Source organism: Bufo gargarizans, chromosome 3, assembly GCF_014858855.1.
Source record: "Bufo gargarizans isolate SCDJY-AF-19 chromosome 3, ASM1485885v1, whole genome shotgun sequence".
Classification (NCBI taxonomy): domain Eukaryota; kingdom Metazoa; phylum Chordata; class Amphibia; order Anura; family Bufonidae; genus Bufo; species Bufo gargarizans.
Genome location: NC_058082.1, coordinates 285,891,743 through 286,035,921, shown reverse-complemented (window position 1 = coordinate 286,035,921; position 144,179 = coordinate 285,891,743). Strand labels below are relative to the sequence as shown.

The 144,179-nt window shown below is 44.3% G+C and overlaps 1 protein-coding gene across 1 annotated transcript; it reads left to right on the top strand.

The window, feature by feature from the left end:
• The first annotated feature begins 22,786 nt into the window (after positions 1-22,786).
• Positions 22,787-126,592, top strand: ULK2 (unc-51 like autophagy activating kinase 2). The gene is made up of 28 exons (XM_044286194.1): positions 22,787-23,160; positions 36,013-36,105; positions 48,030-48,071; positions 66,062-66,094; positions 68,228-68,264; positions 73,432-73,605; positions 75,908-75,981; positions 79,120-79,221; positions 81,144-81,202; positions 81,569-81,651; positions 93,481-93,531; positions 97,077-97,168; positions 97,569-97,740; positions 100,127-100,187; positions 100,472-100,564; positions 110,332-110,469; positions 111,160-111,299; positions 112,424-112,507; positions 114,202-114,485; positions 114,630-114,823; positions 115,232-115,341; positions 115,439-115,579; positions 116,309-116,517; positions 117,476-117,654; positions 117,901-118,019; positions 118,113-118,270; positions 119,646-119,781; positions 121,576-126,592. Exons 1-28 carry the CDS (start codon positions 23,071-23,073, stop codon positions 121,635-121,637), a joined length of 3,210 nt encoding a protein of 1,069 aa, XP_044142129.1. The 5' UTR covers positions 22,787-23,070; the 3' UTR covers positions 121,638-126,592.
• Positions 126,593-144,179: the final 17,587 nt, after the last annotated feature.

Sequence of the window (144,179 nt, the reverse complement as noted above, 5' to 3'; positions counted from 1 at the left end):
CGATCCCTGGCCCTGAATGCCAGCATTTCAAAATTCCTGGCCTTTGAAATGCTGTCATTCGGTATATTGGTGGGTGTCCCACAGTACGTGGTTCCCAGCCGCCACTACTTTTCCCGGCGAGCCATCCCTGCACTGCATAACTAAGTGGTGTGCACTGCGCAACGCTACCTGTGGCAAGCTCCACATAACCACCGATAGGTGGACCAGTAAGCACGGGCAGGGATGTTATATCTCCCTAACTGCACAGTGGGTAAGTGCAGTAGCGGGTGGGCCTGAGGCGGATAGCAGTTTGGCACATGTCCTTCCGCCACCGAGAAATGCAGGATGTTTCTCGTTGCCTCCTCCGCTTCTTCCTCTACCGCCTGCTGATTCGGTCAGCGTAACACCTGCACCACCAATTTCAGCACAGCCAGTTGGAAACGACAGCAGGCTGTTTTGAAACTCATCTGTTTGGGGGGGGGAAACCCACACCGCGCGGGAGCTGTGGACGGGCACAAAACAACAGACCAATGAGTGATTGGTGCCACTTAGCCTCAAGCCCGGCCTTGTGGTGTGCGATAATGGGCGAAATCTCGTAGCAGCTCTGGGCCTACCCAGTTTTATGCACATCCCTTGCCTGGCGCATGTGCTGAATTTGGGGGTGCAGAGGTTCCTGAAAAGTAAGCCCGATATGTCAGAGCTGCTGCAGAAAGTGTGGGCCGTCTGTGCACGCTTTCGGGGTTCTCACCCTGCTGCTGCTCGCCTGTCTGCTCTGCAGCGTAACTTCAGCCTTCCCACCGCCTGTGCGAGCAACAGCAGGTGATAGTGGAGTTTCAGCTGCAGCACGCACGAGTGAGTCGCTCTGCGGAACAGCACCACTTCACCACCAATGACTGGCCCTCCATGCGGGATGTGTGTGCCGTTTTGCGCTGTTTCGAGTACTCCACCAACATGGCCAATGCCGATGATGCCGTCCTCAGTGTTACTATCCCACTTCTATGTCTCCTTGAAAAAAAGGCTTCGGGCGATGATGGAAGAGGATGTGGCACAGGAGGAGGAAGAGGGATCATTTCCACGGTTATCAGGCCAGTCATTCACAAGTGGCTCGGAGGGTTGGTTCCTGCACCAACAGAGGCCAGGTACACAAATGACCAGCCAGGACACAGTTCTGGAGGATGATGAGGAGGAAGAGGAATCGTGTTTACAGCAGGGTGGCACCCAAAGCAGCATATGGGCATCACTGGAGAGTGGCTGGAAGGATACAGAGGACACAGACGATACACCTCCCACAGAGGACAGATTTGTTGTTGCGAGTTGCCCACATTCTAACTAGTGCTGATTACTGGGTGGCCACCTTGCTACAAGGACAACGTGCCATCCTTAATTCCGTCACTGGAGAGTGATCGGAAGATGCTAGAGTACAAGCGCACGCTGGTAGACGCGCTGCCTATGGCATTCCCAACGCAGCTGGGGCACCGCCAGCACCTCAGAAGGGAGGGTTAGCATGGCCGAAATGTGGCCATGCTAACGTCTTAGCAGGAGGCAGCGTTTCAGAAACATGGTGGAACAGTACGCGTGCACACGCCTACACGTACTGACTGATGGGTCTGCCCCATTCAACTTCTGGGTCTCCAAATTGGGCACATGGTCTCAGTTTGCCCTTTATGCCTTTGAGGTGCTGGCATGCCCTGCGGCCAGTGTATTGTCCGAACATGTGTTTAGTATGGGAGGGGGTGTGATTACAGACAAGCGCAGCCACCTGTCCACAGCCAACGTGGACAAGCTCACGTTCATTAAAATGAACCAGACATGAATCCCACAGGACTTGTCTGTACCTTGTACTGAATAGGGGAGAAGAAGATGGAGCCAGGGCACTCACCTCAGTCCGTGTCTGGCTGCTGCCCACAGACAGACAGTGGTGCCCGACCAGTGAATATAAGCCCAAGGTGTGTGTGTGTGTGTCTCACTGCTGCCGCCCTGCCCAGTGCCCACTCCATTATACCCTGTACTGTCATGTCACTCACTGTGCATGTTAACCCTGTACTGTTAGTCACAGTACAGGGTTAATATGCACAGTGATGTCACATACAGTACAGCCAGCCCAGGTTTAATATGCAATGTGACATCACAGTACAGGGTTAATATGCACTGTGACATCTCAGTATAGCCAGGGTTAATGCAAAGTGTTAATATGCACTGTGAATATAAGCCCTGTACTGTGTTGACAACAAGCCCCTTCCATGTATCTCTTTGGGATAGTCGGAGAAACACGAATGCTGTATCTCTGTCTCTCCCATAGAGATGAATGGAGGGGGCGTGCCGCCCTGAAGCCTAGCAGAGTCGGCGTTCTGGGCGCTGGCCAGCAGATAGGGGCGCAAGCCCCCTTCCCCCCCCCCCCCCGATCAGACATCTTATCTCCTATCCCGTGTGGATAGAGAATATCTTGTGTTCCTGGGGGCTTCCTGTTCGAGTTTCGCATAAGGCCTCACAAAGTCTAGAGCCGCCTCTGCAGTGGGATTTCCCCAGACTACCCCAAGCTATAGACCTTTATCTGCTGGGACTCCTACCTATGCTGGGAACCACAGGTACCACACTCTGGTATTCTGCAGCCCAGTCAATACACTGCTGTACACACAGTAGACTGCAATACTAAATATGTAAAACTGAATTCCTTCAATCGGACAACACAGCAGCTAATAAACTTAACAGTTTAATATGATTAACAGTGAATACAAGTTACAGTAAGAAAAATACAAAGGTAGGTAAAACAAAGGGGATTACATAAAAAAGTACACTCACGTCCCTAAAAGATGTGGTTCAGGTATTCCTGGCAGTGGAGCTTGCTATTCTCTTCCTGCTGGCATAGATTTAGACCATTTTCTGCCCCTAAAACAGGCGTAGAAAATGATAAGAGACAGGCCTGCTGGCCCACCCCCCTTCCCCGGAAAAAATAGCTGATTACGGCGCAAATAACCAAAAAGTGGCGTATATCTGTTAGTAAATGACCATCATAGACTTTTGTTTATGGTGAGCCACCATTACATGAAATTAAAGTTTATATGTGGATGTGCGCATGTTCTGTAGAGAATACTTTTTCATGGAACCCAAGTTTCATTTTGCAGGGAGCAGCACAAGTAGGCTGCAAGCACTGTTTTTGTCCAGAGCACATATTATAATGACACTTCTGCATGGGCGCTAAGGTGAGGATTCTCTGCAAAACACGGCACCTCCACTTTGTCACTCACATGTCTGTGTGCCAGCATTTCTTCAGGATGTTTAAAGAAGGGTCTCCAAGTGTTCTGGTGCCTTTGCCTTTCTGGTGCCTGATTATATGGCCTTTGCTAAAATTTTACATAATGACATGACATAGGGTTAGTTACTTCATGTTGGTCTAGTGTGGTTTAGTGTTTAAAGGGAACCAGTCATCAACTTTAGGCTCCATTCACACATCCGCAGAATGTGTCCGCATCCGTTCCGCAATTTTGCGGAACGGATGCGGACCCATTTATTCTCTATGGGGACGGAATGGATGCGGACAGCACACACAGATCTTTAGGTCCGCAACTCCGCAAAAAGATAGAGCATGTCCTATTCTTGTCCGCAGCTTGCGGACAAGAATAGGCATTTCTATGGGGGTGACAGGCTGTCGTGTTGCGGACCCGCAATTTGCAGGTCCGCAACACACCACGGACATGTGAATGCAGCCTTCTGCTGCCCATACTAACGGCAGAATAAAGTAGAGACAGGTGAGTTGATTTCAATGGTCTGTCATTTATAAGTTAAAAGTAAGTGGTTGCTGAGAACCAACATCACAATCATTGCAGACTGGGCCTGGAAAAGAGTCTCGGCCACCTGAGAAGAGTCCTGGTTATTCATGAGCTCCTGCTCTCCTGCCCACCTGCTGATGACTGACAGTCTTCTACATAGTTTTCTCCCCATCTCTCTAGGAGAGAACTGCCAATCATCAGCAGATGGGTGAGAGCAGGAGATGATGAATAACCAGGACTCTTCTCAGGTAGATCTGACTCTTTTCAAGGCCTGGGCTGCAATGGTTATGATGCTGGTTCTCGGCAAGCACTTACTTTTAGCTGATGTGTGACACACCGCTGACATCAGCATTTCTGTCACTATTTTATGCTGCCCTCAGTGAGATCAGCATATAGTTGATGACAGGTTCCCTTTAATACCTAATATTGGTGGCCTAAGGTAAAAATTTAGATACATCTTACATGGTGGTTATGAGTTAATATTATATCAGACAATATTGTTTAGGATGGTGCATGGTTTAGTGGTGGTAACGGGCAGGATAGAAGTACAAATCCCCCTTTTTTTTTCTACACAAACCCTTTTCTAGCATGCTAAAATCCTGTCTTCTAACAGCTGAAGAAATGGGAAGCTCACTGTATACGGATTTTGACATCCGCAAATTGCGGATCCACAAAAAAAAGGATGACATCCGTATGCCATCTGTTTTTTTTTTTTGCGGATCCATTCTAACAATGCCTAAAATGGACAAGAATAGGACATGTTATATATTTTTTTGCGGGGCTACGGAACAGAGATACGGATAGCACATGGCGTGCTGTGCGCATTTTTTGCGGACCCATTGAAATGAATGGGTCTGCATCCTATCCACACAAAAAAAGGGAACGGAGATGGAAACAAAATACGTTTGTGTGCATGAGGCCTTACACTGTACAACAAGAGCTCTTACACGTGACCTTGGCAAGTCAGAAACCCAAACTATAACTAGTGTTTGTCTATGGTGATGGCATGGACGTATGTCTGACTTCATTTTTGTTTATACAATAGTTGTGGATCGGGATAGTTGTTGAGGGAAGGGTTACAGAGGCATGTGCATGTGGCCAAAAATACCCTCTGAGACAGGATATACCATAAATGTCTGATAGGTAGGCTAGGTCTACACGACGACATTTGTCGCGCGACAAAAAGTCGCGCGACAGATAGGGCGCAACAGTTGTCGCGCGACATTTTGTTGCACCAATGTTGCGCGACAATTTTTATAATGGCAGTCTATGGTGTCGCACTGCAACATGCGACATGTTGCGACTGCGACGCGACAGTCGCAGAAAAATCCATCTTGAATGGATTTTCTGCGACTGTCGCGTCGCAGTCGCAGCATGTCGCATGTTGCAGTGCGACACCATAGACTGCCATTATAAAAATTGTCGCGCGACATTGGTGCAACAAAATGTCGCGCGACAAATGTCGTCGTGTGGACCTAGCCTATGGGTTCCACCTTTTGGGATCCACGCCTATCTCCAGAATGGGACCCCATTGCGCCTCGTCAGGAATAGAGAGGTGGCTGTGCATGCACAGCTGTCTCCATTCACTTCAGTAGCAGTTCTGAAAATAGTTCAGGCTGAGTCGGCAAGCTCAGCTGCTGTTGAAGTGAATGGAGAGAGCCGTGCATATCACAACCACCTCTCCATTTGTCCCGTTGTGGAGATATAAGGCAGTCCCAGAGGTGGGACCCTCATGCATCTGTTATTTATGGCATATCCCAGAAAGGAATAACCCTCTAAATAGGAATTTAGAATAATAGAGAACAGAGAGGGTGTAGTAGTACAGAGGACTTTATGGAGTGTTTTATTTGTGTCTATTTTTTTTACTTGAAGGAACAGAAAGAAACATACTTATGTATATAAAGTTAGCTTTTGTATTCTGTTTTACTTGTTACGCGGCAGCCTGTGCACAACACTGCCATGGTAATTCACCATGTGTCTGTTGTAGATCTGGTGATCCAGCGCTGGTGTCCTGTGTGTTGTGGCACTGGAGATGCCAGAAAGGCATACTTGGTATAGGGATGTTGTGTCTCGCCCAGGGAAAGCTGGCGAGAAAGAAAAGTCTGGGATAATTGGGTTTTCCCTCATCAGGCAATTAGGCTGCCAATGAGGCTTAATTAGCAGCCAGCTGAAACGCTCAAGTACATGTGGGCAGAGCTCTTCCAACAGTGCTCCGAGCCTGTGAAAGACATAGGCAGTGCTGAGGCCTGTGGGAGTCACAGCAGGACCTCTTACCAGAGGTATAGTATTAACTGTGACTTGTGTTTTGAGGAGCTCTGTGGTAGACCCACGTCCTGGTAGTAAAGGAGAACTACTATGTAGTTAGTGGCTAAATGGCCTAGGGTTTGGTTTGTATCCTGTGTTCGTACACTGATTGCTCTGAAAAATTCATTGTTTTGCTGTGACAAGAATAATAAATCTGGGTGTGGCCAGTTTGCACCCAGTCTATTGTGTTGGAGTGGCTTCTTGAGGTGTGCCAACCATCTAAAATGAGCCGTCAATTCCAGAGAACTAAGTGACCGCTGAGTTGTCACAGTGTCTTTTGGAGAAAATGCATTCTGATAATCTTCATTGAACTTCACCTCATTATTCAGGACTGCAAGGGTTAACCCCTTCTTTGGTACTGTGTGCAGCTGCTAGGCTATTTCTATTGTATCATTGAGCTTCTGCTATCTATGCTATGCTGTTTGTCTCATTCTCTGCCACCATATCTGACCTATGCCTGATCACCATAGTGACCCTGAGCTGCCTGCCCTGAACTTTGTACTGTTTGGTGGATTAACACAAACTCTGCCTGCACCAACCTTGGGCTGTACGTGACTATGAGATTTGCCTGATCCCTTGGTGCTTTGCACTGATATCTCTGACCTCTGTGGATCAGCTGTTAATACACCAGGGCTACTCAAGGTGGTAGTGGCCTGGTGGCTAACCTGCAGTGAAGTCCGGATCTCTTTATAGCTCTTAGGTATAGCCCAAAGTCAAACCAGTTGTTTGACGCAGTGGTTCCACACCCAATGCCGATAACATTGCCGTTCAAGTGGTGTTAGAGGTGAGGTAAGGATAAAAATGCACTCGCCGCCTTCAAGCTAGATACTGGTGTCTCTCTAGTGAGCTAATTTAAGCTGATTGCACACAGTACAGCTGGTAAAGATCACTTAAAGATATCGATCACTACAGTGTGCATGTAATTTAAACTCAACTAACCTTAAAGGGACTCTGTCACCAGTTTCTAACCCCCACTTTTAAAAATATTGTTCTGTCCATGGAGCCCTTGTGATTACTATGGTGTTGTTATAAGCTAAATCTGCTGGCTCGTTTTGTTAAAAAAACGTTTTATCTAACCTGTCAGTCATATTCTTAAGGTGCCCAGGGCGTTGCTCATGGCCTGAAGATGCCGCCCGCCGCCGCCGCTGTTGGTGCCCAGCTCCTCCTCTGCTCTCGTCAGCGCCACCTGAAAATACTCAGATACGCCTCCGGCTCTCCCTCACTCCCCCCTCCTTCTTTTCTAAGATCCCGCGCGTGCGGCAGTGTTCGTCTTATCAGGAGGTTGAGCGAAGTGCGCTCGCATGCGCACTTCGCTCAATGAGGCTGAACCGAAAAGTCCGCACGGGCGCAGGCCTGTGCGCACGCGTGGGATCTTAGAAAAGAAGGAGGGGGGAGTGAGGGAGAGCCGGAGGCGTATCTGAGTATTTTCAGGCGGTGCTGACGAGAGCAGAGGAGGAGCTGGGCACCAACGGTGGCGGCGGGCGGCATCTTCAGGCCATGAGCAACGCCCTGGGCACCTTAAAGGGAGTCTTTCACCTAAAATGACCATTATACACCACAAACATGATGATATCCATTACATTCCCCATATTATAATCTTACCTTTCATATTGCTGTCCGTCGCCTATTCGCTCTTAAAAACACTTTTATTCCATATGCTAATCAGGTTCTGAAGGTGCCCACGGCGCTGTTCAAATCAAACCCCTCCCCTTTCACCCCTCTGGCCCGCCCTCGGTTCTTCAGATACCATCCTCCAGTCAATGACAAATCCGGCGCCTGCGCCTGCGCACTCCATTACTCACTAGGGCAGAGGCAGCAGAGCTCTGCTGCCTCTGCCCTAGTGAGTAATGGAGTGCGCAGGCGCAGGCGCCGGATTTGTCATTGACTGGAGGATGGTATCTGAAGAACTGAGGGCGGGCCAGAGGGGTGAAAGGGGAGGGGTTTGATTTGAACAGCGCCGTGGAGCCTGGGCACCGGCCGCATAAACGCCGCCCCTGGGCACCTTCAGAACCTGATTAGCATATGGAATAAAAGTGTTTTTAAGAGCGAATAGGCGACGGACAGCAATATGAAAGGTAAGATTATAAAATGGGGAATGTAATGGATATCATCATGTTTGTGGTGTATAATGGTCATTTTAGGTGAAAGACTCCCTTTAAGAATATGACTGACAGGTTAGATAAAACGTTTTTTTAACAAAACGAGCCAGCAGATTTAGCTTATAACAACACCATAGTAATCACAAGGGCTCCATGGACAGAACAATATTTTTAAAAGTGGGGGTTAGAAACTGGTGACAGAGTCCCTTTTATGACCTGTCCTATTTTTTTGACGGACAACGGTTCACGGACCCATTCAAGTCAATGGGTCCGTGAAAGAACACGGATGCACACAAGATTGGCATCCGTGTCCGTGATCCGTGGCCGTAGGTTGCTTTCATACAGACGGATCCGAAGATCCGTCTGCATAAAAGCTTTTTCAGATCTAAGTTTTCACTTCGTGAAAACTCATATCCGACAGTATATTCTAACACAGAAGCGTTCCCATGGTGATGGGGATGCTTCTAGTTAGAATACACTACAAACTTTGTACAAGACTGCCCCCTGCTGCCTGGCAGCACCCGATCTCTTACAGGGGGATATGATAGCACAATTAACCCCTTCAGGTGCGGCATATCCCCCTGTAAGAGATCAGGGCTGCCAGGCAGCAGGGGGCAGACCCCCCCCTCCCCAGTTTGAATATCGTTGGTGGCACAGTGTGCGCCCCCCATCGGGCCCCCCCTTCCTCCCTCTATTGTTATAAATCGTTGGTGGCACAGTGTGCGCCCACCATCGCCCCCCCCCTCCCTCCCTCTATTGTAATAAATCGTTGGTGGCACAGTGTGCGCCCACCATCGCCCCCCCTCCCTCCCTCTATTGTATTAAATCGTAGGAGGCACAGTGTGCGCCCGCCATCGCCCCCCCCCCTATAGCAGTAACAACATTGGTGGCAGTGTGCGGCCTCCCATCTCCCCCCCCCCCCGATCATTGGTGGCAGCGTAGTTCCGATCGGAGTCCCAGTTTAATCGCTGGGGCTCCGATCGGTAACCATGGCAACCAGGACGCAACTGCAGTCCTGGTTGCCATGGTTACTTAGCAATAGTACAATAGTAGAAGATTCATAGTTACCTGCCTGCTGCTGCGATGTTCGTGTCCGGCCGGGAGTTCCACCTACTGGTAAGTGACAGGTCTGTGCGGCGCATTGCTAAAGAACTGTCACTTACCAGTAGGTGGAGCTCCCGGCCGGACACAGACATCGCAGCAGCAAGCAGGTAAGTATGAATCTTCTACTATTGTACTATTGCTAAGTAACCATGGCAACCAGGGCTGCAGTAGCTTCCTGGTTGCCATGGTTACCGATCGTAGCCCCAGCGATTAAACTGGGACTCCGATCGGAACTACGCTGCCACCAATGATCGGGGGGGGGGGGAGGAGATGGGAGGCCGCACACTGCCACCAATGTTGTTACTGCTATAGAGGGAGGGGGGGCCGATGGTGGGCGCACACTGTGCCACCAACGATTTATTACAATAGAGGGAGGGAGGGGGGGGGCGATGGTGGGCGCACACTGTGCCACCAACGATTTATTACAATAGAGGGAGGGAGGGGGGGGGCCGCACTGGCCACCAATGATATTCAAACTGGGGAGGGGGGGGTCTGCCCCCTGCTGCCTGGCAGCCCTGATCTCTTACAGGGGGATATGATAGTACAATTAACCCCTTCAGGTGCGGCACCTGAGGAGTTAATTGTGCTGATCACGGCCCCCTGTAAGAGATCGGGTGCTGCCAGGCAGCAGGGGGCAGTCATGTACACAGTTTGTAGTATATTCTAACTAGAAGCGTCCCCATCACCATGGGAACGCCTCTGTGTTAGAATATACTGTCGGAAATGAGTTTCACGATGTAGCTCATATCCGACAGTATATTCTAACATAGAGGCGTTCCCATGGTGATGGGGACACTTCAAGTTATGTTCGGGTGTCCGCCTGGCCGTGCGGAGGCAAGCGGATCCATCCAGACTTACAATGTAAGTCAATGGGGACGGATCCGTTTGAAGATGACACACTGTGGCTCAATTTTCAAACGGATCCGTCCCCCATTGACTTTCAATGTAAAGTCTGGACGGATCCGTCTGAGGCTACTTTCACACTTAGAAATGTTTTAACAATATAATGCAGACGGATCCGCTCTGAACGGAGCCACCGTCTGCATTATATGAACGCAAGTGTGAAAGTGAAGGGACTCCTGACTTTACATTGAAAGTCAATGGGGACGGATCCGTTTGCAATTGCACCATATTGTGTCAACGTCAAACGGATCCGTCCCCATTGACTTGCATTGTAATTCAGGACGGATCCGTTTGGCTCCGCACGGCCAGGCGGACACCAAAACGACTTTTTTTTAATGTCCGTGGATCCTCCAAAAATCAAGGAAGACCCACGGACGAAAAAACGGTCACGGACCCACGGACCCCGTTTTTGCGGACCGTGAAAAAAAACTGTCGTGTGCATGAGGCCTTATTGAGTGATCAGACAGAGCTGCCCATTATGTAGATGCGACTAGTGCTATATTGCTCAACATTGCTCCTCGCCACTTTTGGAAACATAGTATTTTGCTTAGGTTCCATTCACACGTCCGTAATGTATTGCGGATCCGCAATACACCCGGCCGGCACCCTCATAGAAATGCCTATTCTTGTCCGCAATTGCGGACAAGACTAGGACATGCTCTATTTTCTTGTGGAGCTGCGGGCCGGAATATATAGTGTGCTCTCTGCATCTCTGCCGGCCCCATAGAGAATGAATGGGTCCACACCCGTTCCGCACAATTGCAGCACGGGTGCGGACAACACTTGCGGATGTGTCAATGGACCCTTACACTACACTACACTGTGCAGTACCCCAGACCTGGGGGTATCAGCAATGTTTGGTTTGTAATGTAATTTTTGGTTTGTAATGTATGTTTTGCCAAGAGGTGTAGCTAGGCTTTCCTGCACCCGGGGCAAGGATTCAGATTTGCGATGCCACTAAGCCACTCCTCTAACTCTGCCCAATGCATAACCAGTGGCGGATCCAGAGCCTGGTCTCGGGAGGGGCACTTTCAGATTATTATCTGTCCGCCGCCACAAAACAATGGTGCTTATAGAACAGACTCCACAGTGTAGGCTATGTGTGTATAACAAACATATTTCACATGAAAACTTACAGTTACTTGGCTTGGCCCTTGGGGATCTCGGACGCCACTTCCACACTTTGGCCGGGGGCTCAGTGGAGCTGATGTTGTGTTTTATCCTAATGAGAAAGATTTCATAATTAGGATTTGGAGAAGGGGCAGAGGGATAGCAGAGCAGGGAGAGGCCAGTGCTGCTACTAGGGGGTCATACCATGGGGGAGTAATAAAGCCCACCATAATGCCCCCCAGTAGTAATAATTCTCCTTATAATGTGACAGTGCAAAAAATACCCCCTTGTAATGCCCCCAGTTGAGCTAATGTCCCCATAGTGCCCCCATAATGTGCCAGTATAAAATACCCCTATATAGTGCCCCTAGTAAATGACCCCATAGTGCTCCACACCCTCTTTCCTCCTACTGCCCCCCATAATGTACCAGTATAAAATGCTCCAGTAGATGCCCTCAGTGTCCCCCATAATTTGCAAGTATAAAATACCCCTTCTTAGTGCCCCCCGTAGATGACCCCATAGTACTCCTCTCCCCCCTTCCCCATAGTACCCACCATAATGTGTCCCAGTATAAAATTGTACTGTACAGAGAGCCCATATAAAATACCCCTTCTTTGTGGCCTCAGTAGATGCCCCTATAGTGCCCCCAATCATGTGCCAGTATTAACAGCCCCCCTGTGCCAGTAATAACAGCCCCCCTGTGCCAGTAATAACAGCCCCCCTGTGCCAGTAATAATAGCCCCCTATGCCAGTAATAGCAACCCCCTGTGCCAGTAATAGCAGCCCCCAGTAATAACAGACCCCCTGTGCCACTAATAACAGCCCCCAGTAATAGCAGTCCTTCTGTGCCAGTAATAAGAGCCCCCAGTAATAACAGCCCCCCTGTGCCCGTAATAACAGCCCCCAGTAATAACAGCCCTTCTGTGCCAGTAATAACAGCCCCCAGGTGCCAGTAATAACAGCCCCTGCCAGTAATAACAGCCCCCCTTTGCCAGTAATAACAGCCCCCAGTAATAAGAGCCCCTCTGTGCCAGTAATAACAGCCCCCAGGTGCCAGTAATAAGAGCCCCCGCCAGTAATAACAGCCCCCAGTAATAAGAGCCCCCGCCAGTAATAACAGCCCCTCTGTTCCCGTAATAATAACAGCCCCCCTTTGCCAGTAATAACAGCCCCCAGTAATAACAGCCCCCCTTTGCCAGTAATAACAGCCCCCCTTTGCCAGTAATAACAGCCCCCAGGTGCCAGTAATAACAGCCCCCGCCAGTAAAAGTATTGTATATAGGCCGGCAGCCTATCAGAGGAAGGGAAAGGGACACGCCTCTCCCTCCCCTACCGCAGCACAGGCTGGCATCTGTATCGCTGTCCTGAGGACGGCGATATAGATGACTGGAGATGAGCGCTTCCACAATGGAAGCGCTCATCTGCCTGTGCCAGCCGCCCGCCCAGCTCGGAGGGGGGCAATTGCCCCGTTGCCCCCCCCCCCCCCCCGGATCCGCCACTGTGCATAACTGTACTCACCCAGTCCCACCTAATAAAATGTATTATAGGGTACACGGCGGTACCAATACTTCTTGCAATAAATGAAAGAACCAACTGATCCTACCTCATCCAGGATGTCACTGGCGTCGACATGATGTCCTCTGGATCTGGAACAAGGTCCCTGTGGTGATAGAGAAAAAAGAATAATCACATAAGGAAGGGATAGTAACTGTCCATGTTAAATATCTAGGAGGGGGCGCTCTACTGGTCCTGTAAGACCGAGCCATCCCAATTTATAACAGGGTAATCTAGGGAATTTCCCCTAAGTGCTGCCACACAGTACTAATGCCCACATTGTGGTCCCTCACAGTAATTATACCCACCTTGTGGCCCCTTCACAATAGTTATGTCCTCCTTGTGGCCCTTCATAGTAGTTATGCCCACCTTTGTACCCCTTCACAGTAATGTCCTCCTTGTGCCCCCTAACAGTAGTTATGCCCACCTTTGTGCCCTTCATATTAGTTATGCCCAACTTTATGCCCCTCAGAGTAGGTATGCCCATCTTTGTGCCCCTCACAGTATGTATGCCCAGTTTGTACCCCCCTCACTGTAGTTATGCCCAGATATTTGCCTCTCGCTGTAGTTATGCCAGATTATGTCCCCCTTACAGTAGTTATGCCAAGTTAGGTGCCCCGTCAGTGAAGTTATGCCCACTTTTGCGCCCCCTTACTCTAGTTGTGGCCTCCCTTTGGCCCCCAGTGCCCTCTCCAGATTGCAGCTACATTGAAGGGGAAAAAAACCCACAATGCTTACCTGCTTCCTACACTCACATCTTGCTGCTGGCTGTGCCAGAGGCCGATTTCAATATGTGGCCTGAGGGGTGAGATCTCAGAAGAACTGTGAAGCAAGGAGCGGAGGGCTCCCTGATTCACTATGGAAACAAGCTGCCCGGCAGTGACAAGAACCGCCCCCAGCCTCTGTGTCCGGGACACATGTCCCACCTGCCCCACCTCACTACGCCCCTGGTTTTGCCATGCTATGTAATGTTTGCACTGTACACTAGCAGGTAAAGTATGCTTGGCAATAGGTTTGGGACTAACCATCCCATTCCTCCCCTCTTGGTGGATGTGGGCTGGTCTGACTTTCTGTCAAGAGGGGGAAGAGCTAGAATAGCAAGTGCAGAGGGAGGGAACACGATCATCTGCTCCTGCTCCATAGGCCCTCAGAGACCAGAGATCCAGCTCCACCTGTGAGTAACACTGCTCCAGGGAGACTGCATGATCCACATGCTACAGTGTTTACAGCCAGCTAAGAGAGCAGAAGCCACAGCTATACAGACCCTGCTGCAGGTGAGGGGAAACATGTTAAGGCACCTATCACCATAAGTCAGTTCTGGCAAACTCCAAAAGGTTGTTTTTCACAATGGACACCTACAACCATAAGTACCAGCTGTCAGTTACAAGTTAGCATACCATAGATGCTACGTCCTGAGGAAGTACACCATGACACATCATCATCAGGGCCACAACAACTAATTTCCTCTGCTCCTTGCTGCAACTGCATAGATGCATCTGACATGCACATTGCATATAATCTGGCACTGAGCACCATATTTTTTTTAAAATAGACCATAGATGACCCGATTACAAAAATTTGAAACAGAACAATGGGCCATCTAATCAAATAACAAGCTCCTTAGTATACCCAGCAAAAAAAACTGAAAATGGAGCTCACACAGTACCATTATAAAAATCTGTAAATTTTATTGTAACATGATTTTTTATATAATAAGCTATTAAAAAGTGAAGGAGAGTGACCGAAAAAAACACCATCCTGGTTGGTATTGCACACTATCAATTTTAGGTGAGTCTCCTCTTTCTAGCCTTGCTGGTACCAGGCTAATGTTATTTTTATACCTGGTGATCACTTTATATTTACCCCAGCTTAGGCATTCCTTTGTGGTAGGACTTTTTACACTCAGGCAACACGGTCAGTGTTACTGAGACTCATCTTTTATACAAATAAATTACTCAATATTATTTAAATATGTTGCAATTACATTGTACTGAGATACGTCTATCACTTCTTTGATGTGTGTGCAGTGCCAGGATGGCATTTTTTTTGTCACTCTCCTTCACTTTTTAATGGCTTATTATATAAAAACCTTTTAATCATGTTAAAATAACATTTACATACTTTTATAATGGTACTGTGTGAGCTCCGTTTTCTTTTTTTTTTTTTCACTGAGCACCATAGCATATCTCCTCGAGCGCTACTGAAGCTACATTTGCAAGAAAAGTATGTGAACCCTTTGGAATGATATGGATTTCTGCACAAATTGGTCATAAAATGTGATCTGATCTTCATCTAAGTCACAACAATAGACAATCACAGTCTGCTTAAACGAATAACACACAAATAATTAAATGTTGCCATGTTTTTATTGAACAGTGCAGGTGGAAAAAGTATGTGAACCCTTGGATTTAACTCCTTAAGGACACAGCCTTATTTCACCTTATGGGCCAGGCAATTTTTTGCAAATCTGTCCAGTGTGATAAATTTAAAACGCTTTGACTTATCCAAGCCATTCTGAGATTGTTTTTTCGTCACATATTGTACTTCATGACACTGGTAAAATGGAGTAAAAAAATGTTTATAAAAATATACCAAATTTGCAAAAAAAATTGAAAACTTTGCAAATTTCCAAGTTTTAATTTCTCTACTTCTATAATACATAGTAATACCTCCAAAATGAGTTATTACTTTACATTCCCCATATGTCTACTTCATGTTAGGATCATTTTGGGAATGACATTTTATTTTTGGGGGATGTTACAAAGCTTATAAGTTTAGAAGTAAATCTTAAAATTTCTCAGAAATTTTCAAAAACCTACTTTTTAAGGACCAGTTCAGGTCTGAAGTCACTTTGTGAGGCCTACATAATAGAATCCACCCAAAAATGATTTTACAAATGTCGTTTACCCTTTAGGTGTTCCACAAGAATTAATGGTAAATAGAGATACAATTAAAAAATGTGCAGATTTTTCATTTTAATATATTTTTTTCCAGTTACAAAGCAAGGGTTAACAGCCAAACAAAACTAAACTCAATATTTATAGCCCTGATTCTGTAGCTTACAGAAACACCCCATATGTGGTTGTAAACTGCTGTACAGGCACACAGCAGGGCGCAGAACGAAAGGAAGGCAGATTTTGCTGGACTGTTTTTTTTGACACCATGTCCCATTTGAAGCCCCCCTGATGCACCCCTAGAGTAGAAACTCCATAAAAGTGACCCCATCTAATAAACTACACCCCTCAAGGTATTCAAAACTGATTTTTACAAATGTCACTAACCTGTTAGGTGTTCCATAAGAATTAATGGAAAATAGAGATACAATTTCAAAATATCACTTTTTTGGCAGATTTTTCACTTTAATATTTTTTTTCCAGTTACAAAGCAAGGGTTAACAGCCAAACAAAGCTCAATATTTATGGCCCCTAGAGTAGAAACGCCATAAAAGAAATTTTAGAAACTACAGGATAGGGTGGAAGTTTTGTTGGTACTAGTTTAGGGTACATATGATTTTTGGTTGCTCTATATTACACTTTTTGTGAGGCAAGGTAACAAGAAATAGCTGTTTTGGCACCGTTTATTTTTATTGTTATTCACAACATTCATCTGACAGGTTAGATCATGTGGTATTATTATAGAGCAGGTTGTCAGGGATGCGGCTATACCTAATATGTATACAATTATTTTTATTTATGTAAGTTTTACACAATGATTTCATTTTTTAAACAAAAAAAAAATCATGTTTTAGTGTCGCCATAGTCTGAGAGCCATAGTTTTTTTTCAGTTTTTGGGCGATTATCTTAGTTAGGGTCTAATTTTTTGGGATAAGATGACGGTTTGATTGGCAGATTTTGGGGTGCATATGACTTTTTGATCGCTTGCTATTACACTTTTTGTGATGTAAGATGACAAAAAATGGCTTTTTTTACACTGTTTTTATTTTAATTTTTTTACGGTGTTCACCTGAGGGGATAGGTCATGTGATATTTTTATAGAGTAACTTATTACAGACGCGGAGATACCTAATATGTATACTTTTTTTTTATTTATGTAAGTTTTACATAATGATTTCATTTTTGAAACAAAGAAAAAATCATGTTTTAGTGTTTTCATAGTGTGAGATCCATAGTAGTTTTTGGCCGATTTTATCTTGGGTAGGGTATGATTTTTGAGGGATGAGATGACAGTTTGATTGGCACTATTTTGGGGTGCATATGACCTTTTGATCGCTTGCTATTACACTTTTTGTCATGTAAGGTGACAAAAAATTGTTTATTTAGCACAGTTTTTATTTTTTATTTTTATTAGTTAGGTCATGTGGTATGTTTATACAGCCAGCAGCGATACCTAATATGTATATTTTTTCCCCCCTATTTTTTACCAATTTAGTTTTTACTTTATTTGGGGAAAATTACATTTTTGTTTATTTTTACTTGAAACTTTTAATTTTGGGGGGGGGGGGGGGGGGACTTTCTTTTTTAAACTTTTTTTTTCACTAAAAAAATGTCCCACTTTGGGACTTCAACTTTTGGGGGTCTAATCTTTTACAATGCATTCCAATACTTCTGTATTGGAATGCATTGGCTGTATGAGTAATACTGTGTGTATTACTCATACAGCTTCCAGCCTGTGAGATCCACGGGGCTGGATCTCACAGGCACATCACAGGAAGGCAGCAGCCATGCCTCAGGAAGGCATCACGCTGCCTTCCATGCCATTGGGTCCCCCTTACAGCCCCATGGGGACCCGATGGCACAGTCGCCGCCCGCACCATAAAAAGCCGCAAATTGGCTGAATTGACCTGCGGTTTGCGGCGGTCGCTGACACTGGGGGTCGTCCCCCCCCCCCCCCCCCGCGCATTTAGCCGAGGTGCCTGCTCAATTATTTGAGCAGGCACCGGCTTCCGATCACCGCCCGCCGCGCAGCAGTGATCGGAAATACACCGGGCGTACAGTTACGCCCTGTGTCCTTAAGTACCAGGACATCAGGGCGTACCTGTACACCCTGTGTCCTAAAGAGGTTAATAACTGGTTGAACCTCCTTTGGCAGCAATAACTTCAACCAAACGTTTCCTGTAGTTGCAGATCAGACGTGCACAATGGTCAGGAGTAATTCTTGACCATTCCTCTTTACAGAACTGTTTCAGTTCAGCAATATTCTTGGGATGTCTGGTGTGAATCGCTTTCTTGAGGTCATGCCACAGCATCTCAATCGGGTTGAGGTCAGGACTCTGACCGGGCAACTCCAGAAGGCGTATTTTCTTCTGTTTAAGCCATTCTGTTGTTGATTTACTTCTATGCTTTGGATCGTTGTCCTGTTGCAACACCCATCTTCTGTTGGGCTTCAGCTGGTGGACAGATGGCCTGCAAAATGTATTGATAAACTTGGGAATTCATTTTTCCTTCGATAATAGTAATCTGTCTAGGCCCTGACGCAGCAAAGCAGCCCCAAACCATGATGCCCCCACCACCATACTTCACAGTTGGGATGAGGTTTTGATGTTGGTGTGCTGTGCCTCTTTTTCTCCACACATAGTGTTGTGTGTTTCTTCCAAACAACTCAACTTTTGTTTTATCTGTCCACAGAATATTTTGCCAGTACTGCTGTGGAACATCCAGGTGCTCTTGTACAAACTGTAAACGTGCAGCAATGTTTTTTTTGGACAGCAGTGGTTTCTTCTGTGGTATCCTCCTATGAAATCCATTCTTGTTTAGTGTTTTACGTATCGTAGATTCGCTAACAGGGATGTTAGCATATGCCAGAGACTTTTGTAAGTCTTTAGCTGCCACTCTAGGATTCTTCTTCACCTCATTAAGCAGTCTGCGCTGTTCTCTTGCAGTCATCTTTACAGGACGGCCACTCCTAGGGAGAGTAGCAGCAGTGCCGAACTTTCTCCATTTATAGACAATTTGTCTTACCGTGGACTAATGAACAGCAAGGCTTTTGAGAGATACTTTTATAACCTTTTTCAGCTTTATGCAAGTCAACAATTCTTAATTGTAGGTCTTCAGAGAGCTCTTTAGTGCAAGGCATCATTCACATCAGGCAATGCTTCTTGTGAAAAGCAAACCCAGAACTGGTGTGTGTTTTTTATAGGGCAGGGCAGCTGTAACCAACACCTCCAATCTCATCTCATTGATTGGACTCCAGTTGGCTGACACCTCACTCCAACTAGCTCTTGGAGATGTCATTAGTCTAGGGGTTCACATACTTTTTCCACCTGCACTGCATGTTTACATGTGTTCAATAAAAACATGGTAACATTTAATTCTTTGTGTGTTATTAGTTTAAGCAGACTGTGATTGTCTATTGTTGTGACTTAGATGAAGATCATATCAAATTTTATGACCAATTTGTGCAGAAATCCATATCATTCCAAATGGTTCACATACTTTTTCTTGCAACTGTATATTGCTTATGCTGCTCTTATGTCATAGGGGAATTACCTATATCCAGCTTTTAGTTCCATTATTTTAATATTGCTGAACACTTGATCTAGTGGAAATGTACTTTTGAATCATATTTTTGCAAGATCATATTTACTATTGTCTGGATACTGTTTGGATTAATTTGTATATTCACTTATCATAAGAAGGGCTATAGTATTGTTATTGGTTTTATCTAAAACATTGTTACATTATTAATTCTATTATGCCCATTATGTTTTTTATATATCATTATACTGTTTGGTAATTGTACATGTATATATTGATTCAGGCCATGAACAAGGTCCAGGTGGGACTGAAACATTGACCTTATATTTTCTGATGCTGGATGGATGAATAACGGAATTACTATCTAATTGCACACTCTTTTAAAGTGCCATAGGGGTGGAAAGTAAATAAGGAGTTTTCAATGTATCGGTAATGAATGAATATGAACTATGTCGATTTTGGAAGTGTTATTGCATTTTTGTGATAAATGAATAAAATATTCTGTAAACCATAAACCAAGGGTGTTCTGCTTTTCTATCAAATGCATTTTTGTGTAATGAACAAAGACCAGCACCCTCAGACAATATGAAATAAACTACAGGTGCATGCTTTTGTATTAGTGCATGTACTTCTGTACTTTGTGAATGTGTATGTGTACAGTGTTTGTGCATGTGTAACTTTGCTACTGATTTATGTAGGGAGTATGGTGTGTTTACATGCATGTACAGTAAGTAGTAAATTTGTGCACTTATATACAGTACATGCTTGCAAATTGCAAGTGCATGTAATTACTTCATGCCTAGGCTGTTGTCATTTATCAGTTGGGGAATGTTTCCATTCTCAGTCAGGCCTGATTCTGACTCACATAAAAGTGAAAGGAGACAGCAGCGCCCATGTATGTGGCCATTTCTCCATTAGCTGTCCGTCAGTTTGTGGCAGACTGCTGCTTAGTTTGGTGAGATGAGGGACCCTCGTTCTTGTCACAGCTCCATCTCCTGCCATTTTCTATGTGGAGAGGAACAGGACATAGAGACCAGTGGAGACCTGGTAAGCATTGAAAAAGGGCAGCAGCAGATCAGTTAGGTGATTAAAGTTTCTTATATTTTTACACCATTCTCTCCTTACATATAATGTAACTGTATCTAAAAACATTTGAAATAGACAAAAATAGAAAATAAATAAAGTGGCCCCATTTTGTAGACAGGTCCAAATTAACAGAAAGTGGGGCAACAATACCATACTGCAAAATACCATCCCAGCAGAACCAGATAACACAGTGTAGCACAATATACTGCTACAAAAGTTGGCCCTCTATGGTGGCCATCAATAGCTACCATCTTATGTCCTCCTCCTCCTCCAGTTGTCTATTGAGGTTGGGGCTTATGAGGTGAGGTGCGGGCCACAGAAGTGGAATTCAGGAGGACATGTGCAGTCTCTGGCCAGGTACATGAGTACCTGAGTCTCACAGCGTTAATTACTGTTGAGAGCTCATTATGTACCCGTTCAGCGGCAGAGAGGAGGACTTGGGTGGCTCCCTGGGGCATCAGCCTACTGGGAAATGTCCCTGTAGGGTCTATGGCCATGTGAGGAATATGGATTATGATTTACTGTCAGCCAGTTCCCACACCCACCATTTGCTGAAAGGTAGCAGATGGCAGAGGACCTCTAGCAGTCCACCAGTGTTGACAACTTTTCACACTTCCATTCAGCCAGCCAGGAACCCAGCTAATGGAACAGGAAAGACCTCGCTGCAGGAGATCTAGTCCAGCCCCAGTTCAATGGAAATTATCAGGCTTTCTGGGGCCGGCAGTTCATAAGGAATTATGAATCGCCCGGCCATCATAGGCACATATTGGATACATATTTGTGTCCCTGTGGCCATGATGAACAGGCCCATGGTCATGGTTTGGTGGTGGGATGCCAGGGAAGAGAGATATACATATCTCCCCACAGACACTAAATAACGGTACCATGCTTGGACTCTACTTGTAGCCGGAACCCAGGATCTCCCTGTGACCTTCTGGTCTGGAGCTATGAACCCTAAAGGGTTTTGTGGGTCATTGAGCTGCCAGGATCAGAAGGGAGGGAGGGACCCTTCCCAAAGGTGGGAAGAGGAGGGGCCGGCTACAGTTTAAAAGGCTTGTGCCAGCAAATGGGCTGGTGTTTCTCTGAAAGGGGGTCACATTGTGCCATGTGTTTGGAGAGACCTGGAAACTGCTGACATCACTGCCCCCATGTGACCACAGCCAAGGACTGTTCCACCATCATAACCCAAAGGAACATTCATCTACCCGGTAACTGACTTGTATTCTGTAAACCTGTTTGTACCATATTACCTGTATTTGTAACCTCAGACCACTGTATATATTCTCTGTTATATTGTGTTACGTCTAGTGTGCCCTTAAGGCGATTAAATATATAATTTTATCTTGTGCTATCTTGTATCTCGATCACGAATCCCCACGTCCGTGTTTCGGCCTAGTTATAAGCTACCGCGGGATGGTTTCTCACCCTATATAATCCCGTTAGTGGACCGGGCTTATATCAAATGAGAAGCTGGTGGCAGATTTCCTGGGCTGAGGAAGCGCTGTTTCACTGCGGCAGTGACCAGGCTCCCTCAGCTTGTTGCCTCTCTGTGCCCGTGTGGACAGGAGGAGTCGGTGTAAACTGTACCAAGCTGACCTTACCTGCTCCTCTGGAGGGCGTAACATCACGCTTTGGGTAACAAGTGACCATACAGAATCTCGAGAGCTCGACGTAGGTGACGTCAAGCGGGCACGAGGTGTGGTATCCCTCACAGGCGAATCTGCCCCTGAGCTGTAGGGGTCATTCTGCTGTGTGTGGGCACACTAAGGGGACATAACCACTATGTGGGACTGACAAAGGGGACTGTGCAGGATTGGGGTGTATACATAGGCACTGGACAGAGTTAGCGGCGTGGCTTAGCGTAAAAATATTTGCCACACTACATATGCTGCTCATGATGTCCCTCTTTGAACTTGGGAGGTATGGGCACCAGTCCAATGCAATGAAATACGGTTTCATTTAGTCCTAATAGGGACTAAAATTATATTCTATGTTTCCACTCCTGCAACAGTAGGCAGAAAATCGGTAAACCATGGCTGTGTTCTTCCAGAAACAGCGCCACAGCTGTCCATGGGCTGTGCCTGGTATTGCATCTTTGAAGTGAATGAGACTGAGCTGCAATACCACAGCCATCCTGTGGAGGTGGCGAAGTATTTGAAAGAAGGCAGCCATTTCTCTGCTCCAGGACAAGCGCTTTTTCATCTTCCACTAAGAGACTATTTAGTAAACATTACATCCTCCCTGTCACTACAGAGCTCCCCTCCCAGCCTGCGTCATCAGCTCAGCAGCCCGGCGCCAGCCAATCACAGCGCTCCCAGCACCAGCATCGTCCTCAGCATGCCTGCTCGACCTGCACTCTCATTGGTACCCTCGGCCTGCTTTCTGATTCGCTGTCCCGGTGGAGATGGGCGGAGCTATTAGCAGCAGTGTTTGGGCAGAGTAAAACCCCCCCCTGCTTCCGGCATTAGCTGTAGTCTCTCCCGTTACACGGAGACACAAAGACTTGGTGGTGGGCATTGCGGAGGGATGGACGCGGCTTGACAGGCATGCCAATGCCTCAGAGAGTGTTGTCTGCCAGCCGCTTGTCATGTGAGCTGCCCCTGGATGTGTCATGGGCCCCTGGGGTCGCGCAGGATGCTTGCACCTTGGACAGCGACTGACGTTAACTTGCTCTTGAGAAAGGGGTGCAGGTGCTTTGGGGCTACTGAATGACAGCCCCGCAGCCCCAACATGGAGGCGGTGGGAGACTTCGAGTACTGCAGGAAGGACCTGATCGGGCATGGAGCCTTCGCCGTGGTGTTTAAAGGGCGGCACAGGAAGGTAAGCGGCCTCCCTCCTAGGGGACTCATCAGCCAGTGCCCTGGCTCCCTGTGTGTACAGCCCGGCTCATAGGACCTGTATGTACACGTGATGTGCTGCTGCCAGAGTGCCACTGTGCCCCCTCCTCCCTTGTGCAACCTATTGTTCTAACTGACCCCACAAGATGGGTTACCTGTCCATCAGTTACTTTCTCTCTGTATATATTAGCAGAATGTTTGTGTAGTTAAAACACATCCACAGTGCCCCCCGTAACGGTGACATCCACGGTGCCCCCCCGTAACGGTGACATCCACGGTGCCCCCCCCCCCCCATAACGGTGACATCCACGGTGCCCCCCCCCCCGTAACGGTGACATCCACGGTGCCCCCCCCCCCCCCGTAACGGTGACATCCACGGTGCCCCCCCCCCCCCGTAACGGTGACATCCACGGTGCCCCCCCCCCCCCCGTAACGGTGACATCCACGGTGCCCCCCCCCCCCCCGTAACGGTGACATCCACGGTGCCCCCCCCCCCCCCGTAACGGTGACATCCACGGTGCCCCCCCCCCGTAACGGTGACATCCACGGTGCCCCCCCCCCCGTAACGGTGACATCCACGGTGCCCCCCCCGTAACGGTGACATCCACGGTGCCCCCCCCCCGTAACGGTGACATCCACGGTGCCCCCCCCCCCCGTAACGGTGACATCCACGGTGCCCCCCCCCCCCCGTAACGGTGACATCCACGGTGCCCCCCCCCCCCGTAACGGTGACATCCACGGTGCCCCCCCCCCCCGTAACGGTGACATCCACGGTGCCCCCCCCCCCCGTAACGGTGACATCCACGGTGCCCCCCCCCCCGTAACGGTGACATCCACGGTGCCCCCCCCCCGTAACGGTGACATCCACGGTGCCCCCCCCCCGTAACGGTGACATCCACGGTGCCCCCCCCCGTAACGGTGACATCCACGGTGCCCCCCCCCCCCCGTAACGGTGACATCCACGGTGCCCCCCCCCCCCCCCGTAACGGTGACATCCACGGTGCCCCCCCCCATAACGGTGACGTCCACAGAGCCCCCCTCATGATATCTACAAAAGAGGACCTTTCATCGGTCCAAACATCGTGAACTAAGTATCATGACATATACAGCGGAGCCCAGGGATTGCACTGCACTTACTATGATCCCTGGGTGCCGCTCCGTTCTCCCGTTATGTCCTCCGGTATGTTCGGTCACTTGGTTATAGTAGGCGGAGTCTGCCCTTGTTCTGCTGGGCGTCTCCCTTCTCCTAGGCTGTAGCGCTGGCCAATCGCAGCGCAGAGCTCACAGCCTGGGAGTTTTTTTTTTCTCCCAGGCTGTAAGCTCTGCGCTGCGATTGGCCAACGCTACAGCCTGGAAAAAGGAGACGCCCGGCAGAACAAGGGCAGACTCCGCCTACTATAACCAAGTCCCCTAAGTCTCCGCCTACTATAACCAAGTGACAGAACATACCGGAGGACATAACGGGAGAACGGAGCGGCACCCAGGGGTCATAGTAAGTGCAGTGAGATCCCTGGGCGCCGCTGTATATGTTACGATACTTAGTTCACAATGTTTGGACCGATGAAAGGTCCTCTTCAACGATTTACAGACAACAATGATATCCATAGTGCTCCAATAAGTGACATCCACAGTCACCCGTAGAGACAATAGTCACATCCACAGTTCTTTTATAACAGTGACAACAGTGACATCCGTGGTGCTTCCATAACAGTGACATCCACGGTGTACCCCCCAACCCCCCACCAGTGAAGAAAAATGGCTGGGTTGTTATGAAGACCTGGTGTAAAACTGTGTGTATGTGGAGACTAAGAACCTGCAAGCTTCTATTGGCCAATATAGGTCATGTGACTATGTGTATGTCAGTAAGCCCTTTTGCACATGACCGTATGTATTTTGCGGTCTGCAAAAAATACGGATGACATCCCGTGTGCATTCCGTATTTTGCGGAATGGAACAGCTGGCACCTAATAGAACAGCACTATCCTTGTCCATAAAGGGAACCTGTCACCAGGATTTTGGGTATAGAGCTGGGGACATGGGCTGCTAGATGGCCACTAGCACATCCACAATACCCAGTCCCCATAGCTCTGTGTGCTTTTATTGTGTTAAAAAACAGTTTTGATCCTTAAACAGTAAGTACATTAACCCCTTATGGACCGAGCTCATTTTCACCTTAAAGGGAACCAATCACCGGGATTTTGTGTATAGAGGTGAGGACATGGGTTGCTAGATGGCCGCTAGCACATCCGCAATACCCAGTCCCCATAGCTCTGTGTGCTTTTATTGTTTCAAAAAACCTATTTGATACATATGCAAATTAACCTGAGATGAGTCCTGTAGGTGAGATGAGTCAGGGACAGGACTCCTCTCAGGTTAATTTGCATATGTATCAAATAGGTTTTTTGAAACAATAAAAGCACACAGAGCTATGGGGACTGGATATTGCGGATGTGCTAGTGGCCATCTAGCAACCCATGTCCTCAGCTCTATACACAAAATCCTGGTGACAGGTTCCCTTTAAGGACCTGGCCATTTTTTGCAAATCTGACCAGTGTCACTTTAAGTGCTGATAACTTTAAAACGCTTTGACTTATCCAGGCCATTCTGAGATTGTTTTTTTGTCACATATTGTACTTCATGACACTGGTAAAATGGAGTAGAAAAAAAAATCATTTTTATTTATCAAAAAATACCAAATTGGGAAAAAATTTCAAATTTCCAAGTTTCAATTTCTCTACTTCTATAATACATAGTAATACCTACAAAATTAGTTATTACTTTACATTCCCCATATGTCTACTTCATGTTAGGATCATTTTGGGAATGATATTTTATTTTTGGGGACGTTAGAAGGCTTAGAAGTTTAGAAGCAAATCTTGAAATTTCTCAGAAATTTTCAAAAACCCACTTCTTAAGGACCAGTTCAGGTCTGAAGTTACTTTGTGAGGCTTACAGAATAGAAACCACCCAAAAATGACCCCATTCTAGAAACTACACCCCTCAAGGTATTCAAAACTGATTGTACAAACTTTTTTAACCCTTTAGGTGTTGCACAAGAATTAATGTAAAATAGAGATAAAAATTTCACTTTTTTGGCAATTTTCCATTTTAATATTTTTTTTTCCAGTTAAAGCAAGGGTTAACAGCTAAACAAAACTCAATATTTATGGCCTTGATTCTGTAGTTTACAGAAACGCTCCATATGTGGTCGTAAACTGCTGTTCAGGCACACGGCAGGGCGCAGAAGGAAAGGAATGCCATACGGTTTTTGAAAGGCAGATTTTGCTGGACTGGTTTTTTGACACCATGTCCAATTTGAAGCCCCCCTGATGCACCCCTAGAGTAGAAACTCCCAAAAAGTGACCCCATTTTAGAAACTATGGGATAGGGTGGCAGTTTTGTTGGTACTATTTTAGGGTACATATGATTTTTGGTTGCTCTATATTACACTTTTTGTGAAGCAAGGTAACAATAAATAGCTGTTTTGGCACAGTTTTTATTTTATTTTATCTACAACATTCATCTGACAGGTTAGATGATGTGGGATTTTTATAGAGCAGGTTGTCACGGATGCAATGATACCTAATATGTATACTATATATTATTTATTTTTTATTTATGTAAGTTTTACACAATGATTTCAAACATGTTTTTGTGTCTCCAGTCTAAGAGCCATAGTTTTTTCAGTTTTTGTGCGATTATCTTAGGTAGGGTCATATGACTTTTTGATCGCTTGCGATTACACTTTTTGTGATGTAAGGTGACAAAATATTTCTTTTTTTTTTACTGTAATCATCTGAGGGGTTGGGTCATGTGATATTTTTATAGAGCAAGATATTACGGATGTGGCGATACCGAATATGTATACGCCTTTTTGATCGCTTGCTGTTGTACTTTTAGTGATTTATGGTGACAAAAAAAATGGTTTATTTAGCACAGTTTTTAATTTTTAAGGTGTTCATCTGAAGGGTTAGTTCATGTGATATGTTTATAGAGCCGGTCGCTACGGACACGGCGATACTTAATGTCTACTCCCTCCTATTTATTTTTTACTTAAACTTAAAAATAAAAATTTTTTTGGGGGGGCTTTATTTAATTTTTTTCCCAACTTTTTTTAAATTTATTTATTTTTTTTGGTCCCACTTTGAGACTTCAACTTTTGGGGGTCTGATCCCCTTTACAATGCATTCCAATACTTCTAAAAACCCGGTCTAAAACCTTTCTAAGCACCTGATTAGAGATGATCGAATTTCTTATTTTGAAATTTGTTCACGCTTCGTTTGGTGGTAAAAGCAGAATTGCGTTATGGATTCCATAACACATTTCTATGACTGAATGCCTTTAGAGGCATTCCATTATTCATTCCGTCATGCAGACGAGTCCTCTCCTTTGCATTGCTAGTTCCTAGGTAGCAGTGAGTGCAGTTGCCGCTCAGTACATGAATGCTGCTATCCACTCATGGCTTGTCACTGGCCTATGTAGAAGCCGCTGTTCTCAGGCAGCACTGCAGCCTCTTCTAACAGCAGATCCGTGAGGGTGCCCTGAGTCAGACCCCCACCGATCAGACATTGATGACCTCTGCTTAGGAGAGGCCACATTCAGTTTTTGATGTGTGTTTTATTTTTTTTTATTTTTTTTTACCAAAACCAGAAGCCGATCCAGCAAGAAGGAGAAGTAGAAGTCCTTCCTGACATTTCCCATTCTTTTTAATTTTACTGATGGTTTTGACTTAAAAAAAAACTTCATCATAAACTGAATGTGTGATTCCATCCCGAAGAATATTAAAAGGAGTTCCCCTAAAGCAGGCTGACCTTACTTATCACTGCCATGTACGTTGTGATTGATACTACTTTTAGGTTACCTGTGCGTTGTTTTGCTTGTAGAGGTGGCGCCATGTGAGTAAAACCCTTCGTGGCTACTCCTTCAAACAGTGGACTCGCCCCCCCCCCCCCCCCCCCCGCCAGTCTGATATTGATGACCTATCTTTGCACTGGCCAATCCCTTTAAGTGCAGTGCAATCTAAAATCTAAAGGTTCTTTCAATTATATGAGTCCAATGTATTTACAAGCTGCGGGTTTCCGCCCCACAGATTGACTGACTGCTTTCTCCCTATGCTCAGAAATAAGGACAGAGCTGTCAATCAGCTTGCAAATATCATCAAAGGGGTTGTCCAGAATTCTTCTATTGCTGGCCTATCCTCAAGGTATCTGATCAGCGGGGGTGCAGGATGTGGGATATTGATGGTCTATTCTGAGGATACAACCCTTTTAGGAAGACTCCTTGCCCTCGCTGCACATGATATTGAGAAGTGAGGCTATGATCAGGGTGTCTGTCACTACCTTATGCTGCCCTCAGATGTGATGGCATAAACCCGGTGACACATGCCCTTTAGCTGTACAAGCAGTAAACGTACAGTAAATTCTACCGTTTACAGGAGACGTAAAAATGTACATATGACCTTTGTGCGCTTCTACATTTCTGCTGACAGACAGAAGTTCAGCTCCTGATGTGCATGTCCTTATGATGAGCGGATAGAAATACTTGATCACATTTACTAATGGCCGATATCCCATTACTCGTATGTGTGAGGGGGTCACAGCAGATAGCCCGTCTATGAGGACTTCCAGTCTTTCTGGGCCGCTCCTCTCTGGGGGGAACAGGTGGCCTGTGAATTCAGCCGATCATTTGCTACTGGGCTCAAGGACTAGGGAGTTAGTTGAGTGATGTCACCGCCTGTGCCCTCCCGCCTCATTCAGGTGTACCATACTGACTATTCGTAAGTGTAAGGGGACGTGCCCAACAAAATACGCACCAAATACTGCCGGTTTTGTTGTGGAAATGCTGCGGGTTTACTGTAGATTTCGCCCTCTGCATTTCATCCGGTGGAATCCCCGGCGGAAATAGGCAGTCAAACCTGGCATTCGTCAGATTAGAAATCCGCACTGGAGATTTTTACAGATCTCATTCCCATTTCTGAGCCGCTGTGGAAAAATCCGCTGTCTGACTACTTCATCTCCATCCACAGTGCAGGGAAGTGCAGTCCTGGTGACCATTGGCTACCAGTGGTGTTACAATAGTATCTAAAAGACTACCGCGATTCCATTAGGCCACATTCACACGATGCAGAATACACCCACAGTGTAGTACAGTACCAGCAAAGTGTATGAGATTCCACAAATTTCGTACACTTTGCGGATTGTTTCTGTGCGGAAATTGACCTGTAGCATCCGCGGCATGTCAATTATGTTTTAGATGTTTATTTCGCCCTTTTCCAATGAAAGGTGAGATCTGCGGCAAAACCGCATCAAATTAGAGATTGTGGATATGTTGCAGAAACGCATGTAAATCCACGCGGAAATTGGTGCAGATCTTATGTGCAATCACAGGCGGTCTTAGAGAAGCATGTTGGCACAGAATTTAGCCATCACATAATGTCTGACCGGATATTCACTACCGTGCTATTCCCCCGATTTTATTTTCTATAGATGGGATGCCCTCTGCACATTGTGAATGTGGTGTTATTTGTTGTCACCCACCGTTCCTAGCGTCGCATGGCCATCAGTGTCAGATAGGTGGGAGTCCGACTCCCGGCACCTCTGATGATCAGCTTCTTGAAGGGGCTGTGGTGTGAGCACCCCAATGTTTACCTGCACCCTGTCTACATGGTAGCGGATGTGCAGCTTTTCATCCCATTCACTTGAATAGGGGCTTACCTGCAGTCATCTGTGATGATCCCACCAGCAGCATGCCAGACTAAACTGGCCGACAGTGGCCGATCATGACTGCTAAAACTTTCCAACCGGCCTGACTGTATTTTCGTCAGACAGAAGCTTTAGTTAGGCGATTTACATATTTTTGTTGCTCGTTTTCCAAAGAATGGCCCAAATTCGGGCTTCTTATTCCTCATCTGTGGCCAGCTTTGCCTCCTGCTGGATCTTACATTGGATGTGGAGAGACTCTGGCAGTATAGTTGGTGAGGTAACCAGGGGCAGACTGGGAACTGGTGGCCCTCGAAAAAAAAACAACTAAAAGTGGCCCCATGTTGTTGAGCATTCCTGCTTTAGAATATCCAACTTGCAGCCCTCCAGCTGCAAAACTACAACTCCCAGCATGCCTGGACAGACTACAGCTATTAGTGCATGCTGGGATTTGTAGTTTTGCAACAGCTGGAGGACCGCTGGTTAAGCATCCCTGCTCTAAAGTAACAGAAGGCAGAGCCAGCAGTACCTTAGTGCAGCACAAAATACTCCCCCCGTGCAGTAATCCACTGTATCCCTACCCTAAGGATGGCAATACGGTTGCGTTCAGGAGGGGACTTGCCGTCGCAATACCTGATGCACCTAGCATTAATAAAGGCTCAGAGCATATATTATGTACCCAGCGAGCGGCCATGAGGAGGGCTCAAGGGCCCCCTGGGCATTGGCACTGGGAAATTTCCCTGTAGGGTCTATGGCCAGTCCGCCCCCTGGAGGCAGCCATACAATGCTGTATAGTTGCCAATACACTTGTGCTGCCTAGTGTGCTGTTGCATCTTTCTGCACCTGATGTCAGATCAGACAGGAGAGAGGTGTTACAGTCATCATACCTGTATGTCTCCTGCCATTAGAGAAAAGTAATAAAACCTTTTCCGCCCTTCTTCTTCACATAGATCCTGCTTTTAAAATTTGGACTGTAAATACAGTAGTATAAATGTGGCTGAGGTTTTGTTAATGACGTGTTTGGCATGGTAAGACAGAAAACGTATAGTCAATAAATCACTGTTGGCTAAACACTGACATTGAGTGTCGTGGCTGTGATGATTTAGAAGAACCTGTAAAGGTAATATTATGCCAGGGGGTACAGAGCAGAGTCCATGTGCCAATGTCCCAAGTGTCTTGCCGCTGTGATGAAGGTGTCTACTTGATCCGTCCCCAGCTTACTTTTTATGATATGGATTGATTGACAGCACTGCAGCTTAGGGATTTGTGCTCTGAGATAGAGCTGACGCAGCCTGTCTGACTGCTGATGTGGAAGCAATGTACAGTATGCTTTGGCTGGTCACATTATCTACTTCATGGATGTGTCTGGTCCTATGTGTAATCTATGCCAATGATTGAAAGATAATCTGTCAACAGGGATGCCCCTTTAAGAAAGAGCATCTATACCTGAGGTCCACATCCATTTGTCATCTGAAAACCTCGAAGTTTGTGAATTGATTTCCTTCAGTTTGCAATAAAGGTCCATCTGGGTGTTACCAGATGGGGTGAGTCCCTGCACAGTCTGACACTGTCCTATCAGTTCTGTCAGACTGTGCAGGGACACACCCCATCAGGTAACACCCGGCTGACCTTTACTGCAAACTGCTAGTAATTCATAACTTTCAGCAGCATTAATAGAGGAGTGGCACATGTTACAGTTATAAGAATAGATTCCCTAGGATTGTTATTACATGGGGATGCAAGTAGTTACTACAGACGTGGACAAAATTGTTGGTACCCTTTGGTCAATGAAAGAAAAAGTCACAATGGTCACAGAAATAACTTTAATCTGACAAAAGTAATAATAAATTAAAATTCTATAAATGTTAACCAATGAAAGTCAGACATTGTTTTTCAACCATGCTTCAACAGAATTATGTAAAAAAATAAACTCATGAAACAGGCATGGACAAAAATGATGGTACCCCTAACTTAATATTTTGTTGCGCAACCTTTTGAGGCAATCACTGCAATCAAACGCTTCCTGTAACTGTCAATGAGACATCTGCACCTCTCAGCAGGTATTTTGGCCCACTCCTCATGAGCAAACTGCTCCAGTTGTGTCCGGTTTGAAGGGTGCCTTTTCCAGACTGCATGTTTCAGCTCCTTCCAAAGATGCTCAATAGGATTGAGGTCAGGGCTCATAGAAGGCCACTTTAGAATAGTCCAATTTTTTCCTCTTAGCCATTCTTGGGTGTTTTTAGCGGTGTGTTTTGGGTCATTGTCCTGTTGCAAGACCCATGACCTGCGACTGAGACCAAGCTTTCTGACACTGGCTAGTACATTTCTCTCTAGAATTCCTTGATAGTCTTGAGATTTCATTGTACCCTGCACAGATTCAAGACACCCTGTGCCAGACGCAGCAAAGCAGCCCCAGAACATAACAGAGCCTCCTCCATGTTTCACAGTAGGGACAGTGTTCTTTTCTTGATATGCTTCATTTTTTCGTCTGTGAACATACAGCTGATGTGCCTTGGCAAAAACTTCGATTTTTGTCTCATCTGTCCACAGGACATTCTCCCAGAAGCTTTGTGGCTTGTCAACATGTAGTTTGGCATATTCCAGTCTTGCTTTTTTATGATTCGTTTTCAACAATGGTGTCCTCCTTGGTCGTCTCCCATGTAGTCCACTTTGGCTCAAACAACGACGGATGGTGCGATCTGACACTGATGTTCCTTGAGCATGAAGTTCACCTTGAATCTCTTTAGAAGTCTTTCTAGGCTCTTTTGTTACCATTCGGATTATCCGTCTCTTAGATTTGTCATCAATTTTCCTCCTGCGGCCACGTCCAGGGAGGTTGGCTACAGTCCCATGGATCTTAAACTTATGAATAATATGTGCAACTGTACTCACAGGAACATCTAGTTGCTTGGAGATGGTCTTATAGCCTTTACCTTTAACATGCTTGTCTATAATTTTCTTTCTGATCTCTTGAGACAGCTCTTTCCTTTGCTTCCTCTGGTCCATGTCGAGTGTGGTACACACCATATCACCAAACAACACAGTGATTACCTGGAGCCATATATATAGGCCCAATGGCTGATTACAAGGTTGTAGACACCTGTGATGCTAATTAGTGGACACACCTTGAATTAACATGTCCCTTTGGTCACATTATGTTCTGTGTTTTCTAGGGGTACCATCATTTTTGTCCATGCCTGTTTCATGAGTTTATTTTTTTACATAATTCTGTTGAAGCATGGTTGAAAAACAATGTCTGACTTTCATTGGTTAACATTTATAGAATTTTAATTTATTATTACTTTTGTCAGATTAAAGTTATTTCTGTGACCATTGTGACTTTTTCTTTCATTGACCAAAGGGTACCAACAATTTTGTCCACGTCTGTACAACAGACATGTCAGACGAGGTGACAGGTCCTCTTTAAGAAAACTTAGAGGTTTTACCATCTGTGACATTTATGGCAAATTGAAAGGATAGAGGTAACATGCTACTTATTCTCTCATTTTATTTTATTTTTTTAGGCTACTTTCACACTTGCGTTTGGGGTTCCGCTTGTGAGATCCGTTTGAAGGCTCTCACAAGCGGCCCCGAACGGATCCGTACATCCCCAATGCATTCTGAGTGGATGCGGATCCATTCAGAATGCATCAGTTTGGCTCCGTTTCGCCTCCATTCCGCTCAGGAGACGGACACCCAAGCGCTGCGTTTTGGTGTCCGCCTGGCCGTGCGGAGCCAAACAGATCCGTCCTGACTTACAATGCAAGTCAATGGGGACGGATCCGTTTGATGTTGACACAATATGGTGCAATTGCAAACGGACCTGTCCCCCATTGACTTTCAATGTAAAGTCAGGAGTCCCTATTAATATACCATCGGATCTGAGTTTTCTCCAATCCGATGGTATATTTTAACTTGAAGCGTCCCCATCACCATAGGAACACCTCTATGTTAGAATATACCATCGGATTTGAGTTAGATCTTGAAAACTCTGATCCGACAGAATATTCTAACACAGAGGTGTTCCCATAGTGATGGGGACGCTTCAAGTTAGAATATACTAAGAACTGTGTACATAACTGCTGCCTGGCACCACACAATCTCTTACAGGGGGCTGTGATCTGCACAATTAAACCCAATTAATTAATTGTGCAGATCTCAGCCCCCTGATCGGATCCTGCCAGGCAGCAGGGGCCAGACCCCCCTCCCTCTCTCCCCAGTATTAAAAGCATTAGTGGCCAGTTTGCCCCCCCCTCCCTCCCCAGTATTAAAAGCATTGGTGGCAGCGCCCCCCCTCCCTCCCCCCATCAATCATTGGTGGCAGCGGAGCGGCATTTCCAATCGGAGTCCCAGTTTAATCGCTGGGGCTCCGATCGGTTACTATGGCAGCCAGGACGCTACTGCAGTCCTGGCTGCCATGGTTACTTAGCTGATACTTACCTGCGCTGTCTGTGGCCGGCCGGCGCTCCTCCTACTGGTAAGTGACAGGTCTGTGTGGCGCATCGCACAGACCTGTTACTTACCAGTAGGAGGAGCGCCGGCCGGCAACAGACAGTGCGGCACCTGAGGGGTTAATTGTGCGGATCACAGCCCCCTGTAACAGATCGGGTGCTGCCAGGCAGCAGGGGGAAGTTATGTACACAGTTCTTAGTATATTCTAACTTGAAGCGTCCCTATCACCATGGGAGCGCCTCTGTGTTAGAATATACTGTCGGATCTGAGTTTTCACGTGAAAACTCAGATCTGAAAAAGCTGTAATGCACACGGATCCACACTGAACGGATACCATTGTTTGCATTATAGGTGCGGATACGTCTGTGCAGATACCAGATGGATCCGCACCGAACGCAAGTGTGAAAGTAGCCTTAACTGAGCAGAAATTTTTCGTGACATGAGAACTATTCAGAGCTGTGGGATTTGATTCTGATTCTGCCATGGTATCCACTTGAAATCAATGTGAATGTTTTCCATTATCCCCAGTAGCATGCATGACCTATTCAACGATTCATACTCGCCAGTTCCCCTCCACTCGTATTCTGTACAAGGGTTCCTGTTGGCCATCTTCCAGTCCAGACAGGGTATGGACATGGTCACTGGCGCCACTGCATAATCTGTCGCAGTGCTGCTTGGTAATATGTCACCGCTAAAGTCATTGGCTGCAGTGGCGCAGGTGACCATGTCCATACCCTGTCTGGACTGGAAGATGGCCAACAGGAACCCTTGTACAGAATACGAGTGGAGGGGAACTGGCGAGTATGAATCGTTGAATAGGTCATGCATGCTACTGGGGATAATGGAAAACATTCACATTGATTTCAAGTGGATACCATGGCAGAAGTATGCTCTGCCAGAAGTAAGCAAGCGGAAAACAGAAGATAGCCAAGTGGGCGACAGGGTGCAGGACCAGAGAGGTAGTAGATAAGTATGACTCTTTCAGTAGGTCATACATTCTACCAGGATAAACAGAAACTTAAAGGGGTTTTCCAAGACATCAGTATCTGATCGGTGGGGTCCAACAACTGTTACCCCCGCCGATCAGCTGGCTGTGAAGGCACAGACGTCGCAGTAGCGCCACGGCCTTTTCTCGGCTCATCAAGTACAGTACCCTACATGGTATAGCGGATTTGCTAGGTATACCAGCTCACTTGAATGGGGCTGAGCTGCGCCTAGGCCATGTCACCGATGAATGTGATGTCGCATGGTCTAAGCTAAGCTGCGAGAAGGCCACAACGCTGGTGCCTTCTCAAACAGGGGTCCCGGGTGTCAGACCCCCACCGATCAGATACTGATGACCTACCCTGAGGATAGGTCATCAGTCTGAAAGTCTTGTAAAACCCCTTTTAAGGTTAAACCATCATCCCGTGTCCTATCAATATACAGTTTGTGAAATGTCAGTGCGTTGTGGCCATTACTTTGTCACGTCATTGCCGTGTGTTAAAGGTGGTCGTGTTAATAACATTTGTTTTTAGATACATGGCAATGACTGGGCACAGCTGTCTACAAGGGATTTGGCAGACGGGTTGGTGGCAGCTGCCAAGATTTCTGAGCAGGACAACACGAAATTAAATTATGACTCCTGTCGCTTTGCTTGTGCTTCTGTGGAAAAGTTTGTCTTAATCCTTTCTCTTTCTGCTTAGAAAACAGACTGGGAGGTGGCTATAAAGAGCATCAATAAAAAGAACTTATCAAAGTCACAGATCCTGCTTGGCAAAGAGATCAAAATTCTGAAGGTAAGGTTTATTACCCCGTTCAGTGGAAATGCTGTACAGTGACGCTTCAGTACTTTTATGTTAGAGATTTTCCAGGATGTTTGTCTTCTTCCAAAAACAGCGCCACACCTGCCCATGGATTGTGTCTGGTACTGCAGCCCAGCTCTGTTGAATGGGACTAAGCTGCAATACCACACACAACCTGTGGGCAGGTGTGGCACTGTACCTGGAAGACCGCAGTCGCAGTCATGTTTTCTGATTCCAGACAACCCCTTTAATGGGGCCTGCTAATGACTGGCCCAGATATGCTATGTTTTCTGCTGGTGTTATCTGGTTTTCTCATGCTGCAGTTATCGTTTGGTCTTGAGCAGCTTCTTTTCTGTGGTAATAAGGGTCACCAAGGTCTCTAATGCTGACGGTGGGACAGACCTGCCTGGTGTGCTTCTTCCTAGTTTACAGCACACACAAGATTACTTGAGGTGCATGCTCCATGATGGTGGACTGTGTCAGCGTGTGATCGGAAGTCACAGATGTCAGAAGCACACCTTATCTCCTTCTGGAAACATCATGCTACTCTTCATGGGCAGTCATGTTGTATAGCCCAGAGGATCAAATGATGGACAATCCAGGTCCTAGACTGAGGACAGTCACAGTAGTTATTAGACCTCGGTCTTGCAATGATCCTTGTACCTGTGTGTCCTTCACATCACCTGGACTGATTGAGTTTTACGTGCTGGAAACAAACAATGAAGGTTCCTATGGAATAACGGCAAGCAGAGATCTTAGAATCCATGAGGAATTGATGCAGAAAGTAAATTGGAAAATTCAAAAAAGTAAAAAGAGAATAAGATCGCACATCCACAAGCTTAGCTTTGATCTATAACTGCTTCTCAGCAAAATTAACATCACTTCTCAGTGCAATAATTACTATACGGCACCCTATACTGCATGCTGTATAAGAGGCATTAGTGTACTTTTTGATCAAAAGGCATAAGCCCACAATTGGAAAAATTTTAACTTTTCCTTATACAATGGATAACTCATTTGCTGACACAGGAATTGCCCTCTTGGGGCTCATGCACACCACCATGGTTTGGGTCCACATCCGATCCGCATTTTTTTGCGGGTCAGATGCGGACCCATTTACTTCAGTAGGGCCGCAAAAGATACAGACAGCACTCTGTACATTCTATGCTGTTTGCTAAATTATAGAACATGTCCTATTCTTGTGCGCATTACAAACAAGGATAGGACTATTCTATTAGAGAGCTGACTTTTTTTTGCTAAATGTGGAATGCACACAGCCGGTATCCGTGTTTTGTGGATCCGCATAACCGCCAACAGTCGTGAGGCTTTGTTCACATGTGCGTTGAATTTTCCATTATTCAGTTCTGTCAGAGATGCAGAATAATGGAACAAAATGCCTGCAAAGGGCTGTCCCTGGTGCTGAAGAAGCAATCTCCTGCATCTTGATTGACAGGGCCAGACTACTTGATCGGCTCTGCCAATCTCATACCTACGTCGTTGCTCCAAGGAGCAGTGGCTATGTTTGTGCTTCCAAAACAGTGACTGTGCATGCGCTACAAGAATTCTTGTTCATTAGCCAAATTGATTCACACATCCCAGGATAGGTCATCAGTAGGGCTGGGCTATATATATATAATTTGGCCAACGATAGAGATTTCGTCTATCACCCTGCCGCGATAGATCATGGCACGCGTCGCTCTTGGTGCGCATTATGTTATCCTGAGTCGGCACAGTGGAGAAGGAGTCGTCCCTCCCCACTGTGTGTGGCTGCCGCTGACCACCAATGAGAACAGAGAGGAGCAGGAGGGACTGTGACCACTGCGCCACCAATGTATATAGTTAATGCTTGAATACAAAAGTAGCCTGCGTGTGCCGGCCATATCCCATACCTGGCACCAGGCCTCTATGACTGCACGCTGCGATCCACCACAATTAACCCCTCAGGTCCTCGGGTTAATTGCGGCAGATTGAATCGCGCAATCATAGAGGCCGGGGTATGGAATATGGCCGGCACCCTCAGCCTACGTTTGTATTCAAGCATTAACTATATTCATTGGTGGCGCAGTGGCCGCAGTCCCTTCCTTCTACTCCCCCTCTTATCACTCAGTATAAATTGTGCTGCCCCCCCCCCCCCCCCCAAGGTATTAAATCATTGGTGGCAGCTTCTGATCAGAGCCCCAGCAGTGTAATCCTGTGGCTGCGATCGGTTACCATGGCAGCCAGGACGCTACTGAAGCTAATAGTTACTAAATAAAAAGCAAAAAAAAAAGTTGACCCCCCCCAAATGTAGAAAATAATATATTGCAATATATCGTTATATCGCGATATAGATTTTAGGCCCAGCCCTAGTTATTAGTATCTGATCGGTACGGGATCCGACTCCCAGTACCCCTGTTAGGCAACTGTTTGAAGAGGCTGGTAAGCACTGCAGTGTCTTCTAGGCCAGTGACATCACATTTATTGGTCATTTGGCCTAGTTGCATCTCAGTCCTACTTTAGTGAATGGGCCTGGGGCTGCAGTACCAAGCATAGCCACGATACAATGCACATGGCTGTGCTTAGTGTGCTCTTAGGAGGCCACATCACGCACTGGAGCGCCGCAACCTTTTTAAACAGCTGATCGGTTGTGGTTCTGGATTTCGGACCCCCACCAATCAGATATTGATGACCTATCTTGAGAACAGATCATTAGTTTTGATTCCAGGAAAACCCTATTTAAATGACGTTTTTGAGCATCACTTACACTCAGATAGTGTCCACTATTTTCGTCTGAAGAAAAATAATTGATACATGACTAATATTATAGTCAATGGATGACAGAAATGGATCGTATTCAATTTGTATCCATCTTTCAATCCATTTAACCCCTTAGTTGCCACCAATAATATGCCTTTTTACTGACGTAAACAAAGGGGGTTTAAGACAGATGGCTGGTGTTAATCAATTATTACATGTACCCAAAATGGTACATTAAAAACTATAACTTGTCCTGCAAAAAATAAGGCCTCATAAAGGTGTGTGTGTGTGTATATGTGTGTGTGTATATATATATATATATATATATATATATATATATATATATGAAAAAACAAAAAAATTATAGCTCTTGGAATGCAATTTTTAGAAAATGTGCGTGGTCACTAAGGGGATCCTGCTTATGTGTTCCCCTGATGGAACAAAATAGCAGAACAGCCAATGCAGGTGAACAAGCTGCCAAGACACGGTGAGATATTTTGGGCAGAATTGACAGACTGTGATTATCTATCACTTCTAATTAGAAGTGTTTACCTTTTATATACTAGGCTTGGACCCTCACAGTAACCGATCCCTAAGAACGGAGAGGTCTCACTGTCTGTAACCAGCATAAGGCCTCTGTGCACAGGACCCTATTTTGTATAGAATAGGGTGAATAGAACGTGGACCAATTCGTTTCTATGGGTCAGCAAAAAGTATAAAAATAGCACAAAGATGCCATCAGTATACTGTCTGCATCTGTGTGTCCGTTCTGCAAATTATACATGTCCTATTCTTGACCATACTGCGGACACGAACAGTCATTTCTAGAGATGGAGATGCAGACTGACGGTATCCGTATTTTTTGGATCTGTACTTTGCAGACTGAAATAAGGATGTGTGTGTGCATGAGGCCTTGAAGTGTGCCTAAATTTTTACTTTAACTTTATTAAAATCTATTGTACATGTGATAAAAAGCATGTTTGTAATATACTCGACTTTAATTTTTCCTAGCGAAATAAGCATCTGAATTTCACCATATCGGTACAGGTTATAGCAGAGCGGACTGAGCGCAGGGCAGGAGCTATATAGCACATTTTGCACCCACACCTGAACTTTAGGTGCCTATTTTGTTAGGAAAAGTAAAAAAAAGAAAAGAAAAAAAAAGAAGAATTAAAGTATATTACAAACATACTTTTTATCACCCGTATAATAGGTTTTAATAAAGTTCAGCATACAAGGTTCGGGTTATTTCAGAATTCCGTTATGGATTCCGCTACCACGTACTATAACTTATGGTCCGTGGTAGCATAGTCCATATAAATAAATGTAAGGGGCATAAAAAAAGACATTTCCTGTTTCTGTAAGATTTAGTAAAGACCTGTTCAGGTCATGCAGTGAATGTTTGATGCGATGACAAATGTTAGTTGAAAGCAGCTGTATGCATCTGAGATTGACCCAAAATACGTGTGGTCTTCCCCTCGACTTGTGTGGAGAGCGGGTGTCTTAGCGTGTTACCGTATATACACTCACCACTAATAAAGATTGCAATTTACAGTGAATGCATATAAATCTGTAGCTCGTGGTGTCCACCCCGGTTATTATTCTGTATCATGGCTGAAAAGTAATCATTCTAATAGTCCACAAGCTCCTTGTTCCAGTGTTCTGCTCAGTGCAGCCAAAATGCGGTGGTAAACCTCTGGGTGCTTAAAATGCAAATGCATGTCACAAAGAGGATTATTCTGCCTTTTGATAAAACAGATGCCACGCAATGCTGTGAAGGTAATCCCTTTAATAATTGGTTAACCCTGAGATATCTGACAAAGAATTGTATAATATGTCACTTGATATTAATATATACAGATCAGCCATAACATGGAAACCACTGACAGGGGAAGCGAATAACATTGATTATTTTGTGACAACGACCCTTGTCAAGGAACGAGATGCATGTATATCATATTAGGCAGCAAGTGAACAGTTCTTGATAATGGTTTGTTGGACATGGGCAAGCATAATGATCTAAGTGACTTTGACAAGAGGCTACAGGGTCAGAGCATCTCTAAAAGGGCAGGTCTTGTAAGGTGTACCTGGTAATTACTGGTTAGTACCTACAAAAGTGGTCCAAGGAGGTACAACTTGTGAACCAGTAACTGGGTCATGGTCACCCCAGGCTAGTTGATGCACGTGGGGATTGAAGGCTCTCCAGTCTGGTCCAAGACCACAGAAGAGCTTCTCTAGCACTGAAGTGCTGAACAACGTAATACTGTCTATGATAGATAGGTGTTCAGTATTACAGCTTGCTTTGTATGGGGTTGTGTACCTGTAGACCAGTCATGGTGTCTATGCTGACCCCTGTCCATTGCCAAACCTCTTTCAATGTGACCACGGAGAACTGGGTGGCCTTGTCTGATGAACCAGGTTTTATTTTACATCATGTGGGTGTCCAGGTGAGTGTGAATTGCTTATGGTATGTTCACACGGCATCTTGGAATTTTGTGGTGGACACCCATGCTGAAATTTCGCTATCAACTGCGTGGTTTCTGCCTCGTATTCATTTCAATAGGAGGCAGCACTGAGGATCGCTTTAAACCTCCGCTCCGCAACTTTCATTGCTGCCTCTCAATGAAACGAATGGCAGACAGAAAGGATGTGGCTGCGGGCGGGATTTCGGCAAAATTTCAGTACAGCTGTCCTCTTCGAAATTACACAGAAAAAAAAGCTCTGTGAGCGGCCTAATTTGGGAAGATGATGGCACCAGGATGCACTAACATCTTACTCCTGTTTTCTGGTATAAATGATAACTGAAATCTACTCAGGGGCCAAAGTAGGTTTCAATCTTGGCGCATGTACTGGTGGAGAAGAAAGCAAGCTAGGGGAGGCAGTGTGATGCTCTGGGTCATTCTTTGCAGAAAAACCATGGTATGTGTCACAGTAACATCCACATGAATGCTAGAAACCATCTAACCTAAATATTGTTGCAGACTCCATCATGGAAAATACTTTTACCTAATGGCAGTGGCCTCTTTCAGCAGGATAATGCGCCTGCTGCACTGCAGAAATTGTTCAGGACTGGTTTGAGGAACATGACGAGTCCAAGTCATTTACATGCTTCCAAATTCCTAGATCTCAATCTAATCGAGAATCTGTGGGATGTGCTGGAAAAACAAATCCGATCTATAGAGGACCCACCTTACTACTTGCAGGACTTAAATGATCGCGCAAGATGCCTTCAGAGTTCTTGTGGAGTTCATGTCGTTTATGCTCCAATTTATAAACCACATTCAGGAAAGGATTTGTAGCCTGGAAATATGAAAAGCTATTTTCTTACATGTTGCAGTGCACCACTTGGATTTTTACTGTATCATTTCGATGTATTCAGCCTTTATGGTTGTAACTTGAATATATAGGCTTCCTCGTTGGATAGATTGGGCAGGTAATAGAAAGAACATACAGGTTATGAGGACATCTTTCCTATCATTGATTTAGGTTAAATTTGTATGATGCGGTGCCAGATTCAGCCCTTAACGGTCCCTTTTTATGTTTTTTTAACTCTCATTTCATTTAGACAGTCATCAACGTCTGCCTTTTAGTCTTGTCTGATCTCCAGATGACTCCAAAAGTCCTTGCTGTGTCCCCTGTCGGATTCTGTTCAGCATTTTACTAATGTACTAGTTTCTAACGCTGTAATCTACAATTTTGGGGTATTTATCATGGCATAATGTCATATTTGCCATTCAGAATATGAACGGGGTGCCTGCTTCTTTGTAACCATGACCTTTTCGGCAGCTGCAGAGTGTGTCTTCCTCTCTTTGGAGGCCCTGGCACATGTCTGTATTTCATGGATGTCCTACTGTTAATGGGCACCACATACTGCCTTTGTACCCTACGGGTCAGATGAAGAGTAGCCAGCCACTTCCCCTAACAGGTCACGGGGGGCAGACATGAAATAAGCTTAGCATCTGGGGACTTTATAGACCTGTGGTCTAGTTTAGACAACCCTCTTATTTGTATGAAATGCTATATATCCTGCCACAGTATTTTTCTTATTTTTTTCTTTCTGGTGCCCATTTTATATATTAAATGGAAACCTCCAAAGAAAGAGATTGAACTGCTAACTCCTGGAGTGCATGTGTGCTTGTGTATCTCAGTGTCTTTGCCTACCCTTTGTATGATACTATATCTCCTTTTTGGGGAGCTCCCAAATGGCGTGAGGAGTCTTATAGGCCAGAAAACGCTCCTCTAGAATTCTGGGAATAGGGTATGCAAATGTGCTTTTAGCAAGCTCTGCCTTTGATGCCACCAGTTGTAAAGTAACTATCCTCTAAGTCAATGTTTGACCTTTTAAACTGGCATTATCCAGGACTTGGATAATAATAAAGCCAGCACCTCTTCTGCAGACAGCTTTTTCAGAGTGATTGCCCCTCTGCTCTGCACTGATGAGGGGCAATCACCCCAAAACAGCTGTCTGCAGATAAGGTGCTGGCTTAATTATTATCCAAGTCATGTCTCAAGGCCAGTTTAAAGGCTTGTAGGATAGCTACCTTACATCTGGTGGCATTAGAGGCAGAGCTTGCTAAGGGCTCATTTACATCCCCTCTACCCCTTGTATGCTAATTCAAGCGTGCAAGGAGGCCATGGTGGCATACCTATGAGAGTACCCGGAGGTAGTCTAACACTGCCTTGAAAAGTCCACAGTTATAGTAGCAAACTGCTGCTACCACTAGTAGATGATGTGTAGACTAAACCACCAATGAGGGTTTAAAGGGAAACGCCAGGATGGTTTTTTTTTTACCTGCCTAGGCCTTTTGTAGCACCAAAGGAGTCTGGAATATGCTAGTCCCCACCTTCCCCTGTTCTGCTACTTCAAACTAGATACCAAGATGTTGGGATAGGCATGAGAGAATTGCTGCAGCCTCATCATAAAACAATTTGATATCAGCTACATGGTATCTTGAAGGGTATATAACGCTTACATACAGTAACTATGAATCCTGTTATCCATCCAGAGGCAGGAGTTTGGGCATGTTGTCTGATATTCTTGCCAGCAATCTACTTACTATTTTGAACTGCCGGGGCTGAGGACGTGGGAGTCTTTCTTCATGTATTCCAAAACACAGAGAGAATTATGCAAGCACCTCTCCACCCCTCTCTCTTGGTCACAAGTCATAATATATTTTCAGAATTTTACAGCCTCCTTCTACGCCTTGAATATCGGGAATCTTGGCCTTCTGACAACTGATTGTTCAGTAGTGTAAACAGTTGTGTAATGTGCTATAATCGAGGATATGTTCTCTTCGTCTACAATCCATACACTCGGAACGCCTAACTAAACATTCTCATAACACATAAAGCGTATTATGTCAGTATTATGCAGCGGTGAGAGAGATATGGAATTGCCTTGCGACTCGTACATTTCAGGGGTTTCTCAATTTGTAATATCTCCTAACTTCATGGCAGAAAATGACATTAGTGAGTGTCTTGATGGGGTGACAACTTGCTAAACAGTTGGAACGCCTTAGGTGTGATTTGCCTTTGAGTGTTGAATATATCTGGAGACTTCTGTAATTCAAATGGATCTAAACAAATTGTATGTTCAGTCCTTGCTCACTAGGCTTCAGTGCCTGGTTATGACGTTCTACAGAAATTTTGGGTGGTAACGAGCTAGCGGAGTCCACTTATGTACCAGCGTAGCATATTCCTGATGGGGAATTAAGGAGGACCTGTCATCACCAGTCCAATATGTAGACAGCATGTTATAGAGCAGGAGAATCTGAACAAATTGATATATAGTTTTGCGGGAAAATATTAAAAGTTAGAATTTATACATAAAAAATTTCAGCTTTTTTTTTTTTTTTTTTTAGCTCGGTTGTACACGTGGGAGATATTATCAGTGACTGACGGCTAGCTATGTATACACACTTACACAGAGAATACTATCACTCACTGTTAACACCTCCCCTGTGTACAGCTATCAGTGACTGACAGCTATCTATGTATACACACTTACACAGAGAATGCTATCAATCACTGGTAACACCTCCCCTGTGTACAACTCAGTGTCTTGCATCTACCTATGTATTCAAACTTATACAGAGAATGCTACTAATCACTGATAACACCTCCGCTACATACAGCTATCAGTGACTGACTGCTACCTATGTATACACACTTACAGAGAAAATGCTATCCGTCACTGATACCACCTCCCCTTTGTACAGCTATCTATGTATACACACTTACAGAGAGAATGCTATCCATCACCGACAACACCTCCCCTGTGTACAACTATCAGTGACTGACTGCTATCTATGTATACACACTTAACCGCGTTATGGGTCCATATCCGTTTTGCAATTTTGCGGAACGGGTGCGGACCAATTCATTTTCAATAGGGCGGCAAAAGATGCGGACCGCATTTTGCGGCCCCGCAAAAAAATAGAACATGTCCTATTCTTGTCCGCAGCCACGGACAAATAAAGGAATTTCTATTATAGTGCCGGCCATGTGCGGTCCGCAAAATGCGGAACGCACATGGCTGGTGTCCGTGTTTTGCAGATCCGCAATTTGCAGACCGCAAAACACTTGCTGACATGTGAATGGACCCTTACACAGAGATTGCTATCACTGATAACACTTTCCCATGTACAACTATCAGTGAATAACAGCTACCTGTTTATGCACATTTACACAATCACTGATAACACTTCCCCCGTGTACAAGGAGCATCTGCGAGCGCCGTCACCTTCTCTAACAGCTGAATGGCAGGGATCTCTAGTGACGGCCCCTCACCGATCAGATACCGATGACCTTTTTATACTGCAAATCGGTTATATAGTCAGGGTCTACGCTGAATCATTAAAATAACCTTCCAAAGGGGTGCACAGAGGCTTTATGCATGGCGGCTGCTGTATGTACAAAGCTACTCTCCACTGAAATCAATGCCCTATTACAACTCCATACAAAACCATAACTACAGCATATTATGGTGCAAGCCATAATTGAGCCATAATTTGCAATTTTTCTTACCTCGAAGTTGTCATAAGTGCTTAGGACTAAGGCAGGGGTCATGGCCAGAATCGTACCAGCATATTTAAAGTTTTAAATCAGCAAATTGATACATAGAGCGTTGCAAGGCTATGTCGTCTCATAGCAAGTGAACATTTAAAGGGATTCTCTGGTATTTTTAATTTGACTGCCTATGCTACATCAATAGGGATAAGCGAAGCGAGCTTCGGATCCTAGATCCGAAGTCGCTTCGCTGAAAACTTTTTTTCAACTTGAAAACCACTTTAAGACTTGGTTCCGAGGTAGGCTTCGAAGTCTCGCAAACTCGCCGAACTCATTTTGCCTTGCCGGTGCCCATACGTTTTAATGTTGTACGCAGACGGATCTCCGCACAGCATTAAAATTAATTTTTGATTTCGATTTTGAATCTGGGAACCGAAGCTCACTTCGCTCATCCCTAGTCATCAATATCAGATCAGTGTGGGTCCGACTGCCAACGCTACAGAGCTCCGTCTACGGTGTACTCCACTGGAAGCAGTGCTGCAGTAACCAGCTCTGTCCACTATACAGTGTGTGGTGCTATGTTAGTCTGGCGCCTATTTCTTGTTGCAAAGAACGTCTCCCTTGAAGATGTAGGGAAGAATTGTTTGCTCCTCTTTAATTACCAAACTCAACATTGACCGACTACTATCCAACATGTCTATGATTTATTTTTTTCTGCTGTGCATGTGTTTTATGTATATGCTGACCAGCTGTATACCCAGAGCCAACCGTAAGTGCGGTGTTAATGGATCATGTCAAGGAAACTGTCAGCATCTACTGACATTCCTGTTACCATGGCGATCAATAATCTTTCATTTAACAGCCGTCCAAGCCGCAGGGCACAATGCAAGTGTCTGAATCTATCCAAACGACATTTCTTATTTATCCCCTGGGGTAGGTGGATGGGAGGGTGGGTCGAAATGTTGCATGGCTTTTAGAGACATTGGTATTCTTTCAGATTTCAGATCCATTTAATCAATTTACTACTTCACAGTCCCACGGCGTCTCTAGACTAAAATACATTGCTGCTGTATGAAGGTCTTAAATGCATACAGGGATGCCCATCGCAGTGCCAAATTAACAACCGCACCTCCATCAAACCAGTTTTTGGGATTATGGCAGACCATATACCAGTGCAGGAGTCGGCAACCTCCAACACTCCAGCTGTGGTAAAACTATGACTCCCAGCATGCACACTGGCTCGGCTGTCCTCAGAACTCCTAAAGAAGTGAATGGAGCATGCTGGGAGTTGTAGTTTCACAACAGCTGGAGTGCCGGAGGTTGCCGATCCCCGCACTAGTGTATAGCGAACCCCTTAGTAGCTGATGTAAAAGGGTGGTTGTTTTAGGGCACGTTCCCACGTTGCGTAAGCGCTGCAGATTTGTCGGCTTGGATTTGCATGCAGCAAATCTGCATCGTTGTAAGGTAGCAAAGCGGATGAGATTTGAAACCGTTGACTTGCAATGTGGATTTTAAATCGGCAACATATTAATTTAGGTTACGGGCATCTGCCAGCAGATTTCACCTCTTGCACGGCATTCTGCGGCAAATCTGCAGCGTTTGCACATGATTCGGTGCAGAGTTTAACCAGATGCGCAGCAAATTTTCCATAGCTCAAAATTCAAAGCGGACTCCCTACGTATGGCTGTACCCTAATACTTACAATGGCATATGTCAGATCATGTCCAAAAACAACTAAAAATCCCTACACTAAACCATCAGACTGACTTTTCTACAGACAGCCATTTTAATTCTTGTTGATCCCTTCCCCCAGACACATCACGCAGGGCACATGCTCTGCCCTTCTCTAACCTATGCCCCCCATTCACTGCCATGTAACCCTGTTCACACTGCTGTCTGAGCTGTGTCTCATGGCTGGAAGAATGGTGGTCTTTCTATTATAAGAAAAGAACCTGGACGGACCCCATTTTACATTGGGGTCCATCGGGCAGCATTGGTATCTGTTCCGAGAGAACACCATGGAATCCCTTATGAATAAATGGATTTATGAAGAGCGCCTAAGATGGCTGCATTGTCGGCACAGGCCTGCACCCTTTTTTCATTGTTGTAAAACCGTTATTTCTATTGTAATATTGGTAATAACTTGTCTCCTATGTCTTTTTGTATTCCTCTAGGAGCTGCAGCATGAAAACATTGTGGCTCTTTATGATGTCCAGGTAAGCTATGTGTACGAATAGATGTTACTGTTTACAATGAGAGACCAAGGAATCCATTCATATTACCCTCTTATTAAGGCCCCTTTCACACGAGCGAGTTTCCGTGCGATCCGTGAAGTGAACGCATAGCACCCGCACTGAATCCCGACCCATTCATTTCAATGGATCTATGAACCTGAGCGCTTTTTTCTTTCACGCATCAGTTCCGCGTTGCATGAGAATCGCAGCATGTTATTCTATACTCTGTGTTTTTCACAAAGCCCTGGCCTTATAGAAGTGAATGGGGCTTTAGTGCTGCCATCCGGATGCAATGCGTTTTTTCACTGATGGTTTCTAGGAGATGTTGTGTGTAAACCTTCAGTTTTTTTTTCCACGCACGTGAAAAAACACATCAAAACAGATTGCACCCGCGTGGAAAAAAACTGAAACACTAAACGCAATCGCAGACAAAACTGACTGAACTTGCTTGCAAAATGGTGTGAGTTTCACTGAACGCATCCGGAGCCAATCCGTATCGTTTGTGTGAAAGGGGCCTAAGACGATCTGCCTTAAGGTATGTCTATTGCTAATACTAGTCAGCTCCCCACGCACTTACTATAGCTTGAGCTTGTGGTTTTCTGAACAAGAAAGTCTGCAAGGAGGACCTTCTTGAGCCATTATGAGACAGGAATGGGCTTCTTTTTTTTTTCCTACCTCCCTGTAGGTGCGGTAGCCGAACAGATTACAGTACTAACCTTATGAATTGCAGATAAAGCATTGTGCATATGGCAAGATGGTACCAAGCCTGGCGGCTGCTCCATGAGGCACTTTGGGGCCGATTTAGCATTTAAAATTTTGGGGGAATTTGGGCTTAAAAGGCTTGGCCCATTTGGAACATTGAAGGCAGATCACTAAGATATGCCATGAGTGTCAGATAGGTGCAGGTCCTATGCCTGGCATCTGCCTGGCCCCTGAAGTGAAGGAGAGCACACCGCGCCTGCTTGGCATGTTCTCCGTTCATCGCTATGGGATTTCCGAAGATATACTTGGCTAATTTTGGAAGTCCCATAGCAGTGAATGGAAAATACACTGTACAATCGCGGATACCTCTGCATTCACCACTATAGGATTGACTGAAATAGCGGAGCTGGAGCTTCTCTATTTTCAGAGCTCCGGCAGCGGGTGGCTGCTCTCTCTTCTCTTTCAGGGTCCCAGACATGAGACCCCTCACCTACCTGACATTAATGGAATATGTGTAGAATTAGAGGCATCCAGTTGGCCCTCGGCAGACTACGAGGCCGTGGATCTCCAGGGATTTCTTGGGTTCCGGTTGTGGTTGCTAATTGGAATTACTGACATGATCAAAGTGAAATGACTTTAGAGAGTAGAGTGTCTGCTTATTTTGGTCATAAATACACAGATATTTGAAGCCAGTAGAAGTTCCCTGTGGGTTACATTTTTTTCCTGGAGATTTTATCTTTTTTTACAAAACAAGCATTATTTTCAGGGATTGATTATTCGGTAGAATTCCCCCGAGCCCTGTGCGGATGCATCACTGTACATGGTGATCTGTTCCCAGGAAAGAGAATGTCAGATTCAGACAACGGAAGGCCATTAGTTGCATTCCCTGTCATGTTGTGTGAGCTGTGTATATAAATCTTCTAAATTACGTAACTTTGGGCCTGAGCGTATATAATCCCCTCTAATCGGCAAGCACACGATCAGACCTGGATAAAACCAGAAAAACACTTTATTCCTGCACAAGTGATAGGGGGGGGGGAAGGAGGTTTCTTACCCCTTTTTTTTTTTTAAACTTCTCCATACAATACTATTGTGTCTGGACTTCGTTAAAGGGGTTGTCTCACTTTAGCAAGTGGCATTTATCATGTAGAGAAAGTTAATACAAGGCACTTGTCCATACTGCCTCCTTTGCTGGCTGGATTCATTTTTCCATCACATTATACACTGCTCGTTTCCATGGTTCCGACCACCCTGTAATCCAGCAGCAGTGGTCGTGGTTGCACTCTATAGGAAAAGGCACCAGTCTCTCTGGTGGCTGGGACTGCTGGAGTGCACATAGGCCGGCGCTTTTTCCTATAGTGTGCAAACACGACCACCGCTGATGGATTGCAGGCCCATCTCTTGCCCTTCTGCCCAGGGCTTTTAATCAGAGTATCCCATAGCTGGATTCTACATCACCCTGGAATTTGTAGGCCAAAAGCTTAGGAGATGCAAGACTGTTGGCGTGGGTCCCATTAGAAGCCACCTTTTCACTGGTAGAGGGTCCGACATATTTTTGATCAACAATGTGAGCAAAGAGCTTCTAATTTTCACATAGTCAGTATAGCAGTAATGTAATTTCCATGTATGCATGTTCCTATTGTTTGCATGTGTCTTTGCTCTTTGCGCATGGCAGTGTGCTGCTACTTGTAGTCCTTGTTTGCTTTGGCTAAAACAAACATATCTGAGAGAAAACAGGTCCTCTTTAACTCAGAGGTGAACACGCCCATAGAGACATAGCTGAACTTGGCGATTTCAGCGGGACCAGCAAGACATCAAATATGTACTGTAGGTGGGCCTCCTCCCAACAGTAGATGTGGGGAGAAATGAGATTTGGACAGTTGGATTCCAGTATGCCTGATCCTTTTGTTCTCTGGAAGACAGGCTACCACCAGAAGTATCTGACTGGCTTTCTCCTGTCCCCTTATTCAGAATACATGCATGCTTGGCCAAATGTGCATCTGTACGGTGGTGTCAGGGCAGCTGGCTGTTATCCGGCCCATCGTTTGGCTGGCCGGTATCTTATGTATGTGGCCAGTGCTCTTGTTGTCACTTGCCACGACTGAATAGAAAAATTTAAATGTCTCCATGCATGTAAAAAAAATGTTATCAAAATTTGGCTACTGTTCTAGCATTTAACGTGGTAATATATGACCAATTGTATATTTTGGGTGGAAATCCTCAGTAAATGGATAGTCTACTTTAGGTAATCCCTAGAAGGTGCTGAGTGCCTTTGTTTTTCCTGGCTGTCCGTGGGGAGTAGAATATGGGGTGTATGGATGCGATATTGATTTTAAACGCAAAAACCTTTTTACGGTGACTGAGTGGCCGAGCATGTTGGTGAAAAAGTGCAGTAAGGCTGCGTTCACACGGGCGAGATTTCCGCGCGGGTGCAATGCAGTAGGTGAACGCATTGCACCTGCACTGAATCCTGACCCATTCATTTCAATGGGTCTGTGTACATGAGCGTTTTTATTTCATGCATCACTTCTGCAATGCTTTAAAATCGCAGCATGTTCTATATTCTGCGTTTTTCACGCAGCCCTGGCTCCATAGAAGTGAATGGGGCTGCGTTAATAACGCATTGCATCTGCAAGCAAGTGCGGATGCAATGCGTTTTTCACTGATGGTTGCTAGGAGATGTTGTTTGTAAACCTTCAGTTTTTTATCACGCGCGTGAAAAACGCATTGCACCCGCGCGGAAAAAACTGAACAACTAAACGCAATTGCAGACAAAACTGACTGAACTTGCTTGCAAAATGGTGCGAGTTTAACTGAACGCATCCGGACCTAATCTGTCACGCTCGTGTGAACTCAGCCTTAAAGTCTTTGTGGGATTTCAGCCTAAGAACTCATGCACACAGCCGTAGACGTTTTTTGTGATCCACAAAACACAAATATCGGCAGTGTGCGTTCCGTATTTAGCGCAACAGAATGTCCTGCCGCCCAGAGGTCGCAATAACGCCTGTACAAGCGTCATAGACGCCTGTTCAGGCCATTTTACTCCCTGGAAAAAGACTTGTCTATATTTTTACGCATGGACTTTTTCTAGTCAGGAGCGCTGTATCAGAAGCTGCCAGGTCCGGCACAGATGAAGCCCCGCCCTTCACAGACATCTCTCTTACCAGGAGCAGGTCCAGACCACATTGTGGTTACAGGACCTGTGGTGATATCACAGTCATGTGATCAGCCATGTGTGTGGGAGGAGTTAGGGGAACATAGGCACTGTGTAGGACTGTGCTGGTGGAGAATGGAGAGGTACTTTATGAATAGGTGTGTATAAAGCAGGGCTATGTCAGTGTAACCAGTCTATTGTACAGTTTTCTGTGTGTAATGTGCAGACAGTAGATCTATCTGTGTAAGGCCTCATGCACACGACAGTTGTGTGTTTTGTGGTCCGCAAATTGCGGAACGACACAGACAGCCATTGATATAACTGCCTACACTTGTCTGCAAAACGGACAAGAATAGGACAGGTTATTTAAAAAAAAAAATTGTGGACCACGGAACGGAGAAAATATATGCTCTTAAGGCCTCATACACACGACCGTTGTGTTCTGTTCCGCAAAATGGGGTTCCGTTGTTCCGTGATCCGTTTCGTTTTTGTTTCCGTACGTCTTCCTTTATTTTTGGAGGACCGCCAGACATAAAGGAATGTACAAAAAAGTCTAAGACAGGTTTGCAATGCAAATAATAGGAAAAAAACAGACGCACGGATGACAATCTTGTGTGCCTCCGCGTTTTTTAGCGGTCCCATTGACTTGGGTCCGCAAACCGTTTTCCGCGAAAAGGACAGGTTATTTTTTTTTGACGGACTGGAACCACGGATCAGGGACGCGGATGGCAAACGGTGCATTAGCCGAGTTGAAATTCACGAAAAACTGCGGACACGGAATAAAACAACGGTCGTGTGCATGAGGCCTAAAGGAAACCAGTCCTAATTTTTTTTTTTTGGACTGCTTGCAGTCCCTGCCATTTAATTATTCTCATTTAAAGGGACACTCTACAAAATAAATCTCAGCTTTTAGGCTAAATGCACATGACCGTTGTGTTTTGCGGTCCGCAAATCGCAGATCCTCAAAACACGGATGGCGTCCGTGTGCGTTCCGCAATTTGAGGAACGGCACAGACAGCCTTTAATATAATTGCCGATTCTTATCCGCAAATCGCGGACAAGAATAGGACAAGTTTATTTTTTTTGCAGACCATGGAACGGAGCAACGGATGCGGACAGCACACGGAGTGTTGTCCGCATCTTTTGCGGCCCCATTGAAGTGAATGGGTCCGCACCCGATCCTCAAAAACTGCGGCTTGGATGCGGACCAAAACAACGGTCGTGTGCATGAGGCCTAATGGACATGTAGCAGAGCTGTGTGTGCAATGTGTATATAGTAAACTATCTGTTTAATGGGCATGTGGTAGAGCTGTGTATGTAATATGTATATAGTAGTGTCAGGTGGGCGCCGTGTATGGCAGCGTCAGGTCTACATTTATTTCTGCATGGGACACTAGCAATGGTTTTCCTGCAGAAATATCAGCCCTTATAACGTTATGTGGGCCTCTGCATTATATTTATGAATTACCGCAAAATTCCTACTCCTCCTCGGCTAAAAATACTCCTCAAAATTGTTAAGAGGAGTATTTGTACTCTTCTGGAAAAAACGTAGTGCGACCTCTGCTGCAGTCTATATAAACAGTCAAAGCGGACAAGGATAGGACATCTTTTGCGGCCTCATTGATTTGAATAGGTACACATCCGATCCGCAAAAAATGCACATTCACATGCATACGCTGCATCACACTTGAGGAGAACATGTGTTAAGACGCCTTAAAATACTTACTCTTGCAAATATTCCACTGATCTAAACGTCTGGAAAGAAGTAGTCTGAGGCTAATGTCACATTTATTTAATGTGTTGTTGCTCAGAGATGTGCACTCGCCTTGGAAATATATGCTTCCTGTGGCTTCCAGCTGACCTTGGGAGTATCTCATGTGACTGTCTGAAATGGTATATGTGCACTTGCAAGTCACTTGGCTCTTTCCATGCTCAGTGTTTAGCAAGCGCTGGGACACGTGCCGCCTGGAGCACTTCCAGATTGTTGGAGGTTTGTCATGAGACTTCTCATAGGATCAGTGTCCTATTTTCAGTCCAGTGACTAGGTAGAGATGTTAACCTGTCCTTTAGAGATTAACGACTTTGCTGCTGGAGGTCCCTGGCAGCAGTGGACAGTAAACTAGTCTTTTTTTTTTTATGAGGTACAGTATTTCACAAAAGTGAGTACACCCCTCACATTTTTTTAAAGATATTTTATTATATTTTTTCATGGAACAACACTGAAGATCTGACACTGATACAATGTAAAGCAGTCAGTGTACAGCTTGTAGAACAGGGTAAATTTGGTGTGCCATCAAAATAACTCCACTCTCAGCCATTAATGTCTAAAACGCTGGCAACAAAAGTGAGTACACCCCTAAGTGAAAATGGTAAAATTGTGCACAAAGTGTTAATATTTTGTGTGGCCACCATTGTTTTCCAGCACTGCCTTAACTCTTTTGGGCATAGGGTTCACTAGAGCTTCACAGTTGCCAAAGGAATCCTCTTCCACAACGACATCACAGAGCTGGTGGATGTTAGAGAACTTGTGCTCCTCCACCTTCTGTCTGAGGATGCCCCACAGATGCTTAATAGGGTTTAGGCCTGGATATATGCTTGGCCAGTCCAGCACCTTTACGCTCAGTTTCTATAGCAAGTCATTAGTCGTCTTGGAGGTGTGTTTGAGGTTGTTATTGTTTTGGAATACTGCCCTGCGGCCCAGTTTACGGAGAGAGGGAATCATGCTCTGCTTCAGTATGTCACAGTACATGTTGGCATTCATGGTGCCCTCAATGAACTGTAGCTCCCCACAGCAGGAATCTCTAATCTAGCCCCAAACCATGACACTCCCACCACCATGCTTCACTGTAGGCAGGACATACTTGTCTTTGTATTCCTCATCTGGTTGCCGCCACACACTCTTGACACCATCTGAACCATTTTTTTTTTATCTTGGTCTCATCAGACCACAGGACATGGTTCCAGTAATCCATGTCCTTAGTCTGCTTGTCTTCAGCAAACTGTTTGCGGGCTTTCTTGTACATTACCTTTTAGAAGAGGCTTCCTTCTGTGATAACCCATGCAGACCAATTTCGCCTCTTGGGGACACAGGGTGCACAGGTGCACCCTGATGTCCCGGTACTTAAGGACACAGTGTGTGACAATGCCGAGGGGGATCCTGTGACCCCCCCCCTATATCCGCAATCGCTGCAAATAGCAGGTCAATTCAGACCTGCGGTTTGCAGCGCTTTCGCAAGCTTCTAAATGACAGATATTTTCATTTTTAAACCCCCCCCCTCATTGTTATGTGTCGGCGGGCTGTGCAGGGGGTGGGTGCGCGATCATCCCGCCCGCCCCCTCACATTTCCAGGATGGCCGAGCAGTTTTAGCAGTGTCAGCACATAGCTGACACTCTGCTTGAAACGGCTGACATCTGTGCTGTGATGTCAGCCGTTTAACCCCTTCCATGCCGCAGTCCGTAGGGACCGCTGTATGGAAGGGGTTAACAGGGACGGAGCTCCCTCCCTCTCCCACCGGCGGCTGCTGTGCCATTTTAGCCCCTGATTTTTGACAGGATCACAGAGGCAGGGGGCCCTTCTCCCTCCCCATCACCCACCGCCTTCACAGGCTTCCGGCTTGCCATGGTAAGGCGAAGTCTAATCAGACTTCTGCTAAAGGCAAAAGTCTGATCAGACTAAGTGTAAAGTGAAAATACAGTACAGTACACTTTAGCAGTCCCGACAGCCATGGTAACCATTGAGAAAAAGCTAAACGTCGTATCCGGCAATGTGCCGAAACGACGTTTAGCTTAAGGCCGGATCCGGATCAATGCCTTTCAATGGGCATTAATTCTGGATCCGGCCTTGCGGCAAGTGTTCAGGATTTTTGGCCGGAGCAAAAAGTACAGCATGCTGCAGTATTTTCTCCGGCCAAAAAACATTCCGTTCCGGAACGGAAGACATCCTGATGCATCCTGAGCGGATTTCACTCCATTCAGAATGCATTAGGATAATCCTGATCAGGATTCTTCCGGCATAGAGCCCCGACGACGGAACTCTATGCCGGATCTGGACAACGCAAGTGTGAAAAAGGGGCCTTATATGAAAACCTATTCTGCTACTTAGACTTTAATGGACTATCCTCTGGAAAGGGCATCAATATCAGAGTGGTGGTGGTCTAACATCCCCATATATTAGCTATTTCGGGCAGCCATTTGTGCCTGAAACTATACAGTGGATGGAAGGCCCCGTCCACTATGTAGTTTCTGGTGCTGGCCTACTGAGGCTCTGCTCCAGTTCACATAAGTGGGAGCTGAGCACGGCCACTACACAGTGAATAGTGTCTCCTGCTTTCAGCTCCATTCACTGTATGGTTTCCGGTGCGACTGCTGCCTTATAGAACTAATCAGTCAAGGTGCTTGGTGTTGGACCTCCATCAATCTGATGTTGATGACCTATCTGGAGAAGTTTTCACATAACTCCAATAGACTGACAGAGAGCAGCACAAATCCTTGACCTGCTTTCTCCTTCAACTTCTTTTCTTGGCCATGATTGACAGAAAAGAGTTCGACAAATTTGTGATATTGGACAAATTTGGTATGAAGTGGGCCATTGCAGACTCTATTCCCCTCCTTGATAAGTTCCTTTTTTGACAGTTTATTTGCATTATGTTTTATATCTCCATTACTAGTGGTGTTATTTTATGGCTGTGTAGAGGTAAGTGTTTTGGGGTTAGGCGACTTGTTGCAAAATCATAAGGCCAAGTGAGTGTTTAGAAAGCCACCATCCAGTTGAAATCAGAACACAAGGCTGGAGACTTGCCGTACCCTTTGTGACTTGGCTTGGAGAGCACCTATTGCTTGCCAGTATATTGCACATGGCCTTGACATTATTACAACAGTAAGCACTGCCAATATTTTTACAGGCTACCATTAACGGAACAGATCTCCATTGCCAATGACTTTTAGACAAAATTAGAACTCGGTCAGACAGGAAAATGGGCAAAGTGTTTTCTGTCACAATATAACAGTTCATGTAAAGTAATGTAATACTCTGCAGTGGCCACTAGGGAGTTTGTGATGAAACCTTAAAATGGGTAGGGCCTCTGCAGTATGATCGACAGCTCTGCCCTAAGATTCTGCTGCATTACCTGTGGCAGGATACAAGGCAGTGCTTCCGGCTGTGTGTACTGATCTAAGTTAAAGAGGTTATCCAACCCCTATAATGACCCCTTCATTGCCCGGGCCCCTCGAATAGATGCTAGGGAGGATGGGTCCCGTCACGGCCTGCTAGTGGCTGCCCCCCTTATCGCCGGATGGTTGTATCCACACGATGTGGAGATGCAGTAGCGGCCGTGTGGATGCAGAACCTCCTGTTTTCATCAGCTTCTTGCTGGGTTTACGAACCAAACCCAGCTTGCTTGGTCTGTAATGTTTTCTAAAGGGCCTTCTCCAGTATTCTGCAGTTGTCACAGCCCCTGTACATCTCCTCTCCCTAGTCTCTAGGAGGAGCATGCCCTGTGAAACGCTATACTGCAAAGCATGCTGGGTTTGGTAAAAAACAAACCAAAAAATAAATAAATACAGAAAGCTGATGGGAACAACAAGTTCTGCAGGTAAACATTCTGCCAGAATGCAGTGATGCTGAGAAAAGGGTAAGGAAAGCGTAGACCTGATAAACCGGTATAAGGGGTAAAAAATATGCAGTGTTTGGTGTAGTCTGGGCAGATAAAAATGTCGTCATAAAACTTGATAACCCCTTTAAGGGATCAGTAGGATTTACGATTTTTCTTCCCATGGGCATGTCCCTTGGCATAAACAATGCTTGCTTTCATAAAGGGGCCTCCTAGTGAAGAGGTGCTGCAGATCTGGAACGCCACAGACCTTACGTAGCAAGCTGTTTATCCTGATGTTTGCTTTCAAGTAAGCTTTTTTACTACCCTTAGGGCCGCTTCACACGAGCGGATGCCGTGCGTGGCATCCGCTCCGTGAAAGAGTGCCAAGACCCGCTGCAGACTGCAGAGGCACGGAGCGGTAACATGACTGTTAATGCTCCGTGCCTCTCTGTGATCTCTTTACTACGAAATCACAGTGACAACTGTGATTTCGTAGTAAAGAGATCACAGAGAGGCACGGAGCATTAACAGTCATGTTACCGCTCCGTGCCTCTGCAGTCTGCAGCGGGTCTTGGCACTCTTTCACGGAGCGGATGCCACGCACGGCATCCGCTCGTGTGAAGCGGCCCTTAGTGATGTATTTTCAGCCTCCATTACTTTTGGCAGTTGCATCATGTGACCTCTGAGACTCACTGGATCCTACAGCGTCTGCTGTGTGGATAGGAAGTCACCTTCTCTGACTGCTAGAGACCCTCAATGTCCATCTCATAGGCTTGATTAGAGAAACTGATTTTTTTTTTTTCTGGAAGTGCTTTTTTTGGTAGTGGTTTCACACTTTTATTTTAAGTGCCACATTTATTTTGTTTGAGATTTTTTGGAGCAAAAAAACACCTCCAAAAAGGCACCTGTAGCTCTGTACCAGGAACAACTGTGTATACATGTTATATGCCAGTACCAGACAATACTTAGATGAATATATTTCTGGCGGAATCTGATCACTGCAAAATTGGTAGACTTGTTTGTGCAAGGCCACATGATACAGGACAGTAAGAAGCGCTTGCGCTGGTTTTTCCTCTCCATAAGTAAAATAAACTGTTGAGGTACTGTGTGACAGCAGAGATTAATTATAGTGTGAACTCATTCACTCCACACTCCCGCAGACTGCAAATCTAAATATACAGTGTCCTTTGAATGAGTAGTAATCCCTCTGGGTAGAGATGAGGTGGGGGAGCTAAAAAAAAAACCATTATAACCATATTGAGCACCACCTTTCAGCACCAATAGCTGTTCTCACCACCCTTACCCCACAAAGAAGGGAATGGGGATCTTCTAGTTCAGGTGGTGTACTATTGTATGCCTATAGGATCTCCTTTTAGTGACCGAGTGCCCAAACTGCAACCCAAAATCTAATTATTTATTGCATAGTGCCAACAGAGCAATTTAACCTGAATACTGAAAAATACCATCCAAGTTAAGCTGTGGGGGCGTGGCTTAACACAGTCCCCAGTATGAGTGCCCCACGTTGGCTCCTCCTAGTATTAAGAGTCCCATAAGTGGCCCCCCAGTATTAATAATGTCCCATAAGTGGCCCCCCAGTATTAATAATGTCCCATTAGTGGCCCCCCAGTATTAATAATGTCCCATTAGTGGCCCCCCAGTATTAATAATGTCCCATTAGTGGCCCCCCAGTATTAATAATGTCCCATTAGTGGCCCCCCAGTATTAATAATGTCCCATTAGTGGCCCCCCAGTATTAATAATGTCCCATAAGTGGCCCCCCAGTATTAATAATGTCCCATAAGTGGCCCCCAGTATTAATAATGTCCCATTAGTGGCCCCCCAGTATTAATAATGTCCCATTAGTGGCCCCCCAGTATTAATAATGTCCCATTAGTGGCCCCCCAGTATTAATAATGTCCCATTAGTGGCCCCCCAGTATTAATAATGTCCCATTAGTGGCCCCCCAGTATTAATAATGTCCCATTAGTGGCCCCCCAGTATTAATAATGTCCCATTAGTGGCCCCCCAGTATTAATAATGTCCCATTAGTGGCCCCCCAGTATTAATAATGTCCCATTAGTGGCCCCCCAGTATTAATAATGTCCCATTAGTGGCCCCCCAGCCCAGTATTAATAATGTCCCATTAGTGGCCCCCCCCAGTATTAATAATGTCCCATTAGTGGCCCCCCCCAGTATTAATAATGTCCCATTAGTGGCCCCCCCCAGTATTAATAATGTCCCATTAGTGGCCCCCCCAGTATTAATAATGTCCCATTAGTGGCCCCCCCAGTATTAATAATGTCCCATTAGTGGCCCCCCCAGTATTAATAATGTCCCATTAGTGGCCCCCCAGTATTAATAATGTCCCATTAGTGGCCCCCCCAGTATTAATAATGTCCCATTAGTGGCCCCCCCAGTATTATTTTTTTTCTCCGTTAGAGGCCACAGTATTTATTAATGCTTCCTTTCCTTCCCCACTTTTCTTGTGGGGGAAAAATAAATAAAAAAATCACCATCCATTTAATTGCGCCGCCATGAACACTCACTGTTCACTGGATGTGCAGTAAACGACCTGTGTTCTAGCGCGATGGTGTTTCCCAGGTCCTACTGCTTCCAGTCAATGCTGCGAAATGTCATCACGCTGGAGCGCAGATCCTGTCCTGTGCACCCAGTGAGTAGCGAGTGTTCCCCGCGGCGCAATCAAATGGATGAGATGAATATATATATATTTTTTTTAACACAAGCATAATGGAAGCACTCATTAGTAATAGTCCACAGGTGGCGACCCTACGCCCAGCCCACACAGAAACACGTGACCACAGAGAGGCCTTTGAGTGCCCCCTTTGGCACGCGTACCATAGGTTCGCCACCACTGTCCCAGTGTGTATGTCAAATGGAAGCCATTTACATGATTTGAACAGGGCCTAACATACACTGTCCCAATTCTCCGTACTGACTGCAGGACATAGAAGGGCAGATTAACAGTTCAAAGGGAGTTTTGGCTCCCAATCGCTGATGGAAATCAGTGACCAAGTGATTAAGGCCTTACCCTGTGCTGACAGCATCAGACAGTGAGGGGACACACCTCTTTGACACTGGGGTATAGTAACACCCAGCTGTCAATTTACCCATTTGTTTTTTGCAGGAATGACAGAGGCTTGGCACAACTTACAGTTATAGGAAAAGATGCTCCAGAATTGTACAACTAGTTAATAAAACAGACTAGTGAAGAGAGGGAACAGGTCCTCTTTAAATATATGCATAAACATTCTAGAACAAATGGCCCCTGGTCCAGTATTTTGTTTGTATAAGGGCTCATTCAGGCAATCATATGTGTTTTGAAGTCCACATGTTGCACATCTGCAAAACACGGATAGCGGCCACGTCAGTTCTGCACTTTGCGGAATGCAAATAGCCATCCCTATGATTAAAAATGCCCATTCTTGTCTTGCGGACAAGAATAGGACATCCTCCATTTTTCTCCGGGGCTGTGAAATTGAAGTACAGATGCGGACAGCACACAATGTGCTGTCCACATCTTTTGCGGCCCCATTGAAGTGAATGAGCCCTCAGGCTGGGTTCACATCTCCATTTCATTTTCTGTTCTTCTGATCCATCAAAAAAACAGAACAGAAAAAAACACAGGATGCTGTCAAAAAGAAAAAAAAAATCCTGTGCATAACTTATTATATTTTTTTTTTTTAAAACCCATCTTGTTGCACATTTGGCATCTATTTGAGCCATTTCCGTCTGAGATCCGTTTTATTTTTAGAGACTGAAAAAAAAATAAAAAAAAAAACAGATCTCAAATGGATGCCAAATGTGCATAACTGATGCATGGGATCCTTTTTTTTTTTTTTTTTTTTTTTTTTTTCTGGATTTATTATATATATTTTATTTGACTGAAAAATAATGGTGATGTGAACTCTCCCTAAGGCCTCATGCATACGGCCGTTGTTTGGGTCCGCATCTGAGCCGCTGTTTTGGCGGCTCGGGTGCGGACCCATTCACTTCAGTGGGGCCGCAAAAGATGCGGACAGCACTCCGTGTGCTGTTCGCATCCGTTGCTCCGTTCCGCGGCCCCGTAAAAAAAAAATAACATGTCCTATTCTTGTCCGCAAAACGGACAAGAATAGGCAGTTATATCAATGGCCGTTCCGCAAATTGCAGAAGGCACACGGGTGGTTTCCGTTTTTTTGCGGATCCGCGGTTTGCGGACCACAAAAAACGGCACGGTCGTGTGCATGTAGCCTTACACTGATGGTGCAATTACTTTTTTGCCCTTTTTATTTTGTACTGCAGAAGCAAATCCTGCCACATGATGGAATTTTGTTAATTCCCATAGTGTTTTCTTGCATTCTCCTAACGACTTGTAATTTTTCATCGCTCTACAAAACAGTAGGTTACTACATTATGGCTAATTAGCTAACAGTTTTGTTTATTGCCTTGATAGCATGAGACATACTAATTGAATGAATGGAGCAAGGATAACTCAGGGTGATGCCTAACTTGAGAGATCTCTAACAGTGGATGTGTATTAAAAACCACTTCGGCTTGTTTTACAGATGTGAAAAAAAAAAAAATATATCACATTTGGATCTATAAAAGGCTGAAGTTAAGAGCTGCCCGCACCCCCATGACAAACCATCCTGTGCTCCATCTCTTCAGTGTTGTCATGGAGCTGCTCAAAGCACTCAGTCAGAATCTGTTCTTCAAGCATTGGTAAGAAAGTGAAAAACGGCATCCGATTGGGTTAGTGTTCCTTTGGATAACTGAGCTACCAGACTACAAGGTTGTGTTGTCATGGGGGTGCGGGCACAAAATCATGTGACAAGCTTGAAACGCACCTGAATCAATTAACTGACTTTCTCCTTGCTCCTTAATTCTGCAGTGGGCCTCATATTGAATCTAATGTTCACAAACCCTGAAGAAAGGAGGAGGCAGTTATTTCGGTTTTACAGACCGCTATGGAAAAAATCAGAGCTGTACATTATTATTATTTTTTCCCCAGAAAAAATCTGAAGCCCAGTGGAAGCAGTTTATCCTATGGGATGGGAATCATTGATATCTGTGCAGGCTGTTAGGAAAAATATCAGTATACACTAGTACAGCATGAAAGACATCATCATTCTGCTGTTTACTTCTGAAACTGGGCATGATGCCCAATCATGTCTACATGGAAGCGAGTAGTAACAGTCACACATGGGCGATTGGCACAGTCTAAAAAAAAAAAAAGCTGAGTGTATTTACAGCATATAGAGTATCTCGACTGAACTGGAGTAAGGACATTTTTGATATGCATACCTCTCAATAGAAACGTATGCTTTTCTTGAGAGAAGACCCCATAAATATGATTTCTTCTATAAACTGAGGTTATTTCCTTGTGTGTTTCTCAGGCATGGTTTATATATCCGACAGGCTGTTCCAGCAGAGTCCCTCTGCGATGGCCATCAATAGCGGCCATTTTCTCTTCTCCTCTTCTAGTTGTCTCTGATTAAGATATGGAGCAGGGTAAAATTCAGGAGGGCATGTCGCTGGCCAGGTACAGGAGGAATTACCACTGATAGCTTATTATGTACCCAGCCAGTGGCAGAGATGGGGGCTTGGAGGGGGCCCACTGGGCATCCAGAGATTTCCCTGTAAAGTCTATGGCCAGTCCGCCCCTGCAGAGAGATTTTACAGTTATGGGAATGGTGCTTATTTTTCACCCCTTCTCTCCTTTAAACTCTGTGGAGAATGTGCTGACCATGAACGGGGGTCTCCTTACTATAGTCCAGTGGTGGTCAACCTATGGCTCGGCTGCCAGAGGCGGCACTCGGAGCCTTATCTGTGAGCACCCACACCCTGGAAAAAGTCTATGGTGTACCAATATGCCTTAGACCTTTCCTGCCATTCATCAGCGCAGGGCGCACTATGAACAGCACAGGGAGCGCACTGAATGTAGACAGGATATTATAGCTAAGTGATAAACTACATGGAAGATATACTATATTAGACTGTAGTATTCAGGTTAGATTGTCATGTTGGCACTTTCAGTTTGGGCACTCGGTCTGTAAAAGCTTCACCATCACTGTTACGGGCTCTGGTCCCAGAGGTGGGACATACCTATGATCATAAATGCTTCAAATAGGAACACACCAGGGCAAGCTTTTTAAAGAGTACTCCATTGGCACACAGTTGGCATCCCCTAAACCATGGTCCATTGGGCACTGTTTGTTTTATGTGGTGTTATGGTGTTTTTTTTTTTTTTTAATACTGGGGGGAGAGGTACGGCATCCAAATTTTCATCATAAACGCTATTCCTACAGCAGTGACACCAGTCACTACAGCACTATATACAGTATTGCACTGCTTGTGCTGCAGTTTTTGGATAGTCCCTTGCCTCCGTTTATTGAGATTCTGCTCATGCGATACGGCCTTATCACATGATGTGTACCCATTACGACCGGCATCACTTTTGCAAGGGCATGAATTACACGGGCTCCTTTCCTGTCATGGTTTTCAGGAATATTCAGACTTGTGTTCTGCTCTCTCATGCATATCCCTTGCTTCCATTTACCTGTATGATTATAGCATTACTCTCTGCGAGCACCGATAAGATCTGACAACTTGTTTGGTAGTCAACCATCTATAGTCAAGTCTCCTCGTGCTGTACTGAATCGTTAAAATAAATGTTCCTTTTGAGTAGTTTGCAGGCCTCTCTTCTCATGAAGCATGTGCGTGCATAGGGAATATTCTCTTCCCAGCATTGTGAAGAGTGCCTCTGGTATTATACAGCCACCGTAGAGTCACATGTCTGGTGAATAATGGGGTCACCCACATCCAGCTGTGTGGAGGTAGTGAACGTTAAAGACTGTAACATGAGCTGCAAGGCTTGTGAGCACATGCCCTCAGAGGCCCGACATGTTCTGATTTATTTATGTCCATAGAATTGACTTTCCTAGAAAAGCTCTTTCCTGGAAAGCGAGAACAGTAGGAATCTGTGCCCAAGATAACACTGCGTTCCTCGCACATACCATGGGAACGTAGGCTGACGTTCTACAAACACACTGCTTCAAATGGCTTAACATGCAATTCAAATAGAACTCGTGCTAAAAAGCCTGCAGATAAACAATCAGGCGAGCACGTGGCTGCCGCGTTTTACGGGAGAGGGGATCCTTTGGCAACCCTTGTACATTTCAATGCAGTCATACTCTTTAAAAGTTTAAATCAAACTATGCATAGTACTACCACACCTTGCCCATCTGAGATGCATTAAAGGGGTTTTCCAGGTGTAGAATATTGATGACCTATCATCCAGATGGGTCATCGATATCAGATTGCTGGGGGTTTGACTCCCCAGAACGCTCTTCAATCAACTGTTTAAAGAAAAGTGCTGTAGACTCCTCCTAGGCAAGTGACGTCCCGTTCATTGATCACGTGGCCTATGTGCAACTCTGTCCCATTCAAGGGAATGGGCTGTAATACCAAGCACAACCACTATACAATGTAGGACACTGTGCTTGGTATGCTGTGAGATTGGTGGTGCCAGGTGTTGGACCGCCAACCCCACTGAACTGGAAAATTAGGCTATGTCACATCATGTTTGTATAGGCCAAATGTGTTCACACGGCTGCATTCAGACAAAGACCCAAAAGCGTTGTTTTGGCCTCTCTCAGGGCCAGTATATGTTTGTGCGCCATTTTATATATTTTTTGTATTTTGCCATATGCATTAGCGTATCGCTCATAAATTTTTAAAAAGTGGCTTTTTCTCACCAGTTTTGATTTCTCCTGCACCATCGGAGTATACAGAAAAGTTATGTAGAAGCACATGGCATGCATCCTCCTCCTTGCCGTGCAACAGTCTGAATTCTGTGGCAACCTTCTAGCCGCTGTAGATTTCTCTCTTTATTCACACCATGCCGTACATTGTATGTATCTGACTGAAGCCTTTTGGGATCCATGGACATTATCTCTGTGGCAACTGGGAGAGCGCCCTCTAATGTCAGATTGGGAATAGATAGGTTACATTTTAAGGGCTCATTCAGACGGCCATATGTTGTGTTCCGCACCCACATTCATTTCAATGGGACCACAAAGGATGCGGATAACACTGTGTGCTGTCCGCATCCGTTGTTCCGTTCCACTGCGCCTCAAAAAAGATAGAGCATGTCCTATGTTTATCAGCCAAACGGATCCATTCAAGTCTATGGATCCGCAAAAAGCTGAATGCATACGGAACATATCCCGTATGCATTCAATTTTTTGCAGACAGACTAAACTGTCTGCAAAAAAATCTGCGTTTTTACAGGCAGCAAAAAACCATACGGCTATTTGAATGAGCCCGAACTGTGTTTCTGCTCCTGTCATAGTATTAAATGCCCATTTGGCCAACCTGACCGGGTATGTATATGGTGGTACTGAAATCTGTGTTGTGGCAAAGTGTCTTTTGAATATGATATGTTCTGCTAGAACTGAATTGTCATAAGACTTATGGTCAACTTACCTTTTTGCTTATGTATTCTTATTTCTTTGTCTTACAGGAATTACCCAACTCTGTTTTCTTGGTCATGGAGGTAAAATATTTTTACTGTATGTCCGTTTGCATGTATGGTATATAAGAAGTATAGCATTTTGTAGCTTTATTTGCTCCGTTATTATCTGGTATAGAGTGTTATTGCAGATCCCAACCAAACTAATATCACACATATACTTTCCTGTCGCTCCATATGATATATGTGCCTATCACTTAATAGCTGTTTATTCAGTATGGGATCCTTTATCGAACGATCCCATACATGCCAATATACAGTATTTTGCCACAAGGATAAAATGTAATTATTTCCACATGAATCGTAGACTATAATGATTTCTTTTTGCTTCTCACGCAGAGGACTTTCTGGGTGGATTAACCGTATAGATTCAGTGCGGTGCTGACGCGGTTACATTGCCTGTTAAAGCGTGATGGCCTGTGTCAGCACTGCATTTGCAGAATGCCCGTACTCTGCTGACAGTGATGGGGAATTTTTAGATTTATTTTTCTCTTTTTAAAATAGCCTTAAATTTGGGAATTTCTAACTATACTATTTCCTAACGTGATCCTAACCGCTTTACTGCCGTAAAAGAGGGTCTGTCATCAGGTCAATGTCTTTATTAATAATGTAGGTGTGTGCAGTGGGAGCATGTGTATGCATAAAGTACTACCTCCCCTGCAACTGAGCCGCAATAATCCCTCTAGTTGTTCCCATTTTGTGGCTGAATCTGTATTAAAGTCCCATAATCAAAACCTGTCCGCTCTACTCTGCCATATCCATCGGTCCTATAGACTTTGAATGGAGCGGCAGCATGGATGCTTTGGGTCCTCCGTTCTCATGATTTGTGGGGATCCTAGCGGTCAGCCCCCAGCATTCAGAAACACTTCCCCTAGCCTGTGGATAGAGAAGTGTTGATTCTAAGACAACCTCTTCAGTTATAACTGTGGTTGTAGGCAGGGAAGGACATATTAGATGTGCAACCTGCAGAGGCGCACAGGGGCCCAGGAGAACGGCCCGCTTTCACCTTAAGGGTCCATTTACACATCTGTATGAATGGGTACGCATCCGTTCTGCAATTTTGCAGAACGGGTGCAGACCCATTAATTTCAATGCTGCTGCAAAAGATGCAGACAGCACACCGTGTGCTGTCCGCATCTGTAGTTCCGTTCCGCGGCCCCGCAAATAAGGTAGAGCATGTCCTATTCTTGTCCACAGCCATGGACAAGAATAGGCATTTCTATCATAGTGCCGGCCATGTGCGGTCCGCAAAATGCGGAACACACCTGGCCGGTGTCTGTGTTTTGCGGATCCACAATTTGCACACCTGCAGATGTGTGAATGGACCCTAAAATAGCTTATTTTTGTTTATAAAATTAAGAGATTGAGCTAATGTCATAGCTCACAGTTACTGGTTGGTTGTCAGACAGATATAAGGAGGTGCTTTATGATGAGCTATTGAAGTCTATGGGGCCCATATACCGTTCTTGCACATGCCACGGGCAATGTATTATCTGTGTCTGCCCCTGCTTGTAGGGTATCTTAAAGGGGTTGTCCATCTTTTACAAAATGATGGCCTATCCTCAGGCCATCGTAAGTTGATCAGTGGAGGTCCAACATCCCGCACCCAGGTAGATCAGATGTTCAGGTCATGGGAACGACTCAGCTCGGTCAATTGTGTAGTGGGCAGAGGTCATCACTGCATTGACTGCAGTGGGGGCAGTGCTGTACTAACCAGCTCCCTCTCTACACAGATGACTTCTGTCGCCGACTCTACTACGCCCATACATCTGATCGGTGGGCGACCCTCACCGATCTCTTAGTGGTGTCCTATACTGAGAATAATCCTATAATATAAGCTGAACAACCCCTTTAAAGAGAGGCAGAGGATTCTGAAATCTTTGTCTAGTGCATCATTGTTCCCAAATGCAGCTGAACAGGCGCTCATGTGGGTAGAGGACAAGTGCTTTGTTTTTCTTCACGTTCGCTCAGTCTTTGTTTAGCAAGGCTGGAGAAAAGGGAACTGTAAACCCCTCTGAACATTTGGTTATTATGAGAAGCCTGAAAACATATTTACAAGATTGTGAGCCTTTGTCCGCAAGCATGCCAGGGTTTTATTATGCAAGTCTTGTAGATGGGCTTGCCTGTGATCAATCTTTATGCTTTTATTTTCTACAGTACTGCAATGGAGGAGACTTGGCAGATTATTTACAAGGTATTTAGTTCTCTTTTTGTAAAACTATTATGTTAAGAAAATCGGACTCAACGTTTCTTGCTCGGCTTTGTAATCCTTTGTTTAGCAGAACCCTGTCCCGTAAGAAGGCCTCTAGCTGTAACAAGAGCTTCTTGTTTTCCCAACTTCATTGTCTTGGCTACTGTTCGGGGTTGTCATTCTGCCATGTCCAAAATCTATTTTTTACTTTAGGATTTAATTTAGATTAAACACAAAAAGAATGCAATTGAAGCAGCATGATATTCTCTCATATTGCATTCTCAAGCTAGAGGATGCACAAACAAAAAAATAACTCTGTATTTTGCAGGAGCTATTCATGGAGGGAACATAAACGCCACACGACTACTAAATGGAGGCAAGGGAATGCTACCAATATCCCTTACGCTGGGTTCAGACCTGAGCGTACTGAACGAACGCTCTGTATGCGCGATTGTACGGGCGTTTGCAATCGCACATACAGAGACAAGCGAACGCCCGTTGTCGCGTGTTCCCGCTGAAGTCTATGTACGGGAACGCGCGACAAGACGCCCCAAAGAAGCTCCTGTACTTCTAAGGGCGTCGGGCCTTTTACAGCACGATCGTACGCGCTGTAAAACGCTCAGGTGAGAACCATTCCCATAGGGAATCATTGGTTCTTGCCTGTTGAGCGTTTTACAGCGCGTAGGAACGCGCTGTAAAACGCTCAGGTCTGAACCCAGCCTTAGGCGATATGCCCCCATTGTCTGAGATGGGAAAACCCTTTTAAAGAGCCTTTCTGGCAGACCACCCAGCGTTGCTGGACCTGCAGAGAGAATCATATTTACCTGATCCCCACTTGTGGGTTCCGGATGCTTCCCAGCCAATGTAGATCGCAAGTCCTCCCACTAGGAGGCGTAACTAAAGGCTCATTGGCCCCGGTGCAAGAGTTTAGCTTGGGCCCCCCTTCCCTTAGTGCTTTGTGTGTCTTCTTATTCGGCACAAGTGTTTTTGGGCCCCTTCAGGCTCCTGGGCCCGGTAGCGACTGCATCCCAGTTTACTACCCTTAGTGCGGTGGCGTTTACGTTCCCCTGTTGCATCTCCTATTTTTGATTGTGTATCGAGCTGTAGTATGATGGACTCTTATTCCTGCTTTATTATATTCTGATGTTATATACAACTTCAGTTTCTTTCTTTTGTATTCTGTAGCCAGAGATCTTCTAATGACTCTTGCACGTGTTCTCTTATTTTTAATCCTGTGTGATCTGTAGTTTATTTGCTTTCCTTGTCTGTGTAGCAGTTTCCGATGTTTCTGAATTACATAACTTTGCTGGAAAGTCTCTTTCTACCATAGCACTCTCTGTACCCACACATTACGGCCTCCTTGAAACGTCAAGCCTCCAAGTGATCTCTGCTTTCTCTTTGTCAGGAGTGTTAAAATGGAAGTGTCTGTTGGTTTGCTATTTGTGAGTTTGAGATGTTTGTGCATCTTTTTGTGTCATGCAGAATAGCCACTCAGTCCTGGATCCGAGCTCTTGCTGTAATATGTGTTCAGAGCCAAAAGGCTGTCCTTACATAACCCAGCAACACACAGGGTTTGGCGCTGGCAGCAGCAGTTTTAGGCGAATGCTGCATGAAAGAAGTCTACAATTCTGGAAGCGTGGATACAGAATCTATTCCGAAATGGTGTCATGGCAGTACACTGCTCGAGACTTGAGTGGCATGCCCCCTTCTCAAAGCGTGGTCTTTTAAAATCTTGACTCCTTCTAATCTGCCATGTTAGTATACTCCTTTTTGGGCCCCCAAGATTGATGCACCGCTAATGTGGCCCTTATATTCTGGCCTGTTTTTTTATTGTATTGGGTAACATACTATGTTATGTTATAATCTGTGTATTGTGTTTGGGGTGCAGTGTAGTGGTATGCATTTTTCTATAGAGTTTTGTGTTTTATATGTAGGAGAACGGGAGTTACAGAATTTTTTGTATTGCAGGGTTCTAAACGGCCTCATGCCCTGTTACTAGTGCTTTGAGGATGGTATATGCCTTTTTATTTTCATTTGGCGCTGCCTATACAGACTTGTACAGGCATGAACTACTTAGTGATAGTTGGACTATATGGATGGAAATTGAAATTATAAAGCAAGTAGGTGTTTTTTTTTGGGCAAAAATTTGAATTTATCAACATAGCAACTAGTTTTTCCTTTTTCATGTAAGTAATAAGATCAAATCCTAAGGGCTTCTTTCACACAAGTTTTCTGTCCGGATGTGATGCCTGTTGTGAACACATAGGATCCGGACTGAATCCTACATGCCAGTGGATCTGTGTATGTTTTTCACGCAGCATGTTTGCGTTCAGGGAAATTGCAGCATCTTCTATAGGCCTCATGCACACGACCGTTGTTCTGGTCCGCATCCGAGCCGCAGTTTTTGCCCCTCGGGTGCGGACCTATTCACTTCAATGGGGCCGCAAAAGATTCGGACAGCACTCAGTGTGCTGTCCGCATCCTTTGCTCCGTTCCGTGGCCCAGCAAAAATAAATAAAATAACATGACCTATTCTTGTCTGTTTTGCGGACAAGAATAGGCATTTCTACAATGGGTCACCTGTTCCGTTCCGCAAACGGTCGTGTGCATGAGGCCATATTGTGATGCATTGCATCCGGATGCAGTGTATTTGTCACTGGTGGTTGCTAGGAGATGTTGAGTGTTATACTTCCGTATTTCTTCACGCGCGTGAAAAATGCATCAAAAATGGATTGAATCCATGCAGAAAAGACTGATACGCTGAATGCAATCTCAGACAAAAGGGATTGAACTTGCGTGCAAAACCATCCGTGTTGTTTTTTTTTTTTTTTCCTGAACAGACCCTGACACAATCCGTATTGCTGCACTTATGGAGCTCTTACTAAAGATATTAAAGATGATCACATTGTAAAAATTAGCTGGTGTGATCATCATGACGGGTCCAGCTTCTGTAGGCTATCATTGAAGAAAGACACTTTTCCACTGCAGCAGCCATTAAAAGGAATTACGGCCCGTGTAATGCATTGACACACTGGTTTGGCCACAACAGCTCTCGCTCATAGAAGGATATGGGACTCTTCCTATGACTTCCATGTGCCACGATGAGACACATGGACAAAGGTTGCCTTTGTGACACAACTCCTGTTAAGCCTCTGCAATAAATGGCCACCAGTTCCACCATTTATATTAACACTGCATGGTATGAAAGAATGGAGACTGGTCTGCTTCCCCTGCAGGGATATAATATGAATCCCTACAGGTAGGGCTCATGCACATCACCGTGTTTTTTTTTGGTTTTTTGTTGTGTGTGTGTTTTTTCGCATCCGATCCGCATTTTTTGCAGGTCGGATGCAGACTCATTCACTTCAATGGGGCCGCAAAAGATGCAGACAGCACACTGTGTGCTGTCCTTATGTTTATTCCATGGTATTCACAAAAGAATAGAACATGTCCTATGGATAGGACTGTTCTGTAGATGGCAAGACGTTCTGTTCCGCACAATGCGGAATGCACACAGCCGGTATCTGTGTTTTGCGGATCCGCTATTTGTGGACTGCAAAAAAACGGCTACGGCTGTGTGCATGAGCGCTTACACAAATCTCACAATCCACGTTGCACACATCATCTCTTTGGAATTTGCATACTATAGTGCTTAATGAGTACATATGGTGAGCCCTTCTCGTCCGTCAGTGTAACCATGCTGCCCCGATTAATTAACGTAATTGATTGCTAGCAAATTATTGTCCTTGTGTAACCTGCAGCTGCATCTGTACTGTCATTATGTTGGTTGACAGTATAGGGGTGCACACTATGCTGTAATAACACATAGTGGGACATTTACCCAACCTCTAAGCGGCTGGTGTAAAAAAAAAAAAAATTAAAAACTTTTGATGCACCCCCTTGATGCTCATTTTTTTTTTTTTTTGTGGTTCTGCTCCATGCTCGCCACTTTCCAAAAAAGTGAGTCCCACGGCATAGAACATTTATTATAACTTATAAATTATACCTGAAATGTACCTACTTTCCATAGATTTCACAGATGCACCACAGACAAGTGTGTAAAATGGCAATCTTGGTAAATGTCCCCCATAGTGCCTAGTGTACGGCCTTCTGTGACTATGGATCTGCTCATGATCCATGTGGACAAAGAAGTATATACAGTACTTGTACTGTAGTTAGAAGCACACTTGGGAATCTCGCAAGCTGGTGGAAGGAAGACATTCTCAATCGTGAACACAAGATATGAGGTGGACTGCCTAGAGATATAAAATGAATAGAGATTAAATAAAAAGGTAGATAAAAGGTACCGTAGGAGAAAAGCGCTAAATCTTCTTGATGGCCCCATAAATAATGTTTTACATGGGTGTAAAGGGAGCCTGTCACTTCCAAAATCTGTTTCAACGTAAGCACACCACCATGTAGGGAAGTTGCCCCAATACATAAGATTTTCACAAGAAAAATATAGTTGTCCTTTAATCCTGACAAATGCTTCTTTTTAGGTCTCATGCACACAACCGTATGTATTTTGGGGTCTACAAAACACGGATCCGCAAAAAATACAGATGGCGTCCGTGTGCATTTTCATTTTCATGCAAATACGGGTTTAGAGGACTGGATTTTAATGAGAGATATGGTTATGCTTTGAGTCGCTCTGATACCGATTGTGACTGTGACATACTCCCTTTAAAGGGGTTATCCAATATCATAAACAGCCCCCCCCCCCCCCCCATGTGCCGGGCTCCGCTGATCCTGGTTCCCGCACCGCCATTGCTGCTTCTCCCTGTACACGGATGAAAACGTCTGGTGTCAGGGAGGAGCAGCTAATGGCAGGCGGGAACGAGCCTTCATAGTGTCACTCGCGATGCTAGGGAGGCTCATCCCCGCCTGCCATTTGCTGCTCCTCCCCGACACCGGATGTTTTTATCTGTGTACAGGGAGAAGCAGCAATGGCGGTGCAGGGACCAGGAGCAGAGCAGTAAGCGGGGTAAGAATAGTCACTATGGGGGGGCTGTTTATGATATTGGATAACCCCTTTAACAAATTGTTGCCGCCATTTCTCTGTATTCTTTTATGAGCTAAAGATGCTGTCACTTTGATCATTTCCTGAAAGCTCCATAAATATTGTCTTACTTGGGCTTAAATAAGATATTGTTCATATTTTACAATGCAGCCAAAGGAACTTTGAGTGAAGACACCATACGAGTCTTTCTGCAACAGATCGCAGCTGCCATGCGGGTGTTGCATAGCAAGGGCATTATCCACAGGGACCTGAAGCCTCAAAACATACTTCTCTCGTATGCCAGTCGGAAGAAGTCAACTTTTAGTGGCATCCGGGTAAAGATTGGTAAGTTCTGACTTATTTGACTATTTATTAATCTCAGTAACATTACTTGCATTCAGAGGGACTTTCTTTAGCTACCTGCACACAAGCAGTCATTTTGTGAGTTGCGTCTATTTCAAGCCCTGAGCGTACGGAGTGTCACCTCCTCGTCATATGTGATTATGTCTCATCTCAGAATAGCAGTATATTTTTGGGTATTGTTTGCACACCTATGATAAGCTGTCGTACATTTGCATGTAATAGAACATATGTTGTAGAAATATGTATGAATTAGTTAATTAAAGGGGCTGTCCCACCATTAAATCATCATATTCATTGTATAGTTCATATATATGAAACACTGTGGCCATTTGAATGCTGTTTAAAAAAAATGATTCAGTGAATAGTTCTGACACTTCTTATGGTGCTACCTGGTGGTCAAAGTGTATAGCAGTGTGCACATCCACCTAATTGTTGTGTGCTGCTGGTGGACACTATCCTCACAGCCTGGTCTCTTGGTTAATAGAAATAGCTTTCTGCCCTGCTTGCTAGGGACAGAGCAGGCCCATTGCAGTAGAATGGCAGTTTACCTGAGAAGACTTCTACAAGGAAAGTAAGAAGGGACTATATTGTTGGCTGCCAGAGGGGGAAGGAGACTGATGTTGTCTAGAGTCCGTCCAATGCGGCAGAAGAGTTTAGTAGCAGCACAGAGGGGATAATTGGAAGCAACAACTAGCTGTGTATGACTTTTTTAGTATAACTCAAGGGATAATCCCTTTAAATGGCAAGGTTAGAAAGTGGTCATGTGGGAAAGCGGCCCCCGTGAGAAGTCTCCTTTTCTTCATTTCCCTTGATATGCAGCAAAGATGTCTCCCTGCTCTAGGACGTGCACCTTGTTATTAGGCTTACGTTGTAGGGCACGTTTGTGGACATGGTCATTTACATCTTCGTTACTGTTTTGCATCATCCTATCATGTCCATGTTATGTGTTCTGTGCACAGACCTTTGCTCCTATATCTGATCGTAGCCACTAGCCAAAGGCATACTGTATATAGAATAGGATAAACTATTGTGTGTGTTGTGTTTATAGGTGATATTTGGGCATTACTCAGCGGGCAGTGACAGCTATACCTTTAGTAATAAGAGAAATACCACCGCACACTCAGGGATATCATGCAAATAAAAGGTTTTTTATTTTAGCATATCCAGAGATATCAATATTGTAACTGTGACTCCAAATCTTTTGACGTATCGGTCGCCACGGACCTTGGTCCCAAAAAGTCACAGAATGGAGTGTAGGGTCTTTGGAGGACCCCCGTGGAACAACGGGAACGCGCTGCGGAGGAAGAGGTTGCATGATAGCCCTGAGTGTGCGGTGGCATTTCTCTTATTACTATCGATTTGGATCACTTCCACTCCACCGAAGCACCTCACAGACTGGACAAACGAGTGCAACCCCATCTGTCTACTTCAGCTATACCTTTAGCACATATTTTGTCGGATTAAGAAATGCTGATATCTTTTGTGTGTTTGCAGAGCTCAGACCTTGCTGCTTATATGATCATAGGCATTTATCGTGCAGGTGAAATAGCATTTCTTGGCTATTCTGTATAATTATTGGCTATTGTGATTTACAATTTGCGTTATTATACTGTCCGGTACATTTGTACCTCATTTTAATGCTTAAAAATAGCAAATTCTAAAGAAATTCCACATGGGCCTTGGAAAGTAGTCAAATATAGTATCCTGCAGTGTATTACTAAGACATCTAGAAAGAAGGAGAAATGTTGGCAGTGCCATTCTGGGCAGTTAGGAAGTGGATTACAGCCTATTACAACAGTCTGCAACATAAAATATCGAGAGCATTGTCCAAGAGAGCGAGGGCTTGCAGTGTAAAGGGATAGATAGGAGCCTTATATGTGATATAGCTGCCAGTAGTGAAATCCCTTTGGTTGATCAGCAGAAGTGTTCCTCTCTGTAACCTTGGAAGGTTCACCTTCCATATCCTCATAGATTGCCCTGCCCAAGACTCCATCAGAAGGCTTCACATCACAATCCCCCAAGTCCGATTTCAGGAAAGCACATGCTTACATATATGTCCTTCATATTGTATATGAGTTTATTTCAAAGGCTATATAGTGGTCCATGTTCCCCACTGTATATTACCAGAGGTCGCTAATATTTAGACTTTTCATACCGGCTATTGATCTGCTGTCGAAAGGGTTCTACGACTGTGACACATTGATAAATCAGACTTGTCTTTTTCACTCCTGTTCGTAGTTTATACAGATCCTCATGTGTTTTGTCATCTCTTCCTCTCTCTTAGCGGACTTTGGCTTTGCACGTTATTTACAGAGTAACATGATGGCTGCCACATTATGCGGATCCCCAATGTACATGGTTAGTACAATTTCCTTTGCCTTTTAAACAATATTCAACCATGCTTGCTTAAAATGTCAGCTGAAATAGTTCACCCTATTGCAGAATGTAGCATTTGTGGCTGTAGAGTAGGCATCTACCACCTTCGTAACTGTCTATGAACGTTTATCTTGACCACAGATACACAAATGTCTTCCTACCACCCTAGTTCCAGTGGTATTCCAGATTAACATTTAAAAAAAATCGCCTGCAACCCCAAGACTCAATGCCATGTACTTGGCTTCTCTAGGTATACATAGCTGGCCATGTACATTAGGCTCAACTTGAAGGCGCAGTTAGAAGTCTCCATCGCAGTATGCTGAGCTACTGAGGTAAAATCAGACGCCATGGTGGAAACCAAATTAACCGGTGGTAAGTTTATTGGGTCTGCCTAGCGCTGTTGATGCCTGTCATATAACAGATTCAGCAGTCATTTTCATAGTTCTACTCTTATGACTGAGCAGAACAACGGACTTGTAGAACACACTGAACTTTAGATGTCTGCAGACAAGCTGTTCCTCCCAGTTCTCCATAGACCTGCAGACTTTGCTGAGTATGCATGTTTTTTCAGTTGGAGAGGGGAATTGGCTGCGACCACCCTCTAGAGGCGGATTATCTGCTGCAGGAAAAAGTGTTGGGCATGTTAACAATCAAACTTGCCCAAGCCTTCTTTCCTCTGCCACCTGGGGAGATTCAAGGGATCCCCATAAACGCTAGTCAGCTGGTCCTGGTTATATTCAACAGGTTATGATTTATTTTATTTAATGTCAATGTCCAACTTATACCTTAAAAACCTCTAGGCCGGTTAGATTGCATTCTGGACTGGCCATACTAAATGGACTAGATGTTGTTAAGCATCGACACCCAATGAATACAACCATTCCATAGTTCCTTCATCACTGGGCTATCTTCACTGTTAAACAAGAGTATCATGCTCTGCAGTATTTGCTCAGGAACTTGGTGCAAGCTTAGCAAGTTACTTTGACCTGTCAGTCTTGTGATACTGACATAGTTCACACACAGGAGTCATATCTGAATTCCTCGAATCCTGCTATCTAATGGCAAAAAGTTAATGTGTGTCTGTTCTTGGAATTATTAGAAACTGTTCATACAGAGTTATTATTCAGGGTCTGTGGTTGGGAAATGCGTCATAAGGGAACTCCGTGTCTGACGTGGTCCTGACATGAATATAATTAGCCAAGCTCATTTACCTGCTCTTAAAATGCTATTATAATTGATAGTGTTGTAAATTACAGTGTGATTCCAGGTCTTCTTCAGACTATAATTCTAATGCAGACCAATCTGGCATTGGAAAGTTCAAATGATCTGATAATTTATTTGAACGTCATGAAATAATCTATAAAAGAAGAAAGATTAGCTACCAACCAACATCTCTTAAACAATGTGTTAGTAGTGTATGTTAGTTTCATGTTGGGCTCTAGAAGGTTTTCTATACGTTTCTAAGTATGGTTATCCAGTCATCCTGAGAATCTGCTTTTTTAGGTGTTGAATTTAGTGGGTTCACTCACATACAGTGTGAACCCAGCACCACCTTTATAAGCCAGAGGAGCTTTTGTTCTGGCTGCTATGTAATAGCGCATTTTACGTGGATCGGCCACCACATTGGACATGTGTAACTGGCGGAAGCTTCCAAATTCCAACACTCCGGGCAAAAAGCAAATTTTCCTTGTGATTAGTTGAAAAGAGGTGTTTTACTGTATTTTTCTAGTTATTTGCGAGTAAAGGTTGTAGGTTGTTCACAAATCTATTGGTCATGCTGCTGTGAAGGGTTGTACAACAACATAGACGTATTAACTCCTGCTCTGACTTGCGCAGTGTTCTTGAAAAACAATGTACCATGACAGTGCCTTAATGGTGTGGGCACAGAAGCTGTCCCCACACCATTACTTGCTTGTGTTATACAGTCAAGATCCCATTCTAACAACTGGGGTCAGAGAATTCTGATGTCAGGCGTTAAACCTGTAAAATGCCATAGTTGGTAGTCACTGCGGCACCAAAGGAGTTTTACTGAGGAAGGAGATGCTGATGGGCCATCATGGCAGCAAGGGGAAGAAAAGTCCCTCATTGGGTCACTGTCTGCTAGGCAGTGCCAGACTCATGACCTGTCAGTATTTCAAAGCATTAGTGATGCACAAAGTTCCCTAAAATAAATAAGTGAATAAATAGTGTAGTGTAAAAAATATAACTCCACTTACATAAATAATGAATTTATTTAGTAAGCTATTGTAAGATATCGCTGCAAATATCCTTTATATCATATGACGAATGCCGTAAAAACAGAAATCAGGAATAAAATATATAACAGATTTACTTGTTTTCTCCTTTCAGAACACCCCACCCTCGCTGAAAATGTAATAAAGCTCAATAAATAAATTGTAAGCAAACCCCAAAAAAAAGAACTCCCCCTCGAAATAAACAGACCTTCATACATTCATTCATTCATGTCAGTGGTAAAAGCAAAAAAAAGGTAGCACCTCTTGAGAAGAGGACAACACATTAAAGAAAAAAACTACACCTAATTTGGTAATAGCATGTAAAATAAAATAAGCAATGTTGGAATATGCCATCAATGTCTGATAGGTGCGGGTCCCACCTCTGGGACCTGCACCTATCTTTAGAACGGAGCCTGCAAAGTGAAGGAGAACAGACTGAGAGCCAGCTATATTAGGCAGGCCCATAGAAATGAATGGAGGGTGGTCTGCTCTCACTTTGTGGGCTTCGTTCTACAGATGGCTACGGGTCCCAGTTGTGGAACCTGCAACCATCAGGCATTGGTAGCACATCCCAGCGATATGTCCCGAGTGTATGAGATGGGCCAACCTATTTAAGCAACAAATTACATGTTCCTCAAAATTGAGCCCTTGAAACAGGTTCCAACATGTTCTCCAGCGACTATGTTGACGGGAAAATAAGTTATGGCTCTTGGAATGTGAGAAGTGGAATTATATCTGTTGCCATTACTGCTCTTGGTTCTGATTGTGGTCCTTCTATGTATATGAGCATCCATATTTATGGCATTTCTATTTCAGAATATTTGCTGCTTCTGCAGATACAGCGCTACCGTTTCCAGATAACAGAGTGGTGTGATTTACTTTCCAGGCACCAGAAGTTATTATGTCCCAACACTATGATGCAAAGGCTGACCTGTGGAGCATAGGAACTGTCATTTATCAGTGTCTGGTTGGCAAGCCACCTTTCCAGGTAACCACTATCTTTACAGCTAGATTTCTTTGTAGTGGATAATTTACTGCCTGTGGTTTCAGTAACTATTATAGGGAGTTCGATTTGTGGTCCTGGCATCTTCTTGATACCACAAAAATATCTTTGCTGTTATTGTGAATATACATTTTAAGATTCTGAGCTTTAAGATTACGGCTGGAATAGACTGCCTGCTGATCTTCATACTCCGACCCTGGTTCTTACAAGTTTTCTATGACTTAGGTTTAGTGCAGTTGCGATTCCCTCCTTTATACCCTTGTTTTTATCAGTGTATCCATGTCATTGTGTGTCCAGCCTCTGCGTAATTTCTATCTTAGGTCTAGTTTCTGCTCACATAAATGTATTACTAGATTGATGAAACTGCTCTCCTAGATACTTTCCAACAAAGGTCATGACTGCTTCTCAGTGTAATGGATGCATTCAGGAGTAGGGCTATCCTACTAACAGTTGTGCTCCAAACTTTGCCCCCAACAATTCTCTGCAGTAATTTACTGTTTCGGCACATACCGACAGAAGGGGGCACTTCATCATCTGCTTACATCAGGCTATCATTGGCAGCCATCCATATGCTCCAGACCTATACGGCCGCTATTGCTGCATTTCACATAGTCTATTATAGGCTACTGGTCATACTTCTGTTTTACTCCCTGCTTTTTGTGAGCTTTTTATCCAAATTATTAATTACAATAAGGCTGGTTGCAAACTATACCAGGTGCTTTGCACACGTTACCGTACTGTATAATACTAAAAGTATGATTTTGTGGTTATCCGTTGTGATTGGTTTGATCGCAGTATGTCATTGTATGTATGGTATTAGTTGTAGAGTGTAAGCTCTTGTGGGCAGGGTACCATTCTGTTTATAGTTTATTGCTTGCTTTATTTTTATATCATGTTTGTGCAACCCTCTCTTGATGTACAGTGCCATGGACTTAATGGGGCTTTCAAATAAATAATAATAATAGTTATTTCTTGTGATTGGGCAGCATGGTGGCTTAGTGGTTAGAATTGGCTCACTCTTTGGGATGGTTCCATGTGTAGCAGTTATGTCGCCCTCACCCTTAGGACTCTTTCAACATGGCAGCATTCTGGTCAGTATTTTACGACAGTATTTTTAAGCTATAAGTTTTTAGCAAAACTACAAGAGGATCCAAAACACACAGAAGAGGTGTTAGGGTATGTTCACACAGGGGTATTAGCACCCTAAAAATGTAGGCATGTAATTTGCATCAAAACATTACTTGGGAAGATTTCTCTGTACCAGCGCCACTGGAGAATGGCCTCATCATAAATTGAGCGCAAACAACAGGTATGAAATCTTTACTAGCCCAGGGCCCCGTTTATGACCCGTTTTGCAGCTTTTTTATGCCAGTTGATAAATCTCCTCCCTCATTGTGTTTTCTATGCTGTGTGTTTTTTTTTTTTTTGTTTTTTTTTCAAAGCGGCTATTGATGAAGATTCTGACACACATTTTTGTGTTTTGATTGCAATGGGAATTTCCACAAGGAATCTGCAGCAAGAATGAACTTGTTTTTTATATATTTTTTATTTTATTTCCGCAATGTGGATTATCAGTCGGCACAAAAAAATAAAAACTCTGTATAAGCTACAGCTTGGATTTCCCATTGAAAATCTGCTGTGTGAACATGGCCTAACTCTACCTGTTCCACTACTTGGAGGCAGAATACTGACCAAACTATGCCCACGTGAAAGTGGCTTTATTTGTGTGCACAAGCAATATATCAGAGGTTCACATCATGCAGTCCCACCCTATGTGAGCTCACTCTAATCTTGGCATGTTGGAGGATTTTTTCATGTAATGCCCCTTGGGTGCAGCATATATGATTACATTAGTGTGTGATAAATAGTGTATGGCTTTATAACTCATATCTGTTCCTTTCTGACAGGCCAATAGCCCTCAGGATCTCAGACTGTTCTATGAAAAGAATAAGAACCTAGTCCCGAGGTACTGTCCCCTTTTACTGTTTTACACCTCAGTACATCTCTCCCATTGCAGAATACACTATGCTCCTCTACAGAGGGCAATCTATGAAGAATTTAGCACAGGATGAACAAACTGCCAGTAATACTTTACGTGTTAGAAAATTTTAAAAATGATTCCCGCTTGGAGCTACTCTGAAGCTGCACCCACTTCTTCTGAAATATTCAGCCCATTTCTTGCTGGCCTAAATATTATGGCCAACTTTCCAGTGTTATAGGTGGCGATATCATTAAGCCTCCTCATCTAGACAGATATGTCCACAGATTTCTGATTGCCCACGTTTCTGAAAGTTTAGTTGTAGCTGACGTTTTCTATGATCTGTTATTACAGCATTCCTGGAGAAACCTCTGCTTACCTATCCAACTTGCTGCTGGGTTTACTTCAGAGAAACCAAAAGGACAGGCTAGATTTTGGTGAGTTTTATATTCTATGATTTCCTACCATTGTGCCCTAAATGGGTGCTTGATTTTACATTAAAAGTAATCTTGGGTGGAGGGGTTTACCAATTCTTATTATTATTTTTTTCATTAAGGGGACCCCTGTTCATATCATCCCAGGACCTACCTCTATGAGCCAGTACAGAGCTTTGTTCTGTAAAAGTGGATCCCATTCTGGTCGACTTGAACCATCCTTCTTTTACATAAATGGCCAGTTTGCAGAATGGCAACCACATAATATTACATTTCCTTTGCTGTGGTTGCTGTAGGGAAAATGTCTGGCTGGTCTACCCTTCCCAAGTCTAAGACTACTTTCACACTTGTCGCCGGAACTGACTGCCGGATCAGGCAATCTGCATGCAACCGGACAGCATTTGTAGACTGATGCGGATCCGTCTCACAAATGCATTGCAAGAACGAATCCATCTCTTCGTTTGTCATACGGACAAACAGATCCGTTTCTATATTTTATTTTATTTTCACATTTTTACAGACTGATCTGGCATTGCAGTATTTTTAATACATTTCAATGTAAATCGGCATTCCGGCAACTGATCCGGAATCTTGTACAGAGATAATACCGCAGCATGCTGCAGTATTTCCTCCGTCCAAAACGCCGTTCAGTGACTGTACTGAAGACATCCTGCTGCATCCTGAACGGACATCCATTCAGAAAGCATGGGGATAAAACTGATCAGTTCTTTTCCAGTATTGAGCCCCTAGGACAGAACTCTGTGCCGGAAAAGAAAAACGCTAGTGTAAAAGTACCCTAAATCAGCTATTTGCCTACGGGACTGAGTGGGATTTGTTGGTGGTTGAACAGTACTGCAAAGATTTTGGAGTCTCGCTTAGTGCATGAAAAAGAAACGCTTTGCACTAGTCAGCGTTAAAAGGGTTGTCAAGGTATAGGAGGAAAGCGGACAACCCTTTGGATCTGCCTGAAATACAGAACAGGCAAGTACTTACCTCACAGATCCTGCGTTGCCTCTCGAGTTCTCCAAACTGGGCTCTATTTACCTGCCTACAGCAGTGAAATTATGTTTACAGCATGTGACCGCTGCAGCCAATCATGGACCTTGTCTGGTGCACCGCTGAGGCCAGTGATTGGCTGCAGCAGTCACATATTGTCGACATGACATCACTGTCGCAGCAGCATAAATAGAGTATGGCCAGGTGACCCAGAGTGGCGCTGTGGGATCTTTAAGGTAAGTACTTACCTGTTCTTTATTTCAGGTGGATCTCTAGGGTTGGCCAGTTTCCTCCTGAAGCCAGACAGCCTCCATTGTACATTCAGAAAGAAAAAGGCTGAACAGTAGTAGTCATGGAGGAGATCATGAGACAGACTTGAAAGTGGATTGCTGAGTAGAAAATGACAGCTCATTTTCAGGACCCCCTCATAACTTGTTCTCCTCTGCGACTACTGTTTGTCTAGTATAGATACCTGACGGTGGCTTGAAGAACGGTCAGTGACCTGAAAGTTTGCACTTAGTATATTGACTAGCACAGAGCATTCCACATTGAGCAACACAAAAAGCTTTGGATTGCTGTTCAATCCTTTTCTTTGGAGTTGTGCTGCCTAGTACTTACCTTTTAAACATTTTGTATGATGAGACCAGCTCTTTATTCCATATACACAGCACAGTGTACAGTTACTTCATGGTGCAGTGTAAGGAGTATGGCGCAGGCTCACACACTGACCCTGCTCCGTACACAGCATGTGCCCGCTGTGTAATACAAAAAAAAATTCACACACCCTCCCTTCCCAATTTTACATATAAAAATAAACAATTAATAAGAACCATAACAGGTCTGAACTACTAAAATATGAAAATGTTTGTTTTTCCTGAGTAGTGTATGCTGTAATGGAGAAATAATAACGCTCCATTTGCCTTTTTTTTTTTTTTTTTTTTTTTTCCCTTGTGCCTCAAAAAAAAAGTAATAAAAAGTCATATGTACCCCAAAATAGTACCTTTTACAAATTACTGTGTGCTCTGCAAAAAAGAGCTCTTACACAGCTATGTAGACAGAAATATAACAAGTTATGCTGTCAGAATATGACGTGTGAGGCAGTGTCTTCCCCACAATCGCCAGGTCTGAAGCAAGACCAGGTGCAGTAATCACCTGGGGATAAAGGAATCCTCCGAGTGAGAGGGGGGTGGGGACTTGCACACAGAAGGCTGGAGTGGCTCTGTGTGGTCTGAGCTGGGGGGGCTGAGAGGCCACTATCTCCTAAGAGACACTGGTGGAGGTTGGGCCGGGAAAGCCGCATCTCATCCCGGGTGTGAACTATGTTACGCAAGGTGAGACAGGGACATGTTATTAATGTATTAGTTAGCGCCTGGACGGGCAAGTGTTTATTATTTTGTTGTATTGCTTGTGCTAGTGTGCCACAATAAATGCACTGTTTGGACCTGAAACCTGGTGTCTTGAAGCCGTATATGTGAGGATGATCCCCTGAAAAAAAAAAAAAAAGCTATCCCTCACAGACGATACAAAAAAAAAGTTTTTTCTTATTTTAAAGGTAGTAAATTGTAATAAAAACTATATAAATTTGGTCTTGCTGTAATTGTACTGATCAGCAGAATTGCCTTTTTTTCCCAGTATTAGCATTTTCCAATGCAAGCTATGGTAAAACAAACAATGCCATTTAAAAAGTTGCAATAAACAAGCCCTTTTACAACTGTGTGAACAGAAAATGAAAAAAAAAATTGTGGCTCTGGGAAGACGGGGAAGGAAAAACAAAAAAAAAAAAATAACATTTAGGCCGTGTCTCAGAAGGGTTAATGGAAATTAGGCTACTTTCACACTTGCATTGTTGTTTTCCGGTGTTGAGGTCAGGCAGAGGATCTCAATACCGGAAACAAACGTTTCTTTTTAGTCCTCGTGCATTCTGAGTGGAAAAAGATCAGTTCAGGATGTCTTCCGTTCCGTCAGCATTCTGTTTTGTGACCGGACACTAAATAAGCTGCGGTTTTGTGTCCGGTCATAAAAACGGGAAAAGAATTATCAGTCGCCCATTGACTTTCAATGTATTTAGTGATTGATCTATTTTGATTTCACACAACCACATCCTAATAGAACAGATGCATCTTGATGTTAATTAAACTGGTCCGTTTTGATTTTGCACAACGCAAATGTGAAAGTGGCCTTAATTAGTGGGACACCCATTTATTTTTATGGCGTACAATCCGGAGAGGGTCCTAAGATAACCAACAGTGCAAAGAGATTGGGTTCAGAGGTTAATTTTTCTGGTGCCTAAAATACTGATAGAATACGAGCCCTCATTTCCTGAACTTGTCTCCATTTCATCAGTGATTAAAAATCCTCTTGGAATCTTATATGGAAGTTTAATAGTTAAAGTTGAATTTAATCATTGGTAATATAAAACAATGCCAGCTTCCCTATTATGCAGACATACATCACATACCGGGAAAACCTGCCAAATGTATGAAGACTTTGCTGTCAGCATACAGATGAGCACGCAGTGTACTGTGCATGGTGATTATCCGCTGAGTGCACGACTTGACAGGATACACATCGGCTGAAAATGATGGATAAAAATAGAGGAAATACTTGGGACACACTTCCAGCCTGTGCTCTCTATAGTGTGCAGCCTTATGATTTACAGTCACGTTGCTTTCTATCCTTTATAGAAGTTAGAGTTGTCCATTTTAGGGCTCATGCACACGGCCGTAGCTATGGTCTGCATCTGATCCCAATTTTTTCGCAGATCAGATGCGGACCCGCTCATCTTAATGGGGCCAAAAAATTGCAGACAAGGATGGGACATTTCTGCAGGAGAAAAAAAACATGGCTCGGCCAGGATCTGTGTTTTGCAAACTGCAAAAACAGATACGGTCGTGTGCAGGAGCTCTTAGGCTACTTTCACACTCTCGTTTGGTGTGGATCCGTCATGGATGGATCCGTTCAGATAATACAAACGTCTGCATCCGTTCAGAACGGATCCGTTTGTATTATCTGTAACATAGCCAAAAAGCATCCGTCTTGAACACCATTGAAAGTCAATGGAGGACGGATCGGTTTTATATTGTGCCAGATTGTGTCATAGAAAACGGATCCGTCCCCATTGACTTGCATTGTGTGTCAGAACGAATCCGTTTGGCTCAGTTTCGTCAGACGGACACCAAAATGCTGGAAGCGGCAATGGAGACAGAACAGAGGCAAACTGACTCATTCTGAACGGATCCTTATCCATTCAGAATGCATTAGGGCAAAACTGATCCGTTTTGGACCGCTTGTGAGAGCCCTGAACGGATCTCACAAACGGAAAGCCAAAACACCAATGTGAAAGTAGCTTTACTATTGTAATTCCTGCAATTCTACTGACTTAAAGGGGTCATCCCATCTTAGACAATGGGGCCATATCGCTAGGATATGCCCCCATTGTCTGATAGGTGCGGGTTCCACCTCTGGGACCCGCACCTACAAGGAGAACGGAGCCAGGGAGAGTTGTGGCTGGAGGCCCCCGGGTTTCCCGGGGTCCGTCCACCACCAGGCGCAGCTCCTCGCCTGCGAGGTCACCACTACCATTTATTTCTACGGGGCTGACGGAAATAGCAGAGCTTGGCTGTTTTCAGCGGCTCCATAGAAATGAATGGAGGGTGGCTGCGCATGCTCAGTGCGGCCTCCTCAACTTTCTCCGCTCTCCTTTTAGGTGAGAGACAATGGGGGCATATCCTAGCGATATGCCCCCATTGTCTAAGATGGGATAACCCCTTTAAGTCTAGCTTATGCACATATACTATGCACATATACTGTCTATACTTCATAATTCATGAATATATACGTAGTATATTGATTTCCATTATAGTTTAGTATTTCTTTATTTGACAGTCTATATTGTTTGTAAAGCCATTAATGTTTTGCTTAATTTTGCATTTACCAGCTGTAAACTTTCTGCTAGGTAAAGGGTTTCTTTGGGACGTTCACCTTTATGGCCTGTCTATCAGTTTTTCTTTTTTTTTTGGAGGTTGGACGTCTAGGACCCCTGCCAATCAATGAAGGGGCACTTGTATATGATGGGCTGTAGTGCCTGGTAAAGCATGTACAGGCAATCTGCTATGCCTATGTAAAGCATGAAGGGGGCAGCCACTGTGCTGATCGTATATCGTGAATATTCAAATTTCATGTGTCATCAGCGCTCTGAGGTGAAAACATCAGTTAGATATGTGGCCGTATGATTAGTGGAATACAAACTGATGGCCATCAATTATTAGCCGGATTACAACTCTGCAAACTAGTCCAATCAGATGTGTCCTCTTTCTTCTATTTCATATGCCACCATTGATAATTATGGGAAAACTCTTTTAAGGATGCTATATTACACGTTTTTGACCGAACCACAAGTACCGTATGCGTATTACTGCTAATTTCGACACCGCACCTGTACAGTACTTACAACTTGAAAAAATGGCACAGGTGCAGTAAACTGCCTGCGGGTACCTTGGGTTGGCCGTACATGTAATAGCACTCATAGGAACCTGATACCTGTGGTGTTGTGACATTGTAACGTGAGATATGAATAGGTGGATCATTGACCTACCAGTCACAATGTAGGTGTGAAATCACCACTTAATCTAAATGCATTTAAGATCAGAATTGATTGTGCAGACATCATTTAGTGGTATTGATGCATGTAAATGTCACTTGTCAGAGACTAAGTCCCCACCAGTTTTTGGCTATGCTGCTCTAATGATGTCCTCTCAACATGTGGACATGGTAACAATTGCTACAGTGTCATGTCAGCCATGCCCTTTCATCATTTCAGTGTTCATTGGGGCTTAAAGGGGTATTCCAGGATTTTAATATTAATCGTCTATTCTCAGAAGAGAAGCAAAAGGTTATGGTTGTCACTCTGACTATAGGATGTTAGGCTGGTGCTCAATGGTAGGGAAGGTGTCCCTCAAACAACAAAGTCACCACACCACTCAGTTTTCAGTGCTGTGGTGACTTTAACTACTATTCTCAGAATAGGTCATCAATATCTGATCAACAGAGGTCCGATCCCCCCACACCCAGGATTACTGGGGGAGCAGGGGGTCCGTGATCAGATGTTGATGGCCTATTCTAAGGATAGACATGACTATTAAAATCCTGGAAAACCCCATTAAAGGAAAGCCACAGTTATTTCATATGTATTGATCACTGAGGATCCCATCATTGATCCTCAATTTTTTGGGTAGAATGGCGGTCCCAAGCCCTCCATTCCTCCTCATTGCGTAAAAGCAGTAAAGGAGAGTTTGTCTAGAGCAGTGATGGTGAACCTTTTAGAGACCAAGTGCCCAAAACTGCAACCAAATAACCACTTATTTATCGCAAAGTGCCGACACGGCAATTTAAGGCTACTTTCACACTTGCGGCAGTGTGATCCGGCGGGCAGTTCCGCCGTCGGAACTGGCCGCCGGATCTGCCGATCTGCCGCTGACTGAAAGCATTTGTGAGACGGATCCGGATGCGGATCCGTCTCACAAATGCATTGCAAGGACGGATCCGTCTCTCCGCTTGTCATGCGGACAGACGGATCCGTCTTGTACATTTTTTCATATTTTCGCCGATCTGCGCATGCGCATGCCGGAACGACTGATCCGGCATTCCGGTATTCTGAATGCCGGATCCGGCGTTAATACATTCCTATGGGAAAAAATGCCGGATCCGGCGTTCAGGCATGTATTCAGTTTTTTTGGCCGGAGAGAAAACTGTAGCATGCTACGGTTTTCTCTTTTGCCTGATCAGTCAAAACGACTGAACTGAAGACATCCTGATGCAAACTGAACGGATTACTCTCCATTCAGAATGCATGGGGATAAAACTGATCAGTTTTTTTCCGGTATAGAGCCCCTGTGACGGAACTCTAGGCCGGAAAAGAAAAACGCAAGTGTGAAAGTACCCTAACCTAAATACCAATATAATATATCTTTCACGTCCTTTATCATTTATCTATAATAGATTAATAGCCTACATTTAATGCTCTGCCTGTGCTGTTCATAGTGTGTCCTGGGGATGATGAATGGCAGGAAAAGTCTAAAGCATATTGCTATGCCATAGACTTTTTCCAGGGCGTGGGTGCCCACATAGAGGTCTCTGAGTGCCGCCTCTGGCACCCGTGCCATAGGTTCGCCATCACTGGTCTAGAGTGATGGAGAAGCATGTATGCTGCTGCTACGTTCCAAGTCTATAGGGTTGGCAGTAATAGTCGTGCGCTCTCCTCCACTATTGTCTGTCCTAATTGTAGTGTAGTCTATTTGCAGATTACAAAACTACATGATAAAGAAAATCCTTTTTCTACAGATTCTGAATCCTATTCCATTACTCTGTTACATTAGCAGGCTATATATTTTCCAAGGTTGAGAATGATCTACGTTATTAAATTGCTTGCAGTAGTCCTCGGTGGAAGTGCTGTAATATGCGGTTGAAGTGGCTACCTGTCATGTTTCAGGAGAGTGTAATCTGAATAGGCTGTGTACAGCAAGGTGTTATTGGTGCTTTGCCACATTTCCAAGGTTTTAAAATAAAAGCTTTTATCCTTACTAGAACATTCTGTTCCCGAGGCGTTATTGTCCTATTAGGAGGTTCGGGGGCGTTGGAGGCAGATCTGCACAGTCGGTGTTGCAGTTCTATCTCATGACATCAGAGCAAGCAAGCCGTTCGCACATAGTCTTGGCTCCATTTTCTTGGAGTTAATTATTAGCCTGTACGTCTGCCAAGACAAATCGTTTGTTTACATGTCTGGAAATAGACTGACAGCTGAAATAAAAAGCATTTATTTAAAATGATATTATGAGTTTTCGGATCCACAAAATGTACTGTATGTTTTCCATGTTGCATTACCTTTTCAGTGTTTAATTGTAATTATTCTCCTTTTAAAAAGCAGTTTACTTGGAAATTAAAAACACACTTTTGGCTTTGTCTAATTATGGTATTTTTATTTTTAGGATGGGGTCTTTTTTTGTTTGAGTGGCAGTGATTACAGTGTACTAGTGTGTAATTATTGGTTAAGCAGATAGGAATTGCTATTTAGGATTCCGATGTCTCTTTCCAGATCCAGTAAACCAAAAATAGATGTAATAGAAAAAATATACCGGTATATTAATGCCTTCTTCCAGTGTTTATGATAAGAATCATTGTAAAAATTCAGGTTTTCTCTATGCTGTTTGGTAGCTTCACTTACAGTTGCAAGAAAAAGTATGTGAACCCTTTGGAATGATATGGATTTCTGCACAAATTGGTCATAAAATGTGATCTGATCTTCATCTAAGTCACAACAATAGACAATCACAGTCTGCTTAAACTAATAACACACAAAGAATTAAATGTTACCATGTTTTTATTGAACACACCATGTAAACATTCACAGTGCAGGTGGAAAAAGTATGTGAACCCTTGGATTTAATAACTGGTTGAACCTCCTTTGGCAGCAATAACTTCAACCAAACGTTTCCTGTAGTTGCAGATAAGACATGCACAACGGTCAGGAATTCTTGACTATTCCTCTTTACAGAACTGTTTCAGTTCAGCAATATTCTTGGGATGTCCGGTGTGAATCGCTTTCTTGAGGTCATGCCACAGCATCTCAATCAGGTTGAGGTCAGGCCTCTTATTGGGCCACTCCAGAAGGCGTATTTTCTTCTGTTTAAGCCATTCTGTTGTTGATTTACTTCTATGCTTTGGGTCGTTGTCCTGTTGCAACACCCATCTTCTGTTGAGCTTCAGCTGGTGGACAGATGGCCTTAAGTTCTCCTGCAAAATGTCTTGATAAACTTGGGAATTCATTTTTCTTTCGATGATAGCAATCCTTCCAGGCCCTCAGGCAGCAAAGCAGCCCCAAACCATGATGCCCCCACCACCATACTTCACAGTTGGGATGAGGTTTTGATGTTGGTGTGCTGTGCTTCTTTTTCTCCACACATAGTGTTGTGTGTTTCTTCCAAACAACTCAACTTTGGTTTCATCTGTCCACAGAATATTTTGCCAGTACTGCTCTGGAATATCCAGGTGCTCTTGTGCAATCTGTAAACGTGCAGCAATGTTTTTTTTTGGACAGCAGTGGCTTCCGCTGTGGTATCCTCCCATGAAAGCCATTCTTGCAATATACACCTATATGGAAAAATATTAACCTTAAGGAACTGCAAGGGATTAAGACGTATATAGACTGGGAAAAAAATGGGATGAAATACTTAAACCAGATATTCGAACAGGGTAAATTGAAAGACTTTAATACAATGGTTAGAGAGTTTGGTATACCGCAAAAGGACATATATAAATATTTTCAGCTTAGGAATGCATTGAGGTCAGCTATGCAAGAGGACAAATATAAGATGGAAAGATCTGAGTTATTGCACAAATTTACCAACGTGGGTGAAAGAGGAGGAATAACGGCAAAAAGATATAAGATATTGATGGAGGGAAAAAAGAAACGGGTTACAATATTAGCTAGGAAAAAATGGGAGAATGAAATTCTTTACGGAAGAAAAATGGAACGATGCTTTAAAGAATTATTCTCGAGTCTCAAACAGGGGTTCACATAAGATCTCACAATTCTTTGTAGTTCACAGGTTGCATCGATCCCCATGGATATTGAAAAGAATGGGTGTTAGAGCTTTGGATGATTGTATAAAATGTGGGGGAGAGAATGCCGATTTAATACATTGTTTTTGGAGATGCCCAAGACTGTTCAGATATTGGATAGAAATAACAGATACTATATACCGAATTTTGAAGGTTCAAATATCAGAAGATCCCATGACTTGTATTTTGGGGGCAACCGAACACCTGAGCCTAAATAGAGATATACGTATGGTCTTGAGTAAAGTGCTATTTCAAGCTAGACTCCTAATACTTAAGAAATGGGTAGGGGCTGACCCTCCAATAGCTCGGCAGTGGAGAAAAGCAGTTGACGACTTGATTAAAGAAGAACGGGTGATGGAGGGCCATAGTAGAAAAGAAAAAACTGTTGATGAAATATGGAAGAAGTGGTTACTTTAGGGCTGGATAGATCGAGTTTTTTTTTTTTTGGGGTTTTTTTTTTTGGGTTTTTTTTTGGGGGGTTTTTTTTTGTATTACACGTCCCCCTCTCCCTCCCCATAAGGGTGGTAGGAGGGTGGGTAAACGGGGAGTAAAAATATTTGCTTATGTACAGAAAAAGATTAGAATGTTCTCTTTCTGATGGATTAAAAATGTAACTTTTATCTATTGATGATGAAATTTGAGATGATGGAAATAAAGAGATATTTAATAAATAAAAAAAAAAGAAATCCATTTTTGTTTAGTGTTTTACGTATTGTAGATTTGGTAAGGGGGATGTTGGCATATGCCAGAGACTTTTGTATGTCTTTAGCTGACACTCTAGGATTCTTCTTCACCTCATTGAGCAGTCTGCAGTAGCAGCAGTGCTGAACTTTTTTTGTTTATAGACAATTTGTCTTACCTGTGGACTGATGAACAGCAAGGCTTTTGGAGATACTTTTATAACCCTTTCCAGCTTTATGCAAGTCAACAATTCTTAATCGTAGGTCTTCTGAGAGCTCTTTTGTGCAAGGAATCATTCACATCAGGCAATGCTTCTTGTGAAAAGCAAACCCAGAACTGGTGTGTGTGTGTGTGTGTGTGTGTGTGTGTTTTTTGTTTTTTTTCACATTCTGTACTTGCAGGCTATGCACTTCATGTATTTCAATATGGAGAATTTACTGCAGTCCTTTACTTCCTCCTTGCTGATGTCAACTGCAGGAGCAGAAACTCAGAGAGTAAGGGCTCATGCACATGGCCGTTGCTCGTCTGTTCCGTACATTGGGGACCGCAATGCACGGAAAACATCAATGCGGATTTCGCAGACAGATCCAGACCCATTGAAGTTGTGATCTGTCCGCACCGCAAAAAAAATAAAACATGTTTTATTTTTTTGTGGTACAGTTGCATGGAGAGAAACCCCACGGAAGCACTCCTTAGCGCTTCTGTGGGGTTCTGTGCCTCTGTTCTGCACCGCACCTTCTGGATTGCAGACCCATTCAAGTAAATGGGTCTGCATCCATGATGCTTTGTGCACACGGCCGAGGCAATACGAGCACGGCCGGGCAACGGCTGTGTGCATGAGGCCTGATGGTGCAATTACTTTTTTTTCCCCCTTTTTCTTTACTGCAGAAGCAAATCATTCCACATGATGGCATTTTTTAAATTCCTGTAGCGTTTTTCTTAGGGACCTTCCAGATTGTGGACCCATTCAAGTGAATGGGTCCGCATCCGTGATGCGATGAGCACACGGCCGGTGACCGCATATGGGATGGATAGCCAAAAATGGGTCAGATTAGGAGGCCTGTGTCTCTTAATAAATTTGGCACATCTTATTCCAGTGCACTTTTACGTACAGGATGCCACACTTGGTACATCTCTCCCATTGTCTCACTGTCTAAATATTTATGGCGGTATGTAGGGAGAGTTCCTAAAGCACATGAGAGAACAAATGCAAAACTTATTTGCTTAGCACATAAAAATCATTGTGTTCTCCTCTGATTTGATATCTAAAAATGTCACGTTATGCACAATGTTGCATGTGAGGTAGCACTATGTGTGAAATTCATAAGTAAAAGTTGTGTAGAAAGGAGTATTCTCTTATTTTGTGAATTCCTTAGGTCTGTGCCAAAACTTTAATCAAGCTGAAATGAACTTCCTTGTCTCACATCCCAGGGGTCTAACTGTGCCAAGTAAAACTCGATTATGGACCAGCACTTTAATAACACTATAGCCTAGAATCCGTGTTCAGTTATAACATGCCTGTTTTCTTTTTTTCTACAGAGGGATTTTTCAGTCATCCTTTCTTAGATCAGGTCTCCACAGTCAAAAAGTGTAAGTACATACGGAGGTATATTTTCATTGTAAATATTGCTGCGTGTTGTGGTTAGCTGTATGCTTGCCAGATGTACTAAAGTGGAGATTCTCGCAGGTGCTTGCTTGAGGATCGGTTTAGGGTACTTTCACACTTGCGTTTTTCTTTTCCGGCATAGAGTTCCGGCACAGGGGCTCTATACTGGAAAAGAACTGATCAGGCATATCCCCATGCATTCTGAATGGAGGGTAATCCGTTCAGTTTGCATCAGGATGTCTTCAGTTCAGTCGTTTTGACTGATCAGGCAAAAGAGAAAACCGTAGCATGCTACGGTTTTATCTCCGGCGAAAAAAACTGAAGACTTGCCTGAATGCCGGATCCGGCATTTTTTTCCATAGGAATGTATTAGTGCCGGATCCGGCATTCAAAATACCGGAATGCTGGATCCGTCCTAGCAACGCAAGTGTGAAAGTACCCTTACTCAGTTGGCTTGTGCCAGTAACAAATGGAGAGTGGAATTAGATGCTTACTGAGCTTTTAGATTTCCATAATCTACTTTCCTCCAAATTATCTACTATGCTGCATTTGTGTGGGGTTACAGCACAAATTGATACAGAGTAATAACATTTTGCAATTGGTTGTTATTTTGGGGTCATATATTAAACTGGTGTGAAGTAGAATTGGCTTAGGGCACTGGCTTGCTATGGGCGACTAAGACAGTTCTTCGTTACACCAGTATGATAAATGACCCCATTTGTCTTTTGCAGCCTGCATGTATTTTCATACATTGCAGGCTGCGCAGTCCTGTTTCATGTAAAATCCACCAGTTAAGTTCTCTGACATCTCTGTATGCAGGCTCTTATTCTGCTCTACTTGATTCTCATAAAGCTGACGCTCCTTTTTTTTATTTAAAAGGGTTGTTAATCGCTGAAACATTGACATCCTATCCTCAGGATAGGTTATCAATATCAGATCGGTGAGGTTTCCAACTCTCTGCACCCCCTGCTGATCAGCTGTTTGAAGAGGTGGCGATGCTCATGCGAGTGCTGCTTCCCCTTCAAAATTCACTGTGCGTTGTCCCTTTTGTAGAAGCGGCGCAGTTTACCCATATTTTTCACTCTATAAGATCCTCGGATCACACCCCCATAAATATCAGGACATCACATCAGACCCCCATATCAGCCCTCCATGTCAGAACCACATCAGCGCTGCATGTCAGAACCCCGTGAGCCCTCAGTCAGACCCCATCAGACTTCAGATCACCCTTTTATTTTAGACCCCCATCACCCCTCATTGTCAGACTCCCCAGCGTTCCTTGCCAGAACCATCAGACCTCAGATCAGAATAAAATAAATAACTCCTCTTACCTTTCCTGCACTACGGCTCCTCTCCATCTCCGACAGCATTCGCGCCCCCATGTCTTCTCCAGCCTGCGCTGCACTGTCACCGGACGGCTTGCAGCGTCAGGTCATAGTGCGCGCATTACATCCTAACACTGTACGGTGTCAGGACAGTGCAGCGCCGGTCCCAGGAAGGAAGACCAGGGAGGGTGAGTACCGGAAGCGCTCGCAGCGCTTCGCTCCTGACACCTAATGCATACTGGTGAGTTCTTCCATAATGGAAGCGCTCGCTAGTATTCGCTTTATAAGACGCACTGCCATTTCCCTCCCTTTTTGGGCAGGAAAAAGTGAGTCTTATAAAGCGAAAAATACGGTAATTACACTTCAAGTTAATCGGACGAGCAGTGGTAATTACACTGTGCCACGGCTGCAAATGAAACCGTGGACTGTTATTTTGAAGCAGAAGCAGCACTTACACATGTGTTACCTCTTCAAACAGCTGATCAGCAGGAGTGTCTGTAGTGTGATCCCTGCCTAGCTGATACTGAGGATAGGTTATCAATGTTTTAACACTGTTCAACCCCTTTAAGGTTATTTTATGTGGCTGTTAAAATTTCAGCCCAAGACTGAGCCATCAGAGAGCTCATCTGAGCGAATTCACACTGAAATTGATCAGCCTGCAAAATATGACAAATGGTTGACAATTTTTAAAACCCAACTACACATATGTTATCCCATAATATAGCCAATTAAAAAATATACTGCTCCAAAGATGTTCATAGTCTTCAATCCTTCTGTGTCAAGTGTGTGTGTGTATATATATATATGTGTGTGTGTGTGTATATACATACGTACATTTAGTAGTAATAAGTCAGAGCAAGAGGACTTTCGCTAGTCATCTCACTCAGTTGAGAAAGGCAGTTGGATGACTAGCAAAATGTCTTAAAATACAACTCAGTATTCCAGTATAGAGGTATTTACAAGTCCTATTTCTGACGCTGTCATAACTAATTCCGAACTGCATACTACACACTAATTCTGAAAGATGTTGCCTATTGCCAGTGGATTGGTGCTTCATGTGATATCATCTTGGCGGTATAAGAGATGCTCTGCATGTCAGATTCTGGCAGCTTCTCTTAGTGTTTGGAATGATACATGGCTTTTCCTACTAATAGATGTGTATGAAACCTTTCATTTATAATATGTCATTTATTTCATGGATGGGACAAATCAATTTATTTAATAGACTTCTGAAGTGTAAAATGTGTACTACTTTATCTAGAAGCTGATGTTGACCTAGTTCCTCAGTCTTATCTGTCCATACTTGTGCATACTGATGGCATAGTGTGTTTAACTGGCATTGCATGAACTACAGTTTATTCTTTTTCCATCCTAAAGCCTCATGCATACAACCGTATCTGCAAAATATGAATACCGTCAGTGTTGCGTCTGCATTTTTTATGGACCTGTTGACTCCAGTGGGTAGTGGGCTTCATTTTGCGGCCAAATATAGGACATGTTCTATCATTTTGCGGAAAGGACATACAGATCCACAAAGCATACGGATCATCCGCATCTGTTTGTCCATTCTGCAGAAAGAATATGTCCTGCAAAATATGGACCACAGTCCCATTTGACTTCACGCGGACCAGATCCACAGTTTGCGGACCACAAATTGAACATGTTGTATGCATGAAGTCTTAGGCCTATTGCACGCGTCGTATGGCTTTTTCTGTGTTTTGCGGCCTGTTTTTCATGGATCCGCTGTTCCGTATTTTTTTTCCGTTGTGTTTCTGTTCCGTTTTTCCGTTCCGTTTTTCCGTATGGCATATACAGTATACAGTAATTACATAGATAAAATTGGGCTGGCCATAACATTTTCAATAGATGGTTCAGGAAAGAACGGAAACGGAAGACATACGGATGCATTTCCGTATGTGTTCCGTTTTTTTTGCGGATCCATTGACTTGAATGGAACCACGGACCGTGATTTGCGGGCAATAATAGGACATGTTCTATGTTAAAACGGATCGAAAAAACTGAAATACGGAAACGGAATGCATACGGAGTACATTCCGTTTTTTTTTGCAGAACCATTGAAATGAATGGTTCCGTATACGGACCGTATACGGAACGCAAAAAACGGCTAGTAAACGGGGAAAAAAAACGGCCGTGTGCAATAGGCCTTAGGGACATAAATAACATTTTCTTTCTTGTATTTCTAGCCTGCCCTGTCCCAGTGCCCACGTACTCGGGGTCAAGTATTTCGGGCAGCTCCTGTGGAAGCTCACCATCTTGTCGCTTTGCATCTCCTCCTGTAAGTGTATAGGAGGTTTATTACTCAAACTATTTTTTTATAAAATCTTTTTTTTTTATTGGCAAGAATAATGTTACAAAATCTCATTAGATATATAAGGTCATATCAAAATAAACCCGCTTGATACAATCCTCTTTGTAATTTTGAGTCGTTTTATAGATAAGTAAACATATGAAAACCATTGTAAGTCCCAGAAGCTGTAGTAGTGGGGAGTATCCTGCTGCAGCCAGTTATCATGTAGTCAGGTCTCATGGGAGGTTTGTGAGAATTACTGGGGTTTGTTTTTCTTTTTTTTCCTTTTACATACAGTACAGTGTTTCTTGAAGGTGGTTTCTGGCTCTATGTACAGTGAACTATTGATTATGAATTGATTTGAGAGATATATTATTTTACTTCCCAGTCTCTGCCAGACATGCAGCATATCCAGGAAGAAAATCTGTCATCACCACCATTGGGTCCTCCAAATTACTTACAAATCTCCAAGGACTCTGCCAGCACAAGCAGCAAGAACTCTTCATGTGACACAGATGACTTTGTCCTGGTACCAAGCAACCCCTCCTCTGACCACTCATGTAAGATTTCTGTTGTAGTGTGTCATAACAGACATTAACTCGGCAGGTCTCTGTGCTGTCCATAAACACGGTGGCACAGTCTACCAATGCTATCATGGCTTTTGATTGCACAAAGTTGCACCCACCTCTAAGTTTTTCAACAGGCAAAAAAAATTATGATTTCAAAGTTGTATTTTGACTGCTACATATAAAAAAGATGTGTGTTGGATAAAATTACAGATTTTTGAAAAAAGTAGGCCATTCTGACTCCAGGTATCAAAGGGAGTTTGTCAGCAATTTTGACAATAGAAAGTAAAACGAACACTTATTTTATCGTCAGGAGTAGTGTGAATATGAACTTTTATTCCGCTAGGCACTGCTCCTGCAAGTTCCCAGAGTGGGGCTTCACTGTGAATTGCTCTCTGCAGTGATCTGCCTCATATCTCCTCTGCTCTGCTGTCTCTCAGAGCAAAGGGGAAGAGCTATGAAGCAGTCATTGCAGAGAGCCCATCACAATAAAGGTAGCTCTGCCTTCTTGTAGTATACGTTTAGATTAACTCTACTACTGATAATAAAATCTCAATAGGTTGTCTCATCTCAGACAATGGGAACATATAGCTAGGATATGCCCACATTGTCTTATAGGTGTGGGTCCCACCGCTAGGACCCACATCTATATCGGGAACGGAGCCCCGCAAGGTGGTGGCTGGAGGATTTCCCTGCTTGCCTGTGAATGGAGAAGTTGAGAAGAATAACTGCGGCAAACAGCTATTGATGGCGTATGGAGACAATACTCATAAGATGGCAATCGGCAAAGTACTTTGTGTACTCTGACTCCTGACTGGATTTGCATGCATGTTACTCAAAGTGTCCCCATACATAATAGATTGTTGGTCGATCCTGTTGAAATCAGCAAAATAGAATTACAGAAATATCTAACTTGTATGGTTTATCAGTCAGTAATACAAAATGCATTGTTCTCTTCTGGGTTAATCTTTAGAAACCGAGAAATGTACGCAAAACCTAGAAAAATGTGGGTGTGTTTTGTTTACCCTACTGTATGAAGTATTTAATTGTCTGCAATACTAAAGTGCTTTGTGAAAGCTTACATGCCCACTTACACTAAGCAGTTATCATTTAGATCCAAATTATTAAGTGTTTGCAATCTGAGCCATAAAGTTATTATCTGTCATTAACAAAATTGATCAAAAACGTGAATGCATGCAGGCATCAAAGTGGAGATGAGCAAACCATCTCTATTTAGCAAAGTCATTTATCTCGTAGGCAACGTTAATACAAGGCACTTACCTATGTATTGTGATTGTCCATATTGCCTTTTGCTGGCTTGATTCATTTTTCCATCACATTATACACTGCTCGTATCCAGGGGTTATGACCACCCTGCAATCCAGTAGCGGTGGTCGTGCTTGAACACTATAGGAAAAAATGCTGGTCTCTCTGGTGTCCGGGATTGTAAGTGTGTACAGGCCAACGCCTTTTCCTACAGTGTGTTATCATGGTCGCCACTACTGGATTGCAGGGCGGTTGTAACCCTCTAACTGAGCAGTGTATAATGTGATGGAAAAGTGATTCGGTTGGGCATGGAGGCATACAGGTTCTGTATGGTATCCTGTGGCTCATTTGCCCACCAATGTTGCACCTGGGTCTGTAGATTCTGCCTACTCATATGTTGTTGAATCAGATCTGGTGACCAAGCATGCCAAAGAAGTGTTGCAATCTGGGGGAGACGTTCCTGGGAAACCCTTGCTGTGTGTGGGATTATCCTGCTGGTAAAATGCCAGTTGGAAGTCCTGCCATGAGAGGCAACATAATGTAGCTGCAGGATGTCCTGCATATATCACTGAGCTGTTACTGTCCCTCGTATCACTACTAGGGGTTACCAACTGCAAACTAAGGCGATGATGGCTGGCTGTCAACGGCAGGACACATAATGGGTGCCGTGGACACCAAATTTCCTTCTGCTAAGCTCCTGGAAATGGTCCAGACAGAGAGAGGGGTGTGTACTGAAGGTGCCATCTGTGTCTGGATGGTGGACAACAAAACTGTGGATACTACTGCTTGTTGGAGGATCACATGATCCTGTCTACTGGTGGTCAGTCCAGAGCCTGTTTGTCATGTGTGCGTGCCCTCATGTAACCACTGCTTTCAACACGTCCTAACAGCTAGGCCAGAATAACTTAGATAGTGGGCATTGCGTCAAAATGACCTTCCTGTTTCTCCGTCTAGTTTATTCAGCAATCCGACATTTCTATCTGGGTGCGTTATTATTTTTTTGTCATTGAGTGTATGTAATTTACCTGACCTTAGGGTGCACCTGTATAAGACATATCATGCTTCAGCAACACGCCAGATCTTGGGAACTTAATTTGTGACCCTTTTATTGCAGATGATATGCCTACAGGGACAGCCGGGCGCAGGGCGTCTAGTGAGTTCTTGATGTGCGGAGGGTAAGTCATTGCCTACTTTATCACTTTGAGGATTGTTAGAGACACTTAGAACATTCTCAGATTTATTGTCTAACAGCCCATATATCCGTGTAGAGGAGACAGTCTACTCGGAGGAACAGGATTTTCTAGATGCTATCCTTTTATCTGTATAAATACTTTCTGTGCCAGTAATGGGTTAGAGACTATCTTATATTGATAAAATGAAACAGTTGGTGTCGTCCATGATTTATATATGGACTTATGAGTACCGTAATGATTTGGTTAATATGTTCTCACTTTTGCAGGCAGTCTCCCTTGAATATATCTGGCGTTTCTGGACAAACACAGAAGGCCCCTTGTAGCGCCTCTCGCTGTAGCTCTTCAACTGTTACTACCAGGTATGTCCAGAATGCAGGCTTATTAAATGATCATCACAATAGTAAAGTAACGCGTCAGTGATGTATTGTGAGGCATCCACCAGAAAACATACACGGCAAAACCCATTAAGAGTCCTGTCTATAATCCTGAAAGTACAAGAACACGTTGCTGGAGGCCCTATTGCACTGCACGGTTTCAGGACAGTTACCTGGAATACAAACGCTCGTTCCTGATAATTGGCCCAGTCAGCCGATGAACAAGCAAATGCTCTTTCATCGGCTGATGGGTGTTTTTCATCAGGGGGATAGATGCCAGATTATCCGCAGCACATCTTCCTGTGTAATCAGATATTTGCTGCTGGTAATGAATAGAACAGAATGAAGGAGGTTATCATCGTCTTGCCAGTGAAAAGCTGTCAGGGGCCTTAAGCCTGTGGCATGTTCTGTATTTATTAGACTTTTTACACAGTGTCTGATAAATCAGTCTGGCTGGCGATTCTCAGAGAGAGTCTCATTATTGGATACCATAAACTACAGGTTAAAGATCATTGCTATTTTTCCCTATCAAACTGTTTCTGCTGTCACTTCCCATTCACAGAAGGTAATATCCAGCTGCCCACTTGTTACATTACTATTAAAGGGGTTGTCCGGGTTTAGAGCAGAACCCGGACATACCTTTATTTTCACCCAGGCAGCCCCCCTGAGGCTAGCATCGGAGCATCTCTTGCTCTGAGGAGCTCCCTTGCCCTGCGCTAAATCGCGCAGGGCACGGGCTCTTTTGATTATCATAACACACTGCCAGACGGAGGATTCCGCCCGGCAGTGTGTTCGGTGATGTCATTGGCGCTGATGGGCGGGCTTTAGTGCTGCCCTAGCCTTTGTACTGGCTAGGGCAGGGTTTCCCAACCAGTGTGCCTCCAGCTGTTGCAAAACTACAACTCCCAGCATGCCTGGACAGCCTTTGGCTGTGCGGGCATGCTGGGAGTTGTAGTTTTGCAACAGCTGGAGGTACACTGGTTGGGAAACACTGGGCTAGGGCAGCGATAAATCCCGCCCATCAGTGACGGTGACATCACCGGGCTTCCTGGCAGCCCCATGGAGAGCCTCATACATCACCGGATCTCCAAAAAATGCTTTTGCCCTGCGCGATTTAGCGCAGGGCAAAGGAGAGCATCGGAGAATGAACTGCTCCGATGCTCAGTCAGGGGGGCTGCCAGGGGGAAAATTAAGGGATGCCCGGGTTCAGCTCTGAACCTGGACAACCCCTTTAACTGTAGCAGAGGACGATCTCCTTTGGCACTGCAGATTAGCCAGTACCAGGCATTTTAGACGTTTAATAACATATCGACTGTTTCCATATAGCACTTCACAGGGCTGTGTTATGGGCAGAGCTGCATTTGCTGGTGTCAGGGGCGGATTGGGAACCTAGGGTGGCCCTGGAAAAAAATACCTAAAAGTGGAGCCATATTGTAGGAGGGTTTAAATTGACAGGAGGCGCTGGCCGGCTGCATGAGTACCTGATTGTAACAGCGTTAATTACCACTGATATTTTATTTTGTAACCAGCCAGTGGCATAGCTAAGTTTGGTGTCCTAATTTATTCAGATATTTTTGGTTTTCATATGTTTTGGCTCCCAGTATCTGTATTCACAGCACTTGGGAATATGTTGGTATTATTATAAGTAATATGTTTTAGGAAGGCACTACTTGGCAATCAGTTTGTTGCTGCCGACCTCTCCCTTGTGAGTAATGTCCTGTTGGAAGTGTAGACCTAATCTGAATAGCTGAGGGCTGCAGTGCACGGTCACATCCAGTTTTATGCAGCTGTTTCCTGAGAAATTATAGTTTGCTGGTAGACTCTCCCGAAGCCACAATCCATTTTAACTTACTACTTTATTGAGTGTGAGGCGAACCACTGCCCTGTCTTTTAGAATGTGGCTTATCAGTTTTCTCTGTGTAAAGGGGTTTTCTCATCCGTATCATTGGGGGCACAGGCATTGACCATGGGTATAGCTGTTGCCACTAGGAGGCGGACACTAAGCACACACAGTGTAAGCTCCTCCCCTTCAGCTATACCCTTCCTACAGGGACTAAGCTAAATCAGTTTTAGCTTAGTGTCTGTAGGAGGCAGACCTCCCTGCGTTGCAGGACTGCTGGTTTTTTATTCTTTTTTTTTCAGACGATTGACATGCTGTGGCAGGGGGTGATTGTTCCGGTCCCAGACCATTTTCAGGGGTTTTACTCCAATCTCTTTGTGATTCCCCCAAAAAAGGGGACGGTCCGTACCGTGCTGGACCTCAAGGAGCTCAACAGTTTCCTTCGCATCTGCAGTTTTCGGATGGAGTCCCTGAGGTCGGTTATTGCGTCCATGGAACCGGAGGAGTACATATCCTCGATAGACATCAAGGATTCTTATCTTCACGTACCCATCTGTGTCAGTCATCAGAGATTTCTCCGGTTCGCAGTGGGTCCCTTTCACTTCCAGTTTGTAGCCCTCCCGTTTGGTCTGACTACGGCTTCCAGGGTCTTTACGAAGATACTGGCGGCAGTCATGGCCCTGCTCCATGCCAGGGCGATCGTAGCGATCTCTTACTTAGAGGACATCCTGGTGAAGCCGCCGTCATTCCGGGTGACGGCAGACAGCCTGAGCATAGTTTTGGGCACCCTGGAGTGCTTTGGATGGATCCTGAACAGGCAGAAGTCTTGTCTATATCCATCGCATTGGTTGACTTATCTGGGCATGGTACTCGACACACTTCCTGCCAAAGTGTTCTTGCCCCCGGAGAAGTTATCCGCTCTCCGTCTGCAGATTCGCCCCATGTTGTGGCCTGTTCTGGTTCCCATTCGTCGCTGCATGCGGGCTCTGGGTCACATGGTCTCTGCCTTCGAAGCAATTCCTTATGTTCCATTTCATACCAGAGCGCTACAGCGAGCTATTCTGTCCAGCTGGGACCGCTCCCCCGGCCGATGCGTCTCCTTGCCCCGGTTCGCCAGCCTCTCAGATGGTGGTTGGTCTCTCCGACGTTGACGTCGGGCTGCTCGTTCCTTCCTCTCCGTTGGAAGATGTTAACAACGGACGCAAGCCTCAGGGGTTCAGGGGTTGGGGGGGAGAGTATTGGAAAATCTCTCTGTTCAAGGAGCATGGTCACGCGAGGAACGCTCCCGTCCATTCAGTGTTCTGGAGCTGAGGGCGATTCAGCTCTCTGCAGCATTGGGCCGACCATCTCAGGGTTTGTCCAATTCGGGTTCAGTCCGACAACTCCACGGCGGTGGCGTACCTCAATTACTAGGGCGGCACCCGGAGCCCGGCAGCGATGGCGGAGACTGCGCTGATTCTCAGCTGGCCGGAGAAACATGTTCGGGCACTATCGGCAGTTCACATCCCCGGCGTCGACAACTGGGTCGCAGACTTCCTCAGCCCGGGAGCTCGTCGATCCCGGTGAGTGAGCTCTTCACCTGCAGGTCTTTAGATCCATCTGCGAGCGGTGGGGGCGACCGGATGTGGATCTCATGGCCTCCTGCTTAAACAACCCCATGGCTCTGTCGTGTGACGTGCTGGTGTTTCCGTGGAGTCGGTTCACGTTTCCTTACGTGTTCCCGCCTTTTCCTCTCATTCCGTGTCTCCTCCGGTAGATCAGGTCTGAGGGACTGCCCGTCATTCTCGTGGCACCAGTTTGGCTGCACTGGGTGTGACACGCGTCTATAGTCACCCTTCTCGCCGACAAACCCTGGCATCTTCCCCTATGGGAGGAACTTCTGTCTCAGGGGCAGATCTTCCACCCAAATTTTGGGTCACTACATTTAACGGCATGACTGTTGAAGCTGCGGTACTGAAGTCTCAGGGTTTCACGGATGCGGTGGTCCAGACCATGATTCGGGCCAGGAAGCCGTCGTCTTCCAGAATCTACCACCGGACCTGAAAGTCCTACTTTGGTGCGAGCGGCATCAGCTGCCTCCTGTTCGGTTCTGTTTGCCGCGACTCTTGGCTTTCCTGCTGTCGGGCATTGACTTGGGGCTGGCTCTCGGCTCCCTCAAAAGGCAAGTGTCGTCTCTCTCCGTTCTTTTGGGCTGGCGGTGTCGAAGATTTCCATTTCCTGATGGATTCGTCTGGCCATTGTGGAAGGAAGCGTACCGTGTTAATGGCCGGGCTCCACCATTCTGGGTGACTGCTCATTTGGCTCGGGCAGTGGGGGCCTCGTGGGCGGTGCATCATGCGGTTCGGCCCTTCAGGTGTGCAAAGCGGCTACTTGGTCGTCTTTGCATACTTTTTGCCAAGTTTTATAGGGTGCACACCTTTGCACCGGCTGACGCTTCTCTGGGGTGTAGAGTTTTGCAGACAGCGGTTCTCTGATTGACGGTAGGGTTGCTTGTTATGCTTGCCCTTGGGGATTGCTCTGTAACGTCCCATGGTCAAGCCTGTGTCCCCCAATGATATGGATGAGAAAACTAGATTTTTGTACTTACCGTAAAATCAGTTTCTCTTCCGTTGATTGGGGGACACAGCACCCACCCATTCTTTTGTTTAGGGGTCTTTTCGGACCTATGTGGTTTTGGGTTTGTACATAGGGTGATTTTTATTTATTTTTTTGCTTCTCCTACTGCTTTTGCAACTGATTTAGCTTAGTCCCTGTAGGAAGGGTATAGCTGAAGAGGGAGGAGCTTACACTTTGTGTGCTTAGTGTCCGCCTCCTAGCGGCAACAGCTATACCCATGGTCAATGCCTGTGTCCCCCAATGAACGGAAGAGAAACAGATTTTACGGTAAGTACAAAAATCTAGTTTTCTGGAGCTTTTCCAAAGGGGTTGTCCAGCCTCTAGATATTTAAGACCTATCTTTAGGATAGGTCATAAATTTCGTATCTGTGGGTATCTGTCCCCCAATACCCCCACCAATCAGCTGCTCTCGACAGCCACTGGTGCCAGAAATAGCAGAGTGGACAGAGCTAATAGCAGCTGTGTCCATTGTGTAGTGGCCGTGACAGGTTGCTGCAGCTCTGCTTCCACTCTCCACACAGTGGTCGGGGCTGTCCGCTTCCGGTTTTGTCCACTGTTTTATATCTGTGGCTGCTGAGAACAGTTGATCAGGGGAGGTGCCAGGTGTCTGGTTGCCACTGATCTGATATTGATGAGCTGTTCTAAAGATAAGACCCCTTTAAACATTGATGTGTAATTAGTGGGGATCCAACCTGTGTTGATCAGCACAACAAGCAGGCTGTGCAACATCCCAGTTGTTCTCTACAACGGCACAGTGCCTCATTCTGAACATTCTGCTACTCGTTCATTCTGTTGATCACAGAGTTACCATCAATAATTGATGGCCTAGACCTGTGATGGCTAACCTCCGGCACTCCAGCTGTGGTAAAACTACAACTCCCAAGATACACACTTGTTTGGCTGTTCTCAGAACTCCATAGAAATGAATGCAGCATGCTGGGAGTCATAGTTTGACCACAGCTGGAGTGTCGGAGGTTAGCCATCACTGGCCTAGACTAAGAATAGGCCATCAATATTTAAGAAAAAACAGCTAACTCCATCCCATCATATAACAAAAGCACCCTTGTGGGTGTCTTGAAGGGATACACCTGGTACATTTGACTACTTTTCCTGCCATAAAGTTTATACAAATTGCAACACAGACGTATACAGTGTATGTGTCCAAGTGACAGATGATCACCCATGAAAGGAAAATTGTGATTGATAGCAGAATTAAAAGGGTTTTTCAGGATTTTTGTACAGATGACCTATCCTCAGGATCAGCTGTTTTGAGAAGGCACTAATGCTCCTGTGAGCACCGCTGCCTTCTCTTTGCTCACTAAGCACAGCGCCTTACATAGTATAGTGGTTGTGCTTGGTATTGTTCTCAGCCCCATTCACTTGAATGGGGCTGAGCTGCTCCTAGGCCACGTGACACATGAACATATCGTCACTTGACCTAGAAAAAGCAGGGAGAAGGCCGGGGCGCTGATTGGAGGGGGTCTCGGGTGTCGGACCCCCAGCGATCAGATACTGATGATTGAACCAGAGGATAGGTCATCAGTATAAAAAATCTTGGAAAATCCCTTTAGTAACTAGCATAAAAAAAACACTTTGACTGCATCTGTTTAATCTATTATAAACTACGGTCAATGCTGATCCTGAAATGTTTGCTACTGCCATCACATTTTATACATGACTAACAGAAGGACCTGGCTTTGCACGGGTATATTTAATCTATTTCATTTAATGTTTGTGTGTGTTGTTAAAAGACATTGACAGTATCGACTATAACAGTGACCTCCACAGCAGCCCGCCCCCTTAACAGTGACCTCCACAGCAGCCCGCCCCCTTAACAGTGACCTCCACAGCAGCCCGCCCCCTTAACAGTGACCTCCACAGCAGCCCGCCCCCTTAACAGTGACCTCCACAGCAGCCCGCCCCCTTAACAGTGACCTCCACAGCAGCCCGCCCCCTTAACAGTGACCTCCACAGCAGCCCGCCCCCTTAACAGTGACCTCCACAGCAGCCCGCCCCCTTAACAGTGACCTCCACAGCAGCCCGCCCCCTTAACAGTGACCTCCACAGCAGCCCGCCCCCTTAACAGTGACCTCCACAGCAGCCCGCCCCCTTAACAGTGACCTCCACAGCAGCCCGCCCCCTTAACAGTGACCTCCACAGCAGCCCGCCCCCTTAACAGTGACCTCCACAGCAGCCCGCCCCTTAACAGTGACCTCCACAGCAGCCCGCCCCCTTAACAGTGACCTCCACAGCAGCCCGCCCCCTTAACCGTGACCTCCACAGCAGCCTGCCCCTAGGGTGGCCAGAGGTCCGGTTTTAGGCTGGACAGTCCGGCTTTCAGACTCCCTGCCCTCTGTCTGGCGCAGGGCCTGGACAGACACAGGGATGTCCTTTTGAACAGCTCACTCTCAGACAGCAGCACTGTGCTGTCTGAGCGTGAGCTGCAGGGAGAAATTTGCCATCCCTCCCACCGCTGCAGCTGACAGAAGTTGATTTTTATCTTCATGGCCTAACCGGGTCGGGGCTTGGTTTAGCGGGAACTGGGGGCGGGGGTTTTAAGTCTGTCTTTTGAGGCTACAGTACCTGCCCCCTTAACTGTGACCTCCACAGCACTCCGCTCCCATAACAACAGCATCCACAGCGCCCTGCTCCTTTTAAAGCTGACCTACAGCAGTGAAGAAAAATGGCTGGTTTGTTATGGAAACCTGGTGTAAAACTGTGTGTATGTGGAGACTAAGGGCCTGCGAGCTTCTATTGGCTGATAAGGGTCATGTGACCAGGCTTCTATTGGCTAATGCATTTTTTGGGAATATCTCAGGAATGATGCTAGAGAGCTGAGGCTCGGTCTAAAACCTTCCTGAACACCTGATGTACCTGTGTGCCAAATTTTGTGATTGTAAATGCGACGGTGCAGATTCCTTTAGCAGACATACATACACACATACACTTAGCTTTATATATTAGACTATTGGAGAATTATGTAACAACTAGACATTACGCCCGTTACAATAATGGGTGCTATAACATTAGTGCATAAACATTAGTAGGAACAGTATATATTAAATGGTGCTGGCACTGTGACTGGTGGCTGAGACTGCTGGCACTGTGACTGGTGGCTGAGACTGCTGGCACTGTGACTGGTGGCTGAGACTGCTGGCACTGTGACTGGTGGCTGAGACTGCTGGCACTGTGACTGGTGGATGAGACTGCTGGCACTGTGACTGGTGGCTGAGACTGCTGGCACTGTGACTGGTGGCTGAGACTGCTGGCACTGTGACTGGTGGCTGTGGCTGCTGGCACTGTGACTGGTGGCTGTGGCTGCTGGCACTGATCTATGACTGACTAATGGCTGAGACGGCTGGCACTGTGACTGGTGGCACTGACTGATGGCAGCGGTTTCTGTCTGTGGCTGAGTGCGCTGGGACTGTGCGGCTGTGTGATGCACGAACAGTAACGGCAGCACTCCGACGTGGAGAGCACACCATAACCTGCGAACGGCGGCGGTGATTGGCCGGCACGCAGAGCGCCGTGTGATGATTGGTCGGTGCGCCGTGCATGCTGATGTGGGCAGCACGGTTGCATGTGGGGCGGCACTCTGATGTGGGCGTTGTGTGGAGTGCCGTGGACTGGACGACGCGCCACGCAGGCGCAGTTCAATTAACTGCACACACGCACGGACACTCATCCCTGAGCACGCACACAGGGCTTTTATTATAGTAGATATATATCCTCTATAATAAAATCCAGGATATGATGCTGCAGCAGGTATGCGCCACTCTCTGCCTGGTGCGCAGGTGTGTAAGGGTGTCCGGTGAAGGATATGCTGTTGCAGGGCCCGGATCCCGGGGTGTGAGTCGGCTGCAGAGGAAGCCGGAGGGGGAGGAGGAGGCACAGCGGAGCTGGGCACAAGCAGCGGGCCGGCACGCAGGTGCGTGCGGAGCGCCGTGTGTTGATTGGCCGGCGCTGCGCATGCACACTTCACTAATCGTCACACACGCACGGATGCACACGCACACAGGGATTTTATTATAGAGGATGTGTAGTCAAAAAAAATAAAACGGCAACTCCTGCAAAATACACTGCCTCCTAAGTAAAAGCATGTTTAAATGGATTTAAAGAGTAACGGTATTTTCAAAAGACTTTTGACATGTCCGATCAATGGGGTCCAAATGCTAAGAGTCCTACAGTTGCTAAGACATAAGGGGCTGTCTCTCTGAAGGCAGACTCATAGGGGACCAGCGTTTTGCTCTGGTCTTTGATATCCCCTCAGCTGCCAGAGGATGTGCTTAATTTATGGCGAGGCGCACTCCTTGTCCTAAATTAGGCACATTTTCCAGCAGCCCATGTGCCTAAACGAAAATCTACTCCTGCTCGGAGCTGCCAGGGGCTTCTGTCTTTATATATACCATAAAACCGGTGCGATAAGTACGCCGGTCCACTAGCCCCTCACAATGCCTCATTTTGGAGAGGGGCCGTGTAGAAATACCACCTTTTGACAATGCTCATTTAAAAGGTTGCAAATGCGGTGAAAATTGGCACAGGAAGATAATAGATTTCCCGCGTAGATTATATATGCCATTTTAGCAATTGATGTCCCACTGATTAAAACGTTTTACATGTGAAGCTTTTGAACTGCAGTTACCCTTTAAAGACTGCACTGATTTCCCAAAAAAGATTAAGGTTGGTTATAACTCGGGCACATTATGTTCTTCCACGTTATGTGATATCCTTGTCGGCAGAATCAGCACGGAGTTATAATTCTAGGCCTTTGACCAGTTTTGTGCGCAGGTATGTAAATGCTTCTACTAAGAGAGAGGTCATGCAGTTGCTGACGCACATGTAGGAGTAAAGTGAAGGGGATAACAGGTCCTTGTATTGCCTCGGTAAACTTACATAATGTGTCTTTATATGTAACCTGCAGTACAGGGATAGGTCCATGTAAACAGGGCAGCTGGCGTGCACTCCGCTTGGACTTCCTGTTCTGACTTTCCTAGAAATGCTTTGTTTTGCACAGCAGTGCTTGGCTGACAGGGAGGGACTTAGTCCTGCTGTTGTACAAGCTCTGCTTTTCTTTGCCTGCATATACCAATGAAGAGTCCACGGGAGGGACTGTTTGTAGTCTGGCTCAGCTGAAAGCTTTTTTCACACTTTGAGGAGATTGATTTTTAAAGCCATTAGTTTTAGCACTCAAGTCATTTTCTCCTACTTTTTGCTGTTCCTGTTGTGCAATGGTTCAGATAGCGCAGAGACCAGTACACAGGGACTTATTCCCGCTGTTCATGCTTTTTGACTATAGACAGAACCAGCCTCAGACGTCACCACGCAGCGAGACGGCACCTATTCCTGTCCCAACACAGCTACGGAACTATCAACGCATCGAGCAGAATCTTTCATCCACTGCTAGCCCGACATCTAACCCGCATGGGTCACCCAGGTATGGTACATGAAATTTTACATGGATACCTTCTGTTTGTCTGGTTCGAATGCTAAAGTACCCTTAGCCTGCAACACCCAAGATCAGAAATTTACTGTATATGAGATGTGCGTGAGGTAATTAGTCAAGCGCACATAGCTATAAAATGCATATCTGTATGAACAATGTATGTAAGCCAGGGTGGAGCAGAGGCAGATAGCGTTATTTGTTCCAGGCTTCACTATAGTAGACCCCGAGAATACTGTACAGGGTACATGACATGTTTAGAACCGAATGAATGCATAGACTCTCTCTATAGACTATATACGTTACACACTTTTACATCTGAATAATCATTGCGTTGTTCAGAAGTATTTGGATGAATGCGATTACCTGCTAGATGTCACCACCACCACATTTTCTCCATATTCTCCAAAGAAGGCTTCATCTTTTTATTATACATCACAGCATTAAAAAAGTACACACCTCAGCAAAATACAGGTCACATAAATATCTTATTCTAGAGCACCCTTCGGCCTTTTCTCGGACAAGCATCTTGATCAGATTTCTTTATATGTTCCTATTTACTATCCTATTATTATGTGTATGTTCAATCACCAATAGGACTTTTAGGAAAACTTCATTTATTAATTCCTAACCAGGAAAATGTGATAACTGAATGAATAATTCCAACACTTCTTCTCTCTACAGATCAGGGGCAGTGAGACGTTCCAATACCAGCCCCATGGGCTTTTTAAAGGTTGGTTCTGGGTCTCCAAGTTCAGCAGACGTGGTGTCGGCTACTGGACGCCGTCTATCCACTGGCTCTTCACGACCCTATTCTCCATTAGGTAATTATTAATAATAATAATACTTTATTAATAGTTTTTATTCTATTATATATAATTTTTTCTGGATATTCCTACTGTATGCAGGTATAGCCAGTGACTTAGTCTACTTTCACACTGGCGTTTTGGCTTTCCGTTTGTGAGATTCGTTCATCGCTCTCACAAGCTGTCCAAAACTGATCAGTTTTTGCCCTAATGCATTCTGAATGGAAAAGGATCCGCTCAGTTTGCATCAGTTCAGTCTCCGTTCCGCATTGGAGACGGACACCAAAACGCTGCTTTCAGCATTTTGGTTTCCGTCTGACGAAACTGAGCCAAATCCGTTCTGACACACAACGTAAGTCAATGGGGACGGATCCGTTTTCACTGACACAATCTTTCACAATAGAAAACGAATCCGTCCTCCATTGACTTTCAATGGTGTTCAAGACGGATCCGTCTTGGCTATGTTAAAGATGAATCACTGCAAAAAATGCACCAAAATGATACGCAACTGACAATACTAGCTAATTCCTCAATCCTCAAGGGATTGCCGTTATCTGCGGACCTCATGCGGAGGAATTGCTCACCTGGTTATAGACACGCTACAGTGTCTGGGTTTGGAGCCTTTCCACCCGTTTAGGCCCCTTTTTTCTGTGAGCTTTTGTCTTTATGTTAAAGATGATACAAACGGATCCGTTCTGAACGGATGCAAGCGTTTGTATTATCTGAACGGATCAGTCTGTGCAGATCCATGACGGACCCACACAAAACGCGAGTGTGAAAGTAGCCTTAGACATATTAAGAGGTTTCAGTGGCCTGATTATCATTTGTCAGTGGACAAACACATTTCCACGCACAGGCCTCATTTTGGTCTGTTTCCTTCATATATTTTCTTTTGCCAAAAATCTGGTTTAGATACCAGTTAATGAAGAAAGAGAAAACTGATTTCCTGCTTCATTCTTCCAGTTTTTGTCTTTGGCAAAGTATATATGTAAGCAGACCCATTGGCAGTGCCTCCATAGGTGTCATCCACAGGCACGGTCAGAGTTTCATATCCAGCAATAAAAACAACTTGCTGTCAGTATGTTGACAATCTCCATGCATGTACGCCGTGCCCTCTCTCATTCACATTTTGTCTCGTACAGTCGGAACCATCCCAGAGCAGCTTGGACATTGTTGCTGCGGTCATGCTCAAGGCCATGAGTCCAGAAGTAGAAGCTCTTCAGGAGGTATGGTCTGCAGATATTGTGTTATAGATGCCAGTCAGTGCATTCAAACTGCGCATGGCTTTAGAATATACATAAAGATATATACCAGAAGTAACTATCAATCCAATCATCATGGGTGTCTCTTGGATACATCCTATCCAATATGTTCCTGCATAAAACTGGTAATGAACGTACCATAATATAATGTATCCCTAGAACAGTGTTTCCCAACCAGTGTGCCTCCAGCTGTTGCAAAACTACAACTCCCAGCATGCCCGCACAGCCAAAGGCTGTGCGGGCATGCTGGGAGTTGTAGTTTTGAAACAGCTGGAGGCACACTGGTTGGGAAACACTGCCTCCTAGAAGACCATGGAAGCAGAACAGTGTTGAAATGGTATTTCTTGTAGCTGTGCAAAAATGATGAGATCATCCTGTCTTCTATAAATGACAGGTTCAGAAAGTATCTCATAAGGAAGCACTGTTCACTTATGCTATATCTGAGAGCAGAGCCTTACCCAGGCTGTAAATAGATCGCACTTGGAAAAATCAACTGAAGTGAACTGTGAGACTCACCTAAGCGGACCTCTTGACTGTAAGAAGGTGAATCTGGGTGGCCTAACCCGGGCAGACCTTTCAACTGCAAGAAAGTTTATTGGCTTTGTCCCAAGCAGACTTATGACTGTAAAAGTATGCTGCAAGCCCAGTTCAAAAATATCTCTGAACCTAGAATAACCTACAGCATCAGCGTTTATTACAAGACCTGTGGAAATAAGTGAAGCCTGCAATAAAATAAAGTGCTACAAACCTATAAGACTAGGAGGAGGAAAATAATATATCATAAAAATAATAAATGTGTTTTTTTTTATGCGAGCCACACTTAAGTACTAACCTAGTGCTTTGTGAGCAGAATTTACACCCGGAGAGGTGGTACATGATGGAATCATTCAGTGACCAGTGAGAGAATCCCAGTAACACACTGGCCCTTCACTAAGCCTAAAACAGTCCATCGCTTTTGCCCAAAAGATTAATTTAACAGATGTTAAAATGAATACAAGTGTTGCAGCCGTCCAATGCACAGCAGATGGATCTGTGTGGTTCTGGAGTCGGAGCTACTGCAGTAGTAATGTCGGACCCTTGCCGATCAGGGGCTAGGTCATCATTTGTAAAGAATTAGTAACCCCTTTAAAGATTTTTTTTTTTTTTTTTTTTAAAGCATTACTTACCTCCACCAATCCACTTTTTTTTATTTTAACTTTTTCTGACCATTTATTTTCAAACAAAAAAATGTATCTCCCTGGATAACCACTTAAAATCCTGACATCTGCATGTATTCCCCCTGTAAGGCCTCATGCACACGACCGTTTTTCAGGTCCGCATCCGAGCCGCAGTTTTTGCGGCTCGGATGCGGACCTATTCACTTCAATGGGGCCGCAAAAGATGCGGACAGCACTCAGTGTGCTGTCCGCATCCTTTGCTCTGTTCCGTGGCCTCACAAAAAATATAGCATGTCCTATTCTTGTCCGTTTTGTGGACAAGAATAGGCATTTCTACAATGGGCCTTCCGTTCCGCAAATTGCGGAAGGCACATGGGCGGCTTCCGTTTTTTGCGGATTCGCGGTTTGCGGACAGCAAAAAATGGAACGGTCGTGCGCATGTTGCCTAAGCATGTAGAAGTTCCAATTACAATGTATGATTTTATTTTTTTGTGTGCTCAGGTTCCCCAGTGCCACAGTCGCAGTCGCCTCAGTGTTTGCTGGGTGGAAGACTGCCGAGTGCCCCGACCCTCACAGACATCTACCAGAACAAGCAGAAGCTAAGGAAGCAACATTCGGACCCAGTCTGTCCCTCATATGCTGGACATGGCTTTAGTCATTCTCCACAGCCACCACGACCCGTCAGTCTTGGAGCATCTCCTACAAAACACATGGGATCATCCCCAAGGAGTTCAGAATGGCTATATAAAAGCCCCTTACCCACCATCATAGGATCACCGACCAAGGTTAGTTATGGTACAAATGTATAGTGGATATCATGTTTTCTGGTAGGAATATTCCTCTATCAAGTACATGACTGAGTATGCACTAGCACACCCTGTACAATATCTATTAGTCTTTTACTGAAACTTTTCATATTGCTGTTTCAGGCAACTGCTCCATTCAAGATCCCTAAAACACAAGCCTCATCAAATCTTCCCGCTTTGGTTACTCGTCAGGGACCTGTAGACACCCTCGTACAGGTCAAAGACTTGTTGGAACCAAGGGATTGCTCTCATTTCCATTGCCCACATGGGAGTGAAAAGCCAGGCAGTGCAGAACATGGCAAAGCAGTGTTTGGAAGGTAAGACCTCGTGTTTATTGGCGTAGTAAGCACCGTGATCCTGTGAATAAGGAATTCCTATATTTGCACGCTGTCCAGGTCTTCCTCTGATGTGTGATATCCCACATGTGAAGTCAGGCTGTCTGTAAACAAGTTTATTGAGCCATTCCAGCCTGGTTTAAAGCGACAACCTGCCCTCTAGTGGACATTGCTGTTATAAAACGTATTTCTGCTTATAAGACGATCACTTGTGATGAGCTGTGATTGCGCACACAGTTTTTTTTCACGTTTTAAAGTGATTGTGTTGATTGGCATACAGATTGACAGATGGGTAGACAGACAGATTTTAGATGCACAGTTAACTAACGGGTGATGGAACATGTATATGGGGCTAGAATGTGAATAATAACATGCCATTCTCTTTTTTAGGTCTGTGAGTGCCGGGAAACTGTCAGATCAGACCAGCAGAACACTCCTGGGAGGACAGCATTACCAGGGCAGCACAGACAGCCTGAACGCTGAGCGTCCCATGGACACGGGTATGGGCATTCGTCTACTAGACATTTATTGTATTGCAGGATCGGTAGGGGGTTCTCTTTGAAGTTAAATCTGTATTTTTTGTGCTTTTCTTTCCAGTCCCTTCTGGTGCTACAGGTAGTGTCCTCACAGTGCCGGTGATGCCTCATAGAGCAGTGATGTTCACTGTTGGGTCTCCTCCCAGCAGCGCCACCCCTCCTACGTGTACTCACATGATGATGAGGGCTCGCGCCACTTCAGGTAGGACCTGCATCATTTTTTACTGGTATACTAATAACGCAGGCAGAATATGTCTGACATAGCTGCAAGATTATGGACCTTTACGCCTTTAGATTGTTTGATTTGAAGCCGTTAAAGGAGCCTTGCACAAATTACACTTGTCATCGATCTATAGGATAGGTGATAAATTTGTGCTTATTGGGTTTCACGCCAGTCACTAGAATGCAGGTCCCTTGTCACCGCAAAACTGCTGTGCAAAGGAGCAGCTGTTGAGCACGGGTGCTGCCCCGCCAATTAATATCTATGGGGCTGACGTTGCTGAGTGCTGTCCTCAGCTGTCTGTCAGTCCCATAGACTTTGAATAGAGCAGCAGCGCTCATGCTGGACTGCCACTCTGTTCAAACATTCAGGACCTGATCTAATAATTGGTGAGGGTCCCAGTGCTATTGCAAGCCCTCGTAAATAGGTGATAGGTGTTGTTTATGGGAAAATTCCTTTAAGGTAAATTATTCTTGTATGGCAGATTTACTAGTATATTTTGTATGGTACAAAGATAGCTCTGAAAAAAGTAATATCATAGCGTTATAAAACTATTACTGCTACACAGTTAGCCTAGTCATTAAAACATGAAAATCACAACTGCTTGCACATACATGTACATAAAGCTTTAACGAGCCTCCATATCCAATTTGATGTGCATTATTGATATTTCAGTCATTACTCATACATTCTTTGTTTTGGTTCATACAGTTGGTTCAAACAGCTCTGGTGGCTCCCTGTGCTCCACTAGTGGCCGCGTGTATATGGGATCCCCATCCGGAATTCACATGGGCTCCTCTCCTCCTGGAGCAGATGCAGCACCAGCTCTAAGATACATGTCCTATGGCACATCACCACCTAGTCTAGAAGATTTCATAACATTTGAGGCCCCTGACCTCCCTGAGGAAACGCTCATGGAGGTAAGTACTAAAGCTGATGCTGCTCAAATAACAGGCGATGGGATACATATGGCTTCAGCCTTAGAGTACACTTACATTCAGGTGGTAAATGGTTGACTATACTAGGGAAGCTGTGGATGCAGAAACCAGGGGACGTTCTCCCACATTGCTGCGGTTAAGTTTTTGAAAAGCGGCATCATCGTTTCTTCTGCTGGATGCCCCATCTTATTGAGAGGTGACTTCAGCAGACTGGCTAGGTTCACACGGAATCTGTATCAGGTTTTTTTCCATGCTGTTTTTTTACCTGACACATATTGTAACACGGTTTTGGTGCGGATTTTCATTCCTATCCATTTTCAATGGAATTCTGGACATGGATTCCGTGTGGAATTCACATCAAGAATTGACAGGGGATTTTTTTCTGCAGTGTGGTTTTTAAAGCCACAGGCGAGGGGGAAAAAAAAAAAAATAACCGCTGAATGTTTTAACATGTTGAAAGCATGGCGTGGAATTTGCACCAAAATCCTTGTTTAAAAACTCTGTGTGAACCTAGCCTAATGATATAAACATTAGCCATGTTCTACATCCTATTAAAAAAGAGAGATTTATTTTATTTTACAACAATGTTGAGGGGGGGAGGTTTAGGAGGAGTTTTATCAAACTGGTGTAAAGTAGAACTGGCTTAGTTACAGATGGCAACCAATCGGATTCCTCATTTCATTTTCCAAAGGAGCTGTCAAAAATGAAAGGTGATTGGTTGCTATGAGAAACTAAGCCACTTCTACCAGTTTGATAAATGACCCCCTTTGTCTCTAAAAAATGGCTACAAGCAAAGTCTGACAAAAAAAACAAACACTTTTATAATCATGCAGATAAGTTTGCTAATGCAACCGATAAGAAGTGTTTATTCCAGTGGACTGATTGGGGTGCATATGTAGGGCATGCAGTAATCTCTATATTTCCATGTCTTTGTAATCAGAGGGAACACACAGAAACTCTCCAACACCTCAATCTGATGCTTGCCTTCATCGAATGCGTCATGGAGCTGACTACAAGCCGTGGTTGTAATACTGATCTCTGCTGTTCTGCTGTATCCCTTTACCAGATACAGGAAAGCGTAGTGGTAGATCAGATAAGCCAGCTGACCAAAGAATGGGGGTAAGTAAACCGGACAAATAGGATGCGTTGCAGAACGCAGTCGCTGGAGGACTCTTACAACATCTCAGGATGTGGTTGATTTCTTCTCTCTGTATTCTAATTTGTGTCAATGACCCGCTACTGTGACAGACTCTCTGCATGTTTGATGTCTGACCCTGCGTGGCCCATCTGGTGCCTACAACGTGACTTGTGTACCCTGAGAACTAATGAGGACAGTAATTGACTTGGCTGCTTTTGTGTTCGCAGACAAGTGGAACAGCTGGTACTGTACATGAAAGCCGCTCAGATCCTGGCATCCTCCCTACAGCTTGCCAAATCGCAGATCAAATCAGCAAAGTTGACCCCTTCAAGTGCTGTAAAGCAAGGTAAAACGATGTTCCTACACACCAAGTACGGTATATCTGAGAGTGCGCTCATAAGAACCAGTAACACGGACCTTCATTCCATTGTTGTTATAGTGGTGAAGACCATGAATGACCGATACAAGTTCTGCATCAGCATGTCTAAGAAACTGACTGCGCAGCTAAATCGCTTTTTCTCCGACAAACAGAGATTTGTGGATGAGATCAACAGCGTCACAGCAGAAAAATTAATCTACAATTGCGCTGTGGAAATGGTAAGACCACCACAAACACAAATAAACGCTGTGATTATTGTATGTTACAGATCCACTGACAGCTTAAAGCAAAATTATATTTATATAGAATTGTGTGGACAAGGGGTTAACAGATGGAGAATAAAACAGCAAAACTTGTCGATCTTAAAGGGTTTGTCCAGCCCTATCAAGTCTTTTACAGACAGCTGACAACAGTATAAAATAGCAAAAGAAGTACTCCCAACTTACTAATTGCCCCTGCCTCCCCACCGCCGGTCTTTTTGCTGGATTTCACCCAAGACATGGAATGTCATTATGTGACAGCTGTGACAGTGACATGTCAACATCGCTGAGGTCACCCCTGCTGGCAGTGATTGACAACCACAGGGGACACATTGAAATATCTCCTGCAGCTCCAGCAATGTTGTGTTTAGTAAAGCGACTATTACTTATTTTGTTATTTTATGCCATTATCAGCTATTTCCTGGGGCTGGACAACCCTTTTAATGTGAAAGTGTTGCTCCCATGTGTACGGCACATTTTGGTATGATTGGTAACATGATATGTTTTCATGGTGTGCATTTCTGGATTTTAAAAAGAATAAAAAATTTTTTAAATTAATAATAAAATAAATTAAAAAGTCGCTAAATTATGCACAAGTGAGTGAAAAAGGTCAGAAAAGCCCTATTTTTCAAACTTTTTGACACCAGAACTCTGTCATGAAGGCATAATAAATCAGGACCCTAGTCTTTGTATTCTGGTGATTTTCCAACTACTCGCCATTACAGGCAGTGGATAGTCAGAAACGCTGGTAGGTGGCATGACCAGTCTATGCCTTCTCCCTCATAGGGAAGACTGCGGCATAGTAAATGATTGGGCTCTAGTTCAGTCTAGGAGAATGACTTTAAACTACAGCTTTCTCCGTATTAACAAGATGCAAAAGTTGCAGTCTGCACTCTGTCATGACGGCCATTGTACGAACAGCTTGTACCCGCAAGGGCGACCCTATTAGAAAACATGAAGAGCAGGCCTGAATATACCGTAAATATTCAGCCCTGACATTAAAGGGGAAGTGTGATTTTTCCAATCGGGTCACCTCTTCAGGGGAAAAGATGATGATGCTTTGCACCAGTGTGTGCCAGGCAATATTAATATTATTTTATTCAGTAAATTAAATGGAACATCGTTCAGATTTGATGTGCGTGTCCTGTAGTTACTATGCAGCTTCTGGGTCTGGTATGTTCTCTGCAAAAATGACAGTATTTAATCTTTCTTTGGGCACCCACTGGCATAGCTTTCTTAAATCAATATTTCCAGCTATCGGGCTATCCGTCTGCCAATCATATCCCCATGTATAAAGCCAGTTGGATTACAGTGTTTTTTTCTCTTGCTCTAGGTTCAGTCAGCTGCACTAGATGAGATGTTCCAGCAGACAGAAGATATTGCTTATCGCTACCACAAAGCAGCACTTCTTTTAGAAGGCCTAACAAAGATCCTACAGAGCCCTGCAGACATTGAGAACGTCCATAAATGTAAGACGCATAGGAGCACGTTTATTAAGACCGGCGTTTTAGATGCCAGTCTTAATAAAGTCCTAAACTGGCATTGGATCCGCCGGAGATATAAAGAGGCGCAGGACTCTCCATAATGTCGCGCATCCAGTGGCAATTCTAAATGTAAGCCAGCTTACTAGCCGACTTGCATTTAGACCTTTTTCTATGCCTGAAACAGGAGTAGAAAATGGTGAATGAGACGGGCCTACCGGCCCTTCCCCACCCACATCACGCCCACAATTTTAGACCTGGCGTGAGCAGAGCAACTAACCATTGCACCGTCATCTACTCACTTAGGCATATTTCAGCACATTAAATGACCCCCATAGGTTTTTTCACATTTATATTACTATCTTTGTATGCTTTTATATTGATATATGCTATTAGATATAAAATGCATAATTGTATTTAAAGATAACTAATTTTGAACCTTTGATATCAGGGATATTATATGTCTTTATATGTGAAACTACGGTAATTGGCAACTGTACTCCTGAGTCTGGCGGTTCTGGCCTTAGGAGTAGTCATGCAGTCCTGGCATTACATGCCAGCTCCGGTGTGCAGATGAATGCATAACCAGTACACCTGGCTTCACTGCGCATGCGTCAGATCTTGCTGGAGCTGGCTTGTGATGCCAGGACTGTATGACTACTCCTGAGACGAGGACAGTCCCCACGACTACTCACAGGTAGCATGCGCATTGTAAGTTAATTTTTTTATATATTTCAGTTGTTACAGGTGTTGTGCAGTGGTATAATATTGCTGACTATCCTTGTGATAGGTCATCAATATTAGATCGGCAGGGGTCTGCTAACTGGCAGCGGTTTGAAGGGGGTGCGGTGCTCAAGTTTAACTGGATGTCGTCTCTCCCTTGTGGCAGGGGTGTAGTGTAATTACAACTGCTCATCCCATTCACTCCAACCCCTGCTGATTTGATATTGATGACCCCCTGAGGATAGGTCATCAATGTTATACCACTGCAGAACCCAGAAAATTCTTTGGTGGCAGTGTCTGTATAAGGCTACTTTCACACTAGCATTTTTACTGGATCCGGCAGGGTTCAGCAAAAACATTTCCGTTACTGATAATTCAACCATCTGCATCCTTTATGAACGGATCCGGTTGTATTATCTTTAACATACCCAAGACGGATCCGTCATGAACTCCATTGAAAGTCAATGGGGGATGGATCCGTTTTCTATTGTGTCAGAGAAAACGGATCCGTCCCCATTGAGTTGCATTGGGGTCATGCTGGACCCGTCTTGCTCCGCATCCCATGACGAGGAAGCAAACTTCAACATATTGCCCTTTGCTCTCCGGTCTTGGAACGCAACTAAACAGAACGGAATGCATTCCGTTTGATTCTGTTCAGTTTTGTCCCTATAGACAATGAATGGGGACAAAACTGAAGCTTTTTTCCCGGTATTGAGCCTCTATGACGGATCTCAATACCGGAAAACTAAAACACTAGTGTGAAAGTAGCCTCACGCTGGCAGCGGGTTACAGACTGAATATTTGACAGGTTCCCTTTATAGTGGTTTCAGCCTACTATATTTTCTCATCGCTGGAGCATTACTAATGTTTTACATCAGGCATGCTCCACCTGCGGCCCTCCAGCTGTTGTAAAACTACAACTTCCACATTGCACTGCTGTAGGCTGATAGCTGTAGGCTGATAGCTGGAGGGCCGCAGGTTGAGCATACCTGTTTTACATCATTCTTTTGTATAATTTTTATTGGAATCTAAAACCTTTTCCTCCCTGCTCTGTTGTAGATAAAGCCAGTGTGGAAGGAAGACTGTCTGCACTCTATGGAGCAGTGGCTTTGTATGACTAGTAATGGTATCCATTGGACTGCTGAAGAGCAAAGCAAGGGACCACTGTAGTGTAATTCTGTGTAAATATACTTGTACATCTGTATCTGGAAAGAGGAACCAAAATCTCCATTGGTGGCTTTCCAGTTGGAAATAAATCAGGGGACTGCAGAAAGGCTGCCTTATTTTAAAGACACTCCTCGCAAAACATGCCTTTCAGTGTACATGTAATATGGAAGGAAATTTTTAACCTTGGAAATGTTTTTTTGGCGAATGAACTATGGTTGCTCCAGGAAACGGAGTGGAGGTGATGAAACCAGTAGGTAAACCTTCACAAGCAGCAACCCAGTATTCCAGTAGTGAAGTGTTCAATGTTTACCTACTCACATAGGGTTTCTGGTACAACGTCTGAACCCAAAGGATCCATCCAACAGAAACGAAAGAGAAGCACTTTATTTTGAGTAGGAAGAGAAGGCAAAAAAATCCTGAAACTTGACCATGCAGAGTCTTGGTTCATTTACTCTCCTTTTGATGTGGCTACTTGATGTTCTACTTTTAAACCAATTTATTTTGCACTAATTTCTTAAAACTGTAAATTATTATCTTGTATGGAACTCTTATCAATATGAAAAGGCACAATGGATTTACTGAAAAAAAAAACTAAAAAGTTATCATTTCATTGTATGTATCAAAAAAGTTGGAATTTAATATGTAGCTTCCTAAAAACAAAAAAAAAGACTTGTGACCCTTTTGTATCGATTTGTCTAATACTTGATTATTAATATGTTTGTTTTCAATAACGTTTTATTTTGTCGGTATTTGCTTTATATACAGGTGTTGTGAGTTGCATATATATTGGTTTGTGCATGTGCTATGTACTAACTCTAGTTCTCTAATCGGGTGTTATCCTACCAGACGTAAATTTGTTCCATGGACAGTGTTAGAGAAGGAAAACCGTGCTGTAATATAGACATGTGTGTGACTACTACTATTCTGTTACGTATTAATAGACAGTAGCTACTATCAATTATACCCCTAAATCTGTAGTGTGGCCTGCAAATGTTAGGGTGCAGTTCACATGTCTTAACAGTAGATGGCGCAGTAAGAGCAGCTCACAGCTATGGCACCAAAGGTTAGTAGAAAAAAACTGCTGTGTGACCTGTAGGACAAGAGTCATGGTCACTGGAGGCCAGTACTTGGCAAAGTTTTTTTTTTTAAATTTTTTTATAAAGAACAATGGTGCCACACATTCATTTCATGTGTATAATGCCACTTTTTTGTGGCATTCCGTGGCCATTTTGGATAAGCCTTTTTGTCATTTTTAATTATGTAAGGAAACTGCCATAGCAAAAATAGTCACACCTAAGTCCCAGGCCTTTCAAATGGGCTCTTATGCTTTTATGTATGTTTTCATGGAAAAAAAATTGAAAACATTTTCACCCTTAATGAAAAAAAAATATATAATAATAATAATTTTTGTCACCCTTTTAAGTTTGTTGTTTTAGATGTTAGGTTTTTGTGTGTATTTTTTTTAGACGTATGCAAGTATTTCATTTACAAAAATCATAACTGGCGCAGTGGTCATTTTTAAAGGGAGTCCATCACCAGTGACCTCCCTATCAAGCTGTTTGCATAGACACATAGCTGTGGTTTCCCTGATTAATACGCTGTTTTTCTTTTGTAGATCGGAGACTCCGTTCCAGGGTTATGGAACTTTTTCTTAATATGCAAATTAGGCCTTTGGTGCAATGTAGAAGTCACCATTGCTCCTGTTGCACACAAGCTTTCCTCCTTTCTGTGGCAATTCCTTCCCTGGCTGGCCACAGAGAGGAAAGGGCAAAGGCGACACCCTCATTGCACCAGAGACCTATTTAGAAAAAGTATCCTAACCCAGAAAAGGAGCCTCGGATCAACATAAGAAAAGCAGTGTTTTAATTGGGTTACGCACAGCTATGTGTCTATGAAAACAGTGGTATAATCAGGTCGCTGGTGACAGATTCCCTTACGTAAGTAGTGAAAAGCAATTGGAAGTGACCATGAAATACCAGCAGCTTTATATGTGGTTATGATTCATTATCGTATGTTTATACTCACTCACTAAACTTCACGGAGGCACACTCCCATGCGAAACTGATCTCGATGTCTGCTTGGTGAATACGGCGCATATATTATTATGAATATTATGCAGAGTCTTCATTTATTATGTTACTGGGTGAAAAAGCTCATATTTAAAGTTTTAAGTATTTTGGAAAATGTTATTCTTTAGTTTTGCCATAATGAGTATTGGAATCAGTCAATGTCCGACAGCGGTCCCACATGACAACAGGCTTATGTCCACTATTAAATCTGCCACATTGAAAATGCAGTGTACAGGCACCATGGAGATGGAGCCGGGCAGACTGATACATCTGAGCTGTTAATCACTGCATAGGACTGCCCAGGTGTAGGAAGAACAGATTTTCCCACAAATTGTGTATGAATCTGTTGCCCACAGAAAGGACCGCATGTACACCATGTGTGTGAGAAATCTAATTTTCATCCGTATCATTGGGGGACACAGGCATTGAGCATGGGTATAGCTGTTGCCGCTAGGAGGCGGACACTAAGCACACAGTGTAAGCTCCTCCCTCTTTAGCTGTATCCCTTCCCGCAGGGACCAAGCTAATCAGTTTTAGCTTAGTGTCTGTAGGAGGCAGACCTTCCTGCGTTGCAGGTCTGCTGATTTACAAATTTTGTCTTTTTATTTTAATTTTTTTTATTTTTTATTTATTTTTTTTCTAGCGGGAAGCTTCAGGCAGTCTGGGTAAAAACTGCCTGCACTCCCACCCAGGAGACGGGAGACCAGGGGGTCACCCAAACCCCCTGCTCGTTCCCGCTCTCTAGAAGAAAAGGAGGACCAGAGGTCCCTGTAAAAACCTCAGTCTCCCGCCAGCAAGCGCATCACCACGGCCGCCCCAGCGAAAGTCCCATCTGTTGCAGTGTAGTGTCCCTCACCAAGGGGCCGCACACTGAAGGTAGTGATCCGGCTGGAGTCGGGGACAGAAGACGTTGGACAGGCGAGTAGGAGCAGTGCTCCCCTCCGCCCTCCCTCCAGTAAGCCCCTCAGTGCCCCCTTCCAGGACCCCGGCAAGTATTCCCTCCTCCCCACCTGTGGACTTGGGCAGCAATCTCCTTTAAGGGTTAACATACCCCCTGCTGCAGCAAGGAGGTGGCTGCTTTCTTTGTACAAGCCGCGCGTCTGCTGCGGCTTCCCGGGCTGATGGTGTTCTCTGGAGTGCATCGAGGGAGGAGGGGGCGGGGTTATCCTGAAGAAGCACCGTTTCCTATGTCGGCGCGTCGGCTTGGTTCTGGGGCAGCCGGGTCCATTATTATTCGAGGCCCCGATTTCTATGTGGCCCGCGACTGTAGGCTTCCCTGCAGTGGCTGGGGAAGTCGGCGTGGGGGCGTGACCTGAGACCAGGGGCGTGACCTGGGAGGATGGATGGGTTCTGGAGTCGGCAGCATTTTGGGGGTGGGGCTTGTGTTCACCCCGCCCCCACATCAGCAGCAGAGCAGTGGTAGAGTGGGCTATTTCCGGATTTTTAAGGCTCCTGGCAGGAAATGAGGGTCTGACTGACATTTGGAGGGACACAGGCTGGGTAAGTGTTGTTTGTCCCTTCTTGCAGGGCCTAACCTTCCCATTTGCCTCATTGGGGTGACAGGGGTGTCATTATGTCTGAACCCAGATCCCGAAGCAGGCGGTCCCGTTGGTGTGTCATTTTGCCTGCGCATCATGTCGCGCAAAATTTCCATCCCCTCAGTCAGACTCCCTCTACTTTGTGTGTGCTGCGCCGCCATCAAGCAGCTCTGCTCTGGACCCATTGCTTCCCGCTGCCCGACCTACAGGAAGAACTGTAATGGGCGCGTTCCCTGTCTAGGGTGGTACAGGATGTCTCCAATACCAACAAGGCTATTGTGGAAGCTCATTCGGCTCGGGCAGCGGGAGCCTCTTGCATAACGGAGCTTCGGCCCTTCAGGTTTGCAAGGTCGTCTTTGCATACTTTTTCTAAGTTTTACAGGGTGCACACCTTTGCATCTTCTGATGCTTCTTTGGGGCGCAGAGTTTTGAAAACAGCAGTTCTCTGATTGGCAAGGGGGTTGTAGTTAAGCCCACCCCCAGGGACTGCTCTGGAACGTCCCATGGTCAATGCCTGTGTCCCCCAATGAGACGGATGAGAAAACTAGATCTTTGTACTCACCGTAAAATCTGTTTCTCTTCCGTTCATTGGGGGACACAGCTCCCACCCAGTTTTTTGTTTATGGGCCTTTTCAGGCCTGTGTGGTTCTGGGTTTGCACATAATGCGATTTTCTTATGTCTGGCTTCTCCTACTACTTTTGCACTAAACTGATTAGCTTGGTCCCTGCAGGAAGGGTATAGCTGAAGAGGGAGGAGCTTACACTTTGGGTGCTTAGTGTCCCGCCTCCTAGCGGCAACCGCTATACCCATGGTCAATGCCTGTGCCCCCAATGAACGGAAGAGAAACAGATTTTACGATGAGTACAAATATCTAGTTGTTTCCAGCCAAATTTCCATTATAATTTGTTTTTCTAAATTCTGATGCTTGAACCTTATTGTAGCAGATATTTAGAATTCTGCTATTATTGGTCATAAAGTAATACATACACCAATGCTGCAATACATTATTTTATTGCACCATGTGTTTTATTTTACTTGACAGACATCTTTATATTGTTTATCTAAAATTCTGCCAATTAATTTGAAGTGTTTTATTTATGTACCTGCTTGTGAAATATACAGATGCCTATCTGTGCATTTCTAGGTCTTTAATACCGTGTTTCTACCTCTCGTTTGTAAACTGCATGCATTCTTCTTAAATCTAGGTAACAACTCACAGAACCGTTGCAAAAATAGCCTTTTTATTATGGCTTGTATAAATGTATAATATGAGTAAATAAAAGAAATGGGGAAAAAGCTCAGCCAGCTTCTTTGTCTTAATAGAAATGAAATTAAGTTGCTTTTTGCTGATTTGATAACAGAATATTAAATAATGTAGTTGAATTTTCATTATCATTGCAGGTATGAAAAATATCTGATTGCCATAACCTCAACCATTTAAAGGGGTTGTTTGGGTTCAGAGCTGAACCCAGACATATCCCCTTTTTCACCCAGGCAGCCCCTCTGAGAGGAGCATTGGAGCTTTTTATGTTCCAATGCTCTCCCTTGCCCTGCGCTGTATTGCACAGGACAAGGGCTTTTTTGTTTACATTTTACACTGCTAGGAGGAGGCTCCCGCCTAGCAGTGTTGCTGGTGACTAGGGATGAGTGAACTTGTGTTTTACAAGTGCATGCAAAACGGAATACCTCTTTAAAGGCATTGCATTATGCATTCCTTCATAGAATACCGTTATGGCCCATGGTATCGGAATCCATAATGCAATTGCAATAAAACTCCAACTTGTAAACCATAAGTTCACTCCATCCCTCTTGGTGATGTCACCAGTACTAAAGGGTGGGCTTTAGCTCTGCCGTAACCTGTTTTACAGGCTAGGGCAGCACTAAAGCCCGCCCATTAGTGCCTGTGATGTCACCGGGCTGTTTGGTAGGCGGAAGTCTCTGCCTAGCAGAGACATGGTACGCTACCGGATCTGCAGAGACAGTCCTTGCATGAGAGCATGAAATGCTCCGATGCTCAACTCATAGGGGCTGCCTGGGTGAAGAAGGTGATATGTCCGGGTCCAGCTTTGAACCCGGACAAACAACCCCTTTAAAGAAAAGATTGACCAGCCCTATTTTTCTCTTAAAGGGGTTGTGCAGTGGAGTAATAATAATGACCTATCTTCAGTATAAGTCATCAATAGGGTTAAGCGAATCGGGTTCGGATTACTGTATCCGAACCTGATTCGTTTAAAAACTTTGTTAATAATATGAGCTAATAATTAGTATCAAAATACTAAGCCGAACTTAGCTTTGTGACTTATTAACAAAGCCAAGTTGAGCTTCGTATTTTAATACAATAATTAATTTATGGCAATAAACAATCTGACATGTGATGGAAGCGAGACAAAGTAAGTCTCGCGTATTTGCAGAAACTTCGAAAAGACTTCCATGGAGGACCTTCATTTTACAGTAAGGCAGAGCCCATATTATTGAGGTAGTTTGTAAAAAAAATCTGGTTCGGATATCAATATCGGCTAATCAGGGGTCCAAAACCTGGCACCCCGCCAATCACCCCTGTTCAAGCGCTGTTTCAATTACCTGTGCACCATCTCCTTTGCAGTGGCTGAACAGTGTAATTACAACTTCTCCACCCCATTCACTTCACTGCCTCAACAAAGGAGACCTCTGAAGAGGAACAAGCGTCACTACCCCTTCAAGCAGCTCATCGGTGCTTTATTGATGACCTATCCTGAGCGCGGCACAACCCCTTCAATGTTAAGCTAATTTTTTTATTTGTTTTTCTGTTGGCGCTTTCCAAGACGTACAACTTTATTTTTTGGGTCATAGTAGCTGAATGAGTTCTTGTTTTTTGTGAAGCAAGATGTTTTTTCAGTGGCACCATTTTGGGGTACATGGTGTATTGATTAGATTTTATGGATTTTATTTATCTTTGGGGGCTAAAAGGAATCCACAAGAATTCCCAGAAATTCCGGGGAGGGGCGATGTGCACTAAGAGTAACATGTATCTTTAGGCCTCTTCCAAACGACTGTATGCCCTCCGAGACATAATGTCCGTGAGTGGGCCATATGTCCCGGAGCGGCATTGATCGTGCGCATGGGAGTACACAGCATCATAGATTACAATGATGCTGCGCATGTCGGGCCGCCCGCGGGGCTATTGTCCCGCGCTCATATGATCTTATGAGTACAGGCCAATAGCCCCGCGGGCGGACCGACGTGTACAGCATTATTGTAATCTATGATGCTGTGTACTCCCATGCGCACGATCAATGCCGCTCCGGGACATATGGCCCACTCACAGACCGGATGTCTCTGAGGGCATGCGGTCGTGTGCAAGAGGCCTTATTCTTTGTGTCAGTGTGAATGCAGCAATACCAAATGGGTATAGGTTTGTTTTGTTTTTGTTCTTTAAATTTTATCACTTTTGCACAATTAAACTGTTTTATGGGAGGAGAATAAAAGGTATTTGTGTTGAAGCCTTCAGACAACGTAGGCCTTGTTTTTCTATAGGATGAGTTATAAATGACTAATGTATATCATTTTTTGGTGGTGAGTTATTTCTATTCTAGGGGTTCTTACAATTGCAGCTGTACCAAATATGTATACTTTCTATGGTGAACCAGTTTTAGAAACATTATAAAATTGATTATATGTTTTGGGAGAGGTACTTTATTAGGAAATTTTTACTGAACGTATTTTTACTTTTTTATTCCCGCTGACACTGCAGCCCTTTTATCTTTTGGAATCATTTTTGCTTTGGAATACATGAAAGCATTACAGCCTGTTCGTATTCGGCATGTTGGAACATGATATTGCGATCATAGGTTGTTAGGGGTTAAAAGGTCCTCCAACTATAAATATTCATGGCACATTCAGAGTGTGATAGACATTGGTAGAATGGAGGACCATGATGACCCCCATTCCACCAGTTGAGGTGGCTGGCACATCCAAGTGGAGATGGTTTAATGACTAGAATGGAGAGGGCTGAAACCATGAATCGCATCTCCATTCCATTTTGGCCTGGACACGGTGACCTAGCAAAAACAGGCCATGAAACCCCCTTTAGCTACCTGTGTACAAAGTGCGAGCTGTATTTCAGAAATTCAACATGCATTTCCGTATGTACTCTTGTGCGGATTTGATGCAGTTTTGCCGCAGATCTCGCCCTTGCATTGAAAAGGGTGAATTCCGGGAGGAAAAAAATTTACGTGCTGCAGATTTCAAAATCCACACAGCAGGTTAATTTCTTCATGGAACAAAAAAGCTAAATGTACATGAGATTTGTGAAATCTCATATACTTTGCTCCTACTGTGTTACGCTGTGGTTTTTCTGCATGAGAATCCGCAACGTGTGTAAGTAGCCTTCTCCTGTTTGACATAGATCAGAGGTCACTATAAATGTCTCTCTTAAGGACCCTGTGTGGTGACATGTCACATAGCCATGTCTTCCAATAGCACTGTCATTTGTAAATTTATATGGTAGCATTACTTGTGATGATCCCGTGTTAGACTGCATTACACTGAGTACACACACAACGGGGGGAAAATAATAATCCAGTGCCACATTTTTCTGGGGAAAGAGGGAGGATAGAGGTTGGAGTATTTCTGGTGTATGGAGACACGTGTTCAGACATTGCTCCTTGTTAGGCTCCATTCACATGCCCGCCGAATGTGTCCACATCCGTTCCGCACCCATTCATTATCTATGGGGACAGAATGGATGCGGACAGCACACAGTGTGCTGTCTGCATCCGCAATTGCGGAGCGCGTCCCCGATCTTCTGGTCCGCAGCTCCGCAAAAGATAGAACATGTCCTATTCTTGTCCGCAGCTTGCGGACAAGAATAGGCATTTCTATGGGGGTGCCGGGCTGGTGTGTTGCGGACCTGCAACACATCACGGACGTGTGAATGGAGCCTTAGAAGGTATAGTATTTAGCTATCCACCTCTGTTTTGCAGGAGAGCTCGTTTGCAAACACTTACAGTGAAAGGAATTTCAGGTGCTGTAGATTTAGAAAATCTGTACCACAAGTCCGTTTCCAAAGGGAAATTTTCTGCAGCATGTGTAAAAATTCCATTCTCTTTGTTGCTGCTGATTTTCATGTGCAAAAATCTGTATTCACAATTTTGGTGGTGCTTATTAAAATTCTCAACAGCTTTTTGACAGGCCTACACCTATAATATTTGCTGAGCTATGTACACACATTAAAAACAAGAAGTAATACTGCCACAGAATAAAGAGGGCAGCATTAGATAAGTGAAGTGAAGTTCGGGGTGGACAGGCTGTTTAGCTCACAGGGTGTTTTTCTTTCTTTCAGTTGGCTCATGAACATGTCCGCTTTTTCAAACATTACATACCAACCAAACTTCCACGCACTCCAACGCACCACATTCCAAGAAAAAAATAAAATAAAACACTTAAGAGACTCCTATTTTGGTTTTGAGTAGTCTCAACAAACGCACAACATGCAGAAAGAGCAAAAGAATAAAGAAGAAAAGTTTTTAAATAAAGTAAAATTACAGATTGAAAATTTGGGCAGAGTATGTCGTAGGCTTTCTGAGTAACTCGTGGCTGTGGTTAAGCGATCCTTCTGGGGGACCCACATGGCATACGTACCACATGTTGAGAGTAGCAAGAAGTTGTTATGTGGGGGTTGAGGTTAGGCAACCTCATAGGTGGGTGAAGTTTGGCCCCTCATCCTCTACTACTCAAATGTTCTGCAGATTATTTAGAGGGATAGCTGCCTGTGTCAGTAGGTGGCGCTCATCCGAGAGCTGCTTGAGGTACGCACAAGTGATCTCAGGAAACTTGCAGCTTCATCTTCCCCCGGGTAAGTGGATGATGTGCACAGTGACATGCTGGTCTACAGAACGTCACAGTTGTCCTCAGTGTTGGCGCACTGAGTACAGTGATTGGCTGCAGCAGTAATGTGCCAGATACTGGCATGTCCCCACTGCAGTTTGCAAACAAGTAGCAGTAATGGATCAATGCTACAGAGAATGGTGCTTGACAAAATGGGTGAGTATACCATGATTTTTTTTTTTGGGGGAATTGTAGGATTTGTCTGGGTTTTTATCTCAGACAATTTAGTGTGCTCATTCCATGATGGTATAACAAATGAAAATCTATTTCTAGCAAAGCAAAGCTTGAACCAGCCTTGTACTTCACACGGATCCAGAGATATTCACCTCGCAGTCTGAAAGCTCAGGGGCCTGGTCCTTCCTGCTCCAGCTTTCTCCCTGTCACAGCTCAGGCGCTGTGCTCTACCGCAGCTCTTACCTTGGAATGATCACAGCTTGCAGAGGCAGAACATTCTGTAGCGCTGCCTTTTCCTCTTCTCTTCTAGAAGAGTCACAAATGATCCACTTAGTCTGACTTTTTAGGGGGAGAGCCCAGCTGTAGCTAGCTCGAGGAAGGTGAGCTTGGAGTATACATAGATGAGAGGCTGCGCAGAAGAGGAAAAGCTCAGAGCTGTATATGAGTTTCTCTGTGTATGATTCTCCATCCATTACTGCGTGTCTTCTTCACAGTACACACTGGTCTGTAGAAGACAAACCAACATAGAAGAAGCCCTTTTCTATCAGCCCTTCTAAAAGAAGATCCGGCTGGCGGTAGTTGAAGAGGGGAATTGAGCATATGTGACCTGTTCATTTAGCTCAGTAGAACGTGCACATTAATATACAGATTTAGGCCTCATACACTGTCTATATGCTGGCCTGCAAAAGACAGATAGATTCTGTGTGCATTGTGTACTTTTCTCTCTCCTATCTGCAAATACGGACCAGGCTAAGGCTACTTTCACACTTGCGGCAGAGTGATCCGGCAAACAGTTCCATCGCCGGAACTGCCTGTCTGATCTGGCAAAACGTATGCCAACTGATGGCATTTGTAAGACTGATCAGTCTGAAAAATGCCTGATCAGTCAGAAAAATGCATTGAAATGCCGGACCCGTCTTTCCGGTGTCATCCTGCAAAAATGGATCCAGCGGGTTTTTTTTCACCTTTTTTTCGGTCTGCGCACGGATCCGGCATTACGGTATTTTGCAGATTGCACATTGCAGGTGTCCGTGTTTTGCGGTTCCGCAAAACACTTACGGACGTGGGAATGGACCCTAAAGAGGATCTGGAACCATGAGCAACCCTATTAAACCAGCCATACTTTCAGGTAGGGTTGATCATGTTGACTAAATGAGGCCTTTCTCTCTGCAATCCATATTACAGTTGCAGAGAAACTCTTAGTTTTAGTTATATTCAAATGAGGTGCTTGGAGCACCGATTCACCTCTGCCTCTCCCAGTGCCAGTGAAGATCTCTTAGGCTGGGTTCACACCTGAGCGTTTTACAGCACGTTCCTACGCGCTGTAAAATGCTCAACAAGGAGAAACCAATGCTTCCCTATGGGAATGGTTCTCACCTGGGCGTTTTACAGCGTGTACGATCGCGCGGTAAAATGCCCGATGCCCCAAGAAGTACAGGAGCTTCTTTGGGGCGTCTTGTCGCGCGTTCCCGTACATAGACTTTCGGGAACGCGTGACAATGGGCGTTCGCTTGTCTCTGTATGCGCGATTGTAAACGTCGGTACAATCGCGCATACAGAGAGCTCCTTTCAGAACGCTCAGGTCTGAACCCAGCGTTATAGTCATCCTCACTCTGAGATCCTGATTGCACATATGCTGATAGTACTACCCCAGTGCATGCGTGAGATTTCGGTGGCAGGCATCAGATCAGTGAGGATGCTGGGCCCTGTCAATCTCGCTGGGAAGGAGAGTGGCAATGTGGAGAGGTGAATCAGTGGTCCGAGGAGCTAGGCCAGTTTCTTGGTGCTCCAAGCACCTCATTTGCACATAACTAAAAAATTCCCTATAACTGTAATACCAATTGCAGTGAGGAAGGGCTCCCATGACCAACCCTACTAGGCAGTATGACTGGTTTAATATGGTTAATCATAGCGACAGATGTTCTTTAATGAGTCAGTGACAGTATAGTATCCGCAAAAATGTGGATAGCACACAAATAAAAATATAGTCATGTGCATGAGCTTTTAACACCAGGGGGCAGTATTATAATGAAGTAAAGGTAATATCTTGCAACTGCAGCATTTTTGTAACACAGTAAACTACAAAAATAATTAGCTTTTCATGCTGAATTACATTAAAATAACATTTAAATTTGGATAACCCCAGGGTTTTCTAAGATTTTACTACTGATGAGCTATCCTCAGGATAGGTCATCAGTGTCTGATCGGCGGGGGTCCGACACCCAGGATACCCGCCAATCAGCTTTTTGAGAGCACACCAGTGCTCCTGGGAGCGCCATGGACTTCTCACAACTTTTCCTAGGCCAGTGACTTGAATTGGGCTGAGCGCGATATGAAGCACAGCGGTGATGCAATGTACGGCGCTGTGCTTGGTGAGCAGAGATTTGATTACAATACACAAACGCAAATTTTCTGGCCAACTGCCACCAGGGAGTGTCAGTACAAATAATAGGATATCAATTAAAGAACTCCCACAAAAATCTTTATTCTCTGACCTGTTAGAAAGGTAGAGGATGTAATCTGTAGTGAAGGTAATCTTCTTACCAGTGATTGTATTTGTGAGGTATAACCTCCCTTCTGATCCTCAGCTGTGCCATGTGATCAGCACTCTGCTCTCCAAATGACACAGGACCAGAAGTGAGTTACTTCTCTATTCATTCCTGTGAGACTGACATTGAGGCTCCCATAGCTCTCTGAGCACTCATAAGGACACTTCAATTGGGACCCCGACAATCATAGAGAAGGGGGTTTTGCCCCAACAATGTCTATGGTTTATGTTGTCTGAACACCCATTTCTGGCCTTTTAGATTCCGACCAGCTGGAAATCTGCCCTAGAATATTCCATTCAGCAAGATTCTAATAAATACATTTTTTTGCAGAGCAAATTAACTCTTAAGAGGTATGTATATATATCATAAGCATATAACAGTGGTATTTGATTATGTAAATACTGTAATTATTATTATACTGTCATAATTGGCTGGGTTTGGCAAACCTAAGTCTGAAGTGTATAGCCACTATAAGTTGTTTAACGGTGAACCTTGCCCTTAAAGAGGTTCTCTAACCCTTTACAATGATAGGCCATCACTATCTGATCAGTGGGGTCCAACACCCCACACCTCCGCTGATCATCTTTTCTGCAGTTTGTATGTTCTCCCCGTGTCTTTGTGGGTTTCCTCCAGGTACTCCGATTTCCTCCCACACTCCAAAGACATACTGAGACATGCTAATGTCTGTAAAGTGGTGCAGAATATAGCAGCGCTATATAAGTGCATAAAATAAATAAAAAATACTTTGGGCCCCAAGTCCCATCACTGGGGCTACTAAAGAACAGCTGGTCCACGGTGTCACATGCCCACCAATAAGATAGTGATGGGCTTTTCTGAGAATAGGCCATCATTTGTAAAGGGTTGGACAACCCCTTTATGAGACTTAAAAGAGCCTACCAGAAGTGACCAGTCACCTGCCTACTTAACCTTTTCTGAACTTTCGCCATACATGTATAGTGGAAGTCTGCTCTTTAAAAATGGCTCACACTCGTAGAGTGTGAAGTCACACTTCATAAATTTGAAAGAGGTTATCCTGGAAAATATAATGATGACTTATCCTCAGGATAGGTCATCATTATCATATCAACGGGGGTTCAAGTCCCAGCATCCACCCTTATCAGCTGTTTCAGGGAGCCACTGTGCTTACCCAAGCTCTGGTGAGCAATGCAGGCTCTCGGCAGCTTTCCAAGGACAGCGCCGTACATTGTATAGTGGCAGTGCTTGTTATTGCAGCTCAGTCATATTGACTTGAATGGGCCTGAGCTGCAACTAGACCATATGACCAATGTACAGTGATGTCACTGGCCTGGGAAGAGGCTGCAGTGCTGAAGGCCTCTCCTAAACGCTGATGCATAGGGGTCCTGGGCACCAAAACCCTACAGATCTGATATGATAAATCATAAATGTCTTTTCCTGGATAACCCCTTTAAATCTTTTTATAAATAAATAAAAATACGTGTGACTGTGTATATTTTACAGACAGAAAAAGTCCCGTTATACTAAATATAGCTAAAATGAATACCCATATCTTTAAATTTATTTATGAAAGAAAAAGGGAAAAAAAAGTCAGCTATATTGCTAAAACAAATATATTTATTTTCAATTTTTTATTAAAGAAAAAGGGGTAAAATATGTATATGTGTGACATACAGCAGCGGACAGGAAGAGAGAAGGGAGACGTCACGTGCCTTCTTCCCATACAGCTGGTCAGCGGGGATGCCGGGTTTTAGACCCCCGCCAATCTGATATTGATGACCTATCCTGAGGATAGATAATCATTAGTAAAAAGGCCGGACAACCTCTTTAATTAATGGGGTCATGCACACATCCATATTTTTTGTGGATTGGTGTGGCAGTTCCGCAAATTATAAAACATGTCCTATTCTTGTCCATACTGCAGACAATAATGTCCTTGAAGTCCATTGAAGAAAAACTTATATTGTTCCTATTTTTATCTCACTAAGGCCACTGTCATATGGTCCGGATTTGACCAGTATTTTGTATTTTTGTCAGTATTTGTAAGCCACAGACAGGAGTGGAACCCACAGAGAAAAGGAAAATGGAAGGATTTGTGCCTATTCTGTGTTTTGAACCCAGCCCTGGTTTTGGCTTACAAATACTGATCGTGTGAAAGTGGCCTATGGACCTTGGAAGAAATCTTATGCAATGTTCAGTGGGAGTAAATGACTTATTTTCTAGGTGAAATGTCAAGTTTCTCATGTGTATTGATTACTATGTCCATGACGCTTTTCTTGGAGGGGGTGGTTTATATTTTATTTTTTTGCTAGTCTAATCCCTAGAGTTCAAAGTACTTTTTTTTTTTTTTTTTTTACCAACAATGTTAACTTCTTTAGCAAACTGTAAGAAAGCTGCCTGGCCACATTTATCAAAGCATTTCCACCACTTTTGCACTTTTCGCCACTTTTGGCAAGACAAAAAGCAGGGCTTAGTGGGAAGAGTGGGGCGCCCTGTGGCCCACCATTTACAATATTTCACATCAGAAATGGCAATAATTATATCTCAAGTCTATCCCAGCTCCCAGCTGGTGTAGATTTGACTTTCTGGTGCACGGACGGCCAGTGATGCACCTATTTATTAAAATGCACATGTCTTAATACATTAGCCGCAGCTCACTCCAGAACACAAGGGATCAAGACTGGAGTAGAAAATGTCAGTCTTGATAAATCTCTCCTTCTCTGTGCTTTCTACTGTGATTATTTGTCAGGAATTTTTTAAAGAATACTTTAGCTGAGGCTACATTCGGCAGGTCTAGCTCATTTATCATTTTCCACACCAGTTTTTGGCGTGGAAAATGGCTTAAATCTATGCCAAACAAATGGCAGCACACCATTACACATGCAAACAATCGCTGGTACACAGCGATATAATAGGAAGATACCCAGGAAATATTTCCAGCATCATCATCACCCTATATATAAGCTGAAACCGTTCCTATTCATTCTGTCTATGCAATTAGTACCGCCGCAGCTTTCAAACTACAAGACCAACCACGCCGAAGTAAAAGAAACCACGTGGGACGACACGAACACGTGGGACGCTGCGTGTGAAGATCGGCAGAGGAGACGGTGTATGAGTCCTGTTAAACAGTGCGGACGGAGAAGAGACACTCAGACGGACACAGGAGCGGTAATGTATGGCGTTACAGACACAATTTATAAGCTGTAAGTGATTAATGAACATATATTTCCTGGACAGTGCCATTTTCTACGATAAACGAACCGCTTATTAATTATAACGGTGCTGCTACAAGTAATATCACCAACATCTACCGACTGTTACCAATACGTTTATGGTGCTGGCACAAGTAACATTATCAACATTCACCGACTGTTACTAATACGTATTTGGTAGATATTATAATCAGCGATTATCAACTCTTTTATAATAAGGAACATTCTCGTTTCTATTTCGAACAAACATCATTTAATCCCATATTGGGACTGATATAGAAGTGTAAATTACAATCTTCTCCTATATACATTTTGGGATGACTTCTCACTTGCAAATTATGTTTTGTGGATCCGATATCGGATCATTTTAGAGAATTTTAGATTATTTCATTTGATTTTGTTTTTAGTGTACTAATAAGAGCACTATATTGTACTATTTATTCACCACTGACATAGTGATATTTGAGCAATACCCCTGTCCCTACAATTAGACATCATTACTACTCTAGTACCTGTACAGATCGTGAATTGTATATAGTTGTATATGTGATTTTAATATATTATATTGCATTTATACTGTCCATGTAGTACCGGATATTTTGTTTGCCCTCCAACACTATATTATACTTTTTAGCCTTTATAGCGACATAGAGTGTGTCGCGGAGTGAGCACCTTTCCATATATACCCAGTGGGTGGAGCCACCATATATCTACTAAAGAATAGAACTAGGGATTAGGGATTATTCTGGATTAAAGTGGTACTATACATGAAAAATGGAAGCTCTATTTTGATCAAACATGTCGGGCCCATCTACCTGCGTCAAGGTGGCTTCTGCAGATGGGTACCTAACACTAACAGAACTGCCTCTCCTGGGCCTAAATCTATGCCAGTAAGGGAGCTAAGTCTGTGGCACGGCCTGCTGGAGAAAGCGCCAAACTTGTGCAGAGGCATGTGCCGCTTCATAACTTTGATGCTTCCTCCAGCAGAGCAGATCGACTTAAAGGGAACCTGTCTCCGGGATTTTGTGTATAGAGCTGGGGACATGGGTTGCTAGATGGCCACTAGCACATCAGCAATACTCAGTCCCCATAGCTCTGTGTGCTTTTATTGCGTAAAAAAAAAAAAAAAAGTTTTGATACATATGCAAATTATCTGGGACAGGACTCATCTCAGGTTAATTTGCATATGTATATGTTTTTTTTACACAATAAAAGCACACAGAGCTCTGGGGACTGGGGACTGGGTATTGCGGATGAGCTAGCGCCCATCTAGCAACCCATGTCCTCAGCTCTATACCCAAAATCCAGGTGACAGGTTCCCTTTAAGACTGGTGTGGAAAACGCCAGTTTTAATAAATGCCCCCATTAATATATATAGATATATTTAGATCTAAATAGAGGCTTATGGCTAATGAATGGGATGGAGATTTATGCTTGAATAATTGCCCTTAGTTAGGACATTAGAAAACTGGTGACAGATTCCCTTTAAGGACCATTTGATGTCACAGGGTCACATGACATTGAAAGCCTCAACCACTAAATTCACCACATGACTCACCAAAGACACCATCATTATTGTAGTTACAAACCGGATTCCAAAAAAGTTGGGACACTATACAAATCGTGAATAAAAACTGAATGCAATGATGTGGAGAATAGAATATTTTATTCAGAATGGAACATAAATCACGGAACAAAAGTTTAAACTAAGAAAATGTACCATTTTAAGGGAAAAATATGTTGAATCAGAATTTCATGGTTGGGACAAGGCCATTTTCACCACTGTGTGGCATCTCCCCTTCTTCTTACAACACTCAACAGACGTCTGGGGACCGAGGAGACCAGTTTCTCAAGTTTAGAAATAGGAATGCTCTCCCATTCTTGTCTAATACAGGCCTCTAACTGTTCAATCGTCTTGGGCCTTCTTTGTTGCACCTTCCTCTTTATGATGCGCCAAATGTTCTCTATAGGTGAAAGATCTGGACTGCAGACTGGCCATTTCAGTACCCGGATCCTTCTCCTACGCAGCCTTGATGTTGTGATTGATGTAGAATGTGGTCTGGCATTATCTTGTTGAAAAATGCAGGGTCTTCCCTGAAAGAGATGACGTCTGGATGGGAGCATATGTTGTTCTAGAACCTGAATATATTTTTCTGCATTGATGGTGCCTTTCCAGACATGCAAGCTGCTCATGCCACACGCACTCATGCAACCCCATACCATCAGAGATGCAGGCTTCTGAACTGAGCGTTGATAACAACTTGGGTTGTCCTTGTCCTCTTTGGTCCGGATGACATGGCGTCCCAGATTTCCAAAAAGAACTTTGAATCGTGACTCGTCTGACCACAGAACAGTCTTCCATTTTGCCACACTCCATTTTAAATGATCCCTGGCCCAGTGAAAACGCCTGAGCTTGTGGATCTTGCTTAGAAATGGCTTCTTCTTTGCACTGTAGAGTTTCAGCTGGCAACGGCGGATGGCACGGTGGATTGTGTTCACTGACAATGGTTTCTGGAAGTATTCCTGAGCCCATTCTGTGATTTCCTTTACAGTAGCATTCCTGTTTGTGGTGCAGTGTCGTTTAAGGGCCCGGAGATCACGGGCATCCAGTATGGTTTTACGGCCTTGACCCTTACGCACAGAGATTGTTCCAGATTCTCTGAATCTTCGGATGATGTTATGCACAGTTGATGATGATAGATGCAAAGTCTTTGCAATTTTTCGCTGGGTAACACCTTTCTGATATTGCTCCACCATCTTTCTGCCCAACATTGTGGGAATTGGTGATCCTCTACCCATCTTGGCTTCTGAGAGACACTGCCACTCTGAGAAGCTCTTTTTATACCCAATCATGTTGCCAATTGACCTAATTAGTGTTAATTGGTCTTCCAGCTCTTCGTTATGCTCACATTTACTTTTTCCAGCCTCTTATTGCTACTTGTCCCAACGTTTTTTGGGATTTGTTGACACCGTGAAAATTTGAGTCAACGTATTTTTCCTTTAAACGTTTGATCTGTCATCTACGTTCTATTACAAATAAAATATTGACATTTGCCATCTCCACATCATTTCATTCAGTTTTTATTCACAATTTGTTTAGTGTCCCAACTTTTTTGGAATCCGGTTTGTATTATTTTTAGATTATATCACAAAAAATTATTGCCAAGGCACATGGGATTTAGCCATTACCCTGAACATCCTAACAAGAACATTTAGGAGGATTGTATCCCTTCTAGTTCCTCTCAGGCTGCTCAGCCATGGCAGAGCATCACATCATGACTATCTATTATAAAGCAGAATTCCTGCTGTACAGTAGGCAGTACTGTAGTAATCATACAAGAGATGTGAGCAGCCTGACAGCACACCTCATTAGGCAGCTGTAGAAATGGAGGCAACCCTTCCTAGTCATATTCTAGGACAAGTTGCTGCAAGACATGTTGATAACATTCCTAAAGAACCCCTTTAATACATAACATTTTTGTGGAGGAAAAATTGACGTTTTAATTTTTTCAGATTTTTTGTTTTTATTTTTCATAAAAAGCTGCTGCCAGAATTTAGCTTGAGGTCAATAGGAAAATATAAATGCACTACAAACCGCAGCATGCTTATTACCCCTTGAGAAAGCTGACCGCGAAACACACAACTGGGTGCTGAGGTGGTACTATGTGACTAAAAGGTTGGTACTCAGTGTGACATTTTCCCTTCATGGAATTTTTTTATATAACTTTCTACTCCACCTATGACACAGTGAGGGGTTGTGTCTGGTAAGGCAGGTATTTTCCTCCCAGCATGTGCGGCTGGACTGGTTTCCAGCCAGGTGAGGTCAAATACCGGACCAGAGTTTAAGTGCCAGTCCGGGTTTTGGCAGCACCTGGCTGTCCTTAAATAGGCAGCTGGGCTCAGCAGAGATGTCTCTGTTTTTGGGGATCTGAGGCTTTGTACCGTGCTGGAGGGCTGAGAGCCGCACGCTGGGGAAATAGGCCCCCTAAAGCCTGCTGTGGACTACTGGAGGCAGAACTGCCAGCAAGGTGACTTATGTTATATGAACTTTCCATTTTGTGTGAATTAACACCAAGACTGCAAAGTTACGTGCTGTTTTGTGCAATTGCCTCAAGTGTGAATAAACACTGACGTTTTGAGTTAAGAACTTGTATTTTGCCTCTGTACTGCACCCGCTTACCCTATCTAAGAGCGAAACCTCACACACGCTAATAAAATTGCGTAATTTATTGATAACCATAATCTATTGGATGTTTGGACTTTGCTCTATTGGATATTTTTTGGCTTTATATACACCTTGCTATATTTTGTAACCTTTTTGAACTTTAACCACCGATTCTACTGAGCATGTTTTAATTGCTTTTACAGTGCTTTTATTGTGAATGGTTACCCTGAATGTATTGCATTATTAAAGATTACATCATGGTTGCCTTGATCACCTAATCTATTTTTTATTTTAAACCTTGGCTATTATACTGTGAATATATGTGTTGCTCTAGGAGTAGCCCAAAAAAGAAAAAAAAGAATAAAAAAATGTGTGAAGGAAGCCTTCGAAAAGTATCAGAAAACAACATCAGATCCAACTATGCCTTATTAACAGACATTACGGTAATTTGGGAGAGGAACCCATTCTAAATTTTGCCATGAAGCCCTATGATTTCTGTGTATGCCCCTGCTCCTATCATTTCCACAATGGCAAATTATGGGCAACTAGCACACTCTAGTGTATACAGATGTAGCAAGTGCCATATTTGGATATTGCCTCTATTTGCATACAGTTCTAATACTTACTGAATTCCAATGACATGCTATGCAAATAACATAACACAATGCACTGTGGTGCAAAACTGAAATACAGTAGGTGCCACCTGAATAGACGGCACTTTCTATATCTGTATATGTGTGTGTTTGACATAGCAAGATTGTGAATGTGTACAGATTAATGTGATGAATAACAATAAAAGAAAGAAATAATGCTCAAAACAATACTATTGTAACCAATTAATACATTTTGGATTTTCTAAGAAAACAGAAAGTATATTTTAGGATTTTACTATTGATGGCCTACTCTCAGGATAGGCCATCAATACCTAATCAGTGGGGGTCTGACACCTTGCACTCCTGCTGATAGGTTGTTTCAGGGTAGCTCCTGCACCAGAACTGTACAACTCTGTCCATTGTGTAATGGACAGATCTGATTACTGCAGCATTGCTCTTCAATGGGAACAGTGCTGCAGTAACCAGCTCCGATCACTACACAGTGGATGGAGCTGTGTAGTTCTGGCACTGACTTCTGGTGGTGGAGCTACCCTGAAACAGCTTATCAGCAGGAATGCAGGGTGTTAGACCCCCACCAATTAGATATTGATGGTCTATTCTGAGGTCTCAGGCTAGAATGCAGCTAGCAACCACTGAGGTGAATGAGAGCAGCGCTGCAGTAACCAGCTCTACCACTACACAGCCCATTTCCAGAGCTGGAAAAGCTAAAAAACAACTGCCAAGAGTTTGATCCCCCCCCCCCCCCCAATCAAATATTGACAGCCTAACCTAAGGATAGACCATCAATGTAAACCTCCTGTAAAACCCCTTTTAAGCACCTGAGTTGTGTGCCAACTATACTTATTTGAGATGTAAATTCAACATTTACATAAAAAATTGTGCCATTTTTGGGAGTCTTTTTCAAATTTTAATGCGATTAAGGGGTTACAGGGTTCTTGACCTAAATGTATTTTATTATTCAAAATTTGGATAAAGTTACAGTAAAAGACAGTGGAAATATATAATGTAAATCTTACCAAAGATTTTTGTCCTTTCTTTCTTCAGTTCATAAAAAAAACTTTAAAAAAAAAAACTAAGGGGGTCATTTACTATGCTGAAATATGCCTAAGTTAGGTGTATTTCAGGCGCAGATGGCGGTGCAACAGTTAGTTTTGCTGCTATGTGTGACTTTCCCTGCTCATGCCAGATCTAAAATTGTGGACATGGCCTGGGCCAGGCGTAGAAAATGGTTGAAATGTAAGACAGCTCGGAAACTGTCTTACATTTAGAACTGGTTCGGGAGGTGCGGAAGTTATGGAGAGGCTTGTGCCTCTTCATAACTTCGGCGGATCCACCGCCAGTTCAGGGTTTTTATTTAGACTGGTGTCTAAAACGCCGGTCTTAATAAATCTGCCTCCAAGTACTTTGAGATAGACTAGCACTAGATGCTGTGAAAATGCTGGCTGAATTTTTTTCTTTTTAAATGCTAGGAAGTGTATCCCTAACCTTTTACCTGGAAGCTGTTTAGATTCAGTAATGCTGCCTCATGGTCTTCTCATTGCTCAGCATCTCTTCTGGGAAGCCAAAAATAAACTGCAGTTTCAAAAGCAGCTGACTCAGCACCCCAGGGATCCCTCCTCTAACCCGAATAAGCAAGACTGAGCAGGAGTGTCCATTTTCTGAGGTGGACGCAGTAAGACGCAGTTCAATATACTGTCGCCTCATTTTCATGTATTAAACTACTGGCCGTCTCCAGCTGTGATCCTATACCACATGCTACCCATACCTTTATTAGCATTCGTGTTGACTGCTTGCAATAGCACACGATCTTTATTCCTTATTCAATTTAGGCCCTAAGTGCCAAGTTCCGCCTTATACATTTTGCATACACATTGTGGATAAACCACTTTCAGACGCTTCTGACCGAGGCTTATCTCCCAGAAGAACAAAAGAATCAGACAAAAATATTTATTTACCCAATCCTTCTTTGGCCCAACATCTTCTGTTGGGGGAGAGTCAGGAGCGCCCCATAAACCTCAAACTGTTGGCTAATATATTGCTCTTGCGGGTTCATCTGACAAAATGTATGGGGGCCTTTACTGGATGTCCACGTTCAACAGAGAGATATTATTGCTACTGCAAAACCCCAGTATTTTCTTTTTCAAAGGAAAAATTGTTACATGTGCTTCTAGAGCTTGATTTGGGAGGTTTCTTTATGAGAATAAGCATTAAAAGAAACCGGTCGCTATGAAAATGCTAATTAAGCAGCAGGCAGAAGATTATAGAGCAAGAGGAGCTGAGCAGATTGATATATAGTTTTGTAGGAAAAGTAAAACAGTAAAACTTGTGTT

What these genes read in the sequence shown, in the direction of transcription:
- ULK2 (XM_044286194.1), top strand. Translation starts at nt 23,071, where the DNA reads ATGGAGGCGGTGGGAGACTTCGAGTACTGCAGGAAGGACCTGATCGGG. An exon ending in AAGTAGAAGCTCTTCAGGAG is followed by an intron (nt 112,508 to 114,201) that starts GTATGGTCTGCA and finishes TTGTGTGCTCAG; the next exon opens with GTTCCCCAGTGCCACAGTCG. An exon ending in CAGCTGACCAAAGAATGGGG is followed by an intron (nt 117,655 to 117,900) that starts GTAAGTAAACCG and finishes TTGTGTTCGCAG; the next exon opens with ACAAGTGGAACAGCTGGTAC.